Genomic DNA, 144179 nt, shown 5'->3' with positions numbered 1-144179 from the left:
TATTATTACAGAGAAAAGGGAATCATTTAACCATTAAATAAACCCAATAGGGCTGTTCTGCCCCCAATAAAGGGTAATTATATCTTAGTTGAGATCGAGTACAGGTACTGTTTTATTATTACAGAGAAAAGGGAATCATTTAACCATTAAATAAACCCAATAGGACTGTTCTGCTCCCAATAAGGGGTAATTATATCTTAGTTGGGATCAAGTACAGGTACTGTTTTATTATTACAGAGAAAAGGGAATCATTAAACCATGAATTAAACCCAATAGGGCTGTTCTGCCCCCAATAAGGGGTAATTATATCTTAGTTGGGATCAAGTACGGGTACTGTTTTATTATTACAGAGAAAAGGGAATCATTTAACCATTAAATAAACCCAATAGGGCTGTTCTGCCCCCAATAAGGGGTAATTATATCTTAGTTGGGATCAAGTACAGGTACTGTTTTATTATTACAGAGAAAAGGGAATCATTTAACCATTAAATAAACCCAATAGGGCTGTTCTGCCCCCAATAAGGGGTAATTATATCTTAGTTGGGATCAAGTACAAGGTACTGTTTTATTATTACAGAGAAAAGGGAATCATTTAACCATTAAATAAACCCAATAGGGCTGTTCTGCCCCAATAAGGGGTAATTATATCTTAGTTGGGATCAAGTACAATGTACTGTTTTATTATTACAGAGAAAAAGGAAATAATATTTAAAAAACTGAATTATTTTAAAATGGAGGCCATGCAAGATGTTTTCTGTAATCTGGAGCTTTCTGGATAATAAAATAATTGTTAGTAGACTTAAGGTTCCTTACCAGGAAACTTCAGGTCCTGACCATTCTAAATAACGGGTCTGAATAAGTCCCAAGCAAATATCAGTCAGGGAGTGGTTATCTGAGGATTCATATAGGCTGCTGAATTGGGTGAGTAGCAATGCACCCCCTAAGCTGGGAGCTTGGCATATGCACAACAAATTGCGCAATAAGATTTTGTGCGGACTGAGCACACAATTTCAACCCTTGCTCCTTCAGATTATTCCCAAATGTTTCTCTGACACTTATCACTTTAGGATTTCTGCCCTCTTGTATCACTACTGTATCACTAATTTACAGCTGTGAACAATACTTTCTATCATACCTCCCAACTGTCCTGATTTTTGTGGGACAGTCCCGACTTAGGCAGCTCAGCCTGAAGTCCCGGATTCTTTCTGAAAAGTCCCTCATTTCCCTTTGATCTCCTGCACTAAACTGCACTGAACTGCACTGAATGCTTGAAAAAATACAATGTTTCTCAAACTTGATTAAAAAAAGTAGCTTTTGGCAGAGAGCCCCAAAAACTTAACAAGCGACACCAGCACTTAGAAACAATTGTAAATAATAAGCTAAATGAGGCAACATTGCCAAATAAGTGGATCTTTCCCCCTTTATACACGCCATTGGTGGACAATATTGTGCTAATGTGATCATTTGGCCTTAGGGCCACAAAGTCACATTACAATGAAGGGGATAGGAACAGTCGGAGCAAGGACCACATCAATGGGCCGATGCAGTCCTCGATCCAATGGAAAAATCAAGCCTGTCTGACCAACATGTGGCCAATTTTCAGCCAGATATCAGTCGGGGAGGTCCGTTGGGGGTCCCCATAATTGAGCAGATAAGCTGCCTCTGTTTTCATCTTGAAATCAGGAAGGAATTTTTTTAGGGAGGCTATTTGGAGAGGTTTGAGATCGGGGTTGAACTTAATGGACACCTTTTTTTTCAACCCCCATCTACTATGTTACTGAGTCTGGATTTACTATCACCTTTTTGTGAATACACCAGTATATACCCTCCTTATCAGTGCCGGTCTTGAATGCTGCTGAGAGATTTACGCCTTTTCTGGAGCATAAGTGGTTGTTAGGGACTTGCCAAACAGCCTGATCTAATAACAGATCCTCTGCTTTCCTCATCCTCCCACCCCAACCTTCTCCAAATCCCTTTTTTATGAGTGGATAATCCAATACTAAAGAGTGGACTTAGACAAAATGTGGCCTATGACACCGCACTGCAATCTGAACCATGGAAACGTTAAACCTGTCAGTCTGCAAGCAGTTAAACCCAGGAACGGGAATGGAGGCACTGGGGCAGAGATTTATTCACTAGACAGAGATGTATGGGATGATTTTAATGCATATCGCAAAATTTTAGTTTAATTTTTATTTATAAACTTCTGTATAATGCTGGTCAGTTTTCTGGTGCTAAACATGAAAATCCATACATGGCTTTGTAATTGTATTTTACTAAGTAATCTTATCTTGGATAACAATGTTAAGCCTATGCTAATGCATTTCAAACAGGATATCTGGCCACTGTGGTCTGAATGCTTCAGGATAGAGATAGCAAGAGTCTCTTCAATTAAGCAGAAATGTTGCAAAATTGTAAATGTTGTAAAATATACTAGGGGTTGTAATGTTGTAAAATATACTAGGGGTCATTTACTACATGGAAGGCAGGGAGCAAAATCCAAACGATAGGTGCAGTCCCTCATGTTTTGCACTTTGAGCCCTGCATAAGGGCAATGACAAGCAAGGAGATTAGTTGCCTGGGATAAATCTCCACTACCATTGGCGACTAATCTCCTGCAAAGGTGGCCATAACACCAGCCTATGAAAGCTACCAACAGTCTGATATAGATTGGCCAGGTTTAGAAATTACATTGGGGAGAGGAGCACATTGACCCAACGGCCTGCATCCCGTCAATGTGATCCAATTCCTCGAGCTGAGGGCAGAACGATCGGATCAATCTGAGAACACCCTCCTCACAGTGGGCATATGGGAGAAGGAAAAGTGATATCACTGGAGAGTGCCAACATGTTAGGCAACCCCCTAGTGATTAGGATGGAATACCTGATACCCCAGGCTGGTGCTCCTATTAGTAGAAGGCGCGGGCCTTCATGTACCCCCGGGCCAGTGTGGTTTTTTGCCAGCAGGAGCACCAGCCCAGGGTATCAGGAAAGGGAATACAATCCCTCCCTCCCTTGGCACCCCCCCCCCCCCCCCCCCCAGTGATTCCACCTTTCCTTCTCCTTTAATAGCTGGTGGGAAATAGGGTTGCCACGTGGCCAGTATTTCACCAGGCTAGCCAAGGCCGGGGCCGGCATTACAAATGTATCTGCTGGTAAATTTGCAATCCCTAGTTGCTTGTCCCTGGCCCTCCTTCACACCAGCCTAATAGCCTCAATTCCCTTCCCCTGATTGCCCCCAAACCCTGCCTGCTTACTGTAATTAGATTGTTGTCGATCCCCTTACCCCATGACATCACAAATCTGCCCTGTGACATCACAAACTTTCTCAGACCCATACCCTGCCCTTATTGTCATTGGCCAGTAAGAACCAGAAGAAAAACTTGGCAAACCTAGTGGGAAAACATGCATATCACTTCAGCTTTGGGAACATACCTGGCTCGGCTACTTTCCAAAGTAGCCCAAAGTTTCCTTAAGAGGCAGCTTTGGGCTACTTTGGAAAGTAGCCGAGCCAGGTATGCTTTCCCACCAGTTATTTGCATTTTATCCAGTGGTAAGGAATCGAGGGACACTTTGTCCCCCCACAGTACACAAGATTTATTAAAGGTGATAAAATGTCACATGTGTCTTTGCACTAAAGGCAAAATTGGTGCAACGTTGTGGTCCAAACAGAGCCTATAGAACTGCATTTACCCCATAATACAGCACTGCCTGTGTATTTTTACTAAGGGGCTTTGTGAACATAATATCCAAGTACATAGAAACACAAACAAGGAAAAGATTAAATGTCCCTGTTATGTCTGATATTAATCTCCACTATAAAATCTCAAAGGTTATAGAAAGCTTCACATTACACAGCTGCACAAGAAGTTCTATGCACTAATACATAAGATTATGTAAAAATACTTTATAGTGTATGTAGTTTATTATATAAAGTAGGCAATTCAGGGCCCATAAACAGTGCCTGGCCAGGGCTTAGGGGCTCTCGGGCTTGTATGGAAAGATTACCAGGTATTGGGTAAGCAATACGCAATAAATCCCTAACTGCAAATCCTGTAGGAAGAAAAGATGACAAGCTTTATGATATGTGCTTTTAGTTCTAAGAAATGCTTTATTTCAGGTAACAAATGTGTATCCTCTTAGGTATGTGGGTTTAAAATAACTGAACTTACGACACAGAGAGCAGGTTCTGGCTAACACAGCAAGAAAAATAGCTATTTCTGCAACTTAGCTGTCATGTAGCTCAAATGTGTGTTCTAAGATAAGCAATGTCCGGTTTTGTACTGCCTCAATGGGAGTATAAGAATGCAAGGAGGATTCCGCAACTGTCAGTTTGCAGCAAACAGATTGCATGCTGGAACTATGTCCTTCTGCTAGCCACTTTCACAGTCTCTAAGGGAACATAACCCAGCTAGGAGAATAACTAGTGTCTGGGGCTGTAGGCATTTCAGCTATTTTGGAAAAGACATTATAAAGCGGGTTATATGGAGCAATAGGAGGAGTTATAGGGAGGGGTATATGGAGCAATAGGAGGAGTTATAGGGAGGGTTATATGGAGGAATAGGAGGAGTTATAGGGAGGGTTATATGGAGCAATAGGAGGAGTTATAGGGAGGGTTATATGGAGCAATAGGAGGAGGTATAGGGAGGGGTATATGGAGCAATAGGAGGAGTTATAGGGAGGGGTATATGGAGCAATAGGAGGAGTTATAGGGAGGGGTATATGGACCAACAGGAGGAGTTATAGGGAGGGGTATATGGAGCAATAGGAGGAGTTATAGGGAGGGGTATATGGACCAACAGGAGGAGTTATAGGGAGGGGTATATGGAGCAATAGGAGGAGTTATAGGGAGGGGTATATGGAGAAATAGGAGGAGTTATAGGGAGGGGTATATGGAGCAATAGGAGGAGTTATAGGGAGGGGTATATGGAGCAATAGGAGGAGTTATAGGGAGGGGTATATGGAGCAATAGGAAGAGTTATAGGGAGGGGTATATGGAGCAATAGGAGGAGTTATAGGGAGGGGTATATGGAGCAATAGGAGGAGTTATAGGGAGGGGTATATGGAGCAATAGGAAGAGTTATAGGGAGGGGTATATGGAGCAATAGGAGGAGTTATAGGGAGGGGTATATGGAGCAACAGGAGGAGTTATAGGGAGGGGTATATGGAGCTTTGATTGACCCAAAAAGGCAACATTCAGAACTGTCCATAAGTGTGAAGAGCCCTAGCTACCATACTTTGTACAGGGCCTTTTCTAACGGTTTCTACTGTTAGCCATGCTCAGAGGATCACCAGGCTGGATCTGGTTAAACACCCATCTTTGAAGCTACTGTAGAAACCTTTAGACAAGAGATAAAAAGCCATGGTGCTGGCTACCTTCAGTGTGTGCCATCTTGTAACATGAAGGCAAACTCCATATCTGGCTGCACAAACCTGTAACACCCACACCACCCAGGGGTGCAGTCTCCCCTGCTTACGTCACTTCTTGTTTGCTACTTGATAAGATATATGATACATTATGCATATTTCTGCAGAAACAAGTCTCCCTTAGCAAAATAATTTTAGGGTCCAAAATGTAATGCTCACGCCCGACAGGCCCTTACAAATATACTGGAAGTGATTATCAGTCAGACTTCCAATGGAGCCTCCATTCCAGTCGACATAGGTTCTGCTGCCACTGCCTTGGGTAATAACCCCCTCATTTTGGTGGATGCAGCTAAAAAACATAGTAAAGGCTGAATGTGAGATTTTACTTTTCAGGATATGGGAAAACATATCTTTATCTAGGTTTTTCATCAAGGCTTTTTCATATAAAGTAACTTCCACTGATACTGCTCCATTTTCTTGGAGCCCTTATCACCTGTCTCTGATCACATTTGCTCTTTTCTGGCATTTTTTTGTTGTAAATATTGGAATCTGTTTGGCATTAAGTCTCCCTGGGGTTTGCGTGGGTTATTTAATAACCATGTGTGAAATGCTATTTCTTTCAAGAGGTGATATATCTGGCAAGAATAATCCTGCCTTGTGAGAATCAACCTTGTTATGTTGGGGAAAGGCGATCCTATATTCTGCAGGAGCCAATCATTGTCTGGCAGTGAATCCAAGGAACATCAGCTCTGAGAATTCATTTCTTATTCTAAATAGTTTATCTTAAAATCAGTAGTTCTGGAGATGTAGATAGCACAGAAGCATTTAGTTGGATTAGGGCTGTGGCATACACTGCACCCGCGACAAATCTCCCTTGTCCCGGGCAACTAATCTCCCCGATATGACATCCCACCGGCGAGAATGTAAATGGCCGGTGGGATGGCATAATTGGTGCCGCGGCAACTTTGGCGGCTGTGTATGCTATCCCACCAGCCATTTACATTCTCGCTGGTGGGATGTCATATCGGGGAGATTAGTCGCCCGCGACAAGGGAGATTTGTCGCAGGTGACTAATCTCAGTGTGTGCCACATATCTTAAAGTACAAGGCAAACAACCTAGATTACATACAACATTAGGGCTTCCATCGGGACTGTGCTCTATTGCTCCATATAACCCTCCCTATAACTCCTCCTATTGCTCCATATAACCCTCCCTATAACTCCTCCTATTGCTCCATATAACCCTCCCTATAACTCCCCCTATTGCTCCATATAACCCTCCCTATAACTCCCCCTATTGCTCCATATACCCCTCCCTATAACTCTTCCTATTGCTCCATATACCCCTCCCTATAACTCTTCCTATTGCTCCATATAACCCTCCCTATAACTCCTCCTATTGCTCCATATAACCCTCCCTATAACTCCTCCTATTGCTCCATATACCCCTCCCTATAACTCCTCCTATTGTTCCATATAACCCTCCCTATAATTCCTCCTATTGCTCCATATACCCCTCCCTATAATTCCTCCTAACGCTCCATATACCCCTCCCTATAACTCCTCCTATTGCTCCTTATACCCCTCCCTATAACTCCTCCTATTGCTCCATATAACCCTCCCCATAACTCCTCCTATTGCTCCATATACCCCTCCCTACAACTCCTTCTATTGCTCCATATACTCCTCCCTATAACTCCTCCTATTGCTCCATATAACCTTCCCTATAACTCCTCCTATTGCTCCATATACCCCTCCCTATAACTCCTCCTATTGCTCCATATACCCCTCCCTATATCTCCTCCTATTGCTCCATATACCCCTCCCTATATCTCCTCCTATTGCTCCATATACCCCTCCCTATATCTCCTCCTCTTCTTCTATAAGGATTGATGTGTTAGTAGTAAGTCTCTAGCTAATGAGAGGCTTGTCCCTTTGATACTCTGCTGGAGTAAACTCTTAATTACCCTGATGAAGAGAAGTAAGCTGCTCTGAGACACAATGGGGCTGATTTACTACACTGTATTTACCCACTTTTAGCCTCATTGTATAGTTACTAATAACAATACTTTACATGATTTTATTAACAGTAATTCAATGGTCTTTCATAGTCACATGAGTACTGTAAATTTTATCTAGAAAGTTTTCCAGGTCCCCTTTCAGCCAGAAAGCAAGAACATAAAAGTTCTATATAATGAGCAATATCTGCCCAAGCCTTGAGACTAAGAAACAGGGCCGACGAATGCTGCCTGAAACTAATATACAAGAATCACTTTTGGACTCATTTCCAGTCGAGCCTACAAAGGCTAGTTTATCAGATTAATGGCACTGATATAGCTACGCCAAACCTTTGAACTGCTATGAAAGCATTTTTAAAGAAAGGACTTAACGAAAACATTTCATACTTTTTATAAACTGGGTGAGGATATGAAGTGGAAATAAATGGAGCAAACCTTATCTAGATGTTTGATTGAGATGGTTCACCATGTCCCAACATGTCTGTCTAAACAAATCATTATCACACGTTTTCTCCATTGAAATGAATTTCATGTGCACCATATGAGCCATACAAACAGTGCAGTACATCTGTGTAATAGTATCTAAGTTACTCAGAGATTTTTCATGCAGAGGCAGGTTGAGAGAACTGGGCGCCCAAGGCCACGCTCAGCAGACATCCCCCCCAATGCCAAGTCCTGTCGCTGTTTCTGCTGCTTGAAATAAATGCACCCCCACTGGCTCCTTTGCTATCTGGGTCAAACTGGTCCACCGGGATACCAGGAAAAATCCCAGTGGGCCCTGACCCTGTTGGGCCCTGCAAGCCTGCTTCCACCAGTCACTGCTGCTCCCCACCATTCTACATTACACTGTAACGCATGGCCATCTTTAAAGATTTAACAACAAAGTAAAAAGCCCAGGGGAGTAGGAACAGGGGTGGCGGGGGGTCGGCCCTAAGATGGCTAGGTGGTGGGCCCTTGAATCGGGTTCCCCATGGGCTCCAGGTACCCCACTGCTGCCATCCCTTGACTAGCCATCCCCATTCCCACTGCTCCTTGTAGAATCAAGGAGCTGAAGGAACAGTGCAATGTTTTTCCTTTAAATACGGGCCCCCTCGAGTTTCACCATAGGCAGCTGGCTATCCCGGTTTCCCGACCAGCTAACATGAAGAATATAAACAGCAAATCTTTGACTCCGTACAAATATAATAAGAGTCAATTATTAGGGACATTAGTTGATCTTAATACCTTCTGGAGGTAAAGCAAACATATTATTCTCCATCTTGAAAATACATACTTATACAGGGTCGGACTGGGCCGGCCGGATACCAGGAGAAAACCCTCAGAACCCATGGGCCCTACTGACCCTATTAAAGTTTAGAAGAAGTACGAAGGGAAAAGGTAAAATCGTGGGGAGGAGGGAACTTCAGAAGGAGGTTGGGGCACTGGAGGTTGTGAGGGGGGCCCCTAAGTCCCAGCCCCGGTTGGCCATTGATGCTCCAGTCTGACGTTGTTCTTTTTGGTGCTAGACACCAAAAATCGGTTCCAGAGTACATCTCCTAACTTCCTGTAGGAGATATTTTAATGCTGTATTAGGAAGACAGGAGAAAACTAGGAGAAAACCCTCAGCTCCCATGGGCCCTGTTGACCCTATTAAAGTTTAGAAGAAGTAAGAAGGCAAAAGGTACACTCGCGGGAAAGAGGGGACCTCAGGAGGAGGTTGGGGCACTGGAGGTTGTGAGGGGGGCCCCTAAGTCCCAGCCCTGGTTGGCCACTGATACTCCAGTCTGACGCTGTTCTTTTTGGTGCCAGACACTAAAAAAAGGTTCCAGAGTACATCTCCTAACTTCTTACATAGTTACATAGTTACATAGGGTTGAAAAAAGACCATTGTCCATCAAGTTCAACCCATCCGAGTAAACCCAGCACACAACCTATACTTACCAATCTATACACTCACATACATAAACTATATATACAACCAGTAATACTAACTGTAGATATTAGTATCACAATAGCCTTGGATATTCTGCTTGTTCAAAAACTCATCCAGGCCCCTCTTAAAGGCATTAACAGAGTCTGCCATTACCCCATCACTAGGAAGGGCATTCCCCAACCTCACTGCCCTCCCCGTGAGGTACCCCCGACGCTGCTTCAAATGGAAGCTCCATTCCTAAATGGAGGGGGCCTCTGGTGCGCTGATTGTTTTTATGGGAAAAAAGAACATCCCCCATCTGCCTATAATCCCCTCTAATGTACTTGTACAGAGTAATCATGTCCCCTCGCAAGCGCCTCTTTTCCAGAGAAAACAACCCCAACCTCGACAGGCTAACCTCATAGCTTAAATCTTCCATCCCCTTTACCAGTTTAGTTGCAGTCTCTGCACTCTCTCCAGCTCATTAATATCCTTCTTAAGGACTGGAGCCCAAAACTGCCCCCCATACTCAAGGTGAGGCCTTACCAGGGACCTATAAAGAGGCAAAAATATGTTTTCATCCCTTGAGTTAATGCCCTTTTTTATACAAGACAGCACTTTATTTGATGTAGTAGCCACAGAATGACACTGCCTGGAATTAGACAACTTGTGATCTACAAAAACCCCTAGATCCTTCTCCATTAAGGATCCCCCCAACTCACTACCATTCAGTAGATAGCTCGTGTTTATATTATTCCTACCAAAATGCATAACTTTGCACTTGTCAACATTGAACCTCATTTTCCATTTTGCTGCCCAGTTTTCCAATTTTGTCAAATCGCTCTGCAAAGCGGCAGCATCCTGCATGGAACTTATAGTTTTGCACAATTTTGTGTCATCAGCAAAAATACAAACATTACTCTTTATGCCCCCCTCCAGGTCATTAATAAACAAGTTAAAAAGCAAAGGACCAAGGACTGACCCCTGCGGTACCCACTAACCACACTGGTCCAATTAGAAAATGTTCCATTTACCCCCACTCTGTGTAATCTATCCTTCAGCCAGTTCTCTATCCAATTACAAATATTATGTTCTAGGCCAATATTCCTCAATTTGATCATTAACCTTCTGTGAGGTACTGTATCAAACGCTTTAGCAAAATCTAAGTAGATCCCATCCTCTGCCATTCCAGCATCAAGGTTCCTGCTCACCTCCTCATAAAAGGCGACTAAATTAGTCTGGCAAGATCTGTTACGCATAAAACCATGTGGCACAAACTACATTAGCATTTTAATGCTAATAAAATGTATTAGAAAGACATTTGGTAGGGTATGTTTCCCCTCTCTGTTTATTCTTAGAAGGACAAGGAGGGAATGCATTGATTTCAGCTTTCCCCATCTGTATCCAGTTGTGGGCCAGACAGACTGTCATGTTTCTTAGTCCCAGGTATCCAGTGAATAAGCAGCTACTAAGCATGACGTTTAGTCTGACTGTGAATGATAAGCTGAAAGCTAGCCTTATCCAGAGTGGGTGATTATATCCAATGTTACCATGCACTAGGCTGCACATATGGGGAAAGAAGAGAACGTGACAAGTAGCATTCTTCCTACGGCTGGGAGCACCCCACTCCCTAAACATGCAAGTGTTATGTAACTGAAGGATGCTTTGCAGACCACAGTCACGTCTGGCCTCTTTCAAGAATTTCGGTTTAGGAGGCTGCATGGTCTATGGCTGCTTGGTAAGTGATTGAAATTATCTGGATATGGATTGCTGTAATCAATTGCACTGAGGCGCTAAATTTGCTTAACCTAACAGTTAATTCACTTTGATTTGTGTGCAATGTACAGGAATATTTACTATCAGTGTTCCTTTCTTGAATTTTCATGGAATTTAGATGCAGATTTATCAAAGTGCTCACTGCAGAAAAGCGTATTTAGCCCATTGATAAATATGCTTCTAAAAACCCCAACTGGAATGAATAGAAAGTGGGCGAGTTCTTCTGTAGTGAGCTCTAATTCCATACTTGATAAATGAAGAGATGGTTAAACATGGTTTGTATCTAAACACTCGAAAAAAAGTTTTGATACAATAGAGAACCATTTGGAGATGGTATTTAATGTGCTTAAATCATTTTTGTTATCCAGAAGTTACCTTGAAAGGTGTCCAGCATTGTCACCAACAGTTGACAACTGGAAGGGCAGGGGCATGGAAGCGTAGGGGGCACCTTTCATGTTGCAGTAGAGCAAGGGGCACAAACTACTTAATAAAAGGAATGTCTCTTATTGTATTCCCACATACTGTCCTGTAGTGCTCTGCTTTTTGCCAGTTCATGGTGCTGGTCCAAAAGTCCATAAAAGGAAATGCTGGATGATACAGGATGATCAATTAGAAAGGGGTGCTGGGGAAAATGCTTTTCGCTGGAGTTGCTGGGTGCAAAAAGGGCCATTCCCTGTGTCACAGGGGCTGGCAAAGAGAGGCTGTGCTCATTGATTAAAGGAGATGGTGTGCAAGCAGTCGGAAATCCATCATGGCAGCTTCTCCATAAATCTGTTCATGCAAGCAAGTCCTCCATCTCCCACGGTGGGCTTCTTTCATGTATGCACCTTGGGACCCCATCACGTTTGCCACAACACTTCTGGTACGCCATAGTCTTCTCGTGCTGATAAATGCCCCTTTTGATGCTCTTCATCCAAGCTGGTATCCTTTTTGTGTTTGATTCCACTTTAGCCTTGCTACTGCCTTCTCTGTTTCATTCTAACCTGAATACAGATCATTCATATTGTCCTGCATCCTTTTCATTTCCTTCCAGGCTTGGTATTATAGACTCCTTTCACACCTCCATGACTAAAACTTCTAATGCAGAATGCCTTCTTGCCTTCAATTTCTCCTACTGCTCTCATTTTGGTTGGCAATCGCCAAGAGCTTGAGGTTCAAAGCATTGGGAACGCTTGCATGTCTAGAGGCAAGATCTAGTACCATCTCAATTGAAGAGGTTTTGGTCCTAAGGGAAAAGCTTGGTTTGATGCCAAAGATGCTTCCTACTTTGTTTTTTAACTCTCAGCCTTGACAGCCCCCCAAAGGATTCTGCATTGTAATTCTTCCTGTGAATTCCAGTACCTCTACCAGCTCTCTATACATCATCCACAGCAGGCTCCAGGCCCAGATCTGTGGGTTCTAGCAAATGCCAGAGGGGCTGCTGTAAGATGCCATAGTCACTCACTATTTATTGGGCTGGGGGGGGGGGGCTGTTTGGGACTCTGGGTACTTGGAATGCCAGGACCCAGGCCCAGACTGGCAATCTGTGGGTTCAGGCAAATGCCAGAGGGGCTGCTGTAAGGTGCCATAGACAGTCACTATTTATTAGGCTGGGGGGGCTGTTTGGGCCTCTGGGTACTTGGAATGCCAGGACCCAGGCCCAGACTGGCAATAAGTGGGTTCAGGCAAATGCCAGAGGGGCTGCTGTAAGGTGCCATAGACAGTCCCTATTTATTGGGCCTGTTGGGGCTCTTTGGGCATCTGTTTTGAATCCCGATCTAGGCCTGGCAGGCTCATGGGTGTTTTGGGGGTGCTCAGGAACAAACTCACTCTAGTTTATTGGCTGTTTAATTTCACAAATTCTTATTTTAGTTTTGAGCAGTTCATATTTCATTACTTGGGTAACAGTATCAGTTTTCCTTTGTGCAAACACAATACCCATATCTACCTCTAAAGGTGGCCATACACGCACCGATATTATCGTACGAAACCTCGTTTCGTACGATAATCGGTGCGTGTATGGTATGTCGGCGAGTCGACCGATATCGCAGTTGGAAAATTTTGATCGGGCGCCATAGAAGGCGCCTGACCAAAATTCTCCCTTCAGATCTGAATCGGCAGAAGGAGGTGGAAATCCTATTGTTTCTACCTCCTTACCTGCCGATTCAGCCCTGAATGGTGTGTGGCGGATCTTACGATGTTTCGTGTGACCGATGGTCGTACGAAACATCGTCAGATCACCACTTGTATGGCCAGCTTAACACGTAGTGTGTGATTATTGCAGTAGGCAAAATGCAAGAAAAGGTGTGAGTCAGCTGAGTCAGTATAAGTGCTTCAGTAACAGAGGTTAAGGGTTAAAGTACTAAAACTCGGCAAGTTAACAGCATTTGCTGATTTTTCTAACTTTTAGTAAAACTTCATCTTCAAAAAAAGTTTAATTTCAAAACAACTTAACCTAATTTATAAACTGAAATGACTTTTCCAGTGCAATCATGGGAGAAATTCCATTCCTATAGGAAATCAATCTGGGCAAAATATAAAAGCAACTTAATATTTACTACTAAAATAGTAGGATGCCAGTAATTTACTAAAAAAAAGTTAGCCCTATTTTTAAAGACTAATACTAAAATATTTTGATGGCTTGTAAATAGGCATCTCCAGTATCAATGGAACCTGTAATTGAATGTAACAATATCCTTACAATATAACCTGGGTCTTATACACCTACTGTATATCTGTGCTCCATCTCTTACACTACTTAATTCTGATTTTGTCCATTCCCACACATTGTGTGTCAGCCCTTTCTCCTTATAGATTGTAAGCTCTTTTGGACAGGGCCCTCTTCACCTCTTGTATCAGTTATTGGTCGCTTTCTATGTAACTCTGTATGTCCAGTGTATGAAACCCACAGCGCAGTGGAATATGTTGGCACTGTATAAATACACATTAATAATAATAACTTTTAATATCTTTACAGTAGGGGGTACATTATCCCTTATAATACATGAGTGATACTCAGAGTTCCCTGTATAACTCAGCCTGCAGCCTTGTGCCTTTATATGGGCACAGAACCCCTCAGTGACTGCTAATATCCTTATCATTTACAGTAGGGGGTACATTATCCCTTATAATACATGAGTGATACTCAGAGTTCCCTGTATAACTCAGCCTGCAGCCTTGTGCCTTTATATGGGCACAGAACCCCTCAGTGACTTCTAATATCCTTATCATTTACAGTAGGGGGTACATTATCCCTTATAATACATGAGTGATACTCAGAGTTCCCTGTATAACTCAGCCTGCAGCCTTGTGCCTTTATATGGGCACAGAACCCCTCAGTGACTGCTAATATCCTTATCATTTACAGTAGGGGGTACATTATCCCTTATAATACATGAGTGATACTCAGAGTTCCCTGTATAACTCAGCCTGCAGCCTTGTGCCTTTATATGGCCACAGATCCCCTGAGTGACTTTTGATATCCTTTTATATTACAATTGGTGGTGCATTAGTACCTGTGTATATAAGCATGGAACCCATCTCATACATAATATTTAAGTGTTGCAGCTTACTTTTTCATTAACTGCCACATAAAGAAAATATGATATGAACTGGAGTATGACCTAAGGCTTCCCAAACAGCTATTGGTTCCGCAGATGGCAGTTACCATTCATGCCTGCTACATTGGCAGGAACATATGGCTCTGTTAAAAACACTATTAGACTCTCGTAGCCAGGACTATATATTTAGTGTGGGCACTCCATATTAAGGTCTTTTCAACCAATCGGAGCATTATGAGCCATCTGGCATCTGCCAACAAATGCGTTATTTATTGGGTGGGTTAGAATTATAGGAACATGAGGGTTAATTAAGGGATTTCATGAGTTTAGAAATTAAATGCTGAAATGCATTCTCTATTGAAATATATATTGCCACTAAAATCTTTGTACAAATTCTCTTAAGGTGCCCATACACGTTAAGATCCACTCGTTTGGTGAGGTCGCCAAGCGAGTGTATCTTCTCCCGATATCCCCACCTACGGGTGGGCGGCGGCAATGGCACCTACGGGTGGGCGATATCGGGGAAAATGTATAATTCGATCGTTTGGCCATGGGTGGCGGCAATGGCACAGTCGGTTCAACAAGCCGATGTGGTCCCCGATCCGACTGAATCTTTTAACCTGCCCGATCGATATCTGGCCAATTTCAGGCAGATATCGTTCGGGTATGGCCGTCGTTTCTGCCCCTACACGGGCTGGTAAGCTGCCGAATCGGTCTAAGGGACTGATATCGGCAGCTACAATCGCCCCGTGTATGGCCACATTTAGTGCCATTGATGGTAGAATCTGGTGCTGAAACTGAATTACCAGTGTACCAATTCCATGGTGTCTACATTTCTGCCTTCCAGTTAACCCTATGTTAGCGAGAAGCATTTTGCATACAGTATAAATGCGTAGGATGCTGGAAATTCCTCAGAAAGTCGCTCATATAGTTTTTGATATATAACTGAATTGGACGCTGTCCCCCAAACTATATTTTCTGCAGCTAACAACTCAGACATGCTATTTTAATGGTTGGGCTTTCCAAATTGCTGGCTCGTGGGACCAACCTATCAGCCTGAGAGAAATATGTCAGTGGCTCATTGCAGGAATCTGTTTGCAGCTAAGGATGTGCGACTGAGGAACTCACAAATCATAACCTACCTGAATGTAAGAAGAAGAATGAGGGATACGCTGAACCCATATTTTTTTAACTTGTCCAAATCTTCCACAAAAGATCTGGCGGAATCCCAAACTGAAACCAAACCCTACTTGGGTTCAGACAAATAAAAAAACATTGTCTGGACAATATGTCTCAGTTGTCCAGAGCTTTAAAATCATATAAATGTAATCAGGGTTGGACTGGGGGGGTGAAGGGCCCACCGGGGCTGCCGCCTCTGGGGCCCCGCACCCCCCAAGGTGCAGCTGCCGGCTGCGTATCCCGCAGGGGGCCATGCCCCCTAACCCCCCCCCCAACAGGGGCTACCTCCCATCGTCAGGGGAGGGACACTTGCGGGTGAGGGAGCACCGGCAGGGGTCGGGTCTGGGCTGCCGGGGCCCACTGGGTTTTTTCCCGGTGTCCCGGCAGCCGAATCTGTATTATCTGCATTCATTCTCAAGACTCTAAGGGGCAGATTTACTAAAACGGTGACGCTCATTTTTTAATTTTTAACAAATTCGACTAAATTCATTTGCACCAATGTCTGACATTTGCTTAAAAATCCAAACTGAAAAAAGCAGCACAGGAAAAGGTCGCAGAAACCACAACTTTTTCTAATTGTCACCCTGAAGGCTTGAAGTTTTTGAATTGTCGCAGAAAAACCAGCTACAAAAATCCGAAACCTTTAATGTTTTTTTTCATTTAAATAAACGCATATTTTTGGGCATTTATTCTAGGATTCGGCCGAAGCCTGAATCCTTTGTGATAGATTACCGAATCCCGAAACCAAATCCTAATAAAGATTTTCAACTTCCGTGATTCGGATTTGGTTCAGCCAGGACCATGGATTCGCCCGAATCCTGCTGAAAAAGGCAGAATCTTGGCTGAATCCCAAAACGAATCCTGGATTCAGTGCATCCCTAATCAAAACCACGAAAACCTATAAAAAAAAATTAAAATACGCCATCTAAGTACTGTCGAGGTCATGTAGAAGTCAGGTTTAAAAAAACCAGGTATGCTCAATATTTATTAAATAACAATAAAGCCAATTACTCAAAAGTAATAATTTGGCATCTGAAAGCTTGCGAGGTCATGTAGAAATCAATGGGCGCTGCCCTAGTCAGAATTTAAGCCACTGAGTTTTTTAATTTTTTTTCAAGCTTTGCGACCCATTAAACATGATGCTAAATTACAACTCAGATTAATCTGATTTGGTTCAGTCTTAGTTTTACATGTATCTCCTTTTAAAATAAGTTTACACGATGTACATGATCTATAATATAATACAGGTACCGGACCCCTTATCCGGAAACCCATTATCCAGAAAGTTCCAAGTAACGGAAAGGCCATCTCCCATAGACTCCATTTTAATCAAATAATTCACATTTTTAAAAATTAGCCAAAACAATCCTATTGGGTTAAATTACTGTTTAAATATTTTTTTTAGCAGCCTTAAGTTAGGAGATCAGAATTATAGAAGACCCCCTTATCCGGAAAACTCCAGGTCTGGAGCATTCTGGATAACGGGTCCCATACCTGTACAGGAAAATTAAACATTAGGGGGCAAATCTATCAAAATATCAATTGAGAGCTTAATACAGTGATCCCCAACCAGTGGCTCAGGGCAACATGTTGCTCCCCAACCCCTTGGGTGTTGCTCTCAGTGCCCCAAACCAGGGAGTTATTTTTGAATTCCTGACTTGGGGGCAAGTTTTGGTTGAATAAAAACAAGTTTCCTACCAAATAAAGCCCCTGTTAGCTGATAGGGTGCATAGAGGCCCCTAATAGCCAATCACAGCCCTTATTTGGCTCCTCCATGAACTTTTATGGTGCTTGTGTTGCTCCCCAAGTCTTTTTACATTTGGCTGTGGCTCACGAGTAAGAAAGGTTGGGGACCCCTGGCTTAATACATAAAAACTCACCCATGTCCTTCTTATTCCTGTGGGGTTTTTAGAACCATATTTATCAATGGAGGAAAGTTAAAACTCATAATTTGATAAATACACTTGAAAAAATCCCATAGGAATGAACAGAATGTGGGTGAGTTTTAATGCATTAAGCTCTAAACTCTCATTTTGATAAATCTGCCCCTAAATGTACGTAGTATTTAGTAACGCATCCGTCTTTATAATAACTGACAATATAAATATGCCTCAAACAGTTGGGGTGTAGTGCGGCTTAGTTTCACTAAGACATTAAATTCCTTAATCTCTGCCTGGGCTGTTACTCCTTATTAAGGAATCCCACATGTGGCTGGATGCCCGAAACTTCTCTATATAAAGGCAGACACCCCGTCCTGTGACGGGCACACAGGAGGTCATTCTTGGAGCAGCCCCCGGCACCTCGGCATTCAGGTAATACATGGTTTCTGTAGGGATCCGTGCTGATTGTGAGGCTTTATGCAGTTATTCTTTATACTGCTGGCATGCAAGCTTGTATATGTATAATATATGTATAAATCATACTAAGCCATAGATAGTGGACCTGCAATTAATAACTAGTGTCTTCTCCAGTAATTAAATTCATTTATTTTATATATTAACAATTATTTAGATGAAATTGTGATATATTAGATATAAAGTATGTATAAATATCTGTGGGTAAAATGTATGCATATAAATGTTTAATGGCTTATATCCTATATATATATATATATATATATATATATATACATATACATATAGGACTTATAAAAACAAAAAAATTATTTATTTAGATGAAATTGTGATACATTAGATATAAAAGGTATAAATATATAGGGCTAAAAATGAATGCATATGAATGTTTACTGGCTTATATCCTTTACCGCTTCTCCTGAGCAGTACCCAATACATCTATTTTAGATATTTATATTTTAACAATATACATTTATTTCGATTAAATTGTATTAAATGAAACTATTAAGCGGTTTCATTTCGAAGGATTATATGAAACATATTTGTCATTTTTGTGGGTTGTATCATTCATATTTTGTAAAACCTTTTTTTATGAAGTCATTAAGTGGGTAGGAAATTAAAAACAATGCCAAAAATGCCTTCAACTCTTTCTTATTGTATGCGGAAGGGATAGAGGCACCGGATTCGGAAATAAATCTGCCCAAAGGAATATTTTTGTTGAAATTGGAAAGCTTGCTAAGACTGGCAGTTGCTTTAATAAATACATATTATTACATATTATATGGGGAGGTGAGAGATAAGCAGAATAAGATGCTATTTGGGCAGATTATGCTTTTCATTGTTTTTTACAAGCCAAATAGCAGAAATATGGGAAGGTTTTAGGAAATCAGCTTTTAAAATTGTAAATGGACACCTATGAGTTAAAAGCACAATTTTCAGTTTAGAAGCAAAATACATGTATGGGATCTATTATCCGGAAACCTGGTATTCATAAAGTTTCACATTAAGGGAAGGTCATCTTCCATAGATTTTATTTTAATCAAATAATTCAAATTTTTGAATAAGATTCTCTGTAATAATAAAACAGTACCTGTACTTGATCCCAACTAAGATATAATTACCCCTTATTGGGGGCAGAACAGCCCTATTGGGTTTATTTAATGGTTAAACGATTCCCTTTTCTCTGTAATAATAAAACAGTACCTGCACTTGATCCCAACTAAGATATAATTACCCCTTATTGGGGGCAGAACAGCCCTATTGGGTTTATTTAATGGTTAAATGATTCCCTTTTCTCTGTAATAATAAAACAGTACCTGTACTTGATCCCAACTAAGATATAATTACCCCTTATTGGGGGCAGAACAACCCTATTGGGTTTATTTAATGGTTAAATTATTCCCTTTTTCTCTGTAATAATAAAACAGTACCTGTACTTGATCCCAACTAAGATATAATTACCCCTTATTGGGGCAGAACAGCCCTATTGGGTTTATTTAATGGTTAAATTATTCCCTTTTCTCTGTAATAATAAAACAGTACCTGTACTTGATCCCAACTAAGATATAATTACCCCTTATTGGGGGTAGAATAATCCTATTGGGTTTATTTAATGTTCAAATGATTTTTAGTAGGGTAATGGTATGGAGATCCAAATTACGGAAAGATCTTTTGTTGCGGAATAATGCTATTTTTGTTGCCATTTATTATGTGACAAAACGAAGACAAATCCGAAATAAAAGAAACGCCATCTAAATGCTGTCGAGCCCATGTAGAAGTCAATGGAAGGTGTCCTTTTTACAGCTAGAACTTCTGTCTTTGCTTCATGGAAAAGTTGAGGTTTTCGTCCTTTTTTTTCAGTCTTTTTTCACGTGTGCTTTTAAAAAATGGATCTTTAACTAAATGACCAGACATTTGTGCAAATGAGTTAAGTCGTGGTATCAAGAAACTCTAAAACCACAAAAATCTGAAAGTTTTCTAAAAAGATTCTTTAACATTTGTCAGCAAAATCTTCATTGCTTTTCTTCTCATTTATATTTTGAAACGCTGCTCAGTATACCCTTGAATTCCGGAGCAGTTACTGCCAAGCATGAGGCGGGTATATTTTTTCTAATATACTTTTGTAAAGTAATAGGTTGCGGTCATTAAAAAAATAAACCTAAAGAAAAATCTCCCTCTGGTTATAGGTCAAACCTTTTTTCTATTAATACACAATAAAAACCGTTGCCTATGAATTCCCAGCAACATAGCGAATCCACGGTTAGGTCTGTCCCTTGAATCCTAGAACCTCCGTTCCTAGAATGTGATTTATAGATGAGGGAGTGAATAGAACTGACAGATGAAGATAAGTAGAGAGACAGTAGACCAGAGCGAATATTACTGACAGTAGGGCCGGGGCATTCTATGAAGCTATAGTCTGTCAAAATACTGGAGTATAAATGTTAGCGTAAAAAAACGATTCTCTTATTAAAAAAAGGGAGTTTAAAGCGTTTCCCACGCAACATTTTTCAATTTAGTTTTTTCTGACTCAATTAAGTGATTTAATGCCCAAAACACAGTTTTCACTAAATTGGAGAAGGCTCCAGTTTGCTTCTTTACGTTATTTCTGGGAGTACTTGCCACATTTTTCCTATGTGGGGTGTTTTTTTTTTTGCCTGTTACCACATTTAAGCTGTTTCTATTGGTGCAATGTAAACTAAGGCCACAAAATTGCCTTGTGGTTAAGGGTTGTCAGTTACAGTATCATTATGTCCATTGTCCATTAGTGAGCGTAATTGGGAAAGAAAAATAGAAATAACTTTATTGGCACAGTCCTTAATTTAAAGTTTATTGAATGTATTTAAACCTGGGGATTTCCAGATATTGGGTCTTTCTGTAATTTGGATCTCTGTACTATAAGTCTTCTAAAAAAACATTTAAATATTAAATAAACCCAATAGGGCTGTTCTGCCCCCAATAAGGGGTAATTATATCTTAGTTGGGATCAAGTACAGGTACTGTTTTATTATTACAGAGAAAAGGGAATCATTTAACCATTAAATAAACCCAATAGGGCTGTTCTGCCCCCAATAAGGGGTAATTATATCTTAGTTGGGATCAAGTACAGGTACTGTTTTATTATTACAGAGAAAAGGGAATCATTTAACCATTAAATAAACCCAATAGGGCTGTTCTGCCCCAATAAGGGTAATTATATCTTAGTTGGGATCAAGTACAGATACTGTTTTATTATTACAGAGAAAAGGGAATCATTTAACCATTAAATAAACCCAATAGGGCTGTTCTGCCCCAATAAGGGGTAATTATATCTTAGTTGGGATCAAGTACAGGTACTGTTTTATTATTACAGAGAAAAGGGAATCATTTAACCATTAAATAAACCCAATAGGGCTGTTCTGCCCCAATAAGGGTAATTATATCTTAGTTGGGATCAAGTACAGATACTGTTTTATTATTACAGAGAAAAGGGAATCATTTAACCATTAAATAAACCCAATAGGGCTGTTCTGCCCCAATAAGGGGTAATTATATCTTAGTTGGGATCAAGTACAGGTACTGTTTTATTATTACAGAGAAAAGGGAATCATTTAACCATTAAATAAACCCAATAGGGCTGTTCTGCCCCCAATAAGGGGTAATTATATCTTAGTTGGGATCAAGTACAGGTACTGTTTTATTATTACAGAGAAAAGGGAATCATTTAACCATTAAATAAACCCAATAGGGCTGTTCTGCCCCCAATATGGGGTAATTATATCTTAGTTGGGATCAAGTACAGGTACTGTTTTTACAGAGAAAAGGGAATCAATTTAAAAAATTTCAATTATTTGCTTGCAATGGAGTCTATGGGAGATGGGCTTCCCATCATTTGGAACTTTCCAGTAACACTAGATTTTTGAGGTTTTATTTTTTTAAACTACAACTAAACTCATTTCCACAAATGTCAGTCATTTATCAAAAAATATGAATGGAAAAAGTTGTGGGGAAAAAAATGCTTGAAAAACCGCAACTTTTTTGCATTGTCGTACAAATGGCAGCATCAAAAAACCCTGAAAACCTCTATAACCACAAAGCAAAGAAATATCTTCCAGTTGTAAAAGGGACTTCTACCTTTGGCTTCTACATGATCTCAATAGGTTTAAGCTGGCGTATTCTTTCATTCGGATGTATTGCAGTTTTGTCACATAATAAATTACGATAAAAATCACTTTTTTTTTCCACAACAAAATCACGTTTTTGGCATTAAAAAAATCCGGACCAAAAAAACAAGCAATAGCAAATGCCCCCCTTATAGTTGTAATCACTTTGCGTATTCAGTTTATTGACGATTCATATGGTCAGTTGACCTGAATTGCCACAAAAAATGCATTTGCAAGAAATTACATTAACACAAGTTTGTGCTTTACAGTAAATGTTGGAAAATAAATTTGGCTAATTGCGTTGCTCTGTGAGGCTGTCATTTTATTAATATGGTTACTATTTGGGACTTACTTTTTGATTAAGGTCCTCTCCCTATTCATACACCTGATTTACTGCCACTACCTGGTTGCTAAGGCTAATTTGAACCCTAGAAACAAAATAACTGCTGCAATTGCAGACTGAAAGATTTTCTAAACAAAAAGTGAATTAACAATAAAAAAAGAAGACCACTTGCAAATTGTATTAGAATATTACATTCTGCACTTAGAGTAGGAAAGGCTTTATATAAAGAAGTGTTTTGATTGTGGGTTTTAGGTGTTTTTATAAAACTTGCAGTTAGCAGCCTTCCTTCAGTACAAGCATGGACAAGCGACAGTAAAACCTGCCGGGGTATTACTGACAGGCTGTATTTATAAGGTACTGACAAGGCTGAGCCTTTTGCTCCACTGATAGCAGGATATTGTCTATTAGAGCTCACTCACAATGTGCCTTTTTAAATGTACTTTTTAAATGTTCAGCTGCCTCTGGGGGTCATAAATAAAAAGAAATATACACAGATGAGATAAGATTAATTCATTGCATTAGATAAATAAATGTACATATACAGGGTCGAACTGGGGGGTGCAGTGCCCACCGGTGCTTCTGCCTCAGGGGCCCCTGCACCTCCCAATGGCCCCAACTGCCTTCACCCCCTCCCCCGCAGAAGCCCCCTCTGAGCCCCTTCCCCAAGCATGCCTAAATGAAACTCACCTGTGGCATGTCAGGGGTTGGGGAGACCGGTGGATCGTGGGAGTGCCCTGGGGGGTTCGAGTCTGGGCCGATGGGGCCCACCAGATTTTTTCCCAGTCAAACGCTGTATATATATATATATCATTCTGATCGAGTCCAGTCTGTGTGAAATTCTTTAAAGAAGAGGGAAAGTTATAATTGTAGATTGTAAGCTCTTTTGGGCAGGGCTCTCTTCCCCTCTTGTATCGGTTATTGATTGCTTTATATGTTACTCTGTATGTCCAATGTATGTAACCCACTTATTGTACAGCGCTGCGGGATATGTTGGCGCTTTATAAATAAATGTTAATAATAATAATCACTGGGGGGTACCAAAATATTAGACACCCCCCAGTGAATGTAATCGCTTACCTGATACCCCGGGATAGCAGTTTACAAAGAAAGGAAAAAATAAGGCATTATTACCACAAAATATGGATTATATAACACATACAAAATCCCCCTCTGCCTGTGGTTTCTAAAACGCGTTGGAGATAAAACATTTTTCCATAAAGCGGTTTGGAAATTAGCTTAAGAGGTACATGAGCAATTTATACATTTTACCCGTATCTAACTGCAGCACTGTAAAACATTTTCCCATATAGTGGTCTGATAATTCCATTTTCATGGGCCAGATTGTAATAAAATACTGTAATGCAAAAAACATTGATGGTACCCGTAGGAGCACAAAAATCTAATAGAACCACCTCCAGCCCTTGGGCCTCTAGATGTTATTGTAGCCAAGAGCCCCTATTAAAATCATGTACATTGGACATTATTTAGCGTTTGTGAGGGGCCCTGGTATAGTGGCAGTAACATTTTAGCTTTGAGAGCTAGTGATTGCAATACCCAGCTTCCATCTGTAAATGATAATATGACTTAAACCATTTCTAGATCAGTTTTCCCATGGCAGAACAGGGATAAATTACCCTGTCAAATAAACCCAGTCTATTGTTAGACTGACATTTTCCTATGATTAATTGCCAGCCTCATTTAGAGCCTTTGACAACTGGAAATAAATATTGCTCACTTTTCTTTGGCAGTATCTATGTGATCATATGTAAGTCATGCCTTAATTGCACACATCCAGGGTTACATATCAGCGCTGACACAACCGTCTCTCCCATATAGAAAGACAAACAGAATTTGTAATGGTTTAAGGAAAGCATTCTACACACATTCTACACATGGAACCCAGAATCTAATCTGGTTATGTAATGACACATACAACTTTCACCGACTTGTGCAGAAAGATGGATAACCCAAGCAAAGGATTAAAATTCCAACCTTATTATGAAATGGAGATGAAGACCCCAATCAACCTACACTGCTAATCCTTAATTGATAACCATTGATTGCTAATCATTAAACAATGAGGCAAGCATTTATAATTCCAGGGTCATTTGGGGTAGGAAACAAATATTTTGTTTGGAGAAATGGTTGTTAAAGTTGAAGAGATGGAAGGCAAGCCATTGTCTATTTTGCTGTCTTACAAAGGGCCATAAACCTTTTATTTCTGCCTGCTCCCTTGTCGTCCCCTTTTACCCACAGTACCTTCCTGTAGTTCTCTACTACCCCTCTTCTCTTTACTACTGAACTATTGGGCCTCTTCCTCCCCTTCTGTACCTCTGATGGCCTCTACTTTTCTTTAGTTTCCCCATTGCCTTATGCATCCTTTCTTCTTCACAAGCTTTCATCACCTGGCCTCCTTCCTTTCTTCCTCTCGTCTGCATAGGTCCCTTAGGAGGAGATCAGATATGAGTTAAGGTCCTCAGGGCAAAAAAGATCCCCTGCATCCCACCCTAGTTAATTCTCAACCTCAGTAACACTATTGCTGTAAAGATTAATCTTTTATAAAATTCAGGGGTGGTCAGAACAACCTCACAAATCTATTCCAAAGCAGTATTACTGTCAGAAATGTATTTTTAATTCATTTGTTTTTCCTTTCTAGGCCTCTGGTCACCTTATCATTTACAGTAGGGGTACATTATCCCTTATAATACATCTACTGTACAGCGCTGCGTACATAAGTAGCGCTTTATAAATAAAAATATACATACATACATACATGAGTGATACTCAGAGTTCCCTGTATAACTCAGCCTGCAGCCTTGTGCCTTTATATGGTCACAGAACCCCTCAGTGACTGCTAATATCCTTATCATTTACAGTAGGGGGTACATTATCTCTTATAATACATGAGTGATACTCAGAGTTCCCTGTATAACTCAGCCTGCAGCCTTGTGCCTTTATATGGTCACAGAACCCCTCAGTGACTGCTAATATCCTTATCATTTACAGTAGGGGGTACATTATCTCTTATAATACATGAGTGATACTCAGAGTTCCCTGTATAACTCAGCCTGCAGCCTTGTGCCTTTATATGGTCACAGAACCCCTCAGTGACTGCTAATATCCTTATCATTTACAGTAGGGGGTACATTATCTCTTATAATACATGAGTGATACTCAGAGTTCCCTGTATAACTCAGCCTGCAGCCTTGTGCCTTTATATGGGCACAGAACCCCTCAGTGACTGCTAATATCCTTATCATTTACAGTAGGGGGTACATTATCTCTTATAATACATGAGTGATACTCAGAGTTCCCTGTATAACTCAGCCTGCAGCCTTGTGCCTTTATATGGTCACAGAACCCCTCAGTGACTTTTAATATCCTTATCATTTACAGTAGGGGGTACATTATCCCTTATAATACATGAGTGATACTCAGAGTTCCCTGTATAACTCAGCCTGCAGCCTTGTGCCTTTATATGGGCACAGAGCCCCTCAGTGACTGCTAATATCCTTATCATTTACAGTAGGGGGTACATTATCCCTTATAATACATGAGTGATACTCAGAGTTCCCTGTATAACTCAGCCTGCAGCCTTGTGCCTTTATATGGGGGGCACAGAACCCCTCAGTGACTGCTAATATCCTTATCATTTACAGTAGGGGGTACATTATGCCTTATAATACATGAGTGATACTCAGAGTTCCCTGTATAACTCAGCCTGCAGCCTTGTGCCTTTATATGGGCACAGAGCCCCTCAGTGACTGCTAATATCCTTATCATTTACAGTAGGGGGTATATTATCCCTTATAATACATGAATGATACTCAGTTCCCTGTATAATTGATATTATACTTTTGTGACTATTAGGGCAGATTAATTAAAATATGAGTTTAGAGCTTAATACATAAAAACTCATGTTCTATTCAATCCTATGGGTATATAACTTTCACTCATTGATAAATATGCTTTTAAAAATTCCATAGGAATGAATAGAAAGTGGGTGAGTTTTTATGAATTTCACTCTAAACTCACATTTTGATAAATCTGTCCTTTAATATTCTTAATATGTAATAGGGGGTTACATTATTTATTTGAAATGTGATACTCGGTAATCCAAGCTGTATAACTCAAACTGCAACTATATACCTTCTTATGGTCACCATCAAAAGTAGGGCATTGTTATAAATACTGTGCATACCCACAGCAACCATTCAATAATTCATTTTTTTTTCAGCCAGCTTCAGGTAGAACATTGAAAGCCAGCTTTAGATTGGTTGCCATAGGTTACAGACAATGTGCACATTTCCCCATAAATTAAACCATTTCATAAATTAAACCATGTTTTAATATTCTCTTGAATGATTGAAGATTTATGTTTCAAATATGAATTTATATTGATACACACACATATATATATATATATGTTTGTCTTAATTGTCTTATTTGACACCAGACAAATCAATAGATTTCTTGTGCCTCTTTTGATGTAACTTTATTATATATCTGTATTTCTCATCAAAAAGGTCTCATAGCAGTGGACTATCATTTAAAAAATGATAGCACTTGCCCTGTACAATTACAATCTTTTTTTACTGGAAGCTACTGATTTTCTGTTAAGACAGAATTATTTTCTATATGACAATAAATACAAAAATGAGGCACAGCTATGGGGGTGAAATTTGCCCCGTCATATGCCAAGCTCATGATTGGTTGGTGGGAGGATCATTTTATATATAAAACTGACAATCCCTTCAAGCAATTGTTTGTATTTTATGGTCGCTCACTTGGGTGAGTGTAATGGAGGTGACACTAACAGATTGCAAGTAACAGGTATAGATAAATTTAAGAAAAGTGCGAGAGGTGGGGATCCTATCCCCCAGACTTCTCCAACTCGAGACTAAAGGTGCCCATACATCTTCAGATCCGATTGCTTGGCGATGTCGCCAAGCGAGCGGATCTTCTCCCGATATCCCCCACCTACGGGTGGGCGATATCGGGAGAATCCACACTAATTCGATTGTTTAGCCCTGGAGCCAGACGATTGAATTATAACGACGGGTATAGTCGGTCCGAGGACTGCATCGGTTTCCCGATCCAACTAGATTTTTCAACCTGCCCGATCGAGATCTGCCCGATTTCAGGCTAGATATTGGCGGGGCAGGCCCGTTGGTAGTGCACATACACGAGCCGATTAGAATCGGCCCGTGTATGGGGACCTTTAGTGGATTTTTCCATCTACATACTAGAATTCCTGATGGTCTAAATCAGGGGTAGGGAACCTAAGGCTCGGGAGCCATATGTGGCTCTTTTGATGGCTGCATCTGGCTCGCTGCCAAATCTTTAATAAATAAAATAACGTGGAGCACAGGCCACGCCGTCCTCCGCATCGCATCTGGCATCCTTGGGACCCACCCTAACTTGCCCCTGCGCTTGGCGGATAGAAGACATGTTCTAAGCCTTAGAACCCATCTTCTATTCCTGAGCGAGGCCACTCCCTCCTCTGCATCGCATCCGGCATCCTTGGGACCCACCCTACTGCAGCATCCGGGGCCAAACATATTGTATGGCTCTCACAGAATTACATTTTAAAATATGTGGTGTTTATGGCTCTCTCAGCCAAAAAGGTTCCCGACCCCTGGTCTAAATAGTGACTATGATGTACCTTGTTTTTTTTTATTACTTTGAACCCATACTCCATTATCTCTCTATCTAACATATCTTATCCAGTGTTGGACTGGGGTGCCAAGGGCCCACCAGAAAACCTTAGGCCCACCCCCCCCAGACCACCTTTCTTTCCCTGTTCACTCCCTTTCTTTAATCTCTTAATTACTTCTTTTTATATACTATTATCTATCCTTTCCTCCATTTCTTCTCATATGGAATTGAGTAATGACCATGGTGTAGGCATACAAGGCAAATGGTCAGGAGCAGGAGGGGCCCACTGACACCTGGGCCCACCGGGAGTATTCCTGGTACCCTGGTGGGCCAGTCCGGCACTGATCACTTTCTTTGAAAAACCAAAATTGTTTCCCAAATGATGTTGTATATTGATCTATTAATATGTATCCTTATCCTCTACTAGGGGTAGAAACAATTGTTGTTATTACTATACTATAGTCTTTTACAATTATCTCTTTTAATATGTTTTTTATTTCACCATACTTTTTGTAAGCACGTTTTGGATTGGTCTTTGTATGATTTATTTTAATTGGAAAATACCCGTATAAACAGTCCATATGGGAGGTTGAACATTAGCCAGGATTTGTGGCGAGGCCACAAAGGCCCAGACCTAGGGAGGCACAAACATAGGGCCACCCAAGCCGCAATGAAAGTTTGCTCACATACGGAGCAATGGAGACTGGACGTGCGGAAAACTTCAATAATAAAGTACCTAACTGTAAATATTTGTTCTGATTAAGGGCCAAATTTATCAAAATGTGGGAGGGGGAAAGGATAGAGCTGCTATCTTAATTAATATCTTAATTACTTGGATACTATTTCATTATTTGGTGTTACTGTTGCCTTAACATAGATATAAAACAGAATATTCCTTTGTTACCAATTTTTATACCTCTTTATTTATGCATTTCATGCACCTGGGGAGTGTTACGGACTCCAAATTCTCATCTCAGAAACATCTGCTCATCAAGCGCAGATAATCATGCACATTAAAAACCTGTCTCCCATTTGGACAGTCCCACTGCAGATACACAGGGGGAGGTTAGCGTTTTCAGCCCATCTAGTTATAAAATATTTCTGTGGTGCTGGGCATTGATATCAGGATGAGATGTTACGTTATTAAATAGTGTCCCTTTTGCAGCTAAAGAGCAGTGGGAAATGCCTCGGTTATTCTTGGGAGGAAATGGTCACCTCCATGTTCACTTGTAGATGGTACAGGTAATAGCGTAACCATAAGGCATAAACTAGAACCAGTGCTGGTCAATGGGTGTTTGTGACCAAAGTGGGCTTAAGGTAAAGTAAGTTACAGGTATGAATCTTTTAGTTCCCCCCTTAGTGTAATGTCTAACCCTTTCCATACCACAGATCTTTGACCTTACTGTACTGTGTAGCCAATTAAACAGTGTAATCTATAGCAAGGGTCCCCTGAGCCACATTCAAATGTAAAAAACATTGGGTAACAACACAAGCATGAAAAAGTTTCACTGGGGTCCAAATAAGGGCTGTGATTGGCTATTTGGTAGCATTATGTGGACTAGCAGTAGGGTTGTCCAGTCTTGACCCAGACAGCCTATTTTTCATAAGGGCTATCCAGGTCAAAACTGGCAGCCCAGTTTTTCAAATTAGGAAAATTGGGCAGGACTCTCCTAGACTGACATGGTGATCAGCCAATCCCAGATTGCCACATCATAGCCGTGTCCTGTGATGTTATCGCTCTACTCAGTTACTCACCATCCGCCAATCTGTCCAGCAGTGTTCCATTCAGAGCACAGTCAGCAAGTCCAAAACGGAGTGCAGAGACCTGCAGCTGTATGAACAATGCCACAAAGTGCAAAAAATGGCCTATTGCAGCCTTTTTTTTAACATTTTGCACACTGCATATGCAAACTACGTTCCTCCAAAACATTTTTTTCCCCAAAAGCCCAGTGTTGGAAGCTCTCTGGCTTTCCAGGTCCCCTTGTTCAAATGGGGGCAATCCTGGGCCCACTTGGGGCAGAGATGTTTCATGGAATCAAAACTGAATAACGTAGAACCAACTAAAACTAGAACCAAATATAAATATACTGAAACCATTAAATGATTGTTGCTCACTATATCTTAACCTCTCCACTATGTTATTTTTCCTTCATAGGGGAAGTTGAAGCAATTAGTCTCTGAGTATCTTCTTGCCCTTAGTCTTTGAGTATCGGTTCTTCTTGCCCTTAGTCTTTGAGTATCGGTTCTTCTTGCCTTAGTCTTTGAGTATCGGTTCTTCTTGCCCTTAGTCTTTGAGTATCGGTTCTTCTTGCCCTTAGTCTTTAAATATCGGTTTTTCTTGCCCTTAGTCTTTACGTTTCGGTTCTTTTTGTCCTTAGTCTTTGAGTATCGGTTCTTCCTGCCCTTAGTCTTTGAGTATCGGTTCTTCCTGCCCTTAGTCTTTGAGTATCGGTTCTTCTTGCCCTTAGTCTTTGAGTATCGGTTCTTCTTGCCCTTAGTCTTTGAGTATCGGTTCTTCTTGCCCTTAGTCTTTGAGTATCGGTTCTTCCTGCCCTTAGTCTTTGAGTATCGGTTCTTCCTGCCCTTAGTCTTTGAGTATCGGTTCTTCCTGCCCTTAGTCTTTGAGTATCGGTTCTTCTTGCCTTAAAGTATCGGTTCTTCTTGCCCTTAGTCTTTGAGTATCGGTTCTTCTTGCCCTTAGTCTTTGAGTATCGGTTCTTCCTGCCCTTAGTCTTTGAGTATCGGTTCTTCCTGCCCTTAGTCTTTGAGTATCGGTTCTTCCTGCCCTTAGTCTTTGAGTATCGGTTCTTCTTGCCTTAAAGTATCGGTTCTTCTTGCCCTTAGTCTTTGAGTATCGGTTCTTCTTGCCCTTCGTCTTTGAGTATCGGTTCTTCTTGCCCTTAGTCTTTAAGTTTCGGTTCTTTTTGTCCTTAGTCTTTGAGTATCGGTTCTTCATGCCCTTAGTCTTTGAGTATCGGTTCTTCTTGCCCTTAGTCTTTGAGTATCGGTTCTTCTTGCCTTAGTCTTTGAGTATCGGTTCTTCTTGCCTTAGTCTTTGAGTATCGGTTCTTCTTGCCTTAGTCTTTGAGTATCGGTTCTTCTTGCCTTAGTCTTTGAGTATCGGTTCTTCGTGCCCTTAGTCTTTGAGTATCAGTTCTTCTTGCCTTAGTCTTTGAGTATCAGTTCTTCTTGCCCTTAGTCATTGAGTATCAGTTCTTCTTGCCCTTAGTCATTGAGTATCGGTTCTTCTTGCCCTAAGAACGTCATTCATCTCTTTACTGTTCGTAAATGTCTTCTAACACTCTCCTAGGATTAATTTAGTGTTGAGAAATATGTCCTCTTCTCAATGGCCTGCCTAGTTTTTCTGGGCCATACCAATGATTGGAGCCACTGTGCCTTATTCATCTATTATTCCAGACATAAGTATTGCTCCATACCTATCACTGTGATTATAGCCTCAAAAATCAATATAATAGTCTGTCTTGGAAGCTTGGACGTATATAAATCAAGCCAAGCCACATTCCACCCGGAGTCTACTTTTATCTGTATATAATGCTTATGGGTCAAAAAAGATACATTTCAAACATTGCTTGATATAATAAATATTCCTGTTATTGGAGTAGCAGCTTATTTTTCATAAAAACAATGAGCGTTTGCAAGACTCACCCTCCTTCTCTTTTCTCATGTGCGGATCTCTGTAGTATTTAACTGATAATCCAAGCCATATGGCAGCCTGTTCTAGGTTGGGAGATGTTGGGGCAGAAATTGCTTCACTTTAAGTTAATCAGTCCCCTAATTAATCAGATTAAAAACGGAGCCTTCCAGTGGTGCCACTTATGTGCCTTCAATGGGAACACAGAACCCAGAGCCTGCAGTCCCATATTTCATCCATAATGAACTTATACACAAGCTGATGAGTCAGGCTCCAGACTCAGTATGTGGCATACACTAAATGTGACAAAAGCTTTATGATGAGCAGCTGTTTAGCTTTAAACTGACATTTTAGATTGTCTCATAAGACTCCTTTATGACATCTACACACATCAATAAAATGAATTTTAGTACATCCATATGTTACAGTTATACATAGACATAAGCTTCATTTTCCCCAAAAATATGCAGATGCCATCCATATGGTGGCACATTCACACTGGCAGAGCAGGGCTAGAAAGAACAGGGGCCCAAGGCAAAGGTGTCTGCTCAACCTCCCCCCCCCCCCCACTCTCTCGGCAACAACATCCTTCCCCTGTAACTGACGCGCTCCACCATGATACTCCTGCTTCTGCAGCCATATTTGATGAAGTGTAGCTTCAATCCAGAGCTAGGTGTGTAATATTCACAGGGCCAGAAAAGGTGCCCTAGGCACCTACCTACCCTTAGCTCTGGCCCTGCACACTGGCATGGGTCTTGTTGCTGGGTACCACTAAGACAGTGGGCCAGTTATAAAATTAGGGGCACATTGCCCCAAGAGAGAGTAGTAACTCATAGAAACCACCCAGTGCTTAGTTTTTACCAGCGCCGGAACTAGGGGTAGGCAGAAGCGGCACCTACCTACAGTGAGAGGGCGCTAGGCAGGTACCTCTGCTGCCAACCCCTAGTCCAGGACCTCTTACCCACACTGCTGATTTCCAGCACGCCCCCTGCGTGGGGTCTGCATGCCTTACGCGCTGAGGAGGGGGAAGCTGTGGGGGTGAGGTGGCCAGTCGGGTTGCCTAGGGTACCAGGACAGCTTGGCCCGCCTTTGGCTTTTACATGGAGAATAACGAAATCCAAAAAAGGATTTGTTGCCATAGATATGGGCACTAGTGCAAACTTGAGCTCCATGACTGTTACAGGTTTAGGAACATAAAGGGGGTCAATGATGGCCCTGATTGATGCACATGTTTTATATATGTGTTACTATGGGTTACTGTACAACTTATAAGATGTTCGCTTTGAAACAGGTGACCAGTAAATGCTACCTGCAGGTTTGTTGCTATGGGTTACTGCACCTGGGCAAACTTAGTGCCTTTTGTTACATAACCCCCAATGTCTTTTATTACATGTCCCTTAAGTACTTAATATATTTTGTACATTGTTCCTTTCCCATGAATGCATGCAGCCTTCTCACAGGGGATGTATTTATCTGAGCATGCTAAATATCTATTCTGAAATTAATTAAAATATTTAAAAGGATATTATCAGCCCCCAATTTTTATATTTATATGGCCAGTGTTCTATGACAAAATATTAAAACCCTGCAGTGATGTATTGGAAGAAGTTTCAGATTAGATCTCTGACCACTGGGAAGTGAATGCACCATTATAACCATAACTAGAATCCCAGCTATTGAAGGTATTGTTCACCTTTAAATTAACTTTTAGTATGAAATAGATACAGATATTCCGAGACCAATTGCAATTGGCCTTTATTATTATTATTATTGTTATTTTTTTTTTCATGTTTTCAGTTATTAAGCTTTTTGTTTTGAGAGCTCTCTACTTTGGAATTTCAGCAGTTATATGTTTGCTAGGGTCGTATTTACCTTAGCCACTGTGGATTCAATGAGATACTGGAATATGAATAGGATTGGGACTATACAGAAAGATAGGGAATAAAAATTAATAACTATAATTGGTAGCTCACAGAGCGACTGTTTTTTTCCTTTTTTTTGGCTGCCAGGGTCGGTCAGAGACCCCCATTTGAAAGTTAGAAAGACGTAGAAGAGAAAAACAATAATTAAATAACTATAAATAATAAATAATGAAGACCAAATGCAAAGTTTCTAGGACAATCTATAGCATACTAAAATTTTAATTAAATGTGAACCACCCTTTTAAGTATAGTACACAATAGGATGGTGGGTTTAAATATGTAGATGTAGTTAGTGGGGTGTGCGTGGTGTCTCTTTAGGAATTATACATACAGCTCACTTAGTCTTAGGGCTCTGGCACACGGGGAGATTAGTCGCCCGCGGCAAAACTCCCTGTTCGCGGGCGACTAATCTCCCCCGTGTGCCAGAGCTCTTAATGCCAAGGTAAAAACCACAAAAAGGCAAGCCCATTTAATGAGGCTAATTAGATATGTTATTATGTGGCTTGTCTTTTCTACAGATTTCCAGATATGAAGGGAATACTGTTGCTCCTCTTAACCAGTCTCCTGGTGCTAGTCCATTCTCACATCATTCTGGAAGAAAAGAAAGAAGGGACCAACAGTGGAAGTGTAATCAGGTTTTCAGAGCTGCTCCCTCCTATCTCTATTGTGGGTAAGAACCTGAGTTCAGCCTTCCAAAAATGTCAGCTAAATGAGCAGCCACAGCCGGTAACCATGCATTCCGCTCTGCCTTCCCACAGAGTTAACCAAGACGTCGCGAAGAGTAAGCAGAGTGGATGCAGAGAAAAATAAATTGGCAAAGGTAACACATCTGATGGGTGCTGTGTGCATGCAATGCATTGTGCCACCGTTGTCTCTAGGAAAGCCATTAATGCTCCTCTTGTTATCTGAGCCTGACGCATTTTGGACTATAGCACACCACTAAATGTTCTATAGTATGAAATGCATAGCTGATATGCTTTTGTGAACTAAACCTTTTAACAGTACAAAACCTTTTTTAGCTATGAGCCACATTCAAATGTAAAAGGTGCTGGGGAGCCACATAAGCAAAGTAAGAGATCCTGGGGGTTGCCTTGGGCTGTGAATGGCTATTTGGTAGAAGGATCTGGCTAACAGTAAACAAGACAGACAAAAATTCTCAAGCACGACAGGGCTGCTGCTTTGTGAGCGAAAGGAAGGACATGACAATTTGATTGTCTCCATTTGAGAGAGATTATATTTAAAAATCAGTAAATTAGTTAATCAGTTTTGGCCAAACTTTGCACATTGTTTCTGGCTTAAATACAAAGTACTTGTAACGATATGTTGATGTTTTGTTCCACATTTCTTACAGAGGAAAGTACCCCCAAAAAAGAAGCCACGACCCCCTCCTCCACCGAATTGCGTTCCTGTTCTATCAAGCTGCAAAGCGCCGGCCGCGCCATGCTGCGAACACTGTGCCATATGCCATTGCCTCCTCTTCCAGACAGTGTGCTATTATAAGATGGGCTACCCCAACTGCTAGAAGGCCTTGGGGGTATTAAGGGTAGCCCCACTTTAGCAGTTAAATCACAGTTTATTCTGGAACTAAAGACTAGACACGGAAGAATAAAATATATGTCATATACATGAAGCTCCAGCCACCATCTTTAATTGATCTATTTCCTATCGGTGCCTTAAAAACTGTATATAAAAGTTTTTCCAGTAAATGCTAAGGTAGCCATATTGCTGCGGTATTGTAACCAGACATGGACCCTTAACATAACATGGAAGCATCTTATAAAGACACAGGTGTCATGGAAATACACCCAAATTATAAGGTAGACTTTTTCTTTAAAGCAAAAATGTACCCTGTTTGTAGAGTTTCTTTTGTGTATGAGGCCATAGCTTACTGTATGCACAGAGCACCCATTCTCTGAATCAGTTGGGAGCTGTCATATTGCTTGCTTCAGCTGAGGGATTCTCTCTAGCAAAGGTACCCTTGTTTAAATAAATAGGGTTTCTGCCTAGGAAGGCAAATAGAAAAATAAGTGCTGCTGTTAGCTGATGCAGATGGGGGGGCAGCCTGGGGTTCTTTGATCTGCCCATACACAGGCCAATTTATGCTCTGAGGAAAAGGCACTTGGTTGCTTTAATAAAGTTTATGAGACTGAGACCAGTCTCTTATCCAGAAACCCATTATCCAAAAAGCTCCAAAGTAAGGAAAGGCCATTTTCCATCTTTCTATTTCCAATGATTTCCCCTTCCTCTATATTTTGTGCTTGATCCTAGCCACCAAGAAGTAGGGGTAAGTAAGTGAGTGCCTTGGGCACAGATGGGTGGTGCCTGGTCTGGACTGCGATACAAAATAGGCCCTGGCATTCCAAGTACACAAAGGCCCAAACTGCCCCCCACCAGCCCAATAAATAGTGACAGCTCCTTTAGAATTTGCCAGAACATGTAGATTGCCAGACTGAGCCTGGGTGGCACAAGTGCAGGGGGAGTGAGCAGCAAGTGGGGTGATGGCAGCGGGGGTGGTTTGGTGTGTAGTGCAAATAGGGGGGTGGTGAGTGTGAATACACCTTGTTGGGGGAGGGTACCAGGCCAAGTAGTATTGCCTTGGCTGCCAATACTACTTGGCTCATCTCTGAACTAAACTAACACAAATCCATACTGGCGCAGAACAATCCTATTGGGTTTAAATGTTTCTTTTAGCAGAATTAAGGTGGCCATACACTCTTCTCCCGAAATCCCCACCTACAGGTGGGCGATATTGGACTAATTCAGAACAGGTATAGGCATCCGCCGGTTCGGGGACCGAATCAACTAGCTGATGTGGTCCCTGATCCGACTAAAAATCAAACCTGCCCGATTTCAGGCCAGATGTCAGTCGGGCAGGCCCATCGTTAGAGCCCATACACAGGCTGATAAGCTGCTGAATCTGTCTAAGGCTGATGCCACACGCGGCGTAGGGCTGATTTTTTCAGCAAGCGGAAAAACGCTTGCCGAAAATTAAGCCCTACGCCTGCTACTTGTGCCTGCACCCGAATGAATGAGATACGCTCGGGTGCAGGCACATGTAGCCGATATACGCATGAAAACGCGAGACTTTGCATTCTGGCATCAGCCTTAGGGACCAATATCGGCAGCTAGAATCGGCCCCTGTATGGCCACCTTTAGGGTGAAGACAGACAGGGCTGTGATTTTTGAAACCTGCAATCGTGTCAACTAAAAATCCAGTCATGGCGACTTATAACCATGACTATACCCGCATTAAAATACACAAAAGTCACGTGTGAAATGTACTGTGCGTTACAATTCGCCATGACTTTTTAGAGTTGGATTTAGTTGCCGTGACTGGATTTTGTACTTGTCTGAGTCTTTAAAGTATAGAGCTCTAAATAACACAGAGATCTTTAAAATATTCCTGATAATAGTTCCCCTGCCTGTCTATTGTCTGTGCAGCAGATGATAAGCTCTAGCCCAGGGGTGGGCAAACTTTTTGGCTCACGGGCCACATTTACTCACCCCCGGGCCGGACCGGGCCAGGGCGGGCCGGGCCAGGCCAGCGTTACGCCCCCTTCGTCTCTTTAATTCCGGCCCGCCAATGACACCAAGTCTCGCGTGATGAGACTTGGCGTCGTCGGCGGGCTGGATTAAAAAGGCCAAGGGGCCGGATGTGGCCCGCGGGCCGTAGTTTGCCCACCCCTGCTTTAAAGTATAGAGCTCTAAATAACACAGAGATCTTTAAAACATTCCTGATAATAGTTCCCCTACCTGTCTATTGTCTGTGCAGCAGATGATAAGCTCTAGCCATTAATTGTCCTTAGGGTTCCTCTATGCAAGTATACGTTAGTATTTCCTGTGCTCAGTATAAGCTATCTCTTTATATGTTAAAAGAATAAACATGTAAACAGGGTATATTTTGTTTGTAAACTTGTTTTTCCTCTGTGAGTGAATTGCATTTTCAGTATACAGTAAACCTGCTTTCTGTTTCTTTGTGCTTTGCATATCGACAGTTAGAGGATAATGTTGGACAGTCATTATTAAAGGAGGAGCAATAATCAATAGGGGGAGGGGCAAATCTTAGGCATCCCCCACCCTCAGTGATTATATTGGTTACCTGATACCCCGGCCCGGTGCTCCTGTTTGCTAAAAACTGCCCCAGCCCCGGGTACTTCTATAGGAGCACTCCCCTAGTGATTAGAATGTCCTTCTCCTGAATAACCCAATGCTCAGTAGTGTCATGGACTTATATACTACACGCCATTCTGTTGTTGGTGATACTTGCCTTCTGTTAGCGCAGAATCTTATATCATGTTTGTTTGCTAAATATCTGAATACTGTATGAATTGAAAAATGTCTGCTGCGCTTAATGAGAAACTGCTGCTAACACTTGCCCTTGAGAATGAAACATAGCTATTTCCCTTTATCCAATGAAATGTCAGGAGAATTACATTTTAAAGTGTTGTGTTAAATGAACATAATAAAATGTCAGAGCCAATAGGACATTAAAGCTAGGCTTTGCTCACATCAGTAGAACCCCCTTTACATTGGGTGCTAATGAATTACAGATGACATATAACACTACTGGGGGTCATTTATTGTAGCAAGGTGCAAATTGCACAAAACAGAGCAATCTTTGTGCACTGTCCCTGCCACAAGGGCATATGAGCACGCTCTTGCACCCCCTGGTCCTTCTGCCCTTCTGCAATCAGTTACCCCTTAAAAATGTGTTTGTGCTTCTCCAGACAAATCCCTAATACAGACAGGGTCAGACTGGGCCGGCCAGACATTGGGAAAAAAACCCAGTGGGTCCTGCCAACCCAGACCCAATCCACTCCGGCAATCAGATACAGTATGTGTGCTAGGGGGAAGGGGTGGGGGGCCCTAAAATAAAATGTTGCCTAATGAAAAAAAATGACTTCTCAGCAGCTTTTCAAGTTACAGTCATTCAGTGGCATTAAAGTTATTTCTAAATGTAACCGTAGCTGTAAAATAATCAGTCAGCCCCTTTCTGGTCTATACCCGTGTAGTTTGGTTTTTTGAAAACAATGTAGCAGAAGCCGACGGATTAAGGGAACAATAACATCAAAAAGAGTAATTTTCCAAATTATGGAAAGAACGCCCTATCCAGAAAAGCCCAGTTTCTGAGCATTCTGGATAACAGGTCCCATACCTGTATTTTAATTACTTAAAAAAACTCCAGTTTGTTTTGGTGTTCTTATCTGTGCTCATTGCATATTTAAGAGCTGTGACAAATCGCCGCGTGACAAATCTCCCTTGTAGCGGGCGACTAATCCCCCCGAAATGCCAACCCCCAGTCCGACCCTGCCTATAGCAACATTGCTGCCCCCCAGCCAATCATTGCAATTCCAGGGCAAGACAAAAGAGGTGATCTTCTCTCAGCTGACTGCCTTCCCTCCTCCCATGCCCTCCGAACTCCCCATGCCCTCCGAACTCCCCATGCCCACTTCTCTGTTGCTGAAGGAAGAAATATGAATAAAATTATTTTGGAGGCTGTTTCCATGTGACATCACTTCCTTGACATAGAGGCGTATTTCGATCTGGGCCTAAATACAGCCCTGCCACCACCCTCCCCTCGCTCCCTTAGTCACCGCGTGACAAATCTCCCTTGTAGCGGGCAACTAATCTCCCCAAAATGCCATCCCACCGGCTAGAATGTAAATCGCCGGTGGGATGGCATATGCGGCGCCGAAATCATAGAACTTTCCTCTTAAGGCAACTTCGGCAAATAGCCGCATCGCGTATGCCATCCCACTGGCGATTTACATTCTAGCCGGTGGGATGGCATTTTGGGGAGATTAGTTGCCCGCTACAAGGGAGATTTGTCACGCGGTGACTAAGGGAGAGAGGGGAGGGTGGTGGCAGGGCTGTATTTAGGCCCAGATCGAAATACGCCTCTATGTCAAGGAAGTGATGTCACATGGAAACAGCCTCCAAAATAATTTTATTCATATTTCTTCCTTCAGCAACAGAGAAGTGGGCATGGGGAGTTCGGAGGGCATGGGAGGAGGGAAGGCAGTCAGCTGAGAGAAGATCACCTCTTTTGTCTTGCCCTGGAATTGCAATGATTGGCTGGGGGGCAGCAATGTTGCTATAGGCAGGGTCGGACTGGGGGTTGCAGGACCCACCGGGGCTCCCGCCCCAGGGGCCCTGCAGGTGCCCCCGCCAGCCGCATCCCCTAATCCCCCCCCCGCGCAGGGGCCCCCCTAACCTCCAGCAGGGGGAGCGCCGGCAAGGGTCGGGTCTGGGCCGTCGGGGCCCACTGGGATTTTTCCTGGTTTCCCGGCAGCCCAGTCCGACCCTGGGCAGGGGCACTTGCTGGGATCAGTTTTCCATGGGGACAAGGAATCTGAAACGGGGACTGATGGTAACCTTAATATATAAAACATATTAATATATATATGTGTACTTTTCTGCAGGAACAAAGAGAATTTTAGCACCAGTTTCCATTTAGCATATACATTAAAGGGACCTCATTATGTTCTGTTCTCATTGACTTATAATTATTTTTATATCAGATACAATCTATAATAAATATTTTCATACATACAGTAAAGCCTGTGCTTGTGTGTCTGCTTTATTTAACCCAGTGCACTGGAATAACATTACACAGAAAGGCCTACTGCACAATCATAGAGCTTGAACACAATTCAGTGTGGGGGGGGGGGGTTAAGCGTTAAGGCATATCTGAGACTCTAGTTTGAGATTAATAATTGAGGAAATCAAATGCAATGGCAGGGGACTAGAGAAAATGGTGTAAAATCTGGGAAAATGTAAAATCAGGGAAATTCACTATGCGTTATATATTGGTGGGACCACAAAAAAACTGTGTAAAATGCAGGAAAACATAAAATGAGGGGATGTAAAATTAAGGTACCACCACAGTATGAATTCCAGATAAATCAGCTACATTTCTATGTTTATAATGGGACCTTTCATTATACCTGATACCCCCGGGAACCCTTAGCACATCATGTCCTAACACTGCCGGCCTTTGTCTTCTGGCTTCTGAAGTTATATTTATAATTTACATTTTTCATCCCTTTTACCTGTTGCAGTCACTATTTTGAATCCCAGTCTGGACCTGTTATACTCTTCTTAAGGACTGGAGCCCCAAACTGCACTGCATACTCAGGGTGAGGCCTTACCAGGGACCTATAAAGAGGAAAGATTATGTTTTTATCCCTCAGGTTATGCAGAACAGACCTGTATTAATCTTATTTATGGTAAATAAAAATTTGCAGAAAAAAAACTCCCCCGCCATAATATTAGAAATATTTGAGCTTATTTTCCATTATCACTAATATTCTAGTAACTACAAAAGACAGTATTGCTATAGATTGGATATGCAGCTGTGCTCTGCAAGCAGTGCAGAATTATCCTTCCCAGCATCCCTTTGTGCTTAGCTGGCATGGGTTTCCTGGATTTTATAATTCGGGTAGAGCCTGGGCACAGGGGTGTTGGGCTGCCTCTGGTACATATCTACGGGTGAAGACACACAGAGCTACTTAAGTAACAGCTACTTGTCGCAGCTACTAAATGCCATTAAATACCCTGCCATAGACAATACTGAGAATTGCCTCTGGTAAAACACACGTAGAGACAATTATCAGTAAATGATCAGCATTGTCTGTTTTTGTAGCTGTGACAAGTAGCTGCTACTAGTAGCTTTGTGTGTCTTCACCCTAAGGGCTCTGGCACACGGGGAGATTAGTCGCCCGCGACAAATCTCCCTTTTCATGGGCGACTAATCTCCCTGAACTACCATCCCACCGGCGAACATGTAAGTCGCCGGTGTGATGGCACACGCTGCGCAGGCGATTTTGGCAAATCGCCGAAGTTGCCTCGCGAGACATTTTCTGCGATTTGCCGAAATCGCTTGCGCAGCGTGTGCTATCCCACCGGCGACTTACATGTTCGCCGGTGGGATGGCAATCGGGAGATTAGTCGCCCGCAAACAGGGAGATTTGTCGCAGGCGAATCATCTCCCCGCGTGCCAGAGCCCTAAATGTGCATAGTTATAGGAGCCCAAATAGAGAGGGTTAAAGCGAGTGCACACTGCACATGAGGACAGAATGTGTGTGAATTTTGCAATCTCTGCCTTCCCCCAGAGGCTGACAGGCTGACATTGAGCAGATCTGATGTTACAGAGAGACCAAGACAATAAGCTGACATAAAGCAGAGCCGGGGTGCTCAGCAAAGGCTCAGAACTGCTCTGCATGGACTGAATTACCAGCCTCGACCTCCCTTCCCTGCAACATGTGTCCTTAGCATGAAAAATGCAACACTTGATTTACGCGGCGATTATTGCCTTTTTTATCTGCATTTATTTGAAGCAAATATTTATACTGCGCCAACTCATTCTGTGTCAGTACAATTGGGAAGTTATAAATCTAGATAACACTGAGCCAAGCCGTGGCGTCACCAGACTCAAAGGCTTGCAGTCTATAGGGATGCAACCAGAGCTGGGTAAATGAGAAACAAGTTTGGGGTTGGGGTTCGGGGGGGTAGCAATGTCAGCTTTATACCATGAAATCTGGGATAATTTAACCTTTTCAAAAGGAAAATGCAAGCAAATTCCTTTTTATTCTTAAAGGTGCAGTATATACCTTTCTATATATATTTTTACCATGAGCAAAATAAAGAGAACTTTTGCTAAAAATGCATTCTGCCTATTCTTTTAATGAATATTCTGTGAGGCTACAATTTTATAGTTACTTTTCATTATCTATATTTCTAATCAGACCCTCTTCTATTCACCTTCCAAATTACTGCCCGGTTACTAGCAGTGTCGGACTGGCCCACCAGGATACCAGGAAAACTCCCGGTGGGCCCAGGGGTCAGTGGGCCCTCCTGCTCATGACTATTTGGCCTGTTTCATGGCCATTCCCTATTTCTGAATGGAAAGAAGAAAGAGGAGAAATAGATGGAAGAATAGATGCTAGCATGTAAATTAAAGAGACTTGGAGAATAAAAGGGTTGGGTGAGGAAAGGAGGAAACAAGGCTTACCCCAAACATAAGCAGAAAATCAGTACTTGCACCTTTACTTATTCACAGAACAAAGGCATCAAGCAAATTCTCAGCAGGGACAGTAAGGGCATTAATGAGAATTTATCCCATTTATGATTGCACTCCTAGCTCTGTCCAATGCTGTCTGTATCTGAGGTACATTCAGGTGGCTTTTATACCTTTTCCTTTAAGATTCATTTAGATACAAATTATGAGATGCAGGTAGGCTGGATTGATAACTGTGGGTTCAGGCAAATGCCAGAGGGGCTGCTGTAAGATGCCATAGACACTCACTATTTATTGGGCTGGGGGGCTGTTTGGGCCTCTGGGTACTTGGAATGCCAGGACCCAGGCCCAGACTGGCAATCTGTGGGTTCAGGCAAATGCCAGAGGGGCTGCTGTAAGATGCCATAGACAGTCACTATTTATTGGGCTGGGGGGCTGTTTGGGCCTCTGGGTACTTGGAATGCCAGGACCCAGGCCCAGACTGGCAATCTGTGGGTTCAGGCAAATGCCAGAGGGGCTGCTGTAAGATGCCATAGACACTATTTATTGGGCTGGGGGGGCTGTTTGGGCCTCTGGGTACTTGGAATGCCAGGACCCAGGCCCAGACTGGCAATCTGTGGGTTCAGGCAAATGCCAGAGGGGCTGCTGTAAGATGCCATAGTCACTATTTATTGGGCTGGGGGGGCTGTTTGGGCCTCTGGGTACTTGGAATGCCAGGGCCCAGGCCCAGACTGGCAATCTGTGGGTTCAGGCAAATGCCAGAGGGGCTGCTGTAAGATGCCATAGACAGTCACTATTTATTGGGCTGGGGGGCTGTTTGGGCCTCTGGGTACTTGGAATGCCAGGGCCCAGGCCCAGACTGGCAATCTGTGGGTTCAGGCAAATGCCAGAGGGGCTGCTGTAAGATGCCATAGACACTCACTATTTATTGGGCTGGGGGGGCTGTTTGGGCCTCTGGGTACTTGGAATGCCAGGACCCAGGCCCAGACTGGCAATCTGTAGGTTCAGGCAAATGCCAGAGGGGCTGCTGTAAGATGCCATAGACACTCACTATTTATTGGGCTGGGGAGGCTGTGTGATTGAAATGCCAGGGCCTGTTTTGAATCCCCAGTCCAGGTTCTGGGAGTCGGTCAGGAAAGAGAAGTGGGACAAAATTGTGTGACGGACAAAAATATCGTGTCAGTGACTCCTTTGTACCTTTCTTTACTGCTTTGTTTTCACTTGCAGCCCCTTCTCACTAGCAGTTTAGCTTTCATATTATTCATAACGTCTGCCTGCCTGTAATACTGCTTTAATGCCTGTTTCTCAGGTGGCATTAGAACATCTCCACAGCCACTTCCTTATTCCAGTCAGGAAGTAGCCTCACTTCCTGGATACCTCATTGTGCTGCTGCCTAGCAACCAGTAGTTTGAATAGGAGAAGGCCTGATAGAAATTCATTAAAAGCAACAACACAACTAAAAAGTATTATCAGTACCTTTATTTTTCTGACCATGTCCACTAGAAGAGATTGGTGCAGGTTATATGCACTGGGGCAGCCATTCTAATCACTACCAATGCAACCAGCCATACTTCTTCCATGTTCCCTAGAGAACGAGTAGTCAAATTATCATACAGAAGGTGCCATACAATTCTCCTGTATTTGAGAGTAAAACAACACAGGTTATAACCTGATATAATTACCCCTTATTGGGGCAGAACAGTCCTATTGGGTTTATTTAATGGTTAAATGATTCCCTTTTCTCTGTAATAATAAAACAGTACCTGTACTTGATCCCAACTAAGATATAATTACCCCTTATTGGGGGCAGAACAGCCCTATTGGGTTTATTTAATGGTTAAATGATTCCCTTTTCTCTGTAATAATAAAACAGTACCTGTACTTGATCCCAACTAAGATATAATTACCCCTTATTGGGGGCAGAACAGCCCTATTGGGTTTATTTAATGGTTAAAGGATTCCCTTTTCTCTGTAATAATAAAACAGTACCTGTACTTGATCCCAACCAAGATATAATTAATCCTTATTGGAGGCAACACAATCCTATTGGATTTATTTAACATTGATATTATTTTTAGTAGACTTAAGGTGTGGAGATCTAAATTACCTTATCCCGAAAACCCCAGGTCCCGGGCATTCTGGATAACAGGTCCCATACCTGTACCTGAGAATTACCCTAAGCAGCAGTTCTGTCCTGCTTTATGGCTGGGATCGTAGCCGTCTTTATGGCAATATTTAAAATCTGACAAAAGCAGTATTATGGCAGTTTGATATGAGTGGTGGCCTTTTCTTACTAATACCAGTGGTAAGAGCTGCAAACAGCCTTGAGATTGCAAGTTTTTAGGCTGTAACCATGGTCACCTAAAGATATTTAATTAAAACAATAGACAAAAAGTATGTTGAGCCCAAGACATATTCACTGAGCACCATTGACAATATAATTTTTTTTAGTTTTTTTTTTTTTCAAGCTTTCATATTAGCAATTTATTTTTGGGAGGAAAAGATCTCTGCTGTTCAAGAATAATTGGACTGGTGGATACGCTAACATTCCCCAGCTGCTTACTGGTCCACCAGTGCAAAAATGTGGATGCTCATAAAACACTGTAAGAACAAGCTTCAGTTGTGTTTGTGTCTGGATAATTGGGGAAAGCAATTGGTAAATAACCAGGGTTATGTAAGGTCTTGCGGAAAAAGAAAAAAGCAGAGCATATGATATATATTGTTCCCAAACGAACAATGAGACCTTGTGTTGTCTCTAGTGAAGCTGAACCTGGACACGCAGTTCATATTTTACTCTGAAAGCCAACTGCATGACAGGAATAAAAGACTCGAAAGAAATAACAAAAACCGCAGGGAACGATGTGCGCAATAATATTCCCAACATGCGTGTGCAATTATACACGCCAAGGCACAAGATTGTGCACAATAAAATAATGTTGGTTTCTTGTAATAAAGTCCTTCTTTGCAAGGCAACAATGTTGAAGGATTTATACTGGCACCTAATTTAATTCTATGCCAACTAGACCGCCATATTATTGCCCTTCTGGTTAAACACTGATGCCCACCATTCTTGAGGTTGATTGATCATCCACTGTTAAAGCCTCAGATTGGCTGCCAGCTGCAACAGCAGCATTTTTTTTTTTATTTTCTCAAGGAATTCTTGGGAAAAAAAAACTCACAACGAAGTCATTCTAGAGAAGGGTTGTTTTAGGTCAGATATGCAATGCTTTATGATCGCAGATATACATTGCAGTAACAGCATTTATAAAATGGATAATAGTTTCTTTGGTACTCCATAACAGCTCCCAGCACAACAATGGTGAGTGGATTGGCCCAAACCTGTGGTTAAAGGTACAAGCCAGGAATGAATACGTAACCAACAGACAGTTTATATCATATTAAGTGGCCTATTAAAGAATCTCACCAAACTGGAATATATATATATATCAGTAAATATTGCCCTTTTACATCCTTTCCCATCAACTGCAGGTCACCCCGAAAACAAGAAGGCATTACCTACCAGGACAAAAGTATCTACAAGTAACATAGCCGTAACGAATGTGTAGCTTGGGGTTCCAAATGCATCAATAATACACTACAAACTGAAGAGTCATTTTTTGTTTTGTTTTTTATTGTTGTTACCAAAGACTGCTGTATACCTCCGTCTCAAAACTGGGTACAAACTTTTAACTTCAAACATTGAAAAGGATGAATCTAAATACAAGGTAGAGGTTGCTGAAGGGCAAATTTCCACTGGAAAAAAATGGCTCTTGCTGGAAAAAATGGAAGCGTCACAGGAAAGGCCAATGGGAAATACAATAGCAGGCCGAGGTAGGCAAGAGGCAATACTGGGAGTTGCTTGATACAATAAGGAGAAAATTTGGTAAAATAAAGCCTTTTGACCGAAAAAAACAATAGATAAAGTCAACAAAAAAAGTAGAGAAAAAGCTGGAAAGCCAACAATAACAGATTGGCTGGGGGTATGCAAAGAACCTCTAGATACCCGCATGTTGCAGATCAATCTTCCATTGAGATCTTGTTGAGTGGCACCTGAGGATGACGGGTATCGTAGTTTGGCGCTCCCGAAACCGTTTTTCTAAAACTGAACTACAACTCCCATCAGCGCCCTGACCTCTACTTGCACCGATCACTCACTGGCTTTGCAGAGAGGGTGTAGTAGTGAGGAACAGTCTAGTTACACGAGGAGGCACATTTTTTTCATTAAGGTGTGGAAAAAAAACCCATATACAGATCCAAATCTACCAGATTTAGCAGCTCAGCTTGACTTTTGGGTGCCAGTAAATTCCAGGCTTTAGGAGGAGAGGCCGTCGGCTCCGGGTAATAGTTGCTTTGGATGCAGAATACTCATATGTTCCGGGGTTGTGGGTCTGTGGATCCTTAGTATCGGTAGTGATCGGGTTTGAAAGGCCCTTCTTTCTCCAACCCAAGATACTTGGCTTGTTTGTCTGTCAGCTTGGTGAGCTTGACTCCCAGTTTGTCGAGGTGGGCAGCTGCTACGGCCTCATCCAACTGCACAGATACAAGGGAGAAGGTTTAGAGAGATCTCAACTATGTAGGATCTATGGTGACTGTAAATTCTATGAGCTGTGGCAGGTGAGAGCTTATCAACTTTCAAGCAAATTGACAATATACATTAAAAATATGCAGCCTTTTCATGATGTTTAATGTAATATGGTTGGGAACAGTTCCCTAAGCCCCACCCCCTGTTCCCCTGCTGATCTGGCTGACTATTTTTGAGAAATAAAATATAACAGTAGTCGATTGTCCTCAGCCTGCCTCCTCCCAATCCCACAATCCCCTGCACACATGTCAGTGAGGAAAGAAACACCACAGTGCAATGCATTGTGGGTTATGTAGTTTCTGCATGCTGTCTGTAAGCTGTGGAAAAAGTGTTACAATTTGTAACATGAATGTTTTAGTCCCTCCTCCCCTGCCAGGATTTCAAATGATGCAGAAAGAGAACAGTTTTGCAGCTGGATTTCAGCATATAAAAATGGTATTTATTCCTACTTTTTGAAGGAACAGATTACAGTGATAGGTATAGTAGGGGTTTCTATGTTTAGCAAATTTGGGTTCAGAAGCCAGAGTTTCCCTTTAAGATGGTTAAACAATATATTAGTCCTGCCCCACTCTAACACAACATGGCTGAAACAAAGTACAAGCTGGAAAGCTTGCCAAGAACACGTCAGATTTCCCCTTTGCATGAGGTTAGTCTCTCTAGTAACCAATCAGTCAACGGTCGATCACCCTTACAGTCTCATTCTCCGACGCAGGGGTTTCTTTTTAAAGCACAAACCATTAACACAGCCTCCTAATAAATCAGATCATATAGGAACCCGCACACCTGAGCATATGGGGGGGGGGCCCCGTCGGCTTCAAAGAGAAAACTACACAAATACATCTTTAGCCCGCGCCGGGGACGTGCAGGCGATTCATGATCAAAAGAGGCAACACAATAGCGCTAGAAAATCCCGTTTCCTTAAGGAGGACTGATGTGTAATGGTTTGGAGAAGGATTTAAGGCATTGGGTTTAGTGGCCGTTCTTTCTCTAGAATTATCTGCCATTATCTGTGCAAGTCACTGAAGGGGTTAAAATTAACCTTTAGTATGACATAGACGTTGATATTCTGAGAATCTGGAAGAGGCAACATTTTGCTTTTTGTTTAGCAGTTTGCCCTTTTGAAATTTAAGCAGCTATCTGGTTGCTAGGGTCTTGTTACCTTAGCAACCAAGCAGACATTTGAAGGAGAGACTGAAATATGAATAGGAAAGAGACTAAATAGAAAGATAAGGATTGAAAAGTAACAATAACAATACAATTGTAAGCTCACAGATCAATAGATTTCAGTCTGCTGGGGTCGGTGACCCCCATTGGAAACTTAGAAAATGCAGAAAAGGGAAGGCAATTAAAAAAAAAACACAAACTATAAGATACATAATGAAGACCAAATGCAAAGTTGCAATCAGTGGTTCATTCTATAACACTATAAAGTTAACACAAAGGGACCCACCCCTTTAAAGCCATGCAGAAGAAATAAATACAGGTTTTTGTGATCAGCCACCTTTAAACCTAAGGCATATTTGTATGGCGCCTCGAAAATCATGTTATATTAGATGCATGCAGAAAGCCCCCCAAACTAATAAGACACAGAGAATAACTATTCTGCCAGGACAAAAACATAAAAAATAATAAATGAATAGACCCGCTAAATAGGCCCGGACTACAGCTGGCGAGACTATCCCTTTATTGTTTTCATAATCCCATTTCTTTAAGCTTTCTCCTTCCCCTTTAAAGTTTTCTGATTAATGACTGGAGCTTTTCCTACACAAGATCCAGATGCTGGCCTATTCGTTACCCTCCTTAGCGGCGTATCAAAGTCATTCCCGGCAGAGGTAGGGGGCCCCCCAATTAAGCAGCTACCTGTTATGAACCCTGACTTTCACCTGCTCTTTGTAATGAATTCTGGGAGAAATACACAGCGCAAAAGGGCCAATAAAATGATGGAAATCACTTCTCCCCATTAATCGCAGCTCCGCAGGCTGGCATCCCATTAAATCCCTTTCGCTTATGAGACACCTCCCGTTCTTCACTGGATGCCTCTAACAACAAAGGAAGCAAAATAGCCCCCACAGAGCCATATAATCCCCCCTCTCACCTTCTTTGGCAGGAAATATACGCCGACAGGATACTTGTCGTTATTGGTCCACAGCTCAATCTGAGCCATCACCTGATTTGTAAATGAATTGCTCATGACAAAGCTGGGGTGCCCCATGGCGCACCCCAAATTCACCAGGCGGCCCTCAGCGAGCAGAATGATGTGGCGGCCATTCTTCAGCAGATAGCGATCCACCTGTAAGGAAATTAGATATAAACATTAACCCTATACTTCAGATCTGTAACATATATATGGGGGTTAGTAATAAAAGGCACTAGGCCAGGGGCAGTAACCCATAGCAACCAATAAGGTGTTTGCTTTTTAAGAGGTGAGCAGTAAATGCTGCTTGAAGGGGAATTGCCCCTTAGACGACAGAACATACAAGGTATATATGCCAACAGAATGGGCTTATCCTTGGGGAGGATACGGATATCCCAATACTGTTCATGGAAGGATTAGAGGAGGATTCTGGGAGTTTGCTTTTGTACAAACCAATTGCTACCTGGGGTTTGATATTGACTTTCTTCACAGCGTTGTCGTTCAGCCACTTCACGTCCAGTTCACAATCAAAATGGCCAATGTTGCAGACGATGGAATCATCTTTCATGTTTTCAAAATGGCTGGAAGGATTTAGAGATAAATTCAGATTAGCACACGTGCCACTAACAGGCTGAATGCAAGTACAGTTTCCCCATTACCCTGAGCCAAGTCTTCTCCTCTTGCTCTGCTCAGATCTTGTGCCATGTTATCTGACAGGGAAGTGTGGCACACAGAGGAAAATAACATTATTACACGTATAGATACAGTATAAACAGTATTTACCTGCCCTCTACGATATCTGTACATCCAGTAGTGGTCACAAAGATATTTCCTTCTTTGCTGGCTTCTTCCATTGTAGTCACTTCATATCCTGGGGGCAAAAAGATCAGAAGAGAGAGTTTGGCAAACACTAAGAATTACAATATCTAGCAGCACCCCAATCCCGTAGAGCAGAAAAGCCAACGCTTGGCTGAAAGTGTATGCTGATCTTATAATACAGAATGGCTGCCATAAAGCAAGGCAGGACTGCTATATTTACCAGAGTAACGGGTCATGCCTCTGGTGTCAAGGGTAGTAAATATCAACAGGCCTTAAGGTTAAGTTAACCTTTAGTATATTATAGAATATTCTATTCCTGGCAACTTTGCAACTGGTCTTATTTAATTAATAGTTTATAATTAATGATTTGCCTCTCTCTTCTACATCTTTCCAGCTTTCAAATAGGGTGGGTCACTAAGGTAAACAAGACCCTAGCAACCAGCTGCTGAAATGCCAAACTGGAGTGCTAGAAAAATAACAATATATAAATGAAAAAAAAAAATGGCCCTCATTGCCTTTTGTAGGAGGAGGTGGAAATAAACCACAGTAAGATGGAGGGGGGGGCAAGCAGATGCATTAGGGGTTTAAACTTCAGTTATAACACTTGGTCTGAAACAGATACAGTATGTCTGCACGCTTGGTCAAACAGTGAGCTAAAACGGGTTATCCATTAACGTCTGGCTGAGGCTACCGGTCATTTACTTTGACACCAAGTTACAGAGTACAAACAGTCACGGGTATGTGTGCAACTACGGAGCAATGCAGGAACACATGCTAAACTCTTCAGCCAATATTACAAGGCACAGTTTATCTTGCGCTCCAGTACAGCACCATCATACTGAAGCCTGAAATGCTGCTCTTTAGCACCACCTAGTGCCCACAATATGACATTCATGTCAAAGATGGGGGAAGATATATTTTGTTCAAGGTTTTTCATACTTATTGTATAAAAGTAGAGCTGAGGAGTCGCAAGCAATTTTGGGAAGCTGAAATTGGCAAAACTCAGACACATAATAAATTTTAAATTGTGATAAAAAAAAAGGTACAGGTTAGGTAGCAGATGTAGAATACAATGGGAATCTATGCAACTGTATCTGCTATGTAACCTAGGCCTTTTCTCCCCCGCCCCCCCAATTTGAAAAGCTACCTCCATGGCTACACAGCAGCTTTGTTTATATAAACTATAGTACAGTATGGGTTTGAAACAAACACAACTTTTACCATTACAGGGCAACAGAACATAATACATAAATTACTTTTATACTCATTTTTTGGTGCTTCTGTTCCTTTAAAAAGAGGAGTCAGAGGTACCATACATCTTCCTACTCCTCCCTTTATGTACCAACTCCACAGCCCTGTATAAAAGTATCCAGTAAAAGCCAGAGATCTAAGGAAAGCTTTCCTATTATCTACCCCCTTGTCTTTTGGAATGGACTTTGGCCCCATAGTAAGCTAATCAATAGTGCTTTATCTATTTCAACAGGACACACGATAATCAGATGGTAGGAAGTTATTGATTTTTCGGTCCTATTGATATGTGTAAGTATACCACTGTATTTATGGCATACAATGCAAATAGGCCCACTCTCCCGCTGCCATATAGCTAATGATTATCCTAACCTTCCATTCCATGACTTCTGATTTTGTATTGGTGTTTGGCAAAACCTGGTTCTGACTTTTACTAACCTTCTATTTAAGAGAAGGGGGTGGTAGCAGGGTTTATGCTAGTAAACAGATCACTGGTTGGTGTGGGTTATTGGTCTAAAGGCAAACTGAGCAAAACAAATAGGGTAAATTATAGGGAGATCACAAAGTATATATTATGTGCTGTAAATTACCAACATTATATATACCTACATTTCAGTAGCACTAGCTCACCTTCCATAGCAGCCTGAAGTGCATTGATTGGATCAATTTCAGTGATGATGACACGGGCTCCGAAGGCTCTCAGTGCTTGTGCGCATCCCTTACCGACATCACCATATCCGGCTACAACGGCTACCTTGCCAGCGATCATAACGTCAGTGGCCCGCTTAATGCCATCAATTAGCGACTCTCTGCATCCGTACAGGTTATCAAACTTACTCTGGTTGAGAGAGAGGAGTCTCAGGTTGGGAAAATGGCCTTTACTAATGCATAGTGAACACTTACATTCAGCCTATTTTGCTCCGGGGAATTACCTTGGTAACAGAGTCGTTCACATTAATGGCTGGAACCTGCAGCGTCCCGCTAGCCTTCATTTTGTAGAGGTTGTGCACGCCAGTGGTGGTCTCTTCAGAGATTCCTTTAATGCCTGTATGGGAGACAATGATAACAGCCATTAGATATTGTACATCAGTTGTTCCACTGCTGCTCCCTAGTGGAAGGTTTTTAAAATTCAAGGGCAAATTACACTTCCTTCACCAGGAAATTGCCACTGATATAGGCTTTTAGAGCATCTGTAGAAACAGCCTGGATTCTGGGTGCTGACCTTTCAGTAGCTGGGGATACTTGGTGTGAACCAGATTGGTCAGGTCTCCACCATCATCCAGGATCATGTTGAGGGGTTTGCCATCTTTGAAGTACAGGGTCTGATCGATGCACCAAATGTACTCCTCGTCCGTCTCACCCTTCCAGGCGTATACTGTGGGAGCAAACATGGAGTCTTAAATACATATACATATAAATCTTCTGGAACAAGCATCATCTTAAACCGAACTTACAAAAACACAGAATGGTTCATCTTTCTACTCAAAGCTACATCCCCCTTATACTCATCAAACCTGACAATTCAGCACACTGGTTACCTGACTCCTGCCAAGACCCATCCCTTTCTCTCAACTAAATACTTATTCATGCCCTTATCCTATCCCACCTAGACTACTGCAACCTACTACAACACAACTGCACTCTGGGACTTGTCAACCCTTGACATCACTGCACCTCTTCACTTCTGTCTTCATTTATTACTGGTCACCTCACTTGTATGAGAGCCACTGTCTTTCCATACCATTCACACCCAATATACAGACACACACAAACATACTACTCCTACTATCCAGGTCTGGACTGGGATTCAAAATAGACCCTGGCATTTCAAGTACACAGAGGCCCAAACAGCCCCCCAGCCCAATAAATAGTGACTGTTTATGGCATCTTACAGCAGCCCCTCTGGCATTTGCCTGAACCCACAGATTGCCAGTCTGGGCCTGGGTCCTGGCATTCCAAGTACCCAGAGGCCCAAACAGCCCCCCCAGCCCAATAAATAGTGACTGTCTATGGCATCTTACAGCAGCCCCTCTGGCATTTGCCTGAACCCACAGATTGCCAGTCTGGGCCTGGAGCCCCCACTCTTCCTACCTACAACTGCAGTATATTACCAGCAGTATAGAACACTATACACAATTACAATTCTACGTCCCGGTTCAGCACAATTTTCAGTCTAAGCTGAGTCACAGAGAGGCAAGAAGATTAGTACAAGGGGCAACATTATCCCAATAAAACATAGAAGTTCTGCTCCCCTTGCTCTACTGAGTTGACATGGCAGGTAACAGAAATACCCTATGGGGTACACTCACCGGGGACTCCAGTCTTGGCAATGGCTGCAGCAGCATGATCCTGTGTAGAGAAGATGTTGCAGCTGGACCATTGGACCTAGAAATGATGAAAAGGGTTACAGATATGGTTTCTCCCTAGCCAGTTTTTTAAGCCACTTTCTAGTTCGGAGCTTCAGCAGTTATCTGGTTGCAAGGGTCTTATTTAACCTAGCAACCAGGCAGTGGTTTGAAAGAGAGGGTGGAATAGGGAAGATGAATAGGACAGGGCCTACATTGAAAGAGAAGTAACAAAAAGTTAACAAAAGCAATACAATTGTAGCTTTACAGAGCAACAATTTTTGGCTGCTGGGGTCAGTGACCCCCATTTAAAAGCTGGAGAGAGAAGATGAAGGCAAATATTTCAAAAGCTATAAAAATCTAATGAAAACCAATTGCAAAGTTGCTAGGAATAGGAAATTCTATAACATACTATGAAGGGGAATCACCAGTTAAAGTGATCACTGGAACAGATGGGCAGCCATTGGCCGCTAGAAGGTCACTATAGACGGACACGGAGACAGTACCTCAGCTCCTAGTGCAGTCAGGGTCTCGATAAGGACAGCAGTCTGGAGGGTCATATGCAGGCACCCCGCAATCCTGGCTCCTTTCAAGGGCTTGGATTCCGAGTACATCTCCCTCATCTTCATCAGTCCGGGCATTTCATTCTCAGCAATTTCGATGGCCTTTCTGCCCCATTCGGCCAGGCTGATGTCAGCTGATGGGAGACACAATACACTGTTAAAGGTCCACATGTCATCCAACAAATTTTGCAATTATACTATACTAAAGGTGCCCATACATGGGGGATTTCAGCTGCCAATATTGGCCCTTTAGACAACAACTTACTGCAGTGTATGGGCACCATTGACGAGTCTCTTCGACTGACTTGTGGACTGAAATTGGGCAGGTTTGATTTTTCCATTGGACCAGGGACCGCATCAACAAGCCAATGCGGTCCCTGATCCAATGGAAAAATCAAACCTGCCCAATCGATATCTGTCCAGAACCGACAGCGCCTTTGCCTGCGGTTTTAATCCGATTCATTGGCTCTGGGACCAAACAATCAAATTAACCAGATATCGGCCACACGTAGGTGGGCATATCAGGAGAAGATTCGCTTGCTTGGTGACCTCGCCTTAAGAGTTTGTGGGAAACAATATGGCAGCAGGTATAACTTCTAAAGGGTAAGAACCCACTGAGCGGTTCAGTCACCCGTGATAGATCTCTGCTAATCGAAGGCGACTAACTGCTACGAAATGGCTTTCCATCGGGCAACAACAGGAGTCACCATTGGGAAGCCCTTTGCAGCTGGGTTATCTCTTGCAAACTGTGGTGCCCCCAGGAATACTATCTTGCACAAAAAGAGCAGCCCTTTTGAGAGCAATATGCCTGATGAACTGAGCTCACTGAGCTCCCCAAACATGGCCGCCGGCTCGCTGTGCCAGGTCAGTTTCCATCAGTCCGCAGTTGACATAACGTAAGTAGACAGCACAAAGACTCCTCCAAGCAGCAAGATTGTAACCAGCAATGTCCAAAAGGCTGGACCGAACAATATATTATATATTACTCACAGACATACATTAAAACGTTTAAAACAAGTCATTACAAAAGGGGCCAATATATAAAATACACTTGGCAGTACGGTGAAGCAGCCAAGTCCAAAGCATGTGTTCATTTTAAAAGGAGTCAGTAAAGGGAACCTGAGCTGTGCTATCTTTTGCTTCTAGTGAATAAATCAGGAGCTTGTAAAGCAGCCAGACATATGCGTTACTTTTGGGAATTAGTGAAAAGCCATGCTTGGCTGTATAAATACTATGTTGGATTAAAAGGGAGACTCACAAAAAAAGGAATTTTATTGCCTCTTAAATTACCATGGCAGCAGCCATATTAAGGAGCCTGTGGGCTGGGCTACAGCTTGACTCCTCCTCCCTTGGGTTGCACTTTCTCTGGCAAAAGCTCAGGCACCCTGGATTTACCCTTACCATTTGACTGCTACAAGAGGTTAAATGCAGCTACCCAAATGCGTATTGGGGTGGCTTTTAAACTGATCAAAACTAAAACAGGGGCAATACAAAGCTGTGTTATTTATATAGGGCAGAGGTCCCCAACCTTTTATACAAGTGAGCCACATGGAAAGAGTTGAGGAGAAACACAAGCATGAAAAAGGTTCCTGGGGTGCCAAATAAGAGCTGTGATTGGCTATTTGGTAGCCCCTATGAGGCCTGGCAGCCTATATAAGGCTCTGTTTGGCATTATACAACTAAAACTTGCCCCAAGCAGAGATTCAAAAATGAGCACCTACTTTGAGGCCCCTGGGAGCAACATGTTCCTACCGAGCCACTGGTTGGGGATCACTGATATGGGGCGTAATGCTTCCCCTATTGTACGATTAGGATACAAAGTTCCATGTCCATAGTTTTATACACATAATGGAGCTCCGAATAGAATTATATCCTCATATTTTAAAGAAGGGGGTACTTTTTCCAGGTCAGGGCATTTTAATTACACAGAAGCCCAAACACCATCCCCCCCCCCCCAGCCCAATAAATAGTGACTGTCTATGGCATCTTACAGCAGCCCCTCTGGCATTTGCCTGAACCCACAGATTGCCAGTCTGGGCCTGGGTCCTGGCATTCCAAGTACCCAGAGGCCCAAACAGCCCCCCCAGCCCAATAAATAGTGACTGTCTATGGCATCTTACAGCAGCCCCTCTGGCATTTGCCTGAACCCACAGATTGCCAGTCTGGGCCCTGATTTGTTCCTACTGCAGGCATCCCAACGATGCTGTGTGTCAGAAGTGCACTGCAAATTGCCGACTCATGCTGAAATCAGCCAATTAGAGTACGGAAAGTCTGCCAGTGACTCAGCATATTTGCTGCAACCGAAAAAAAAAAAAAAATAGGCCACAAATTAATCCAAAAATATCTAAACTTGTTGCTATTTCTTTTCAGTTTCACAGTTCCCCTTTCAAACAAACTACAGACATGGGATCCAATATCCATAAACCTGTTATCCAGAAAGCTCTGATTTACAGGAAGGCCATCTCCAATAGACTTCATTTTAATGAATTAATTCCCTTTTCTCTGTAATAATAAAACAGTACCTGTACTTGATCCCAACTAAGATATAATTACCCCTTATTGGGGGCAGAACAGTCCTATTGGGTTTATTTAATGGTTAAATGATTCCCTTTTCTCTGTAATAATAAAACAGTACCTGTACTTGATCCCAACTAAGATATAATTACCCCTTATTGGGGGCAGAACAGCCCTATTGGGTTTATTTAATGGTTAAATGATTCCCTTTTCTCTGTAATAATAAAACAGTACCTGTACTTGATCCCAACTAAGATATAATTACCCCTTATTGGGGGCAGAACAGCCCTATTGGGTTTATTTAATGGTTAAATGATTCCCTTTTCTCTGTAATAATAAAACAGTACCTGTACTTGATCCCAACTAAGATATAATTACCCCTTACTGGGGGCAGAACAGCCCTATTGGGTTTATTTAATGGTTAAATGATTCCCTTTTCTCTGTAATAATAAAACAGTACCTGTACTTGATCCCAACTAAGATATAATTACCCCTTATTGGGGGCAGAACAGCCCTATTGGGTTTATTTCATGTTTTCATTAATTTTTAGTAAACTTAAAAGGTATGGATATCCAAATTAGACAGATCCCTTATCCGGAAAACCCCAGGTCCTGAGCATTCTGGATATCAGGCCCCATACCTGTACATTTACTTTTAATTAATGGTTGCTTTTCCTACCTGTTCAAAACGGTCATCGAACCCTCTTTATAGAGCACAAGCTAAAGGGTAAGTTCACCTTTTTAATATGTTATAGTTGGCTAAGCAGCATTTCAGGAGGTCTTCATAATTTGTTCTGTTGATTTCTTATCCTTATTCTGCCTTATCCAAGCCTGCAGTCAGGGTCACAGACTTAGACTAGCCCTTACCTACTTTGATTTTAAATAATTTTCTGGTTTCTAGGGGAATTTATCCCCAGAAACTAGTTTACAGGTTCATTTCCAAAACTAAGCGCTGCAGAACAAACATATAAAGAACTCCAAAATCAACAAAACTTTAAAATGAAGACTTCCAAACTGTCTTAGAATTCTGCTATCTACAGCATAATAAAAAGCCAAAATATACTGCGGCCCCTTAACAAAGTGCAAGAAGAGTCACTAGGGCTTATTTATCAACAGTGGGCAAATTTGCCTATGGGCAGTAACCCATAGCAACCAGTGATTGGCTTATTTTTTTAAGCTAGCAGCACGTAAAACAATGAATGCAACAACTTGATTGGTTGCCATGGGTTACTGCCCATGGGCTAATGTGCCCAGTGTTAATAAATGACCCTCACTGCGTACGTGCTTATACAGAAGCATTGCTTGTGGTGCTACTTATGGGTCACAGTCTAAAGACAAGGTGCACACTGTGTGCTGATAAGAATAACTAACGGTAGATATTGTCAAGAAGGGGTTAGATGTCTTTTTGCAAGCAAAATGCAAAGGTTACTGATATAACTACTCAGGACTCCAAAGAGATAAAGGTTGAACTTTATGATTATGTGCCTTTTCCGACCTCAGCTACTATGTAGGCAGAACTCACTGCCAAAGTTAATTTTCCATGGCCTAAAATGAAGCCAAACATCCCGGCCTTTTGTTGTTTATCTGCGCGATACCTAACTCAAACACCTGTATACCAGGACCTGGAATAGAAGAACCCACTACAGCCCTAACCCGCCCCATGAATAAACAGCCAGGGCACAAAATGCACACGTGCACAGGTGGGAGATACCATACCGCTTTGCTAAGCAGAAACCCTCTCAATAAAGAAGAAATAACTTATGAAGATTACAAATGAAATCCTTGGATTGTACAGGTATGGGATCCATTATCCGAAAACTCGTTATCCAAAAAGTTACAAATTATGGCCATCTCCCATAGACTCCATTATAAGAAAATAATTATTATTTTTAAAAATGATTCCCTTTTCTCTGTAATAATAAAACAGTACATGTACTTGATCCCAACTAAGATATAATTACCCCTTATTGGGGGCAGAACAGCCCTATTGGGTTTATTTAATGGTTAAATGATTCCCTTTTCTCTGTAATAATAAAACAGTACCTGTACTTGATCCCAACTAAGATATAATTACCCCTTATTGGGGGCAGAACAGCCCTATTGGGTTTATTTAATGGTTAAATGATTCCCTTTTCTCTGTAATAATAAAACAGTACCTGTACTTGATCCCAACTAAGATATAATTACCCCTTATTGGGGGCAGAACAGCCCTATTGGGTTTATTTAATGGTTAAATGATTCCCTTTTCTCTGTAATAATAAAACAGTATCTGTACTTGATCCCAACTAAGATATAATTACCCCTTATTGGGGGCAGAACAGTCCTATTGGGGTTATTTAATGGTTAAATGATTCCCTTTTCTCTGTAATAATAAAACAGTACCTGTACTTGATCCCAACTAAGATATAATTATCCCTTATTGGGGGCAGAACAGCCCTATTGGGTTTATTTCATGGTTAAATTATTTTTAACAAACTTAAGTTATGGAGAACCAAATTACGGAAAAATCCCTTATCCGGAAAACCCCAGGTCCCGAGCATTCTGGATAACAGATCCCATACCTGTACTATCTAGTCTCTAAGTTGGTAAAGTAGACATGTCAAAAACCAAAACCATTGTGATCAACTCCCAGTTCAATGGGTGGCAGATTGTTAACATGTCTGTGTAGGGCTTATGTCAGGGAGGGAGGGAGGGAGGTAGGTTTGTGGCTGATTTAATAGGAAGAGGGGGGACAATATACTACCCGCATCATAGGAAACAATGGAACCCCTTTCTGGCCAGTTACAAGTAGCAGCATCAGCATTAAAGCCATAACCATGGGTCCCCAGATGTTGCAGAACTACTTGCATGACTGTACTGTACAATGTAAAAAAGTAAACATAGGGATACCTTGACCCTGAATGCTATGCTTATGGATTATGGGAGTTGTAGTTATGCTTTTGTTGTCCTTATCACTATCGCCTTGAACAGTTATGCTAAAATACATGTGATATGCAAGAGCAGCTTGTAGAATTCCCATGTCTCTATCAGGATTTCCCAGCCCTGACTTAACATCAGGTAAAAACTGCTGGAGGGCAGCCATTTTTCTTTTTAGCTCCTCCTTCCATCAGAATACAGATCCTATTTAAGGAGAACTTACGCAATACAATTTGAAGATTTCTAGTGCATGATGGGGGGGGGGGTCTGTAAGTTTGGGGGTGATGGCCCCAAAGCTTTCATCAGAAAACAGACTTCTAATCCTTCATTAAAGTGTATTAGAGATTTCATTCTAACTCAGCACTTCCAAATAAGTGTATAAGAGTGTTTATTATAGAAGCAGCATTACGTACACACCACAAATGTACATTCACAGATTTTATATCAATTAAGGTTTATGCTGCACCTCCAAAACCTGACCAACAGTCACTGCCCCCCTATACAGAAGAGATGTTACATGCTGCAATATCTTCCGCCTGCTCTATGGAACTCTGCAAATCTCCTGTTACAACATGTGGCAGCTTACGGAAGCAGCCATGGAGCACTGACAGCTGGAATTTGTAGTTCCGCCAACCGCTCCACAGCAGCACGGCACTCCCCTCCCTGAACTACAACTCCCAGCAGCCTGGAGTTTGCTGATTTGGGCAAAAGAACTGCCTGCAATTAGAATGAGGCTGAGCAAAGCCATGCTGAGATTATGAGATCCGTGGCCCCGGGGCACTCGCAGTGCTGCAGATCGACACATGTACAGGGGACAGTTATATAAAGCAATTAGTGTGTGTGCAGGAACATTAGGATTTACTGGGTATAAATGACATTTATTAAGGTTTTACTGTCATTAGAACACACAGTGAAGAAGCAATGCCATTTCTAATTTAATGAGCAAAAGCTGCCAAAATACACAGATGATAGATGCAGTACACATGTATTATAACACAATTACAAATGCCCCCCATAGTTGTCAGCTATATAGGAGGGTTGAATGGCATGAAATAATATTACCTATGTACTAACAATTAGCACCACAGTGCCAGCTATTTACACACCTTTTGGCCCAGGGTTATTAATAATAATAATAATAATAATAATAATAATAATAATAGGGTTAAACCAAGGCAACTGATCTGCCCTCTCTGTGCACCAATCAGACCCTGTGCCAGGCATAATGACATAACACCTACCCCCAATCATCACAGCTAGGGGCAACATCTGACAGCTGCCCCATTAACACCAACTAAGCTGTGTATGGCCAATAAATACCCCCTTTTATACCCCTCAGATATAGAAAATTATTATTATTATGGCTAGGCAAGATATAATGCCTCCCCCCCCCCCCATTGGTCCATGCTTTGGCCATGCAGGGGCAATTACAGCCAGGCTGGGCACTGATTCATCTAAAAACAACCCAGCAGCACCCAGCCCCCCTACATCAAGTTGCAGCAAGACGCCCCCCGCGAAGATTTTCCCTCCTTACCGACTTTGTAGGACAGTTTGTCAGACATGGTGAAGAGGAGGGAGATCTCACGGTAAGAGCCAGGAGAAGAAGAGTGGGCGGGCTGCTGCGTCCCCTTTAAGAATAACCCGCTCTGCACCTTATAGGGCAGTAAAGAGGCGGGGCGCAGTGCGCCTGACTCGTATCAGCGGCTTCCCCGCCGCTTGACAGCTAAGCAGAGTAGCCAATCACAAACAAAGGGGGCGTGTTTAGCGAATGAATGGCGTCTCTTTCCTTCATCATGCAATTGGCCTCAGTAAAGTGAACTTTGGCAGCGGATGACGCAATGTAGCGTGTGGGCAAAGGTGCCCGGAGATCTGCTGCTCTGCTGATAATTAATCATTATTAACGGAGCGTTATACCGAGCTGAGGGCATTCTGGGTACAGAGCGTTCAGGGATAAATGCAGTTCCAACTTTATGGCTTGTTAGTGGTGTTATCCTTAGTTATATAACCAGGGGGCGCCATTAATAAACTTGGTTTAGTCTGAAGCCTTACACTATGGGTGAAGACACATGGAGCTACTAGTAGCAGCTACTTGTCGTGGCTACTAAAATAGACAATGCTGATCATTTACTGAAAATGGTCTCTGTGTGTTTTAGCAGAGGTAATTCTCAGTATTGTCTATGGCAGGGGATTTTCTGGAGTTTAGTAGCCCTGAAAAAGTAGCTGCTGCTAGTATCTCTGTGTGTCTTCCCCCTAATGGGACAGGTGGTGTTTTGTCACCTGCTGACACCCCGGAATCTATCACTACTTGTAATGTGATTTAATGGAACTTTCCCTGGTTGATTCATATGCAGGGTCGGACTGGGCCGCGGGGAAAAATCCCGGTGGCCCAGTCCGACCCTTTCCGGCGCTCCCCCTGCCCAATTGTTCCTCCCTGACATGTTAATTTTATACGCGCTTGGGGAGGGCGTCTGGTAGGGGCCCTGCGGGGGGAGTTAGGGGACACGGCCGGCAGGGGCACCTGCAGGGCCCCTGGGGCGGGAGCCCCGGTTGGCCTTGCACCCCCTAGTCCGACCCTGTTCATATGGTACAGATGGACCTCCAAATTTGTCTGTCAGGATGTTACCCATTTAATAATGTGAATGGCACCGCCCCACCCCTAACATCAGCATTCCCTACTGGCTGGGATGTCTCAGAAAAGATGGCAACCCTAGCTCCAAGAGTGCTCCCCAGCCTCCTGTCTTTAAATGAGACAGAGGGTGATTTCACAGTCTCACCTAAGACCGAGAGATCTGTGTCAGGCCAACAGTAGAACAAGAACCTGGGACAATGGGCTGGGTGGCAAAAGTTAGGATTGTCCTGCAGAAAGCGGTCAGTTAGGAAGTATGATACACTAGGGGGCACATTCATTAAACTACGACAGGTCCGAATACAAAAAATTCGTATTTTTTCTAAAGTTTACAACTTTTGCTCTTTTACAACTTTTTCTTACTTTGCGACAATTTGTGCGACAAAATCGTATTTGTCGCAATGAGAATGAAAGTTTCAGATTCATTCAAGCTTTGGTATCGTGACTTTCCTTGGGCCAGGTTGGAGCTGCAGAGTGCCATTGAGCCCTATGGGAGACTTTCCTTGGGCCAGGTTGGAGCTGCAGAGTGCCATTGAGCCCTATGGGAGACTTGCCTTGGGCCGGGTTGGAGCTGCAGAGTGCCATTGAGCCCTATGGGAGACTTTCCTTGGGCCGGGTTGGAGCTGCAGAGTGCCATTGAGCCCTATGGGAGACTTTCCTTGGGCCGGGTTGGAGCTGCAGAGTGCCATTGAGCCCTATGGGAGGCTTTCCTTGGGCCGGGTTGGAGCTGCAGAGTGCCATTGAGCCCTATGGGAGACTTTCCTTGGGCCGGGTTGGAGCTGCAGAGTGCCATTGAGTCCTATGGGAGGCTTTCCTTGGGCTGGGTTGGAGCTGCAGAGTGCCATTGAGCCCTATGGGAGACTTTCCTTGGGCCGGGTTAGAGCTGCAGAGTGCCATTGAGCCCTATGGGAGGCTTTCCTTGGGCCGGGTTGGATCTGCAGAGTGCCATTGAGCCCTATGGGAGACTTTCCTTGGGCCGGGTTGGAGCTGCAGAGTGCCATTGAGCCCTATGGGAGACTTTCCTTGGGCCGGGTTGGAGCTGCAGAGTGCCATTGAGCCCTATGGGAGACTTTCCTTGGGCCGGGTTGGAGCTGCAGAGTGCCATTGAGCCCTATGGGAGACTTTCCTTGGGCCGGGTTGGAGCTGCAGAGTGCCATTGAGCCCTATGGGAGACTTTCCTTGGGCTGGGTTGGAGCTGCAGAGTGCCATTGAGCCCTATGGGAGACTTTCCTTGGGCCAGGTTAGAGCTGCAGAGTGCCATTGAGCCCTATGGGAGACTTTCCTTGGGCCAGGTTGGAGCTGCAGAGTGCCATTGAGCCCTATGGGAGACTTTCCTTGGGCCGGGTTGGAGCTGCAGAGTGCCATTGAGCCCTATGGGAGGCTTTCCTTGGGCCGGGTTGGAGCTGCAGAGTGCCATTGAGCCCTATGGGAGACTTTCCTTGGGCCGGGTTGGAGCTGCAGAGTGCCATTGAGTCCTATGGGAGGCTTTCCTTGGGCTGGGTTGGAGCTGCAGAGTGCCATTGAGCCCTATGGGAGACTTTCCTTGGGCCGGGTTAGAGCTGCAGAGTGCCATTGAGCCCTATGGGAGGCTTTCCTTGGGCCGGGTTGGATCTGCAGAGTGCCATTGAGCCCTATGGGAGACTTTCCTTGGGCCGGGTTGGAGCTGCAGAGTGCCATTGAGCCCTATGGGAGACTTTCCTTGGGCCGGGTTGGAGCTGCAGAGTGCCATTGAGCCCTATGGGAGACTTTCCTTGGGCCGGGTTGGAGCTGCAGAGTGCCATTGAGCCCTATGGGAGACTTTCCTTGGGCCGGGTTGGAGCTGCAGAGTGCCATTGAGCCCTATGGGAGACTTTCCTTGGGCTGGGTTGGAGCTGCAGAGTGCCATTGAGCCCTATGGGAGACTTTCCTTGGGCCAGGTTAGAGCTGCAGAGTGCCATTGAGCCCTATGGGAGACTTTCCTTGGGCCAGGTTGGAGCTGCAGAGTGCCATTGAGCCCTATGGGAGACTTTCCTTGGGCCAGGTTAGAGCTGCAGAGTGCCATTGAGCCCTATGGGAGACTTTCCTTGGGCCGGGTTGGAGCTGCAGAGTGCCATTGAGTCCTATGGGAGGCTTTCCTTGGGCTGGGTTGGAGCTGCAGAGTGCCATTGAGCCCTATGGGAGACTTTCCTTGGGCCGGGTTAGAGCTGCAGAGTGCCATTGAGCCCTATGGGAGGCTTTCCTTGGGCCGGGTTGGATCTGCAGAGTGCCATTGAGCCCTATGGGAGACTTTCCTTGGGCCGGGTTGGAGCTGCAGAGTGCCATTGAGCCCTATGGGAGACTTTCCTTGGGCCGGGTTGGAGCTGCAGAGTGCCATTGAGCCCTATGGGAGACTTTCCTTGGGCCGGGTTGGAGCTGCAGAGTGCCATTGAGCCCTATGGGAGACTTTCCTTGGGCCGGGTTGGAGCTGCAGAGTGCCATTGAGCCCTATGGGAGACTTTCCTTGGGCTGGGTTGGAGCTGCAGAGTGCCATTGAGCCCTATGGGAGACTTTCCTTGGGCCAGGTTAGAGCTGCAGAGTGCCATTGAGCCCTATGGGAGACTTTCCTTGGGCCAGGTTGGAGCTGCAGAGTGCCATTGAGCCCTATGGGAGACTTTCCTTGGGCCAGGTTAGAGCTGCAGAGTGCCATTGAGCCCTATGGGAGACTTTCCTTGGGCCAGGTTGGAGCTGCAGAGTGCCATTGAGCCCTATGGGAGACTTTCCTTGGGCCGGGTTGGAGCTGCAGAGTGACATTGAGCCCTATGGGAGACTTTCCTTGGGCCGGGTTGGAGCTGCAGAGTGCCATTGAGTCCTATGGGAGACTTCCAATCATGCACTGAAGTGTCACAATCAGAAAGGTTTTCGGATTCGAAAATATCGTACTTTAATGAATCTGGACCTACGGGTGGGCGATATCGGGTAACATGTAGGGCCAAACGAACGAATTCTAATGGCGGCAATGGGGCAGTCGGTTTGGGGACGGCATCAATGAGCCCATGCGGTCCCCGATCCGACTGAATTTTCTAACCTGGCCAATCAATATCTGGACGATTTCAGGCCAGATATCGGTCAGGGAAGGCCCCTCGTTCCTGCCCCTACACGGGCCGATAAGCTGCCAAATTGGTCCAAGGGACTTATATCGGCAGCTACAATCGGCCCATGTATGGTGACCTTTAGTCCTAAGGATATCTATTCCCACCCAAATTGTGTGTACAGATAAGGGTTCAAACCGGAAGAATCACACTGACACAAGTTCAGTAGTAAGAAACTTCTTCAGTTTATTGTTTTCACGCAGGGGATTTTATACTCAGGGTGGGGGGGGGGGGTTTAGCTTGCAGAGCTAAGCATTAAAGCAATATTTGCACAAGTCCTGGGGGGGGGTAGGCCTTTGGGTCTTGTGTGCCTTCTTCGAGTTCTATGCTGCAGGGCACTGGCACTCGTAGAGGAGCGTTCTTGTTACTAGGCAGTTGAGACAGCTGAGGCAGCATATTGTTTACATATCTGCAAGATTTGGGTCGCAGGTGCAGGATGTTGGTTATAGTCATCTGAGCAAGGAAAGCGTCGTTTGGGAAAGTAAAATAGACATTTTACAAAACATCAGTTAGCCTATGCACACAGTATTGGGTATATATCCTTCACAATTTCTAGCCTGAAATTGGGCAGATCTCGACTGGGCAGGTTTGATTTTTCAGTCGGATCGGGGAATGCATTGGTTAGTTGATGCAGTCCCTGAACCAATGGCACCTGTAGCCATCATTGTAATTCGAGCATTTGGCCCCAGGGCCAAACAACTGAATTAGCCCAATATTGCCCACCCGTAGGTGAGGATATTGGGAGAAGATCCGCTTGCTTGGTGATGCGGTCCCCTTCTGACGGTGCCCATACCTGCCCTCGTTATTCAATCTTTGGCCCCAGGGCCAAACAACCAAATTAGCCCAATATTGCCCACCCGTAGGTGAGGATATTGGGAGAAGATCCACTTGCTTGGCGATGCGCCGATGAGTTCCCCCTCTGACGGTGCCTATACCTGCTGTCGTTATTCAATCTTTGGCCCCAGGACCAAACAACCGAATTAGCCCAATATCGCCCACCCGTAGGTGTGGAAATCGGGAGAAGATCCACTTGCTTGGCGATGCGCCGATGAGTTCCCCCTCTGACGGTGCCTATACCTGCTGTCGTTATTCAATCTTTGGCCCCAGGACCAAACAACCGAATTAGCCCAATATCGCCCACCCGTAGGTGTGGAAATCGGGAGAAGATCCACTTGCTTGGCGATGCACCGATGAGTTCCCCTTCTGACGGTGCCTATACCTGCCGTCGTTATTCGATCTTTGGCCCCAGGGCCAAACAACCAAATTAGCCCAATATTGCCCACCCGTAGGTGAGGGAGAAGATCCGCTTGCTTGGCGATGCGCCGATGAGTTCCCCTTCTGACGGTGCCTATACCTGCTGTCGTTATTCGATCTTTGGCCCCAGGACCAAACAAACAAATTAGCCCAATTTCGCCCAACTGTAGTTGGGAATATCGGAAGAAGATCCACTCGCTTGGCGACCTTGCACATCAACTAACGGAACTATTTCTACAGCCTGCTTATTATAGAGAAGCAGCAGCTGTTTATCTTTGGATCTATTTACTACATTATACGAGCTAGCTCCTACATGAGCTTCCCAGTAGCGGACCGACTGGTTATTGGGCCCCACAGCCACATCATTGGGCCCTTAACCTTGGGGAACAAGACATTGTCTATAAACATTTATTGCAGTCAAAGTTCCACTGGGCAGCAGCAGGGCGTCCCCCTATAATTAGAGCCCTGCTTTCAGCTTGTATCATAGAAATCACATCCATCAAGTCCAACCTAGCAAGACCCACCTTCCTGCGTAGTCACACAAGGGGAGTAAAAATGTGGGTATTTTATGTTGGTTTGCGCTTATGCTCATTGAGGGGGGCAAACTTTATCGTTTATATACAGAGCTTGTTTCCTGTACTATAACCCAATAATGGTCCTTGATAAGTTCCCTACTACCAAGAAGCTACAGCTTACTGGCTGCCCGCACGCATGCGTACAAGCAGCTTGGAGATTATCCGATACGCATGCGCAGTCATTTTTTTCCCCCTTCCGCGAAGCTTTATTGTCCTGTGACTGGCTGCGCCGCCTTAGCCTGTTGCGCATGCGCGCTATTTACCCTACTTGCTGTTTCCTCCCTTCACCGGCAGTTGCCATTTTACGGGGGGCGGAGGAGTGAGAGTGGTTTTGGGGGGGTGACAGTTTGTTCCTGTCCCCGGCTGTGCTGTGTCAGGCTCATCCCTGGCTCGGTAAGTAGCGCTAATGGCTGTTTGCACTCAAGTTTCGCCTCCGCTGGAGATGGGTTCTAAGTGCGCCGAGTGACGTTGTAACTGCTTGTGATGTAATGTGTAGGCAGTGTGGCTTTAGCGGCTCAATCTGTGGGTTATATTATGCGCTAGGTAAGTGCTCTATTCTATGGCTCGATTTGGTACACTTTTGTGCCTTCTTATAGTTACTGGTTTGATTAAGGACACAGGAGTGGCCGAAACGTTGCCAGTCCTTGGTATTCTATTGCGCTGCTAACACTTTTTCCCTTTATGTAGTGTAAGTGTGCTGCTCTGGGGATACAGATTGATTCCAGGGAGTTTAGAACCTTTCTCAGTTTGTCACCTACTTTATTGTCCTGCCTTGTGTTATGTGCCATTGCTCAGTATATAGTGACCAACAACTTGTGTTATGTGCCATTGCTCAGTATATAGTGACCCACAACTTGTGTTATGTGCCATTGCTCAGTATATAGTGTCCCACAACTTGTGTTATGTGCCATTGATCAGTATATAGTGACCCACAACTTGTGTTATGTGCCATTGCCCAGTATATAGTGACCCACAACTTGTGTTATGTGCCATTGCTCAGTATATAGTGTCCCACCACTTGTGTTATGTGCCATTGCTCAGTATATAGTGTCCCACCACTTGTGTTATGTGCCATTGCTCAGTATATAGTGACCCACAACTTGTGTTATGTGCCATTGCTCAGTATATAGTGACCCACAACTTGTGTTATGTGCCATTGCTCATTATATAGTGTCCCACCACTTGTGTTATGTGCCATTGCTCAGTATATAGTGTCCCACCACTTGTGTTATGTGCCATTGCTCAGTATATAGTGTCCCACCACTTGTGTTATGTGCCATTGCTCAGTATATAGTGACCCACAACTTGTGTTATGTTCCATTGCTCAGTATATAGTGACCCACAACTTGTGTTATGTGCCATTGCTCAGTATATAGTGACCCACAACTTGTGTTATGTTCCATTGATCAGTATATAGTGACCCACAACTTGTGTTATGTGCCATTGCTCAGTATATAGTGACCCACAACTTGTGTTATGTTCCATTGATCAGTATATAGTGACCCACAACTTGTGTTATGTGCCATTGCTCAGTATATAGTGACCCACAACTTGTGTTATGTGCCATTGCTCAGTATATAGTGACCCACAACTTGTGTTATGTGCCATTGCTCAGTATATAGTGACCCACCACTTGTGTTACATCCTTGTATAGAGAAAGGGTATATCTGTGGTGTCCATTAATGTTTCTTATATCACTGGCTGCTGCAAGTCTATTAGTTGGTGTTAGTTGGCACATTCTTCCATCTACTGATACCCAGTTTGCCCATATGCCATATGCTAAAGGGGATCTCATACCAGCTGAACAATGTATCATGATTCATATGTGTCATATACACCGTTAGGGATTGGATCACTGAATTACATTTACCTTATTCGATTGCCATACTGTAAAGCTGGCCTGTGTATGGGTCCAGTGTCGGACTGGGCCACCAGGATACCAGGAAAACTCCCGGTGGGCCCAAGTGTCTGTGGCCTCCCCCTTGCTCACCCAGTCATTTGCCTACAAATGACAACATGGTCATTACTCAATTCTATATGAGAAGAAACTGATTAAATGGAGGAGATGATAGATAATAGTATGTAAAAAGAAGTAATTAAAGGAGACATATCCTATAAAAATTATGAATGTACCAGGGAATTATACTCCTCTAGATATAGAAGGATTGTGCTTAAAAAAAGTTGTGTTTCTGACTAATTTATTGAGAAATTCCACAAAAACCCCACTAGCCCCGCCCATCTGTTCCACTTCCTGCTGGCTGAATTCTCTGGATGAGCTGGGGAGCCGGCGGCCCTCCGTACCCTGCACTGTGGGATAGGAACCAATCAGCAGCTAGGCTGACCTGATAGGGAACTGAAGCCTGTCTGTGCTTGTGTGAGTGCAGGGCTGTGATTGGCTCTCCCCCTCCTACTGTGCTTCTGGCAGGGACCAGTTAGGACACGCCCACTCTTCATTTCAAACTCGGACAGAGAAGTGATAGGATCTATAGGGAGCTCCAATAAAGGGGCCATTGTTACAGATAGGATTAATTTTTAGCACAAAGTGAAACCAGCACCGGATATTATTCATAATTGTCTACAAAATTACCTTTTGTTCCCATTTATCCAATATGTCTCCTTTAAGAAATTACTGAGTGAACAGGGAAGAAAGGTGGTCTGGAGAGTGGGCCTAAGGCCTAAGGTTTTCTGTTGGGCCCTTGGCACCCCAGTCCGACACTGTATGGGCTTTGAAAAACCCTAATTTGTGGCTAGATATCTGTTTAGGAGGAAGTTTGGTAAAGCCCATACAGAATCCCCCCTGGGAGGCCCAACATTTGGCCCCATTACCAGGTTACAGCCATATGTAAATATTATTGTATCGGCCTCTGAGCCATAGTTCCAGGAACACCCATCCCAAATCTTACTCTAACTGACTTCCATGAGTATCTAAATTAGGTTTGGGGTCCCAGCCACGGCTATAGGCCCTCCCCACAGGTCAGGAACCAATGCTGTGAATGTTTGTGGTGCTTGACATTTGCAAACGGATCTCGTTAACCACTAACCAGTTTTATTTCACCCTTTGTATTACATAGCACCCTAGCTGTGTTTATATTGGGTTTTTATTGGGCGCAACAAATTATTTGATGGGGCAATATATGTCTTGCTTGTTTGTGTTCATAAAACGTTTCTTTTTATTGGGTTTAGGAAGATAGTATCATTCTTTGTGCATCACTTATTATAGAAACTTATGTAGCAACTTGGAGTAGTATATGTGTGTGTATATGTAATATATATATGTATATATATACACACACACACTGTTAATTTTTTTTTTTATTTTATAAGCCTTTATAAATATAGTTAACTGCTGCCATGTATTTCTGATATGGAAAAGTGTCCATTTTCTTGATCTTTGGGGGGAAAAAAACAATAATAGAATAATAAAAGTCACCGAGAAGCTCTGTGATTGGTTGCCCAAGCGCCCGGGTTTAGTATGAATTTCTCTCTGGCATAACTGGACCTCAGAGGCCGTACAGAAGAGAGAGGCATATTTATTTGTGAATCGAAGGGGAAATGAAACTGAGGCATAAGTACATTTATTTTTACTTTTGGGCACATGATCTCTTTGCCATTGTCATCAAAAATGTATAATTTTTTTTTTTGTAATATTTTATTGCATAGTTTTTCTATGCTCCATTTTCTGTAATGCCTGCCCTCTCGTGTTTGGTGCTTTTCCTAAACATTCATTTGATTGATGCCGTACCACCTGATGTGTCTGCTGCTTTCAACCTTGTGCCTTGTTTGTGTGTTAGTGTCAACAACGCACTGTGTGTTTGCAAGCGATACAACAAGGCTGCTGTATTTAATTCATTTTATACTTAAAGTCTGTTGGCTGCAGGCTGAGTTATACAGGGAACTCTGAGTATCACTCGTGTATTATAAGGGATAATGTACCCCCTACTGTAAATGATAAGGATATTAGCAGTCACTGAGGGGTTCTGTGCCCATATAAAGGCACAAGGCTGCAGGCTGAGTTATACAGGGAACTCTGAGTATCACTCATGTATTATAAGGGATAATGTACCCCCTACTGTAAATGATAAGGATATTAGCAGTCACTGAGGGGTTCTGTGCCCATATAAAGGCACAAGGCTGCAGGCTGAGTTATACAGGGAACTCTGAGTATCACTCATGTATTATAAGGGATAATGTACCCCCTACTGTAAATGATAAGGATATTAGCAGTCACTGAGGGGTTCTGTGCCCATATAAAGGCACAAGGCTGCAGGCTGAGTTATACAGGGAACTCTGAGTATCACTCATGTATTATAAGGGTTAATGTACCCCCTACTGTAAATTATAAGGATATTAGCAGTCACTGAGGGGTTCTGTGCCCATATAAAGGCACAAGGCTGCAGGCTGAGTTATACAGGGAACTCTGAGTATCACTCATGTATTATAAGGGTTAATGTACCCCCTACTGTAAATGATAAGGATATTAGAAGCTGCTGTAGGTCATGGAACCTTTTTATGGTTTATAATATACAAAATTCACTGGCTCTTACTGCTGCTGTGATAGTTTACCTCTCAGAAACTGAACAGTTTGTTGTTGTTTTGTTTATGTTGTTGTTTAAATGGTATTAACCACATTTGTTAGCATTTTTGTAGGGTTTAACATAACAGTACAACAGTGTTTGGAACAGTAGGACAGGGAAAGAAATAGCATTTAACATATTTTAACTGTAATGGTATGCTGGTCGCTTTACACAGGTATAGACTTGTTGCTGAAAGGAAAACGTCTTCTGGCTGGGGGCATGGTTCTGTATAGGGCTTATGGCAAATGAAGGCTGCATAGATACTTCTGAACCTATTTCCTAGTGCATTAATGCAAGGCATAACCAGGAAGTATATGTAACTTCTAGAGCAGTTCTGCCCTGAGCCGTGGGAGCCCTGAAACCTGAGTGTGCTGGGGAATGATACCTTTGTAAAATGTATCATTAGTTCCAGTATTCTCATATGTGGAAGAGCTAATTGCCTGAATAGAGCCCGTTTGGTTTCAATGTGCCTTTTGAACTTAAAGCGACAGAATACACCTAAAATTACTTTGCTAAAATTTAACAAAATAAATCAAACTTGTGCTGATCAGTAATATAGAGAACAGGAGAACAGGTCCAAAAGTAAATCAAGTGACATATTATGGGCTGGAAGGTGCCCTGCTAAGCAAGCAGATCCTACCATATAGATGCAGAGTGGGCACTCAATGAGTGAGTTCAGGCAAATGCCAGAGGGGCTGCTGTACGATGCCATAGACACTCACTATTTATTGGGCTGGGGGGGCTGTTTGGGTCTCTGGGTACTTGGAATGCCAGGACCCAGGCCCAGACTGGCAATCTGTGGGTTCAGGCAAATGCCAGAGGGGCTGCTGTAAGTTGCCATAGACAGTCACTATTTATTGGGCTGGGGGGGGCTGTTTTGGCCTCTGGGTACTTGGAATGCCAGGACCCAGTCCCAGACTGGCAATCTGTGGGTTCAGGCAAATGCCAGAGGGGCTGCTGTAAGATCCCATAGACAGTCACTATTTATTGGGCTGGGGGGGTGCTGTTTGGGCCTCTGGGTACTTGGAATGCCAGGGCCCAGGCCCAGACTGGCAATCTGTGGGTTCAGGCAAATGCCAGAGGGGCTGCTGTAAGATCCCATAGACAGTCACTATTTATTGGGCTGGGGGGGGGCTGTTTGGGCCTCTGTGTACTTGAAATGCCAGGGGCTACTTTAAATATCATTTTTTTGTCATTATAAAGCATTAATTTGAAAGTTGGGATATCTTTACTGACCTTACCCACCCCTTCCTTAATAAACAGGTCAATTTGTTTACAGCTTCCAATCTCCCTTTGAAGCTTCTCTAAGCAGCAGTTTTTGAACAGCTCATTATCAGGGGCTTCTCACAAGTCCGGGTATTAGTATTATCAGCTCTTTTAATGTACTTCAGGATCAGGAAGTTCTAAAGTGAAACTGAACTGGCTTCATATTCTTGTTTAGTGTCAAAAACAAAAACTATACATAAAAGTATGTTCAGTGCATTCCCTATTTGCTGAGTGCATGTTGAAAAGGGGTGTATACTGTACCTTTAAATAAGTACTGGAATGTGCCATCTGTCAGATATAGATAGTAAGCATGCCTGGGGTCACAGCTGTAGAGTGTTGGTGTGCCATTTCATAGAAAGGGAATTAGTGCAATCAGGTCTGGAACGGGAGTCAAAATAGACCCTGCCAGTTCAAGTACCCAGAGGCCCAAACAGACATCCCCCCCCAACTCAATAAATAGTGACTGACTATGGCATCTTACAGCAGCCCCTATGGCATTTGCCTGAACCCACAGATTGCCAGTCTGGGCCTGGGTCCTGGCATTCCAAGTACCCAGAGGCCCAAACAGCCTCCCCAGCCCAATAAATTGTGAGTGTCTATGGCACCTTACAGCAGCCCCTCTGGCATTTGCCTGAACCCACAGATTGCCAGTCTGGGCCTGGGTCCTGGCATTCCCAGTACCCAGAGGCCCAAACAGCCCCCCCAGCTCAATAAATACTGACTGTCTATGGCATCTTACAGCAGCCCCTCTGGCATTTGCCTGAACCCACAGATTGCCAGTCTGGGCCTGGGCCCCGGCATTCCAAGTACCCAGAGGCCCAAACAGCCCCCCCAGCTCAATAAATAGTGACTGTCTATGGCACCTTACAGCAGCCCCTCTGGCATTTGCCTGAACCCACAGATTGCCAGTCTGGGCCTGGGCCCTGGCATTCCAAGTACCCAGAGGCCCAAACAGCCCCCCCCCCGAGCCCAATAAATAGTGACTGTCTATGGCTTCTTACAGCAGCCCCTCTGGCATTTGCCTGAACCCACAGATAGATAGTCTGGGCAATGAGCGCAATTGTCATGTAATTCAGCAAGTGTTTATCACTATAATAAGTAATAATTCTGCTTTTCGAAAGGGCTTCCCTTTCAAAGAATGATCATCTTAAGATCCATTGTTTCTTTTTTGTATGGGGCACTTATTGCAGTTGGTGAAATCAGAAACCTAAACATACGAATCCAATCAGGCAGCAACAGTCCAAGTGGGGGGGATACGGCTTGGAAAGGAAGACTGTAAAAGACTAGCAGAAAGCCTTAAAGTGATACTGACACTAAAAAACTACTCTTCAAAATATTAATGTGCATTAAAAGTTCCCTATAGGCCATTTTAATTGTTACTTGCTGATATGTCTGTGTTTGTAAGTAACTGTTACTTGTTGTTCCTGTCCCTTCCCAGCCTGTCAGTTACAGCTTCTAATGCTAATGGCCTGCTGCACAAATATGGCTGCCCCCCTCATACAGATGGGGATCAGATAGGTAATATAAAAGCATTGGGCAAATCCATTTAATAAATTATAAATAGCATGCAAAGACAATGTTATGATATGTGAAAATATTTAATCTGGTGTCAGTATCTCTTTAAAATTATGTCTAAAGAATCTCTGTGCCAATCCCAACAAAACAAGATGTGGCTCTTTATATTGACTAATGGTTCTGTGGAAATAGATATAACATTGCTAATATACAAGCAGCAGCGAATCAATGACCAGGTATTGTCTGAACTTTATACAGGTTGTTGCTACATCTCCAAGGTTGTGCAATAAAGTGCTTTATTCTTTATCAGACTCTACTACTCCAGTAAATATGGCTGTTAGAACTGTTTCTTCCCTTTGGTAACTACAGCCTGTGTAGGAATCCTTTGAGTTAAGGGATGAACTTCTCTTTATTGTGTGTGTCTCCCAGTTCTCCTATCCACTTAAGCCTTGCGTCTTCAATAATTCATTAATGCCTGAAATGTTTCCATTCAAACCGCATCGGTTAACTCTCTCCTGTGCTCACCCTCCTTATTGCTAGGTTTGCAGTATATGTGGTGTTTTGCTATGTCTAAAGTGCCTTATGTGCCACTACCAGTTTCATTATGCTATGGAAGACTGACATGCCTATAGCAAGGGGCGTATTTGGCCCCTGGCCCCTCCTCCAATGCCGGCCCCTTGCGCTTACCTTTACAGCGCCAGAGGGGGTCCAGCAGGGGCCGCATTGCTAGTGTAGAGAGAGCGCAACTTTCAGATAGATTAGCCCAATTACACCCAATCCCCTCATTACCCACAATTCCTCCCACTTCCACCCAGTTTCACCCAATTCGGCTTAAACTACACACCATCCACCCTCCCTCAAGTCAGCAGCTGAAAAAGTCTTGCCTATCCCTTATTAAAAAGTGACTGATGCGCGTTTCACCCTCTACACATAGGGCTTATCATCATCATTATTATTATTGTCTAGAAGCACTTTTGACTTCTTGAACCATCCTTGCAGCCCATTTTTTTAAGTTTAGAGTCTGATTCTTTTATATTGGGGCACTGCCTAAAGTTGGCCATATACGGGCTGATTCTAGCAGCCGATATAGGTCCCTTAGACCAATTCGGCACAGATCTCGGTCAGGGAGGTTTGATTTTCAGTCGGATCGGGGACCGCATTGGCTCGTTGATGCAGTCCCCAAACCGATGGACACCTATATCCGTCGTTCTAATTTGATTGTTTGGCCCCAGGGCCAAACGACCGAATTAGCCCAATATGGCCCACACGTAGGTGGGGATATTGGGAGAGGATCCACTCGTTTGGCGACCTCGTCAAGTGAGTGGATTTTAGCGTGTATGGCCACCTTAAGGCTCTGGCAAATGAAGAGCCATACTTTGAGCTTCCTGGTTAACTAGCGGCCTCCCACACCAGCCGATGAGATGCTGACTGGTTTCCAAATACTTATGGACCAACAACATTCAGAGTAATGCTAGTCCAGTTTGTAGAAAGTGTGTGTTTTGGGTGTATATAGTATATGTAGCGCTACTTTATGCTTCCGGCTCTGAGTAGTGCGGTCAGTATAGTGTATATCATGCAGGCATCCAGTCTGGCAGGTTTTAATTCCTCCCCAGCTTGCGTATTTGCATTGGATTAACCCACAATCTGATTCCCATATGATCCACACTAAGTATGGCAGGGAATTGGAAATGACCGAGGAGCAGAAATCTTTTCAGACTTGTGCTTTATAGGCTACTGGAAGGAACAGCCGGTGAAACATTGTTTCAATTTGTGGCTATAAACGTTATGCCTGAAACGCTTCTATTCTGTTTCCTAAACATTGTGTTCGTTAACTTTGGATATGTGAATAATCATGAAGCATGGAATTCCTGCCTACTCCATAAACACGTTTGTTTGTGCAAGGTGTCTGCTAACATGTGCCTCTAACAGGGTGTCTAAACTGGGCTCCGGGCTGACTGACTGGGGGTCCTTACGTCCCTGTGGATTACAGCTCAGGTGTTAGACTCCAAGCCCACCATTGAGGCCCAGCATTTGACCAGGGGTACCTGCCACTTTGTTATGAGAATGCTTCTTTAGTAGCCATGGTCCTTACAATATATAGGACATCAAAAATCTTGCTCTGCTTGACCTTCAACATGGGCTTCCAGGAGTAGCTATCTCGGAAAATAGGCATTCTACAGATTTATGTCCCTTAAGGTGGCCATACAAGCAGCGATTTTCAGTTATTCATGCACAAAGGATTGTTCCCACCCTTCACAGACATTCAGGACTGAATCGTCCAATAGGGAGGTTGAAACAATAGGAATTCTACCGCCTTCTGCCAATTCAGCACTGAACATAGATTTTGCTCGGGCGCCATCAAAATCTTTTAACCTGGCCGATCGACGAGACGACTGATATCCACAGCTTTTTGCAATATCGGTCGCCTCGTTGAGCCGCCATACACGCACTGAATATCACACGAAATGAAGTTTCATAAGATATCAACAGTGCAGGTATAGCCGGCTTAAATGGCATTTAGGCCCTAATCTCTGTGTCTTTATACTGTTATGTAATATACATAAGCTTGTGTACAGGGCCTGAAAATAATGGACTTAGGGAGGCAAGAGTAAAAACTCACTTAGGGGGTGATTTACCGACTTGATTTGAATTCCGTTCTGTGATAAAACTCCCAATATTTGAATTGTGTGTAAAAACATGAATGCCCCATATTTATTACGTGCAAAAAAAACCCCTGAAAACTTGAATGTAAAACTTCAGAATCTAAAAGCTTACGAGTTCATGTGGAAGTCAATGGAAGTTGTCTCAAAATCAAGGCGTATTTCTACTGAGGTTTTTTTTTTTTTTTTTCAATATTGTGAACTCGAAACTTGGAGGTATGGGAACAAGTTTTTCATTTTGGATTTTTTAATAAATCAGCAAACATTCAAGGTTTTTTTTAAAAAATGCAACTTTATCTGAATTAGAAATGTGAAAATTGATAAACTATCCCAATAGGGTAAGTCTTTATGGTTTGGCAGAATCATAATGTGAGTTCCAGCGGGCTTTCCCTTATTAATTAAGTGATTGCAAGAATGTAGCATGTAAAACCAGCCACGTAAGTCCAATAGTACAATCTAAATTGATACATAATGTCTCCCCAAAGCTCCATTGATGTCTCTATATGACAACAACAATATGTTATAATCCGACGCTCATATGTGGATATATTGGATTACTGGTCCACCATATGGGCATATTTGTACAGTGCTTGTATAGATGATGGCAACGTGAGTTTTCTTCCAAAGAGAGACTTTTCATACAATTTTTATGCCAGAGAGGATGTCCTACTCTTCCTTTCACTCTCTCATTATATATTAAAAGCTTTTCTAATTACAATTTCTTTGAAGTGACCCACATATCTCCATTACAATAGGACAGTTGCAACGCGTTGGCTGCCTGAGCTCAGTGAGACTTTGTCCACGTTGGTACAAGCTACATTGTCCACGTTGGTACAAGCTACATTGTCCACGTTGGTACAAGCTACCTTGTCCACGTTGGTACAAGCTACCTTGTCCACGTTGGTACAAGCTACCTTGTCCACGTTGGTACAAGCTACCTTGTCCACGTTGGTACAAGCTACCTTGTCCACGTTGGTACAAGCTACCTTGTCCACGTTGGTACAAGCTACCTTGTCCACGTTGGTACAAGCTACCTTGTCCACGTTGGTACAAGCTACCTTGTCCACGTTGGTACAAGCTACCTTGTCCACGTTGGTACAAGCTACCTTGTCCACGTTGGTACAAGCTACCTTGTCCACGTTGGTACAAGCTACCTTGTCCACGTTGGTACAAGCTACCTTGTCCACGTTGGTACAAGCTACCTTGTCCACGTTGGTACAAGCTACCTTGTCCACGTTGGTACAAGCTACCTTGTCCACGTTGGTACAAGCTACCTTGTCCACGTTGGTACAAGCTACCTTGTCCACGTTGGTACAAGCTACCTTGTCCACGTTGGTACAAGCTACCTTGTCCACGTTGGTACAAGCTACCTTGTCCACGTTGGTACAAGCTACCTTGTCCACGTTGGTACAAGCTACCTTGTCCACGTTGGTACAAGCTACCTTGTCCACGTTGGTACAAGCTACATTGTAGCAACTTTATGCAGTGTGATCACTTGCCCTTTGAATTCTGCATTTACACTTACTCTTTTGATTTAGGTACAAGGCCTAAAGATTAGACAATCGGAGATATGGTCACGTTTATAGCTAACTGTGTCTGAAAGTGCTTTGAACAGCTTCATGTAGTGCACTTTGCCTTTAAATTCTAATGGCTGAGGAAGTGTACTTTGCTCTCACACAGAATGCTTTGTCAGCTGTACGTTTATAATAATCTGGTTTTCCTATGATGTGGGCATGTGCGGTGTTTGTTTATCCAGGGGCCAGATGCCCAATACAGTGACCACACTGGCCAATATATATGCACCTGCAGTACTAAATACACAGTCACCACGTATTCTGTATGGTGGAGACCACAAGGTGCCAAATGTAGCCCCACCCCAAACACTTGGGCTCCCGGGGCTTTGTATGTGGCCACACAGAGCAGGACCGCAATAGGTGACATTTGCCTCTGTTTCAGTCGGGTGGAATGTACTTATCTATTACCACTGACGACAAAAAAAATGTGACGCGCGTGAGGTTGGGTAGTCACGCTCCACCAGTCAGTCCTGGTTTTCTTGTTCTGTGATACAGGCAACATAAACAATCCCCATCTCATAACACTCTCTGTGTGCCGTCCCTAGACTTCTATGAATATCTGTGCCATTAGCTGTCATAAATAATATATTAGCAGCAAGCTAGGCTATAACTGACATCATTTTCCTTTTTTTTAATAGTTAAATGTGGGTTAGAGCTTTTCATGCAAGTTAAGCACTTTATATTTATATCTGTGTTATGGTTTGTTAGAAACAGATGGGATAGATCGTATTTGGGAGGTATAGGGTACCCATGCTGTTCTATAAAGGGCATTGAAGGCGGCACTTGCACATATGCCTGTTTCATTCCCTAGGGCTGTGCCACATTTGAATCTGTTGGGTGCTTTGTGGTCACCCCCCCCAGTGATGATGTGGCCAATTTAACATGTGCATCTAAGCAGATACAGGACTGACGGACGTAGGGGCCACTGAATTTTTTTTTTCCCCCATATACTTAGTGTGTTTTATCTACTAGTCCAAATGAAGAGCGGGACAAAGCCATCCCTTGGGCAAGCACTTGCAGAAAGCTGTGGCATAAATAAATAATTTGGTGTCCCTGGAGGGTATCGGGTATCCTATCTGTTGATGGCTGTGCCCTACCGCGTTCCAGCTTCAGGCGCAAGAGCAGAGCTCAACTTTTCATTCTGGCCCTTTGCATGGAAGTGTAGGACTGAAACGGGCCCTGAATGCTGCAAGGGGGTACTAGGTATCTCCAGTAACAAGTAGTCGGCTTCACATCCCAACCTGTGTGCATCTAAGTCTCCCTCCAGAGCAGCCCATTCATGGTGCACGTGATTCTAATTGTGTTTTGTCAACATTGCACTGGAATCCATTTCACGATAAGCAGCTTCCTGGTTCTTTTGCTCACTTGGGCTTTTTCATCAAACAGATTTTCTTTCTTGGTTGGAACCCTACCAGGAGCAGCATATGCTGCCAGGTAGGAGTCGCTTCTCTCTGCCTTCATTGCTCCTTGTTATAGCTTTGTGTTTGTGTGTCTTTTGTACTTTTCTTATTTGTGTCTAATTTGGGAAAGATTAACATATATTTGGTTTTGCAGCTCATCTTTGATGGTTGCAGGCAGGTACCTTGAGCTGTCACCGCCCTGGAATTTGCTAGCATGAGCCCCACTCACATTAGGGCCTGGAAGTTATTGGCAGAAAGGGTGTGATAAAACTCAATAACATACTCCAAAACTGTCAACTTGTTTGTGTAAACAGTGCATCTGGTAGTGAGACAATAGCCTGTGGGATAGCAGGTATAGTAGGGAGAGATGGTGCCTATAGTAGCAGTGGGGGGATAATAGCCTCTGGGAAGGGACTGGGGCTGTGGGATAGCAGGTATAGTAGGGAGAGATGGTGCCTATAGTAGCAGTGGGGGGATAATAGCCTCTGGGAAGGGACTGGGGCTGTGGGATAGCATGTATAGTAGGGAGAGATGGTGCCTATAGTAGCAGTGGGGGGATAGTAGCCTCTGGGAAGGGACTAGGGCTGTGGGATAGCAGGTATAGTAGGGAGAGATGGTGCCTATAGTAGCAGTGGGGGGATAATAGCCTCTGGGAAGGGACTGGGGCTGTGGGATAGCCGGTATAGTAGGGAGAGATGGTGCCTATAGTAGCAGTGGGGGGATAATAGCCTCTGGGAAGGGACTGGGGCTGTGGGATAGAAGGTATAGTAGGGAGAGATGGTGCCTATAGTAGCAGTGGGGGGATAATAGCTTCTGGGAAGGGACTGGGGCTGTGGGATAGCAGGTATAGTAGGGAGAGATGGTGCCTATAGTAGCAGTGGGGGGATAATAGCCTCTGGGAAGGGACTGAGGCTGTGGGATAGCAGGTATAGTGGGGAGAGATGGTGCCTATAGTAGCAGTGGGGGGATAATAGCCTCTTGGAAGGGACTGGGGCTGTGGGATAGCAGGTATAGTAGGGAGAGATGGTGCCTATAGTAGCAGTGGGGGGATAATAGCCTCTGGGAAGGGACTGGGGCTGTGGGATAGCAGGTATAGTAGGGAGAGATGGTGCCTATAGTAGCAGTGGGGGGATAATAGCCTCTGGGAAGGGACTGGGGCTGTGGGATAGCAGGTATAGTAGGGAGAGATGCTTAACCTTCTGGCGAGTGGGAGAAGAGGGGATAATATTTCTGGTTGGTACTCTTTAGGATGGTTGTACTTTTGGATCATGTATCTGTTACACTGAAGGTTAAGATGATCTGGGTAGTAGCCAGTGTTTATTGTCCCCAAAGTTTGTAACTACTGTGTTTGAGAGGGATCATTTAATAGTATTGTGTTTGATGGAGGTTGGCTGTGCGGTACTGCTATGGTTAGGTATTGATATTGTGTGCATCTGGGCTGGGAATCCTCCATCTTGTTAATCCTTACATGTTCTTTCTGTGGTTCTGCAGGCACAACGTTGAGGAAAGGAAATGGATGGCAGTGGTTCAAGACCAGGAGCAGTCAATGGCTTCACAATGAAATCACAGCTTCAGGTTATAGGTAAGTATCACTCCAATGCGGCACTGTAGCCCCCAAAGCTCTGACTGCAGAAGAGACCTTCTTTCATGGTTTGAGATCCCAAAATCTTACAGGGGTCAATTTAAACCAGTGGGCCATTGCTTGAGAATTCTAGAGTTGCTTTACTGTTAAAAGTCCAACCCCTGTGTATAATAGGCAGAAAGTTTGCCCCAGTGCAGTAGCAACCAATAAGGTGTTTGCTTTTGAACTAGTGACTAGTACAGGCTACATGCTGATTGGTTGCTGTAGGTGATAAGCCCTTTCCCCAGCTATGCACTTGTGTATAGGAGGAGAAATTGGGATTTCTGACAGTCCAGTTAATTGCTCAGTGCCACAGAATTGGGCTGATGTATTGGCTTCTGAGTACATTATGGGAGAAGGCCTTCCTTGCTTATCCAGTATTACTGTGTATATTTTTAAAAGGATAACGAAACTCCAGTCTCAGCAGAGAACTGGCAAATACTGGGATTATTAGGAATTTGCAATGTAAATAGTTGCCCTTGGAGAGGTGCCCAGCTCTGAAGCACCCAGACAGTAAGGGTGCCCGGGCTGCAGGCGCTGGAGCACAATAGCTACGTTGTGATCTTGTATTTCCTGCAGAAGAAGAAAGGGGCAGTAATTATGGTGCTTGGGGCTGTTATATGGAGGGGTGGTGGGGTTTTAAATACCATTACAGAGAAAAAATGGTGCTGTAGTGTTTTTATATGTACATTTTTACTGGTCAGGTCAGCAATAGTGCTAGGATTCCAAAGCCGGAGGAAGGAAGGGGGATACTCAGGCATTGGCTGGAAGAATGGGGAGAATGAATTGTGGTGCATTACGATGTAATGTAACAAGACAGACCTGTCAGTAAATATTATAGTGTATTTTACATCAACAACTTTCATGTTTAGAAACAGCCTAGAACCTCACTTGGCGTGCTCCCTAGTCACAAAATCATTTGACACCAAGATTAAACAGCCTGAACTTATTTGTATTCAGTCATTAAACACACAGAGAGGCAACAAATATATCCTGGAACCTTACACTAAGGTATTACTGCTCAGCACATAAACGCTGCCCCCAGGGATCGGCGTGGGCCCACCATTAACTCACTGACTTCTCTTTTGTTTTTGTTTTTCCTCTTTTCCCAGTTATATCCGCTAAGTTAAAGGACAACAGGAAAAACTGGTTTGGTCCAAGTCCGTATGTGGAGCTGTCGGTGGATGGACAATCAAAGAAAACTGAAACAAAAAATAAAACTCACAGCCCCAAATGGAAACAGCCGCTCACTGTGTAAGTGTATGTACCCAGGGTGCCACCAAACAGGGTGCCCATATCGTCTGTCTGAAGTATGCATTGTCCCCAAAATGCCAATATTCAGAGACAATTTGCAGTTGTTCTTCATTTTTTACCCTCTTAGTTAGTCAGTGACTTAAGGGGGCACATGGGGCATAACTGTCAGTTAGTTTGTGAGCAGGCAGGTCAGGTTTAGATGCAAACTAACTGAACTGTTGCGTCCCATATGGCCCCCCCCTCAAGTCACTGATTGGTTACTGACTGCTAACAGCTTAGAGAGCTGTAAAGGAGGAAGTAGTGTTCTAGCTATTATGTTAGACATCTGCCCACTCCAGCCCATATAGGTGACATTTTTGCCTAACTAACTATATTGAAAACATTGTCTGTTTTACCCAGTTTCATTATTACACTGAACCGTTCCTTCAAGCATTTACACTGTATTATCATGGATGGGCTTTCTCTTTGCTTTCATTGCAGCATTGTTACCCCATTTAGTGTGTTAAATTTCCGCGTTTGGAGCCACCAGACGTTGAAATCCGATGCTCTGATTGGAAGCGCGTCGCTCAACTTGCATGAAACGCTACTGTCGAACAATATGAAGTGTGAGTATAATGCCTCGTCCCCCCCCTCGGTGCCTTCTACATGTGATCCTGTGTGTTCGACACAGCGGCTCTGCCAACCCACGAGGCCCTGGAGTAGGATATTCAGAGTGGCCATTGCTTCTAAACTAGTTGCGGTGACTAATTACCAAGTCATGACGACTAATCAGCATGATGTTACCTCCGTTTTGAAACTTGCAAGTCGCTGTGTGCGAAGGTAGCACAATGGGTACAAGTTGCAGCTACTTTAGTGATTAGTCTGTGTAAAATGGTTCATATACAGTGTTAAGTCCTAAGGGAAAGCTTGCATAACGGGGTGTTGGCCTTTTATAGCTATCCCTATGTGTTAGAATCATATTGCAGTAGGTAGTAAGGGCATGGCCCCGCAGCCCAGAAGGAAGGGGGTCTGATGAACCTCTTCCAAAAACCAAAACTTGTTAAAGAGCCCCACACAACACAAAAACCCTTAATATCACTGTAATTTGTTCCTTCAGAAAGTAGGAATAAAAATCATTATTACAGTATATGCTGAAATCCAGCTCCAAAACAGTTCTTCTCGTTCTGCATCATTCTGCAAATGCTGGAAGGGGGGGAGGGACTAAAACATTGATGTTACAAACTGTAACACCATACAGACTGCATGCAGGAACTCAATAAGCCACTATGCATTTAGGGTCAGATGGGAGGGAGCAGGTCTGACTGGGGCTGCCACCCCAGGGGCCCCTACACGCCCCAAGGGGGCCCTCATCGTGGCTCCTGCACCCCCCGAGGGACTGCCTGCCCAACCCCCTCTCCAAGATCGCAATGTGCATGGCCACCTTTTACTCGTATCACATGTGCAGCAGGGAATTGTGGGATTGGGAAGGTGCAGGCTGAAGGCAGGCCGAGGACAGGCGCTTACTGTTACATTTTATTTGAGTCACAAAGTAGTCAGCCAGATCAGCAGGGAACAGGGGGCGGGGCTTGGGGAACTGTTCCAAACCATATTATTACATTAACAATCATAAAAAAGCTGCATATTTTTTAATTGATGTATATCGCAAAATTGCTTGAAATTATCTTTACAAAAAGCATAAGTTGTGTTTTGGTGGAGTTTCCCTTTATTTACTTTTAGCCTGTACAGAAAAGTTCTGCAAACAATGCCGGGTTATGTATTCTCCTGTACAAAGCACGATTTTACAGCAAAATTCTAGGTTTTACTTGCCCTTTAGCATAATTTAACTGTAGTAAAGTTGCCCTTTTTTCCCCTTCATTTTGCAGTGGAAGAAGTCATTGTGACCATGCAGCTCTTAAGTGACAGGGAGACGGTGGGCGACCTGTCTGTGTGCTTGGATGGGATGCAGGTGGACCCGGAGCTCTTAGCCAATGGAGATCCAGCTGTCTCATCAGGTGAGAGCACCCATAGGATAATAAAGTAGGGTGCTAAAGAATTCTATTTTTTATTTTTAATCTTTTTTTTTTAACCCTGTACTTGCCAAGCATGCGTGGTTTACATTTTTGGCTAATAGACTGAATGTAGACCCTACATTTCTGGCATTTGGCCATTCATGAGCCATATCCTGTTCATATTCCGGTCTCTTATTCAGACAGCTGGCTGCTAAGGTAATTTGGACCTTAGCAACTAGATACTGGTTGTGGTTTTCATTCTATGCAGAGAGCTGGATCCCTAGGTGGGACAGTGCTTTTGGGGCCCCCATTTTCTCACACCATCTTTTCACAGCTCAATAAAAGTCTTCTCTTTGCACCTGAGTTACTCCCCAACTGAGAGCCACTAAATGGGGCCCCGTCCTAGGTACTTTCACACCCTTGCATTTCTGGGCCCCTTGCGTTCAGTGGGTACCAAGTTTGCCCAAGGGGTAATCTGGCCCTTTATCTCTATGTCAGGGATTCACATTAAACTCTACATATTTGGTTTTGGTCAGCTTAGGGTATATTTTTCTAATAAAGTTGTGTTTTAATGGTTATTAAATAATAATTGAACCATATGTTCTTCCGGTCATTTGAAATAGGGAGATACGGGGATGCAGAAGAAGCAGAATCCACTATGCATCATCGCATATTGGATTCTGCTTCTTCCGCATCGCTGTATCGCTCTATTTCAAATGACCGCAAGCCAAGTTTTAGCAGGTATTTTCTAATAAAGCATTCAAAATAATAAATGTTAGTGTTACTTTTCCTTTAAAATAATTTCTTGTAGAGATCCAAATTACGGAAAGATCCCTTATCCAGAAAACACCAGGTCCCGAGCATTCTGTATAACTGATCCCATACTTGTAATACCCTAGCTTATTATAAAGCCACAAGGCAGCTAAAGGTGCTGCAGAATGTCACAAAGAAGCCACAGACCTAGAGCTTGGGGAGTGGCCGCCTCCACTTCACCTGTTCAGCTGTGCCAAGAGCTACGTCATATCAGTAAGGGAACCGTACAGATTCCTCCCGTTCCTATGATACCTACTGTTTGTGCTCCAAACACAAGTACCGAACGGAGTGACGATGTAAAGCAAGTTATGGAATCCAGTCTTTTTATTCTTTTGTAGGTTCAACAGATAATTCCTCGACTGAAGTTGAATCACAGGCTGCGAGGTGAGAGACTGTTCTTGAATCTGTCACTAGCACTCTCTCTGTCACCTCCAGGTGTCTCTCATACAGCGTGACCGGCACATGTTTGCTATCCGCCATATTCACATCAATACTATTTCAACGCCTGCCTCTGCTTATTGGATTTGTAGTTGGGTCGTAGCCAGTTAAGCTGCAATAAGCCTTTAGGGGTCACAGACCCTGCCTTTTCTCTATCAGTTCTTTGTACCCTTTAATGGACCCATTGCCTCCATTTAAATGCTCTACTACTATTATAATTAGTGCCTTGGATACAAGATTTCATTGCTATACAAGTCTCTGGAGTGAGTGCACTGATCTCCAGGGAGCCATTTATCAACCGGAGAAGGATTTAAGCAGTCGTTTAAAAGCTCACCCACTCCGACAGGACTGCAATGGTGGAGCATAAAACTGCTGTTGCGGCCATGCCTCGCTGCTTCCCTTCATCACATCAATATTTAGGTCTTTGGCTAATGTCACACGAGGCAGAGAAAATCTAAATCTGCTCCGATCCATGTTGGATTTCAGCCAGAAAAGTGGCAGAGAAAATGCCAGTAAAGATGAAATGCGTTGTGCTAATGTATTTATATAGTAGGCCGTTACAGGAATACCCCAATAATAAATAGTGATAGACAGGAGCAATTACTGTAGGCTTAATTAAGGGCAATGTAGAAAATTGCGGGGCATTGCTTGTAGTGGAGGTAAACAACAAGTTTGTGTTTATGTATTTCCCAGTGCTGAAAGCTCAAATGGAACTAATTCCACTGACAGCAGAACAACCAATGGCATGAGCTCTCCTTCCTTAGCCAATGGAGGGTTTAAAGCCAGCAGACCACCTAGACCATCACGGCCTCCTCCCCCCACACCTCGCAGGGCGTCTGGTGTAGGTAAGATCCCTACAAGTATAGATGCTGCTCTTTGCCCCCCTTACTTTCTGTTTGCTATATAGTATTGCTGTGTAATTGCTTCTTTTGGATACTATGTGCCGAGTCATTACAAAGGGTAACTTATCTGCCCTGTTCTTTTTTCCTCCCTCCTAGTTACTGCCATCAGTGAAGCTCCCCCACCACCAGAGGCTGAATTGTTGCCCACCCCTGCTACTGCTTCCTTACCTGAAGCCCAAGCTCCATCCAGTACGCCTCCTGTTTCTAGGCAAATAGCTCCCATTAATGTTGATGGACAGAGAATGGGACTAGTTAACCAAGGACCTCTGCCACCTGGGTATGTATAATGAGAATGGAAACTGTGTGTGTTATTCAAACAGAAGTCTTTTGAGAGGGATCTTATGAATAGATTTTCTCTACACCAGTGATCCCCAACCAGTGGCTCGGGGCAACATGTTGCTCCCCAACCCCTTGGGTGTTGCTCTCAGTGCCCCCAAACCAGAGAGTTATTTTTGAATTCCTGACTTGGGGGCAAGTTTTGGTTGAATAAAAACAAGATTTCCTACCAAATAAAGCCCCTGTGAGCTGATAGTGTGCATAGAGGCTGCCTAATAGCCAATCACAGCCCTTATTTGGCTCCTCCATGAACTTTTATGGTGCTTGTGTTGCTCCCCAAGTCTTTTTACATTTGACTGTGGCTCACGAATAAGAAAGGTTGGGGATCCCTGCTCTACACTAAGGGGCTTATTCATTAACATTGGAGACCAACATCACTGCTGATGTTACCCACCACAACCAATCAGCAGTTTGATTTGAATTGGTCACTTGCAAGTTACAAAACAAAAGCAAGCATCTGATTGGTTGATATGGGCAACACCATCGGTGATGTTTGTCTCTAGCGTTAATAAATACACACCTAGATGATAAGAACCATGTTGAAGGTAGATATATAATACAACAGTAGGTTATAGGTGTGCATTTAGTTATATGCAGGACTTAGAGGGAGGGTTATATGGAGCAATATGTGGAGTTATGGGTGGGTATATGGAGCAATAGGAGGCGTTATAGGGAGGGGTATATGGAGCAATAGGAGGAGTTACAGGGAGGGCTATATGGAGCAATAGGAGGAGTTATAGGGAGGGCTATATGGAGCAATAGGAGGAGTTATAGGGAGGGCTATATGGAGCAATAGGAGGAGTTATAGGGAGGGTTATATGGAGCAATATGTGGAGTTATGGGTGGGTATATGGAGCAATAGGAGGCGTTATAGGGAGGGGTATATGGAGCAATAGGAGGAGTTATAGGGAGGGCTATATGGAGCAATAGGAGGAGTTATAGGGAGGGGTATATGGAGCAATAGGAGGAGTTATAGGGAGGGGTATATGGAGCAATAGGAGGAGTTATAGGGAGGGGTATATGGAGCAATAGGAGGAGTTATAGGGAGGGGTATATGGAACAATAGGAGGAGTTATAGGGAGGGGTATATGGAGCAATAGGAGGAGTTATAGGGAGGGGTAAATGGAGCAATAGGAGGAGTTATAGGGAGGGGTATATGGAGCAATAGGAGGAGTTATAGGGAGGGTTATATGGAGCAATAGAAGGAGTTATAGGGATGGTTATATGGAGCAATAGGAAGATATAGGGTAGATTATATGATGTAGTGGGGATTACTGACTTTTATAGTATTTTTTTTTCTTCTTACAATATCAATATTACAATCGATGTTAGTGAAATATGGGTTGAGAAAAATGTGTATTTTATAAAGATATAGGAATTTATTAATAGTACCAAAAAGCTGACGCGGTGTCACTCCTTAGATGGGAACAGCGGGTGGATCAGCAAGGACGCGTTTATTATGTGGATCACGTGGCAAAAAGAACTACATGGGACAGGCCAGAACCCCTGCCACCTGGGTGAGTGCAATGAGAGTGGGTAGAAAGTCCAGTACCTTCTCTATACCTTGTCTTACTTACTCATATGCTATCCTGAGTAAACCTATCTGCTACTTACGAGCAGTTTACAAGCCTTCGAGCTGGCCTTAGATGTAATCCATTGCTGAATATATCTTGGAGATGATCTTGTGTTGTTGCTCTTTTTTGAATTGTTTCAACTGTATGTAATATATGAGCAAATATGCTGGAGTGTTCCTACTGTCTGGGTAGATGGTATATGTGAATATTTACCTTCATAAATAAAAATAAAAAAAAAAGTTTATTATGTTGGTATATATGTAGTCACTGGCTCTTTTGTCTGTGATATTCCCACAGGTGGGAACGTCGAGTGGATAACATGGGTCGGATCTATTATGTGGACCATATAACCCGGACCACTACATGGCAGCGCCCCACTCTTGAGTCTGTGCGGAATTATGAGCAGTGGCAGCTCCAGCGGAACCAGCTACAAGGCGCCATGCAGCAGTTCAACCAAAGGTTTATTTATGGGGTAAGTAGACTTTTTGGGGTAGTGTAATAGGAATTGCAAAGTTTGCTCTACATGTGATAACTAATAGCAGCCGGCAGATATCTGATTGCATGAATCATATTCCTGAATGACTTCCATAGATATCCGAGCTCTGTGGGAGCAATATTAGGAATTAATATATAGGAAATAATATATGAACTAATTTCTAGACGATCACAGAAAGTCTAGTATTTTATTTCCATAGATTGATAATTTAGGTGTTGTATCGCTTATAATTTATAAATTCATGTCTTTCCTTTTAGACCCAGGAAACTGGAACAACCCAGAACAAGGAGTATGACCCATTAGGACCATTACCAGTTGGATGGGGTAGGTTTCTTATCTATGCATCTGTAAAATACAGTTGTCTATGGTGGCCATGCAGGGTCAGATCCCCTAGTTTGGCGACGTTGCCAAATGAGCGAATCTGAGCCTGATATGCCAGGCTAAATTGGACTACTTTGGTCTGTCTGGTCTCCTTAGGCCCGACAGTTCTTACAGTCCTGCTGGTAACGCTCTTCCTATTACAATAATGTTTGGCAGGGTCATTGTGGCTCCTATGCATTATAATCTTATAACTTAGGAGAGATCTTTGGTTTGCATAAATTCATTCTCTTTTGCCCATGATTTATGGGTTCTCTGACTTGCTTATTAAATTGAAGCTGTGTTTTTATTTAAGGTGTTGCTATACAAACATGCAGAGAATAAGCTCCTTGAAATAATGTTTCTTGGTTAAAAATTCTTGTAGAAAAGCGTATGGATGGAAATGGGCGAGTGTATTTTGTTAATCACACCACACGGACCACCCAGTGGGAGGACCCAAGAAATCAGGGGTAAGTGGATTCTCGCTAACCCTCAAGCTCCTGACATAAGGGCAATGTTAACGAACCCCAAATACTGTCCCTAGTTTTGCCTTCCCACCTTCAACCTGTATCTGTTTCCTCCAGACAGTTGAACGAGAAGCCATTGCCAGAGGGTTGGGAGATGAGGTTTACGGTAGATGGCATCCCATATTTTGTGGATCACAACAGGAAAACCACCACTTACATCGACCCTCGGACTGGCAAATCAGCTCTGTGAGTACAAATCAGATGATACCCGGAGGGGGGTCGTTTCTAGTGATGCACTGAATTTAGGACTCGGCTGTATCTGCCTTTTTTATTTCTTTATGCAGGCTGCTTGCACAAGGCAGTGTTTATTTATTTTCTTTTTATCCTCTGCTCACAGGGACAATGGACCTCATATCGCTTATGTGCGGGATTTTAAGGCTAAGGTCCAATACTTCAGATTCTGGTGCCAGGTAAATAAAGCCTTCGTACTACTGATGATGTGCTCAAATGATATGCCTCCTTAATTCTGTTTATTCCTTCTGTGATGGCAGTGCCACAATTACAATCTTTCCTGCTATCTCTATCCAACCTTCACCCATGTTTGGGCGTCATCAAAATTTGCCTGATCGATGAGATGACCGATATTGAAGGCTTTTGCCAATATTTTTTACCTCCTTTAATATAATGCATACAGTGTGCTTTTGTATTTTTTTTCTTCTTTCATGGGGGTGGGGTAAAGAGATGGGCGAGTTTATATGCTGAAAGCATTACTACGTACCAGGGTACCATCTTACTGGTGCTAGTACCAGTGCACACATTTACAGTGGTGCCTTATGAATTCTGCCTTATTATAAAGATCACATGCAGTAGGAGCCTTCTGTTTCCATTGCAATCTGTTTGAATGCATATTTTTTCCATTGCGTACTAATGCACTTTTTTTATTCTTACAGCAACTTTACATGCCTCAGCATGTCAAGATCACTGTGAACAGGAAAACACTTTTTGAAGACTCATTTCAGCAGGTGGGTTATTATTTTTATATGTTTGTGTGTGTGTGTGTGTGTGTGTACCTTTTATATGAAAGGAAATATAAAATATGTGCTGCTGGGTTCTGTAAAAGACAAAATAAAATTGTGTGTGTGTATACAGGTATATGGGATCTGTTATCCAGAATGCTTGGGACCTGGGGTCTTTCCATAATTTGGATCCCCATACCTTGAGTCTACTAAAAAATCATTTAATCATTCTGTAAACACATTAGGATTTATTTTCCATCCAATAAGGATTCATTTTAGTCCTGTTAAATTTAGGTCCTGTTTTATTATTACCGAGAAAAGGGAATCATTTAACCATTAAATAAACCCAATAGGGCTGTTCTGCCCCCAATAAGGGGTAATTATATCTTAGTTGGGATCAAGTACAGGTACTGTTTTATTATTACAGAGAAAAGGGAATCATTTAACCATTAAATAAACCCAATAGGGCTGTTCTGCCCCCAATAAGGGGTAATTATATCTTAGTTGGGATCAAGTACAGGTACTGTTTTATTATTACAGAGAAAAGGGAATCATTTAACCATTAAATAAACCCAATAGGGCTGTTCTGCCCCCAATAAGGGGTAATTATATCTTAGTTGGGATCAAGTACAGGTACTGTTTTATTATTACAGGGAAAAGGGAATCATTTAACCATTAAATAAACCCAATAGGATTGTTCTGCCCCCAATAAGGGGTAATTATATCTTAGTTGGGATCAAGTACAGGTACTGTTTTATTATTACATAGAAAAGGAAATCATTTAACCATTAAATAAACCCAATAGGGCTGTTCTGCCCCAATAAGGGGTAATTATATCTTAGTTGGGATCAAGTACAGGTGCTGTTTTATTATTACATAGAAAAGGGAATCATTTAACCATTAAATAAACCCTATAGGGCTGTTCTGCCCCCAATAAGGGGTAATTATATCTTAGTTGGGATCAAGTACAGGTACTGTTTTATTATTACAGAGAAAAGGAAATCATTTAACCATTAAATAAACCCAATAGGGCTGTTCTGCCCCAATAAGGGGTAATTATATCTTAGTTGGGATCAAGTACAGGTACTGTTTTATTATTACAGAGAAAAGGGAATCATTTAACCATTAAATAAACCCAATAGGTCTGTTCTGCCCCCAATAAGGGGTAATTATATCTTAGTTGGGATCAAGTGCAGGTACTGTTTTGTTATTACAGGAAAAAAAGAAAAATAAATAATTTGTTTGCTTAAAATGAAGTCTATGGGAGAATGATTTCCTGTCATTTGGAATTTTCCGGATAACAGATCCTATACCTGTGTGTGTGTGTGATGGAGTTGATGCTTATTTCTTTTTCACAATTAGATTTGGTCATGCTATTTGTCAGTAGGGCACTCTTCACTCATGCTGAAATCTGTCAGTGGCTTACACTATAGAAGAGAACCTAACAATACACACTTTACAGTTACTATAACAGAACCAATTTACTGACTCTGTATAGAAGTATTTTGAAAAACGTTGTAGCTCCCAATACTAATGATATAGATATATATATATATTTGCTTTCATTAGATTATGAGTTTCAACGCACAAGATCTCAGGAGAAGACTGTGGATTATCATCCCTGGGGAAGAGGGCTTGGATTACGGAGGAGTGGCAAGGTACTGTGTGTGTATAATTTGTCTGTTTGTGTGTGTGTGCTTTCTGCTTGTGAGCCCTAATTTGCTGTGTATATTCCACAGAGAGTGGTTCTTCCTCCTCTCTCACGAAGTAATGAATCCCATGTACTGCCTATTTGAATACGCCGGGAAGGATAACTACTGTCTGCAAATCAACCCTGCTTCCTACATCAACCCAGACCACCTGCGCTACTTCCGTTTCATCGGCAGGTTCATAGCCATGGTGAGTTCGGTGACTCCTCTAGGTCACATTTGTATTAAAGGTATGGGATCCCTTATCTGGAAACCCGTTATCCAGAAAGCTCCGAATTGTGGAAAGGCCATCTCCCATAGACTCTTTTGTAATTAAATAATTACAATTTTTAAAAATGATTTCCCTTTTCTCTGTGTTAACAAAACAGGACCTGTACTTGATCCCAACTAAGATATAATTACCCCTTATTGGGGCAGAACAGCCCTATTGGGTTTATTTAATGGTTAAATGATTCCCTTTTCTCTGTAATAATAAAACAGTGCCTGTACTTGATCCCAACTAAGATATAATTACCCCTTATTGGGGGCAGAACAGCCCTATTGGGTTTATTTAATGGTTAAATGATTCCCTTTTCTCTGTAATAATAAAACAGTACTTGTACTTGATCCCAACTAAGATATAATTACCCCTTATTGGGGGCAGAACAGCCCTATTGGGTTTATTTAATGGTTAAATGATTCCCTTTTCTCTGTAATAATAAAACAGTACTTGTACTTGATCCCAACTAAGATATAATTACCCCTTATTGGGGGCAGAACAGCCCTATTGGGTTTATTTAATGGTTAAATGATTCCCTTTTCTCTGTAATAATAAAACAGTACCTGTACTTGATCCCAACTAAGATATAATTACCCCTTATTGGGGGCAGAACAGCCCTATTGGGTTTATTTAATGGTTAAATGATTCCCTTTTCTATGTAATAATAAAACAGTACCTGTACTTGATCCCAACTAAGATATAATTACCCCTTATTGGGGGCAGAACAGCCCTATTGGGTTTATTTAATGGTTAAATGATTCCCTTTTCTATGTAATAATAAAACAGTACCTGTACTTGATCCCAACTAAGATATAATTACCCCTTATTGGGGGCAGAACAGCCCTATTGGGTTTATTTAATGGTTAAATGATTCCCTTTTCTCTGTAATAATAAAACAGTACCTGTACTTGATCCCAACTAAGGTATAATGAATCCTTATTGGAGGCAAAACAATCCTACTGGGTCTAATGAATGTGTAATTGATTTTTTATTAGACTTAAGGTATGGAGATCCAAATTACAGAAATATGTTATCCGGAAACCCCCAGTTCCAGAGCATTGTGAATAACAGGTCCCATACCTTTATAATAGTGTCTGACAGTCCCTCAGAGATTCCTCCAGATCCATAACACTCCCTTTTCTTTTCTCTCAGGCCCTGTTTCATGGCAAATTTATAGACACGGGTTTTTCTTTGCCTTTTTACAAACGAATCTTAAATAAACCGGTGGGTCTTAAAGATCTGGAATCCGTGGATCCTGAATTCTACAATTCACTCATTTGGATAAAGTAAGTGGCATGATAGAACATTTCTAAGTAGGAAACTGTTCAGGGGCAACATTTGTTTTTTTTATTTAGTTAGTTAGTACAGCGGTTTTTGGAAGTTTGTGAATCCTTTAATATTGTCTATATTTTTATATGAATGTGACCTAAAACATCATCTGATTTTCAAAAGTCCAACATTTATATTTGATAATGTATTTATTGGCTTAAAGGAGATGGAAAGGTAAGAACTAAGTAAGCTTTATCATAAAGGTCTATGTAAATACAGCCATAAGCACTCACAGAAACGCTACACTGAGTCCTCTGTCAAAAGAAACGCAGTATTTCCTTCTTCTTTTGTGTCAACATATTCTTCGGTATCGGTCTTTTCTCTTAGAAAAATCCTTCATTCCCAGAGCCAGAGCCTGCGCAGCTCTCTCCTCTCTCCCTTCTCCTGCTCCCCCCCTACCATAAGAAGTCATAAAACTCACTCCCCCTCCCATCAGAATGTGTGATCTGAGCTACCAATGGCTAGGAAGACCAAGCTAAAATGTCAGCTGCTATCTTAAACAAACGGAGGGAGCTTCTAGGGCTCTTTACTCAGGTATGGTAAAGCTTTCTGTAGAATAAATATGGTGGCACTAAAGTGGTGAATCTATTGGCAGTAAAATGCCAAAATTACTTTCCTATTCCTTTAAATGAGGAGCGTTGCATTTGGAGAAAGAAAAACACTGCATTCCACTGCAACTTTTAAAGGGTTCACAAATATTCTATATAGATATATATAGATATGTACTTTAGACCCTAGCAACCAGATTGGAATTTCTAAACTGGAGAGCTGAACAAGGAGCTAAATAATTTGAAAACCACAAATAAAAAGTCAAGACCAATTGCGAATTGTCTCAGAATATCACTCTGTACACCATGGGTACAGGGCTACTCCCACTCATATTGATACACAAGCATAGGAATAATTCATATCGTCACATAATCATTGTGTTTTGGCACAGGGACAACAACATTGAGGAGTGTGGCCTAGAGATGTTTTTCTCCGTGGACAAAGAAATTTTGGGGGAGGTCAAAAGCCACGATCTGAAACCAGACGGCAGTAACATCCAAGTGACGGAAGAGAACAAGGAAGAGTATATCCGGTACTTAACATTTATACCATGTTATGGTTGTATGACATCTTCTTACTTGTATAGTGAGGTGGAAATTTGTAATCTCCTCTGCCAGAAAGTAAAACCCTAGAAACCCACCGAGCGCATTAGGAGTCATTGCTTGCTCTTTATTATTCCTGATTTGTAACCCGTTGGCCCATTGTCACTTTGCCGCAGGCTGGTTGCAGAGTGGAGACTCTCCCGGGGAGTAGAGGAACAGACACAGGCTTTCTTTGAGGGTTTCAATGAGATTCTCCCACAACAATACTTGCAATACTTTGATGCCAAGGAGTTAGAGGTAAGCACACAGAAGCTGATGTATTCAAGGAATTATATTGCACATTGGCTGTGCTTTATTTTATAGCAGCAGTGTCAGACTGGGGTGTCAGGGGCAAACCAGGGCCTGCTCCTGTGGGCCCCCCACCCCAGTTGCGAGGTCCTACTCCAATGCTAACCCCCCTTCCCTTCACACCGCATAACAATTAGGGCTGCGATGGGGAAGGAGCAACGGGGCCCACATTTTCCAGCAGGGGGTACTGGGTCAGTGGGGGCTGCAGGGCCTCTGAGGGCCGGGGCCAGGGTTCTAGGTCTTATGTTGCTCAGATCATATACTCTATACTCTGTAGTGATCTTGCATTGTAAAGCTAACAGTCATTTCTGTCTTTAGGTGCTCCTGTGTGGGATGCAGGAAATTGATCTGAATGATTGGCAACGTAACACCATCTACCGGCACTATACCAGGACCAGCAAGCAAATCATTTGGTTCTGGCAGGTACGAGAGCTTGTGCGCCTGAATGTAGAGCACACAAACTCAGTGGGGCTGATTTATAAACACTGGGCAAATTTGCACCTAAGCAGTAACCCATAGCAACCAATCTGTGATTAGATTTCTCCAGCCAGCTGCCGGTAGAACAATGAAAGCAAACTTCTGAATGGTTGCCAGGGGTTACTGCCCGGTTGCAACTTTGCCCTGTGTTTATAAATGACCCCCAGTGTATGCATCTTCATACTTCTCCCTGCAGTACTGTACACGACCTTCATCCAATCTGGCTCTTTCACTGGGCCACCTTTCCCATGTTGCCCTCCTTTTTTTTTAATAATGCTAATTTCATTATTATTATTACTAGTTAACTATTGTTTCCTTTTTCCAGTTTGTTAAAGAAATTGATAATGAGAAGCGAATGAGACTTCTACAGTTTGTGACTGGCACCTGCAGGTTACCTGTAGGGGGATTCGCTGATCTCATGGGTATGTAGCCCTACGCATGTGAAGGCAATGTCTCTTTATATCTATATAGATCTTTATGTGTTTGTACACTCTCTCTGATGTCTTAACTCCTATATCACAGGAAGCAACGGGCCTCAGAAATTCTGTATTGAGAAGGTTGGTAAAGAAAACTGGCTTCCCAGGAGTCATACATGGTGAGTAAGAATTTGCCACTTTCAAATTGAAATCATACGGACATGTGCTAAATGGCACTTTCCATCTTAGAAATAAAAAAAATACTGCTTTATTCTTGTTTTAATTCCATGTTTTCTTGCTACCTATCCATATCTTAAGGTGCCCATACACGGGACTGATATCAGCAGCTTATCGGCCCGTGTAGGGGCATTAACGACGGGCCTGTTCAACCGACATCTTGCCTGAAAACGGCCAGATCATGATTGGGCAGGTTTATAAATTTAGTTGGATCGGGGACCGCATCGGCTCGTTGATGCAGTCCCGAACCGAGGATGCCTATACCCGTCGTACTAATTTGATCGTTTGGCCACAGGGCCAAATGGCCGAATTAGCCCAATATCACCCACCCATAGGTGTGGAGAAGATCTTAGCGTATGGCCACCTTTATTTTGCTGCTTTTATCCCAGGCTGATTAGTTTCCTTTCTGCCTCCTTTTTTCCTTTTTTTTTCTTTTGGAGTGTGTGCCCATAATTCTCTTGTATAACAAGATACAACAAGCTGTGTTGCTCAATAAAGCAAATATTTCTCTTTATTTCCAGCTTTAACCGTCTGGATCTTCCACCCTACAAAAGCTACGAGCAGCTGAAGGAGAAACTACTGTTCGCTATAGAGGAGACAGAAGGTTTTGGGCAGGAGTAAATGGCCCGCGGCCCTTCTCTATGGCAGGAGAAAAGTGCATCCGCAGCACCATGCAAGCACGGGCACTTCCCACCACCCTGAGCATGGAGAACCCCCCTATTAACTTCCTTTGGCCCCACATCCTGCAAGGACTCGCAAATGACTCTGTCGGTGAACTCTACCAGTGATATTTGTTGGTTAGCCAGAAGTCTGCAGGGGTTAACCCTGCTCCTCCCTAGATATCTGCCAAGCAGACACAGTGTGTTAAAAAAGTTAAATGGCTGCCTGAACCTTAATTCTCTCTTCTTCCAGTGAAAGCATCTGTTAGTGTCCCAGCATTGTCCTGGTTCTTGTCGTATTAGGCATTGAGGGGACTGGAGTGGGAAAAGCTGCATTCACTAAGCAGTGTTATTTAAGAGGACACAATCCATTGAGCTGTATATAGCCATATTTATTACGTACTGCAGGATAGTGTCCTCTGAAATAATACGTGTCAGTGAGTAGAGTTCATTGCCCAAACTCCTGAAGGAAAAGATTCATCAGGAAGAACCCCAGTTTGGAAGCCCCAGTACCTTTAGCTCTGTTTGTGCTTGCAGTGTTTTTTGGTTTTTTTTTTCAATCTGATAATACCATTCATGTAGAACTGTAGTTTAGCAGCAGCTTGCAGGCCACTGTTTGGATTTCAGGCAACCTCCCATTTTTCACTTTAGGTGGTGTCCCTAGGGTGTGAACTTCATATTTTAGTGGGAGGTTTTTGTTTGTTTCTCTGCAACATTATAGTGTACAGGACTAAAACCAGTCTGTAACCAATGAGAAACGACTTACATTGTGCATGTCAACTGTCCATCCAGTAGGAGCAACTCTTTTTTGCCCTCTTGTTGAGTCCTAGCTAAATGACTATGACTTCCTTCCTTCCTTCATTTTTTAAAAAAAATTACAAATAAGCTTTATAAGCACAGCATTGCTGAATTAAGTCCTGTTGGTTCCCTACTTGTGACAGGTGGCGGGCCCTGTAGAGCATGAAAATAGGGCTTGGCTGCAGCTCAGAATGGGGTTCCTATGACTTTAGGAGCATTTTATTCTTCCAGCTTAAGGTCCCCCCCCCAATGGATTTTATATGTAGGCTCTGCCTATGTGGGACCACCTCACAATGGCAAATGAATGCTCTTCAGACGCCAGAGCTCCATATTGAAAGGCACAACTCCCATTTTTTACCCTTGTCAGTGTCATGTGGGTTGTTAAAAAATAAAAATGCTGCATTTTCTACCCACTACACATTTAGAACTGCGAAACCTCATCAGAGCGGGTCATGTCAAATGGCCTCATTGCATTGCGGTGCTGTGACTGTAGGCAAAGGTAAAGCACATTTCAGCCAGTCGTATCCCCTCCATAAACCCTGCCATATTTGACATACGAAGCTGCCTGTTGTGCAACTCCCTGTATCCCCCTCCTTGTTGTACCAAGCTGATCGCAGAGATTGCATCTAACAGATTTTTACAGAGCTATAGAAAAACTAAATTATTAGAAGCAACAGACTATTGTGTAGATTTTTGTGTCATTCTAGAATCGTGTGATACTTCCGTTCTTTTCCCCCCTTCTACTTAGTTTATCCCCCGTAGGACCGGGTGACACTTTACACCGAGGTGGATGGGGGTTAAATATGGAAGGGAAAAAAAACAAAAAAAAAAACACCTGTAAATGATTTAAAAAGGCTCTCTGCCCTCTTATTTTTTAACAATAAGTAAAAGCTATAATTAATGTGGATATCTCCCTAGTTCTATAGGGCAGACTCCTACAATATTTTTATGATTGACTTAGGAAGACGTTCTAATTGCTTGTGTATATAGTATAAATATATATATAAATATATATTTTTTGTTTTTTCCAAAGGGGGCAGGGTTTTGTTTCTTTCTCTCCTGGATTTTTTTGTTTAACCGTGTTGTTGCCAGAGCATCTCTCGCAGCCAAGCGGTTACCTGCACACTGTCAACAAAAAAATCAAAATCTTTCTTCTCTCTCCGTCCCTTTCCCATTTTGTTTCACATCTTACATTAATTCTGCATTTAACTGTTGAAAAAAGAGAACCTTGACAAAATAAATGTATAAAAATAAACTGAATTTGCTGACTTCCCTATTTGAGATTCATGGCTCTTTACTGTGTGATACTGTGATAAATATATATATTTTAGTGATGTGGGGGTTGAGCGGGTTTGGCCCGACCTCGGCACATCAATTGCGGGTTGTGGGCGGGCCTGGAATGCCCCACCCCTTTTGTGACATTATTGCAGGGTGGGCGTGGGCCTAGCTGGTTAGGGTAAGAGTTGAGAGCAAGCGGGTGCGGGTCGAGAGTTTCTCAACCTGCACATATAGTAAATAAAGTACCCCCAATGTAAAATATAGGGATATTATAAGTCACCAAGGAGTTCAATGACCATATAAAAGCACAAGGCCGAAGGGAGGATGACATCACTAAGTACCATTTATAATGATATAATTTACAGTTTGGTCCTATAGGGAAAGGACCTAACTGTATAATATATATATATAAATATATATATATATATATATATATATATATTACACATAAATATAAATATATAATATATATATATATATACATTATATATATACAATAAATATATTTATTATATTATAAAGTTATTGAGAAATTTAAAGCAGGCTTAGGCTACAAAAAGGTTTCCAAAGCCTTGAACATCCCACGGAGCCCTGTTCCACCGATCATTCAGAAATGGAAGGAGTATGGCACAACTGTAAACCTACCAAGACAAGGCCGTCCTCCTAAACTCACAGGCCGAACAAGGAGAGCGCTGATCAGAAATGCAGCCAAGAGGCCCATGGTGACTCTGGGGGAGCTGCAGAGATCTACAGCTCAGATGGGGGAATCTGTCCATAGGACAACTATTAGTTTGTCTTTATGGAAGAGTGGCAAGAAGAAAGCCATTGTTAACAGAAAACCATAAGAAGTCCCGTTTGCAGTTTGCCACAAGCCATGGGGGGGGGGTGGGGGGACACAGCAAACGTGGGAGAAGGTGCTCTGGTCAGATGAGACCAAAATGGAACTTTTTGGCCAAAATGCAAAACACTATGTGTGGCGGAAAACTAACACTGCACGTCACTCTGAACACACCATCCCCACTGTCACATATGGGGGGGCAGCATCATGCTCTGGGGGGGCTTCTCTTCAGCAGGGACAGGGAAGCTGGTCAGAGTTGATGGGAAGATGGATGGAGCCAAATACAGGGCAATCTTGGAAGAAAACCTCTTGGAGTCTGCAAAAGACTTGAGACTGGGGCGGAGGTTCACCTTCCAGCAGGACAACGACCCTAAACATAAAGCCAGGGCAACAATGGAATGGTTTAAACCAAAACATATCCATGTGTTAGAATGGCCCAGTCACAGTCCAGATCTAAATCCAATGGAGAATCTGTGGCAAGATCTGAAAACTGCTGTTCCCAAAGGCTGTCCATCTAATCTGACTGAGCTGGAGCTGTTTTGCAAAGAAGAATGGGCAAGGATTTCAGTCTGTAGATGGGCAAAGCTGGTAGAGACATACCCTAAAAGCCTGGCAGCTGGAATTGCAGCAAAAGGGGGTTCTACAAAGTATTGACTCAGGGGGCTGAATAATTACGCACACCCCACTTTGCAGTTATTTGTAAAAAATGTTTGGAATCATGTATGATTTTCGTTCCACTTCTCACGTGTACCCCACTTTGTATTGGTCTTTCACGTGGAATTCCAATAAAATTGATTTATGTTTGTGGCTGTAATGTGACAAAATGTGGAAAAGTTCAAGGGGGCCGAATACTTTTGCAAGCCGCTGTATAGAAAATAATCATCTGTGGCCAGCACACCCTTCAATGTTTTATCAAAAATTCTTTTATTGTAGATATATTGTTAAAACCAACGTTTCGGTCCTCATTAGGACCTTTCTCAAGGATAAAAAACAATAGTGCCTGCACTATTGGGTGTGCTGGCCACAGATGATTATTTTGTATACATACATAATTTTGGCTAGCACCCCGCAGAATATTGAGCCTTGGAGTGCGGTAGAAACATTTTTTAGTGATGTCACTTTTAGGACACAGAGCTAGCAGGTTGGAGAATTGACTGGAGTTGGATAGCCAATGGAAGATGACTGTGCAGGTCAGTGTCAGGGTGGGTCTAGGTCAGGTGTGGGCCTTCTGAATTAGACCAGCTCAGGGCTCTAACTTACTATATATAAGGTCCAGGCTTTGTAGTAGGGCCAGAAAAGGAAGCATCTGTGCTATCATATGCTATGGGCATAACGCCCCTAAAGCTAGGGGTCGCAATCTTCTGTAATGATCTAGGGAAGCACAAGAAATAAATACACCCTTGGTTCAGAAAAAACAGAATGCATGGGGTAGAATTTATACGACAGAATAATTATGTGACTAGATCTATCAGACGACTGTCTTACTGTGAAGGCAACACAAGCAAGTGGCAGTGGGGAAGAGAGGCGCAGCACCATCTATTGGAGAGTATAAACCTGCACCCACTAACTGCACCTGTATTATAGCTTGCACTTACATCTTCTACACAACCTGAGACTTGCTTATAACCAGCAACCTAAAAACTGCTGTTACTCAGAGAAGAATGACTTCACTTTAATATGCAATTATTGCAATTATTAGGCGGCTTCCCAGGGGGGCTGAAACCCTTCACCCAGTGGCCAATCACTCATAGTTACATAGGGTTGAAAAAAGACCAGCGTCCATCAAGTTCAACCCATCCAAGTAAACCCAGCACACACAACCTATACTTACCTATCTATACACTCACATACATAAACTATAAATACAACCACTAATACTAACTGTAGATATTAGTATCACAATAGCCTTAAGCACTTTCTCCCTTTTCCCCCCATTCCACCTTGGTATTCTGTACCTAGTAAACCCCACATGGATCAACAGGCAATGAGGGTACAAAAAAAATAGTGAGGGGTAGTTCCTAAACCAATGAGCATCTGAGACTGTCACATGATCACTTCAAGATCCTATTCAGTCAATATGGTTACAATAAAGGAAGCCAATGCCTGGGGGGGGGGCGTGGGTTCAGAGGGATTCTTGGTGTTGGTTGATGCCTCATTTAGGTTTAAAGGTGAAATAAAGCTTAATAAAAAAACAATTCTCTATATACCATGTCTGTACTTGCCCTGAATAACCACACACTTCTGTGTATAATATATATATCAATAAGTAAATCCGTGTATACCCTCCCTGTGCTGCACTACCAGCCTGGTTATTTACGGAAAGTTCATAAGTGATTATGTATACAGTATATATATGGCACAAGAAAGCTTGTAGACAGGTACAAAGCGCAAGAGATTGGATCAAACAGGACACCGTCATTGTCTGTGTATCTACGTTTTCCTATTCGTCCGCCTCTCTCCTGCGTTTTGATTGGACGATAACTGCGGGCAGGGAACGCTAGCGGAGTTCCGCGCATGCTCAGTGGAGCCTGACAGTTGGAATAAGGCGGAGGTTAGAGGCGCAGCTATGGTGAGTAAGGTTTTGTGTTATGGGGAGAGGGACAGCGGCACCGAGTTGTGTCCGACGTGACGGCAAAGAAAGCCGCGGCCCTGGGCTTTGGTGGTGAGGAAGCGCAGAGCTGAGAGACTAACCGACAGGCCCAGATGTAGTGTTGCTAGGTGGGATTAGCTCACTTGGTAACGCCTGGGAAGGGCAGCTGTGCGCCCAATGACTTCATGAGTGCCGCCTTGTGATTGGCTGTTTGGGGCAGCTGTTCTGCGGAGAAAGGGCGTTTAATCAGTAACAGCATCACTTATTGGGTTAAATAGCCTGTTTGTGTGGGGATAGTGGGGGTACTATGGGTTACAGATACCATCCCGCACCCCCATCAGGGCCCCATAGGGGAATCAGCCTGCAATAAAGCTGGGAATATATTCTTAGTTCTGCCAGTACTCTGCCCCTTATATCTGGGTACAGACTCTGCCCCTTATATCTGGGTACAGACTCTGCCCCTTATATCTGGGTACAGACTCTGCCCCTTATATCTGGGTACAGACTCTGCCCCTTATATCTGGGTACAGACTCTGCCCCTTATATCTGGGTACAGACTCTGCCCCTTATATCTGGGTACAGACTCTGCCCCTTATATCTGGGTACAGACTCTGCCCCTTATATCTGGGTACAGACTCTGCCCCTTATATCTGGGTACAGACTCTGCCCCTTATATCTGGGTACAGACTCTGCCCCTTATATCTGGGTACAGACTCTGCCCCTTATATCTGGGTACAGACTCTGCCCCTTATATCTGGGTACAGACTCTGCCCCTTATATCTGGGTACAGACTCTGCCCCTTATATCTGGGTACAGACTCTGCCCCTTATATCTGGGTACAGACTCTGCCCCTTATATCTGGGTACAGACTCTGCCCCTTATATCTGGGTACAGCATGCTGAGATATTATTGTTAGTGACGGCAAATTAGCTTGCCAAAAAGTCATGCCTGACCCACCCGTTCCTAACCTAAATCCCAGCACCCCGTCCTTATGTACCCACGCCCGCCTTTCTGGGCAAGACATGGGCACCAGAAGTGTGGGGGGGGGGTAACTGGAGAGAGCTGATATTATGGGCAAACAAACTTTGGTTCTTGACCCCACCAGAAGAGCCCTGTGCTGGTCCAAACCTGCCCAACCATCAGGCCCACTCAGCACTATTGCTTATCATGCTCAATGGTAGCCTTTCATATTCCCACCCCTGCTGTGCAAGCTCCCGATTTATTGCCCCTCCTAGGAACTCTGTATCCATAGTAACAGCCACTACTTGGCAGTCTCTCTTTTCCTTTACTATCCGCCATCATTGCAGTGAACTCATTTCTTGCCCTGTTTAATGGAGTCAATATTGTTCCTACACAGGCTGATGTGGAAGAAACTCTGAAACGGATCCAGGGCCAGAAGGGAGTGCAGGGGATCATTATTGTGAACTCTGAAGGTGAGTGGATGCGGTAAATGCAATTACTGTGCGCTGTGGTTCTGTACAGACCCAAAGAGCAGTGCAGTCTGGTGGCCAAATTGTCACTAATTGTCACACTCATGCCATGGGATGTATTTGTGTGTCCCTATTGTATCCTTATTACTTCCAGGTTATATTTCTGTCTCCGCTCCCACAGGCATTCCAATTAAGAGCACGATGGATAATCAGACCACAGTGCAGTATGCGAGCCTCATGCACCAGCTTGTGATGAAAGCGCGGGGCTCAGTCCGGGATATAGACTGTCAGAATGATTTAACCTTCCTCCGAATCAGATCTAAGAAAAATGAAATTATGATTGCACCAGGTAACGCAGGCGTTTGGGTTAAGTGCTATATCTGTAACAATTTTATGGGGCCCAGCCTGAAGGCCAGTTAGGGGGGGATTTGGGGTGAGTGCTTATTTGTGCCCTGGGTACCCCTGGAACTATAGCAGGGTGACTGTTACCCCAATGTTTCTATATATCTGTAACCTTGTTATGAGCTAAGGGGGCCCAGCCTGAAGGCCAGTTAGGGGGAGATTTGGGGTGAGTGCTTATTTGTGCCCTGGGTACCCCTGGAACTATAGCGGGGTGACTGTTACCCCAATGTTTCTATATATCTGTAACCTTGTTATGGGCTAAGGGGGCCCAGCCTGAAGGCCAGTTAGGGGGAGATTTGGGGTGAATGCTTCTTTGTGCCCTGGGTACCCCTGGAACTATAGCAGGGTGACTGTTACCCCAATGTTTCTATATATCTGTAACCTTGTTATGGGCTAAGGGGGGCCCAGCCTGAAGGCCAGTTGGGGGGGGGATTTGGGGTGAGTGCTTATTTGTGCCCTGGGTACCCCTGGAACTATAGCAGGGTGACTGTTACCCCAATGTTTCTATATATCTGTAACCTTGTTATGGGCTAAGGGGGCCCAGCCTGAAGGCCAGTTAGGGGGGGATTTGGGGTGAGTGCTTATTTGTGCCCTGGGTACCCCTGGAACTATAGCAGGGTGACTGTTACCCCAATGTTTCTATATTTCTGTAACCTTGTTATGGGCTAAGGGGGCCCAGCCTGAAGGCCAGTTAGGGGGGGATTTGGGGTGAGTGCTTATTTGTGCCCTGGGTACCCCTGGAACTATAGCAGGGTGACTGTTACCCCAATGTTTCTATATTTCTGTAACCTTGTTATGAGCTAAGGGGGCCCAGCCTGAAAGCCAGTTAGGGGGGATTTGGGGTGAGTGCTTATTTGTGCCCTGGGTACCCCTGGAACTATAGCAGGGTGACTGTTACCCCAATGTTTCTATATATCTGTAACCTTGTTATGGGCTAAGGGGGCCCAGCCTGAAGGCCAGTTAGGGGGGGATTTGGGGTGAGTGCTCATTTGTGCCCTGGGTACCCCTGGAACTATAGCAGGGTGACTGTTACCCCAATGTTTCTATATATCTGTAACCTTGTTATGAGCTAAGGGGTGAAAGTTTTTTTGATTTGAATTTTGGCTGAGTGCTTATTGCCGATGAATTATTAATTGGTCACAGCACAAGAATGAATATGTACCTTAGTGACTTAAGCAGTGGGCGTTGCCAATAATTTTCATGTGAGAATGGAATATAAACAAGCGTAACTATAGAGAGATTTAATACAAATATTGGTGTGATATCTAGTGTCGGCTTTCTGGATGCCCTGGGTCAGTGAGCCTAGTTACCAGCACTATTAACTCCAGGTCGGAGTAAGGCTGAATAGAAACAGAAGAAGGTTCAGATTATTGAAATATTAAATGTTCCTTTTTAGTTTGGTTTGAATTTCATGTTCTTCACTGACTTTTCTCAATCTCTTTTCTTTGTCAGATAAAGACTATTTCCTTATTGTGATTCAGCAGCCGACTGAATAAACCCAATTCCAGCACGTTTTCCCTATTTAACGCAAGTCCATTGGCGGCGAGGTTTCCTGGGCCGCCCCATCATCCAAGATGAAAAGTATTCCTTGGTTATATGTGCTAATCCAGCCTTGTACAATTGTTTTATTACTTTCCCATGTACACTATGAACTGAACCCCTTATTCATTTGTTATTAAACTCCCTTCAAATAACTGCGATGATATTCTCTTCTGTCTTTGTTGGAGCCCCCCATGCTGAGAGTGGGCAGAGGGTTACTGGCCCGCGTGCTACCCAAGAGCTTGTATTTTGCTAAAACTATGAGTTGTATTTAGAAAAGAAGAGTTGTTTAGGGGAAAAAAGGTTAAGTTACATTTTGGAAAAAGTATCCAATCAGAGGAAAGTATAATCACATGGTTAAGGCTACTTTCTTTCTTACAAAGCTGACAGAGACTGTAGCTATCTATAATGGAGCATTCCCCCAGCAGTTTTACATTTTACTGTACCTGCAGCCCTATACCAGTAATGATCCAGGCCTTTGAAGTTGGCCGTCTCTTGAGTGTCAGTGGCACTGCACATGCTCAGTTGGCTCTGGGCTGCTTAGGGGTCACCAAAAATCGTCAAGCAGAATATGATGTTCATATTATATAAAGCTGATGCTACTGGGCTGCTTATTACATTTATGATACAGAATGCACTGATTACTGAGCTGCCGTGTAATGTGGTTTATCTCAATAAATTAACTAGTTATCTGTGTGTCATGACTTTTAGTTAATTTATATAGATACTAAATCAGCAGAAGATATGGGGAGCTACAGGGGGCATATTTGGAGCCTCAGATTTCCCTACTAAAGGGCTGGTAATAAAGCTCATAATATACTGTAATGTTAAGCATTTGAAGACTAATCCTTTGTTAAACTGCAGTTCTACTTTATTAAGGAACAGTGGCGTCACTACTCTGTGCCACCCTCCCACCTATAAAAGAATCTTCACAGGGGCCCGGCACAGAGTAGCGAATCCTACTTGGTCCCCTTCCCCCCAACCATAGGTGTCCCCCTGTTCTCTCATGTATACACCCCCAGAACACATGGCATGATAAATGCAGTACCACATTCATGTATAATCCGCCCCAAGCATGTAGTAGGATCAATTCAGTGCATTTACATTCACTTATAATACCCCCGAACATATAGAAGGATCAATTCAGTGCTACATTCACTTATAATACCCCCCCGAACATATAGAAGGATCAATTCAGTGCTACATTCACTTATAATACCCCCGAACATATAGTAGGATCGATTCAGTGCTACATTCACGCATAATACCCCCCGAACATATAGTAGGATCAATTCAGTGCTACATTCATGTATAATACCCCCGAACATATAGTAGGATCTATTCAGTGCCATACTCTGCCTGCCCTATGCTGCCTGTGTGTGCCATACTCTGCCTGCCCTATGCTGCCTGTGTGTGCCATACTCTGCCTGCCCTATGCTGCCTGTGTGTGCCATACTCTGCCTGCCCTTTGCTGCCTGTGTGTGCCATACTCTGCCTGCCCTATGCTGCCTGTGTGTGCCATACTCTGCCTGCCCTATGCTGCCTGTGTGTGCCATACTCTGCCTGCCCTATGCTGCCTGTGTGTGCCATACTCTGCCTGCCCTATGCTGCCTATGTGTGTCATACACACAGGCAGCATAGGGCAGGCAGTACATACAGTGACACAATGCTGACACTGCTTCTACAGTCTGAGGTGTGAACAGGTGAACAATGTGGGTGCTTACAGTCTGAGCCTGAGGTGTGAACAATGCAGGGGGCCAGTTAATCTCAGTACTGATACCATTTAAAGCTAACACAAAGGTAAGCCATCAAAGCAGCCAGACAGGTGGGGGGCCACACAGAGGGGGATCAGCACTGATGTATAATAACCCCGAATATATAGTAGGATCAATTTAGTGCCAAAGAAATCATAGTCTACATGAGGAATTCGGAGACAGGTGGGGGCAAGGACACTGGCAAAAAACTGGGGGTGGGCCTGGACCTTCCTCCCCCAATAATGCCTAGGTATGCTCACTCGGGGGAGTGGAGAGTAATGGCCAATCAGTTTGCCCCCACACCAAGCAACACAGCCCCTGTGGGGGGGCCCCCTGAGCTAATCCACCCCAGTCCAACCCAGGGAAGAGGGGGTCAGCACAAAGGCCCTCCCTGCCTTTTCCTTTAAGATATCTCACACACTGTTCAGTATAAAATCATTACTTGGATTCGGGTCTTTTTGGCAGAAAGCTTCGCAGCGTGTGGGAAATAGAACTTTCATGCACCGTTGCTTTGTGCTTCCCACAATGAATATTTGATGCCTGCTCAGAGAGCATCCACCTAAGGGTAATGGCCAATCAGTGTGCCCCAAACCAAGCAGCACAACCAACGTCACTTTATTTTCATGCATTTATGTATTTTGCCATTCTCTGATGCCACCAAGACTTGAATTCTAATCCCAGTCGCTTGGCATTAGCTGAAATATCTTATATTCTCCCTCTGCCCTTAGGTAACCACAAAAATAACTATATGCCAGGTTTGGGGGGCATATTCCTACAAGCACATTAGTAAGAAGCTAAGAAGGATAGTTTCCTGAGCTGCTTCATACACAGGCCCTGCAGTGCAATCATGGCACATTGACAAGGTGGGGAAGCAGCGGAATCATTATACTTTGCCAGCCCCCCCCTTACATTGTATTGGTACACCTGCCCATGCCCATTCAGGCTGAATCAGTAGGAGGGAGTGTGCAATTGAAATTCTGGTCTTAACTAGGCTCCAGATTCCCTTTGCCAACAACCAATAAGAGGGCAGCATTTCCACCTTGCAACACTGGGGTCCTGAGTTCAATTTCACCTTGGAATCCACAACCCACTCAAGAAGTACAGTTACTGAACTAAACCCACCCAACCTGCAGGTTTCAGGCCTGTGCACCCCTTGTGTGCTTTGCAGACATTTTTATTAGACCTGCACTGCTTTTGGCCCAGGAATGTTCCTGTAGAAGAAGCAAACCTTGCAACTGCCCACGGCCCAAGAGGAATAGGGGCCTAGTGGGGCACTGACTGATTTGCAGACGATATATGTTTATGAAAAATGTCTTATACCCAAAGTCAGACCCTACCGAAGAAGTAGTGGCACCCAAGGCAATATTACTTAACCCAGTGCCGCGATTGCCCCATTCAACTTCAATCCCCCACATTTGTCATTGGTCCACAGCCTACCCTGGGCTGCCCACTACCCCCCTGCTTGCTCCCCCTGCCCTTCGGTCTCTCCCTACCCCATAGATCACTATCCCTAGTTTCAGCTCTGCATTAAGTATACGGGGGCCATAATCAACACACCAGAGGCCCCCCCTTTAGATTAGAGGAACAGAGCTTCCATTTGAAGCAGTGTAGGGGGTTTTTCACGGGGAGGGCAGTGAGGTTGGGGAATGCCCTTCCTAGTGATGGGGTAATGGCAGACTCTGTTAATGCCTATAAGAGGGGCCTGGATGAGTTCTTGATCAATCAGAATATCCATGGCTATTGTGATACTAATATCTACAGTTAGTATTACTGGTTGTATATATAGTTTATGTATGTGAGTGTATAGATTGGTAAGTATAGGTTGTGGGTGCTGGGTTTACTTGGAAGGGTTGAACTTGATGGACTCTGGTCTTTTTTCAACCCTATGTAACTATGTATAATATAATGCTTTTTTTGATGGCTAGTAACTTTTAGCTATGCCACTGTTTCTGCCCATACAATTCCAAGGCAATGGGAGTATATTATATTGGATTTACATCCCTGTATAACTGCTGCAGGGGCACATTAATAAACATCCTACTGAATACACTGAAAGCCTCTTGTTTGGCATAAAATTTATTTTACCGTTTTAGAAACGTACCCAGTGCTATTTCAACTGGATTGGAAGGAAAACACTGTGCCCCGTGTGAGGATCGAACTCACGACCTTCAGATTATGAGACTGACGCGCTACCTACTGCGCTAACGAGGCGACGGGCGCTAAAAGTATAATGACCCAATAAGAGAGTGGGCAATGCGATGTACTATCCTGTATTGCGCTATGTAGTTATATTCTTGCTATTAATGAGACGCTATATAGTACTGAGTGTAATGTATAGTACTGAGTGTAAGTGTGGCTGCCCCTAGTATGGAACAGAGCGGAGAATGCAGGGAGGGAGCCGTAACATAGGCGTTTAAGCGCCAGGGTGCTGTTACGCAGAATGGCCAGCAGGGGGCACCCTTTGCTCATATATGAGCCTGAGCGCCTCCGTGACGTCATGTTGTTACATTGTATCCGCACAGAGCCAGCCGAGAGTGGGGAGAGACGCACAAAGGGGCGAACAGAAGCCAAAGGCAGAGAGAGACTGGGCGAGTCGGGCTGAGTGCTAGCTTCTGGGACTCACACCCCTCAGGATGCCGTCAGAGCGGCCCTTTAAGCACAGGAGAACCTTCGGTGAGTGTTTGCCCACTGTGGGGGGGTGAGGGTGGCACCGCGGGGCTTGGGGGCCATACTGGCACTGAGGAGGCGCCCCTAAGGAACAGGGGGGGTTAAACCGGTCCTGATCAGCTGCGATCCTAATGTGGCTATGGCTGCCAGTCGCCACCAGACCGGGGGAGCCAGTGTAGTGTTTGCCCAAAGTGCCCCATAATAACGGGACAGGTTTAGGGGCTGCGGGGATTGTACCCTCCTCCCCCCAATAGGGCTTTGTCCCACCTGCCGCTCACTGACTGGCTTTGCCTGCACATTATCGGGACATGTTTCCATCTGGCACATCCCAGTCTCCTTCCTCAACAACAACTGGCAGCTTTCCTTCTGCCCGGGCCTGTCCTGTTCATCAGCATTTGCTGTGGGTATGGCACATTGCTTAGCAGCAGTCTCAGTATCGGGACAGGCCAGACAGGACAGGGGTTCTGTAGGAAAGGGGGGCACCCTCTCTGTGCCACAGGCCATGCCCTGTATATTGTAATGTGAGTGGTGGGACTGCAGTTTATTGGGACAGGCCAGACAGGGCAGGGGTTCTGTAGGAAAGGGGGGCACCCTCTCTGTGCCACAGGCAATGCCCCGTATATTGTAATGTGAGTGGTGGGACTGCAGTTTATTGGGACAGGCTCAAACAGGGCAGGGGTTCTGTAGGAAAGGGGGTGCACATATTATTGTTATTATTATTATTATTATTAGTTGGACATAATCTCATTATTGCTGATGATTATCAGGACAGGCTCAGGCAGCCCCTTGTTCCTGTTTAATGTACAGTGACCAGACTCCTGATATCAGGACAGGCTCAGGCAGCCCAGTGTTTGTGTTTAATGTACAGTGACCAGACTCCTGATATCAGGACAGGCTCAGGCAGCCCAGTGTTTATGTTTAATGTACAGTGACCAGACTCCTGATATCAGGACAGGCTCAGGCAGCCCAGTGTTTATGTTTAATGTACAGTGACCAGACTGCTGATATCAGGACAGGCTCAGGCAGCCCAGTGTTTGTGTTTAATGTACAGTGACCAGACATCTAATATCAGGACAGGCTCAGGCAGCCCAGTGTTTGTGTTTAATGTACAGTGACCAGACTGCTGATATCAGGACAGGCTCAGGCAGCCCAGTGTTTGTGTTTAATGTACAGTGACCAGACTCCTGATATCAGGACAGGCACAAGCAGCCCAGTGTTTGTGTTTAATGTACAGTGACCAGACTCCTGATATCAGGACAGGCACAAGCAGCCCAGTGTTTGTGTTTAATGTACAGTGACCAGACTCCTGATATCAGGACAGGCTCAGGCAGCCCAGTGTTTGTGTTTAATGTACAGTGACCAGACTCCTGATATCAGGACAGGCTCAGGCAGCCCAGTGTTTGTGTTTAATGTACAGTGACCAGACTCCTGATATCAGGACAGGCTCAGGCAGCCCAGTGTTTATGTTTAATGTACAGTGACCAGACTCCTGATATCAGGACAGGCACAAGCAGCCCAGTGTTTGTGTTTAATGTACAGTGACCAGACTCCTGATATCAGGACAGGCTCAGGCAGCCCAGTGTTTGTGTTTAATGTACAGTGACCAGACTGCTGATATCAGGACAGGCTCAGGCAGCCCAGTGTTTATGTTTAATGTACAGTGACCAGACTGCTGATATCAGGACAGGCTCAGGCAGCCCAGTGTTTGTGTTTAATGTACAGTGACCAGACTCCTGATATCAGGACAGGCTCAGGCAGCCCAGTGTTTATGTTTAATGTACAGTGACCAGACTCCTGATATCAGGACAGGCTCAGGCAGCCCAGTGTTTATGTTTAATGTACAGTGACCAGACTCCTGATATCAGGACAGGCTCAGGCAGCCCAGTGTTTATGTTTAATGTACAGTGACCAGACTCCTGATATCAGGACAGGCTCAGGCAGCCCAGTGTTTATGTTTAATGTACAGTGACCAGACTCCTGATATCAGGACAGGCTCAGGCAGCCCAGTGTTTATGTTTAATGTACAGTGACCAGACTCCTGATATCAGGACAGGCTCAGGCAGCCCAGTGTTTATGTTTAATGTACAGTGACCAGACTGCTGATATCAGGACAGGCTCAGGCAGCCCAGTGTTTGTGTTTAATGTACAGTGACCAGACTCCTGATATCAGGACAGGCTCAGGCAGCCCAGTGTTTATGTTTAATGTACAGTGACCAGACTGCTGATATCAGGACAGGCTCAGGCAGCCCAGTGTTTGTGTTTAATGTACAGTGACCAGACATCTGATATCAGGACAGGCTCAGGCAGCCCAGTGTTTGTGTTTAATGTACAGTGACCAGACATCTGATATCAGGACAGGCTCAGGCAGCCCAGTGTTTATGTTTAATGTACAGTGACCAGACATCTGATATCAGGACAGGCTCAGGCAGCCCAGTGTTTGTGTTTAATGTACAGTGACCAGACTGCTGATATCAGGACAGGCTCAGGCAGCCCCGTCCGTGTTTCTGTATAATGTACAGTGACCAAACTGCTGATATCAGGACAGGCTAAGTCTAGGCTGGCTGTGGATTTATCAAAAATGGCTAGAACAGACCTGAGTTACCATTTAATGTGCCAATGGCCTGACTGCAAATAAACAGGACAGGTATAACAATTCTGTTTGTATTACTTAATGTACAAGGACTGCTGATAAAGCAAGTAATCAGGACAGGCTCAGACAGGGCTACATTTATAGCCAGTACAGCAGGTAACAGGACAGGCTTGGCTTGCTATTTAATGTTCAGTGTTCTAAATGTAGATATCAGGACAGGCTGAGTCAGTCCCTGTGTGTAAATATATATATAATGTGTATAAATACAGCCTGTGCAGATGGCTATGTGGCCAGTGTTTATCAGTGCAGAGTGAATAAACACTGGGAGCCTCGTTCTCAGCGCGGTGATGATGTCACTAACAGGTGGCCCCCTCTCACCTTATCTAAGCCCCGCCCAGTTTCCCCTCTCTGGGTCCCTCTATGGCTAATGGTGCACTTTATACCCTCTGGGCAATAAAGGCTCCTGGAATAAGGAGTGGTTTGGATTTTTATGTAATTAGGCTGGAACAAGTAACATGTCACATGTGCCGGGTCAGTACCTACCTGGGGACAAGTAAGTGGATAGCTGTTTACAAACAAAGGAAATGTGTATTTATACCCTGCCAGTGACTTGGCTCTGGGTATCAGTTCCCTGGAATTTGTGCCTGTTATGCAACTGCCTGCCGGAATCTCATCCAGCTGTCATTTATCCTGGAACGGTTTCCATCAGTGGCCGAATATACACTGCCTCATACTCACTGCTGGTAGGGCCCACAGCATAGCAAATACATGGGGGCTTGCCTTTTACTGAAACTAACGTGGCCTTTCAGTGCTGATGAACTACACCCAGTGGCCCCTCATCTGGTTGGGCAAACCTGATATGAAGTTCTGTTGCCATCTCTCCCTACTATACCTGCTATCCCACAGCCCCAGTCCCTTCCCAGAGGCTATTATCCCCCCCACTGCTACTATAGGCACCATCTCTCCCTACTATACCTGCTATCCCACAGCCCCAGTCCCTTCCCAGAGGCTATTATCCCACTGCTACTATAGGCACCATCTCTCCCTACTATACCTGCTATCCCACAGCCCCAGTCCCTTCCCAAAGGCTATTATCCCCCCACTGCTACTATAGGCACCATCTCTCCCTACTATACCTGCTATCCCACAGCCCCAGTCCCTTCCCAGAGGCTATTATCCCACTGCTACTATAGGCACCATCTCTCCCTACTATACCTGCTATCCCACAGCCCCAGTCCCTTCCCAGAGGCTATTATCCCCCCACTGCTACTATAGGCACCATCTCTCCCTAATATACCTGCTATCCCACAGCCCCAGTCCCTTCCCAGAGGCTATTATCCCCCCCACTGCTACTATAGGCACCATCTCTCCCTACTATACCTGCTATCCCACAGCCCCAGTCCCTTCCCAGAGGCTATTATCCCCCCACTGCTACTATAGGCACCATCTTTCCCTACTATACCTGCTATCCCACAGCCCCAGTCCCTTCCCAGAGGCTATTATCCCCCCACTGCTTCTATAGGCACCATCTCTCCCTACTATACATGCTATCCTACAGCCCCAGTCCCTTCCCAGAGGCTATTATCCCCCCACTGCTACTATAGGCACCATCTCTCCCTACTATACCTGCTATCCCACAGCCCCAGTTCCTTCCCAGAGGCTATTATCTACTATGATGTTTAGTATAGAAGGCTGCTAAGAAAGCAAACCTCCTTTGTGCACTTTGTTTCCTGTCCGGCAGAACAGGTGGTTGAGCCTGGACCTCTGTTGCAAGGCTATTTCTTTGTTTTGCTTTTTAATTAAATGAGAAAGCTGATCTCCTAGATAGGAGAAGGTTAGGCAGCCATATGCACTCCAGGTGTAAAAATACAAGGATGCTTTTGGGATTTTAAAGGTGTGGGACCATGACATATCGCTGACAGCACCTGATAAATTGCCAGTGGGGGAGCTGTGGTAAGCTGAGGTGAAACAGCACTTCCATCCGGCTGGCAGCACAGTGCTAAAATCCAAAAAGGGCACAGAGAGCAAAATACAAAGCGAAGTCTCATTGGAGACGCCACCTGCATATTCAGGAAACCCTCAAGCCACAGAGCAGCTTATCTGAAAGGGTAATATTAGAAGTATAAAACTGCTTGAAATGGCTGGTGTAGCCATATGTGCTAAAACTCACATTCCCTGGCCCCAGGTTCTACTAGTCTGTACATGATAGAAGGGTGATCTCTCCCCTATAAAAAGCCACAGGGAGGGTGGATCGTCCTGTAAGGCCATTGCCTTGGGCAGGAAACACTTTTCCAAAAATAATACAACCATTCAGGAAGGTACCGGCCTATCAGAAATAGACAAACAACATGGAGTTATGAAACCCTCCTGTTATTGAAAATGTACACATCAGCATATTTTGTGCAGTTCAGCTGACTACGGAGGCTGAGAGTCAGCTCTCTCCTATCAGGGGGGGGGGCTCAGGTTATATATGCCATAAGTAGGAAGTCAAAAAGGATTTTTTTCCCCCTCTGTGGCAAATTAGAGAGGCTTCGGAAGGGGTTATTTGCCTTCCTCTTGATCAGCTAGCAGTTAGGCAGGTTATATATGGGCATTAAGGTTGAACTTGTCTTTTTTCAACCTAACTTACTATGTTACATCCAGTACACACACAGGGGACCCTATAATTATCCAGAAGCCCTGCACATAGTGTGTTGTGTGCACTAAACCTGTACCACGTATGTTAGGCAGTGAGCCCCCCTGACCCGTGCCGTAAAATTCTGCGTACAGTGGAAGGTGAAGGAGTGTATAAGAAGGTTTTTTGAGTGTGTAATGCAGTAAGCTAGCACTCTAATGTACCTGGGGGAAGGGCTTTCTATTGCCCTGGTTCATGTTACAATGACCTTGTTAGTTTAGCTGCACGCAGGGCGGGGGCGCACACGCTGATATGTGAGTTCTGCTGTGCACTGAATGGCTGGGTTACGGGCAGGTTACTGTGCCCCTCTGTCCCACGAGTTAATAGACAGGACAGATCCTTCCTGGGCTGAAACGTACAGTTCTCCTCCCATCCTCCCTGTACACAAACACACACTCAGCTATTTTAGTCTGGTGCTTCTCTCACTCGCCTTGCAGGGTGCCACATGACTTAACCCCTTCCCGATGCCAGGCTGTGTCATTTGGAGCGACCTTCCCTCCATAGCAGGCAACTGGCACCCCTGCAGATGTTGCTGGGAGTTGCAGTTTAATAGTTCATCACTTGCTGTGTACAAGGTGGGACTGGCTCAGTAATCTCTGAGTGTTATCTGGTGACTGCAATTTATTAGGACTGGTTCACACAGGAGTGTAACATGTGCATTACATTGATACCTGGTTATCGCTGAATGTGTACTGATAATCTGCCTTTAGGAGATCCCTTTAAATCTGAAATATACCCTAATGTGTGAGCCAGTCCTGATTATTTGCAGTCACTTATTAATCTCACCTGAAAAGATCTACTAACTGCAACAGGACAGGTTTAGGTAGGGTTGGGTATTAAATTACTATAAAAGATCTGACTGCAGATTGTCAGGACAGGCACAGGCAGGGCTGGGTATTAATTTCATGTAAGGGGATCTACTACATACAGATTATCAGGACAGGCTGAGGCAAGGCTTGGTATTAATCATACCTAGAACGATCTAACTGCAGGTTAACAGGCCAGGCTCGGCTGGATATTAATTTAATGTAAGTGTATTTCCTATACGCAGATTATCAGGACAGGCTCGGGCAGGGTTGGTTATTAATCTTACCTAAAACAATCTACTAACTGCAGGTTACCAGGACAAGCTCAGGCAGGGCTGGATTTCAGTTTCTAGTTTTTGTCAGTTTGTGATATTTTGATTATTAGAACTGCTGTAGACTGTGCTAGATTTTGGTTTATCTGCATCTCTTTTAATCTTTCGATTAAATGCAGAGATGAAGAATAACAGGACAGGTTTTGTTGACAGGTGGGGGGGGTCTAAATTTGAGCCCAAGTCAGCTACTGAATGCCTATAGAATAAAAAATAACCAATTTTTCATGGAGGTTAGCACTGCATGTTAGACAAGGATACAGTATGCAGTCATTATATGCCCGGTATAACACCCATTTATACTTGCATTGGAGGATGGGGCAGCGGTACATTGCCATCTGCTGGATGCTTTTAGCCTAATGTATGGTGTTTCCTGGAATACCAGTTATTAGGCCACATAAAGAAATAATTGCATTTTGCTCTACCTCTCTTTCAGCCGAGCGTTGTGCAGAAGTACGGCAGATCCGTGAGCAGCATCCCAATAAAATTCCGGTGAGTCCTATAATAGAAGCAGAAATCTTTCTTTTATGAATCAGCATGATAAATAGTGGGGAATCAAAAAAAAGAACAACACGAATCAGAGGCAACACATGGAAGTCACTGAACCGAGTAATCTCCTGTAGTTTATTGTGTCAAGCAGAATACACAATGTTTCAGAGGCATTAGGAACATTGTGTATTCTGCTGGACACAATAAACTACAGGGGATTCTTGGGTTATAGTGGATTAAAGGGGTGTCACCCTATGATCTTACCCCACTGGGATTTGCATTCACGCCTCCCAAGAACTGCTTTGTGCCACACATATCTTTATGCAAGTTTGAGCTGCTGTCTGATTGGTTAGGCAGACATCTCCAATAGGGTAGTAGCTCTCTCCTGCAGGGTCGACTGGCCCACCTGGCACCGGGAAAAAAGACAGTGGTGGCCCAGTCTGCTTCCTCCACCAACTGGTGGCACTGGCACTTCTCCCCTCCCATCATTGTGCAGTGCAGTAAGTGGTGGGGGGGAAGATGACGTTGCTACTAGGGTGTGGGGGGCCCGGGCACCCCAGTCCAACCTCTGCAGAAGAGGCAGAATTTGAAAGGGCAAATGGGGTAGGTGATAAAATCAAAGTGTGAAGTGTAGGGGTATGTGTGTTTTGAGATATGGTAAGAGCCCCAAACATCAGTCTGACATGCCTGATTTATGACAGTAAGGGGTTATTATGTATGAAGATCTCCATTCTAATTTACAAACACAACACATTTGCAGATACAAATTGCCATGTTTTTTTTTTTATACCAAGACTGTACTAGTGCACTATGAGTAAAGCATCAATTCATGCTCAGTTGTGTGTCCTAACTGGCACTTTGTACCTGCACTTGAGTCTGTAACAATGCTGTGGGCTTCTATCAAGTCTGCTTGCATGTTGTCAGCTTTACACGGCAGCAAAATCATTATCCATTTACCTGTTTTGCAATCAAGTCCTGGCCGCTTATAAGCTGTTAATATTTTCCTAGGAAGGGTAATGTCAATAATAATCAGATAATCTGTATTTGCTCTTCTCTCTTGAGCTGTCTTGTAAAATATTAATCAGTCCCGTTCAGAACACAGTGGCATCTTACCAGAAAATGTGTCCTGTGATTCTAGAAACCAATGGACTACTAGTACTTATTTCAGCTGTGATAATATAATGTTCCTAGAACTTGGGTCAGCCTCACCGGTCTAATGTTACATGAGTCATTAGGACATGATAAATCAGTTTCATAACCAGGGAACTTGCATTGAGCATTAGAGCTTAAATGGTTGGTTTACCTTTCAGTTAACTTTTCGCATGTTATAGGATGACGAGTTCTTTGCAGCTGGTTTTCAAGAAGTTTTTGAATTTTCCTTTCCTCTTCTGACACTTTTCAGCTTTCAAATGGAGGTCACTGACCCTGGAAACTAAAAAAAATGACATGTTTTTCTATTTAGGCCATCTCCTATTCATATTCCAGTTTCTCATTCAAACTACTGCCTAGTTAGTAGGGTCATTTGGACCCTAGCTACCAGATAGCTGCTAAAATTCCAAACTGGAGGGCTGATGAACTAAAAATATGCACGATTGCCAGGAATTTTTTGACACAATTCTTATTGCTATGGAGTGGGTGGTTGGGAGTTAGGGTTGCATATGTTTAAAATAAGGTACAGTCATTTATATGCAGCAGTGCTGTAACTGGTCGTCTTGTGAGACCCTTGCTCTGGTCCTGGGTATATTTTAAAATCTCTGCCATAAAGCAGGATAGAAGTGTAGTTTTTCAGAAAAAAAAAAAAAGTCATGCAAGTATCAGGAAATAAGTACACTTTTTTAAAAGGTATAGAGTTATATATATACAGTGGAGGAAATAATTATTTGACCCCTCACTGATTTTGTAAGTTTGTCCAATGACAAAGAAATGAAAAGTCTCAGAACAGTATCATTTCAATGGTAGGTTTATTTTAACAGTGGCAGATAGCACATCAAAAGGAAAATCGAAAAAATAACTTTAAATAAAAGATAGCAACTGATTTGCATTTCATTGAGTGAAATAAGTTTTTGAACCCCTACCAACCATTAAGAGTTCTGGCTCCCACAGAGTGGTTAGACACTTCTACTCAATTAGTCAACCTCATTAAGGACACCTGTCTTAACTAGTCACCTGTATAAAAGACACCTGTCCACAGAATCAATCAATCAAGCAGACTCCAAACTCTCCAACATGGGAAAGACCAAAGAGCTGTCCAAGGATGTCAGAGACAAAATTGTAGACCTGCACAAGGCTGGAATGGGCTACAAAACCATTAGCAAGAAGCTGGGAGAGAAGGTGACAACTGTTGGTGCGATTGTTCGAAAATGGAAGGAGCACAAAATGACCATCAATCGACCTCGCTCTGGGGCTCCACGCAAGATCTCACCTCGTGGGGTGTCAATGATTCTGAGAAAGGTGAAAAAGCATCCTAGAACTACACGGGAGGAGTTAGTTAATGACCTCAAATTAGCAGGGACCACAGTCACCAAGAAAACCATTGGAAACACATTACACCGCAATGGATTAAAATCCTGCAGGGCTCGCAAGGTCCCCCTGCTCAAGAAGGCACATGTGCAGGCCTGAAGTTTGCCAATGAACACCTGAATGATTCTGTGAGTGACTGGGAGAAGGTGCTGTGGTCTGATGAGACCAAAATAGAGTTCTTTGGCATTAACTCAACTCGCTGTGTTTGGAGGAAGAAAAATGCTGCCTATGACCCCCAAAACACCGTCCCCACCGTCAAGCATGGGGGTGGAAACATTTTGCTTTGGGGGTGTTTTTCTGCTAAGGGCACAGGACAACTTATATGCATTAACAGGAAAATGGACGGAGCCATGTATCGTGAAATCCTGAACGACAACCTCCTTCCCTCTGCCAGGAAACTGAAAATGGGTCGTGGATGGGCGTTCCAGCACGACAATGACCCAAAACATACAGCAAAGGCAACAAAGGAGTGGCTCAAGAAGAAGCACATTAAGGTCATGGAGTGGCCTAGTCAGTCTCCGGACCTTAATCCAATAGAAAACCTATGGAGGGAGCTCAAGCTCAGAGTTGCACAGAGACAGCCTCGAAACCTTAGGGATTTAGAGATGATCTGCAAAGAGGAGTGGGACCAACATTCCTCCTAAAATGTGCGCAAACTTGCTCATCAATTACAAGAAACGTTTGACCTCTGTGCTTGCAAACAAGGGTTTTTCCACTAAGTATTAAGTCTTTTTTTGTTAGAGGGTTCAAAAACACTCAATGAAATGCAAATCAGTTGCTATCTTTTATTTAAAGTTATTTTTTCGATTTTCCTTTTGATGTGCTATCTGCCACTGTTAAAATAAACCTACCATTGAAATGATACTGTTCTGAGACTTTTCATTTCTTTGTCATTGGACAAACTTACAAAATCAGTGAGGGGTCAAATAATTATTTCCTCCACTGTATATATCAAATTAAGATGTTACCCAATTCCAGCAGAATTATACTTAGCATAAGGTAAAACTTACATTTCTAAAACAGGTATAGGATCTATTATCCAGAATGCTTGGGACTCTGGGTTTTCCAGATTACGGATCTTCTGTAATTTGGATCACTTATCTTTCTGTAATTTTGGATCACTTGATTTAAACGTTAAATAAACCCAATAGCATTGTTTTGCCACCAATATGGATTTACACAGTTTATTTACCATCAAGTACAGGTACTGTTTTATTATTACAGAGAAAGGGAATCATTTAACCATTAAATAAACCCAATAGGGCTGTTCTGCCCCCAATAAGGGGTAATTATATCTTAGTTGGGATCAAGTACAGGTACTGTTTTATTATTACAGAGAAAAGGGAATCATTTAACCATGAAATAAACCCAATAGGGCTGTTCTGCCCCCAATAAGGGGTAATTATATCTTAGTTGGGATCAAGTACAGGTACTGTTTTATTATTACAGAGAAAAGGGAATCATTTAACCATGAAATAAACCCAATAGGGCTGTTCTGCCCCCAATAAGGGGTAATTATATCTTAGTTGGGATCAAGTACAGGTACTGTTTTATTATTACAGAGAAAAGGGAATCATTTAACCATTAAATAAACCCAATAGGGCTGTTCTGCCCCAATAAGGGGTAATTATATCTTAGTTGGGATCAAGTACAGGTACTGTTTTATTATTACAGAGAAAAGGGAATCATTTAACCATTAAATAAACCCAATAGGGCTGTTCTGCCCCCAATAAGGGGTAATTATATCTTAGTTGGGATCAAGTACAGGTACTGTTTTATTATTACAGAGAAAAGGGAATCATTTAACCATTAAATAAACCCAATAGGGCTGTTCTGCCCCCAATAAGGGGTAATTATATCTTAGTTGGGATCAAGTACAGGTACTGTTTTATTATTAAATAGATAAAGGAAACCATTTTTAAAATGAGAATTATTTGAGTAATAGGTGATGAGTCAGAGCTTTCTGGATAACAGGCTTCCAGATAAGGGACCCCCGTTAGCGGCAACTATTTATTTTTGGTTTTAAAATTCAAAAACACCTGAAAATAATTTGCCTAGTATATTTGGACCAAACCTTTACGTTTTGCTCCTGTATATCTGAATTTATACTAAAAAGACTCAAGTTCAAATGGAGTATTTGAAACTCATGTCAATATACAGTATTCAGTTAAAATTAGAGGGGAAAAGCTATTTATTCACTTGTGTTTGCTCTATCACTTCCTGGTGCTCAAGAAAGGACCTGTTACAATTTATGACTAAGGAACTATTTATAAATAACATTTCAAATTCAATTACTTGTTGAGGCCTCTGGGCGCCCAACTGTTCTTTCTAGAAGGCCAACACGCGGGGGGAGGGGGTTTAATATCAGTTTTCATTCCTGGAAACAAACCATTCTCTGGTGCTCTGTTCCCTCACTGAACTCCTAACAGGAAAGCCATTCTAACTGTGGCAGGAGTACAAGACCCACCTCTGGCCGTTCATTGGCTGATGTACCTAGCATGTGTGCGTGTCATTGGTTTGTGTGTGAGTGCAGTGTCTAAAATGGCAGTGTTTTCTATATGGCACATACTGTTAGAAATATATATAATATAGATTTTTGATATGAAATGCTCCTATAACTAAAGACTGGCTTATGTGATATATTTGCGTAGCAGTGTTTAGGGCTTTAATGTACTTTTTTTGATTAGCTGTAAGCACTTTGGGCGTCCAGTTATATACCTGTCAAGTATGTGTTTATACAGAGCCTTTCAGCAACAATGTTCAGGGGAATTTGTGGCATACATAAGCTGGAATTTATATATATATATATATATATATATATATATATATATATATATATAATCATATATATCATATAAAAAAGACCAGCAACACTGGGATTTAAATGTACTTTTTTGATTTGCACAGAAATCCCAGTGTTGCTGGTCTTTTTAATATGATGTGTTATATTTTTACTGTGCACCTGGGTATTTAATTAAAGTGGTGAGCCACCCTTCTGGTAATATATACAGGAATGGGATCCCTTATGCAGAAACCCGATATCCAGAAAGCTCCGAATTACGGAAAGGCCGTCACCCATAGACTCCATTTTAATCAAATAATTCAGATTTTTAAAATTGATTTCCTTTTTCTCTGTAAAAATAAAACAGTGCTTTGTATTTTATCCCAACTAAGATATAAATAATCTCTACTGGATACAAAATAATCCTATTGGGTTTAATTAATGTTTTATTGATTTTTTTTAGTAGACTTAAGGTATGAAGATCCAAATTACTAAAAGACCCCTAATCCGGAATATCCTTGGTCCCGAGCATTCTGGATAATGGGTCCTATACCTGTATATATAATATAAAGTATGTATGGGCTGACATATATGCACCGAAGTGCATAACCCCTGAATGGTTGTACTGTATATGTAAATATCTTTTTCAGAAAATTTATTGAAGGTTGGTTGTCCCTAGTATATTGGAAAGAATTTGTTTCTGTTTCTCAGGGTGGAGATGAAGAGACCTTGGTTAAATCTAATCACAGAATCTAATTAAAAGGAAAGAGGATAAGAACACTGTGTCTTACATGTGAATGTGGTTTCTAAGGGTACAGAACAAGCAAAACAGTATGATGACATAGCTATTTGTTAAAAGAACCTTCTTTTTCATTATATATATATATATATATATATATATATATATATATATATATATATATAGCAAGAAAAAAGAGCTGCACTCACCAGGACTTGGCAAAAATATAGTAAGTTTATTTAAGCAAAGAGATCCAACGTTTCGAGCACTAACTGTGCTCTTCCTCAGGGAAAAAAATATATATATATGTTTACATGTTAGCTGCCATATTGCCAGTTGCGTGTAGCCTCACAGGTTTTGAATGGCAGAAAGATAAGGTTGTCTGGTCTGTGGTTGGGGGGGGTATTCTAAGTGGTCTCTTTTGTTGTTTCAGGTTATTATAGAGCGATACAAGGGGGAGAAGCAGCTGCCTGTGTTGGATAAAACAAAATTCCTTGTTCCAGATCATGTGAATATGAGTGAACTAGTGAAAATCATAAGGTAAACCATTCTTCCTATTATGTATATTTCTATATATATATATATATATATATATATAACTAACTCTTGTAATTGCTCCATTTAACTTTCCATATATCTCATTTTATTTCTTATAACTCCTCCTATTGCGCCATATACCCTTCCTTATAACTCCTCCTGTTGCTACATATAACCCTCCCTCTAACTCCTCCTATTGCTCCATATACCCCTCCCTATAACTCCTCCTATTGCTCCATATACCCCTCCCTATAACTCCTCCTATTGCTCCATATACCCCTCCCTATAACTCCTCCTATTGCTCAATATATCCCTCCTTATTACTCCTCCTATTGCTCCATATAACCCTCCCTATTACTCCTCCTATTGCTCCATGTAACCCTCCTTATAACTCCTCCTATTGCTCCATATATCCCTCCTTATTACTCCTCCTATTGCTCCATATAACCCTCCTTATTACTCCTCCTATTGCTCCATATAACCCTCCCTATTACTCCTCCTATTGCTCCATATAACCCTCCTTATAACTCCTCCTATTGCTCCATATACCCCACCCTATAACTCCTCCTATTGCTCCATATACCCCTCCCTTTAACTCCTCCTATTTCTCCATATACCCCTCCCTATAACTCCTCCTATTGCTCCATATACCCCTCCCTATAACTCCTCCTATTGCTCCATATACCCCTCCCTATAACTCCTCCTATTGCTCCATATACCCCTCCCTATAACTCCTCCTATTGCTCCATATAACCCTACCTATACCTTTGTTCTATATAACCCACCTTGTAACTCCCTGGATACTTCTACCTTGTAAGGAGCAGGTCTGCCTCATCCTGTATACATGCCCTCACCGTTGCACATCCTTGTAGTTATATAACAGAGCTATTGCCAGTTCTTCTCTCAGTCAGGGAGCAAATTGCCTGATAATTGCTTCCCTCCCTTTGCCAGACGCAGGCTGCAATTGAACCCCACCCAGGCCTTCTTCCTGCTTGTTAACCAGCACAGCATGGTGAGTGTCTCCACCCCAATACTGGATATCTACGAACAGGAGAAGGATGAGGACGGCTTCCTGTACATGGTGTATGCCTCGCAGGAAACATTCGGCCACTGATGTCCTGAGGATGCACAATCGCTCGCACGCCAACACACATCCAACACGGCTATGCACAGACACACTCTTGCATATTGACACTTACATGTGATTTTAACCACACTTCTTGCCTGTAGATACCAACAAATCATTCTTGCACAAGTACTGCCTCGCACAAATACTGTTACACGAGCATTCCACCATGCTTTGGACGCTTGTTAATGCAATGTGTGTATGCGCACACTTATTTCTGTGCACACATTCATACCCCCCATGCCTGTATGTAAGATTTCATGCTTGCACGCAATCAACCTTCCGCTGCTATGCAGAATCTCCTGGTTACACACACGCAGTAAAAATGGGGTGCCCCATGTGTAACACACTTTCCTGCAACAAAGGTTTGCCCTTTTGTGTAACTGTAGATAGAGTTTTTGTGGCTCATATTTGTGAGGTTGCAAACAGGGGCACAAATTATAGAAATGTGGACATTTAGGGGCCCGAGGACCACTGAAAGTACAAAGGGTATTAATATCGGCGTTCCATCACAAAATGGAGCCCATAATTTTATCATTTGGGTCTATATTGTCTGGTCTCATCAGTGGAGCTTAGGGAGTAAAGGGGACAATAAACCTTTGAGGTTAACCCTTTGTTCAAAAAACTGCAGCACTCACAGATATCCACTACAGTTTCCTGCTTTACGGTTTATCAGGATTTCCAGTGTGTAATCATGGAAGCACTTTAAGAGCTCCTTCTGTTGTCCAGAGGAATTCACTGCGGTCACAAGTAATAACAACATGGCAGCTTTTTAGTATAACATCAAACCAGTGCTGGCCAATGGGCTTACTCACGTGGTTTACTGTTTCTTTTTTAGGGGGGCAAAATATATACCTGCTGTTAGGCCCACTGTTATTATGCCTCCGCTTGCACTTCTTGTAGCCGCTGGTCGTTGGCCATAGCAACAACACCATTAACTTTCGCTATTTGTAGATTTTAGTAAACAGCAAGATACAAAAGAGAAAAAAAAAATCAGTTCTCTCGAAAATGGAGATACTTGTGTGTAACCGATTCTTTCTACCTGTACGATTTATTTTATTCTTTTAATCTGCCAAATTCTGGCATAAATCTGATTTTCTTGAGTGTTATAGTGATTGATAATCATGAATACGGAGTGACTAGGGGGGGTCGGGGGGGGGTTGTTAATAGCTGTACAGAGTTAGACTTCAGTTTTCTGTCTCGCTAAAGTCTCCTTTTTCTGTTTTTAGTTATTTTAATCTTTTTGTTGTTCTCCTGATGGAACGTAAAACGGTGAGAGGGTAAATGAGACTTCCCCTCTCTATACTGCAATGAGAAAATGTACAAAAAAAAACTATATAAATATAAAAAGCTGATGTGTGTATATACTGATACATTTCATGTGTATAAATAAGAATAAAAAAAATATTGAAAGAATTCCGTTTGCTGCTTGTGATATGAATCAGCCTTGGATAATGGATATGAGGGTTATGTAGGATGCAGATCAGTAAAGCTGGATATAGACTGCATATATCTGCTGAGCAGATCTGGGCCAACGATCGTATGGCGGGTCCTAAGGCTAATGTGCTCCTTATTGGATGGGAAAATCAAATTTGCCCAATAGAAATCTGATTTTCGGGCAGATAGCGGTTTGAAAGGCCCATTGGTGGCCAAGTTTTATCAGCCCATGTATGGCCAGCTAAACCCATAGCAACCAATCGGACATCTGTTTTATAATTCTAACCATTTTAGAGTAATAAAAGCAGACATGCGGTTGGTTTCAGTGGGTTAACATGCCTCTACATCGTGCCTGTGATGTCACACGCATCGCTGTTGCGGAAGTGGCCCACGACCGCCTACTGCCCAGATCCGTCACCGGTTTTCCTATGGGAATCAGCAGCAGAGGCTGGGGGCATTTTTTTTGTTTTAAATCCCCCCAAAAAAATATAGGCACCCAAGGACCGCCCACCCTAGGCACTGGCCCTTGGGTGCCTTATTATAAATATGATTTATTATAAATAAACACTGTATCCCATAGCTCAGTGCAGTTAAAATGATGATGTCATACAGTGAAGTCTATGAAGACTTTAAGCAGACTTTGGGCCTTAAATATCTTTTGGAGGGCCACATCCAGCCCATAGCCCTCCAGTTGGACTGCCCTGCCATATCTAATAGAGTTTTTGGCGAGGTCCAAATGATCGATTTACAATGACAGGAAAAGGCCCCTCAGAGCAAAGAACACATCAATAAGTCAATGAAGTCGCCGATCTGATGGGAAAATCAAACCTTCCTAATCGACATCTGCCCAATTTATGGTCAGATATAGGTCAGGGGTCCCCATACACAGGCAGAGAAGCTGCTGAATGGGTCTGAAGGACCTGAATCAGCAGCTTAACTCAGACCTCTATATCTGTACCCCCTACTACCTGCTCCAAGCATCCCAGATAATAGAAGTTCTTCTATTAGCAAAGGCAGTGTCAAATATGATAAGCAATTTTGTTGGCTCATGAAAAAACTGCCATGGTCACGTTACTATTTACCCTCCATAAATTGTAGGTTCTGTTAATAGTCTAACAGGACGTTCATTACAGCAGGCAATTAACGTGCATGTCATTTTTTAAGTATTATGTTGCTTAACTGGATAACCTGGTTCAGCCTAATACCTGAACTCTATAGCTTCCACCTTTATGTTTCAAGATGTCAGTATTATTTGCCTTCAGGCATTGGGGCACGCTGAGATTTGTAGTTCAGCAAGTTCAGGCTTTCTCATGTAGATGTTCAGCCCTGTGTTTATGCTCATCGTTGGGATTCCGTGAAGAGATGTAATGAGGCCTGTGCTTCTAAAGAAAAAAAAAAACCCATAAGGACGGTAAACATGTCCTTATGGGCTACAAGAAGCCGTTTCCAGCTTCTTTATTTGTCCCACCCTGAATGGAATCAATGGATATATTCCTTCTGCGAATCACGTAGCTGTCAGATCCTGTTCTGGAGCCCCAGCCAATCTTTTATCAATGTTTCTATTTATAGGCTTAATTGCCTCTCACATTCATTGCTTTTCATCTAAAGCGATTGCTAAGAGGGAATTCTTTACACACAGAATGTAACTTTGACTCATATGTACAGTCACAGAATTACTGGATGTGGGCTGAGTAGCTTCAGGGGGCACTGCTAAAATAAAGACTGTATGTATGAGTGAATGACAAGCCTTTTACTGGGGATTTTAGGCCGGAGGGAGTAAGGGGGTGGAATGTGGGTGTGCGTAGAGCTCTCTTACGTAGATATCCCTGAAATGCCATCTAGTAAGTCAGCCCATTGCTTCCTGACCTAAATGAGCCTGGCACTGAAAGTGTTTAAGCATAAGGATGTTAGAAGTCTCTTCAGCCCCACATGTCCTTAAGGTCCCCCATACAAGGGCCGATTCTAGCTGCCGATATCGGCCTCTTAGACCGATTTGGCAGCTAATCGGCCCGTGTATGGGCACTACCGACGGGCCTGCGCGACTGAAATCTGACATGAAATCGGGCAGATCTCGATCGGCCATGTTAGAAAATTTAGTCAGCTCGGGGACCGCATCGGCTCGTTGCTGCGGTCCCCAAAACGACTGCCCCATTGCCACCAATATAATTTGATCATTTGGCCCCAGGGCAAATGGGCATCTTTAGTCCCCTCGCCCTGTGTTTATATGGTTTCCATACTCCATGGGGGACTACTCGGGGAGGGGAGGGGGGGGGGGCTAACCACTAGGAAGTGGGATTTCCATGGTCTGCCACCCCACCAAGCTTCACGGACCTTTTTGTAAGATGTCACTACTATGATGAAGTGTGGGAATATGTGGTGCATCAGAGCACTGGCCTACTATATGGAACTAGAGCAGTTCTTAGGGTGTGGAGATAGTAAAGTGGGCAATACCACAAAAACAAAGCATCAGCAAGTTCTACTACATTAGTGTTTCCTAACACCCAATTTCTTAGCCTAGATCAGTGATCCACAACCAGTGGCCCGTAAGCATCATGTTGCTCACCACCCCCTTTGATGCCCCTCTGATTCAGGCTTGGAGGCAAGTTTTGGAAGCTCAGACACAGAGTTTTACTTCAAGCAGAGCCTCCTAAAGGCCAGCAATCCCCATGGGTCTACCAAATAGCCAATCACAGTGCTTATTTGGCATCCCCAAAGAATGTTTTTCGTGTGCGTGTGGCTCACAAAAAGTTGTGGATCCCTGCCCTAGATAATATCGGACTGCAATGACCAGCATGCTTTAATGCTTGAAAAATTGGGAGTTGTTGTGCAACATCCGGGAAGTCCAATCCAAGAAACAGTGTCCTAACAGCAAACAGCTTAAGAAGATAACACAGAACCACCAATATTGCCTCAGAGCATATTTATTTAGGCCCACTTCCTCCCAAAATAAATACATTTCTTCAAAAGAAAAATTGAGTGGAAAAAAAAAAAGATTTGGAGATATAAGTGTAATGTAAACCTTGGTATGTTTTTCCCCCTCCCCGAGGTTCCTGATGCAGGGTAATCATACGACCAACCAAAAATCTAATATGGAGTAAGTACTGTGTTGACACTGTCCAGCCCACTGTAGTACGTATTGTGGTAGGGATGTTTAGCCTGTGGTCTTCTTGCTACTAAAAGACAACTCTCAGAATCCACCAAAAGCTTCCGACAGTTTTAGTCCATAATTTGGAAATCCCTTCAGTAGCTTGTAGCAAGGATAAAGGCAGCAATAAGCATGGCTGAGCTGGACCCTGTATACAATATGGTGTTTCTTTCCCCCCGAGATTCCTGATACAGGGTAAACATACGACAAACCAAAAATCTAGTATGGAGTTAGTACCCTGTTGGCACTGTCCAGCCCACTGTAGTACATATTGTGGTAGGGATGTTTAACCTGTGGTGGTCTTGCTACTAAAAGACAACTCTCAGAATCCACCAAAGCTTCTGACAGTTGTAGTTCACAATTTGGAAATCCCTTCAGTAGCTTGTAGCAAAGATAAAGGCAGCAATAAGCATGGCAGCATGGCGGAGCTGGACCCTGTATACAATATGGAGTATTCCCGTACAGAGTAATGAAGGAGCAATAAGCTCACACAGACAATATATTCTGTGCTTATTACACAGACAATATATTCTGTGCTTATTACACAGACCAGGTGTGCGTTACCCATGCACATCACAGTCTATAAAATTCGTACAATAAAGATACAGTATTAAAAAAAAAAAAAAAAAAAAAAGCAGTTCAGATCTGTCCATGTTCTGTGCATATACATTATTGCAAAATTTCCATGAGCTTTATCCAAAAGACAGGTCAGAATTCAGTAAAACACTTCGTAGAGATGATAGGGAGAGATCAGTGCACAGATGTGTGTTCACCCCAACTTTGTAGCAGAAAACAAACACAAAAAAACCACGGTGGGGGTAGAGGGGAGACACCTGCTGGTCACTAGAATGCCTGTGTTCTCACAAACATCCCCTGTAGAAAAAGTGGCCACTAAGCAGACTTTAACACTGCAGGACTCCACTCCCATTTTTTAGGAAACGTTCTGCACTATTTAGTGGTATCAAGAAGATTGCCACAAAGCCCTGTGATGGTCCAACAGAACGGGAGGGACAAGTTGGGTTCCAAAACCACCTTGTCAAGTTCTTCTCAATGAGCCTTTAAAGTTTATGCTCCCTAAGATCATTAAAGCACAGTGTGTGCATTGCTCTAAGGAGAGCTGATCATCAGTTATTTGGTGCAACCAATTAAAAGATCCTGGAACCAGAAGGAGCCATAATAAAGAGTCCTTTTCAATCTCCATGCAGGACTCTCGGAGAGACTGGTCTATAGAAAAACCTACAGTCTCTCTGGCCTACCAAAGGCACCTGTCACGCACAGTCCCTTCTCTTGCAGAAATTTTTATGATTTGGGTCGCAAAGTTACTTCAGGACCAAGGTGGCTTCAGTTCCGTCCTTCTTGGTGAGGTAAAGGCCATGGTGGAGGTGGTATTCTCTCCGCAAGAAGGCATAAAAATAATCAGACACCAGCAAAATCTGCAACAGGTAAGGAAAAGATGACAAGTAAGATAAGTATATACTCCTATGACTTTCTTCTAACTACTCAGTAAAACATAAACATACAATTATTCTACACGTTTGTTTTTTATAATTATATATATATTATAAAACTGCCCAGTAGCTCAGAATTTAAGAGGGTTAAACAGCAGGATGTGGATGATTCGCTTTTAAACTAGTTTTGGACTGACACAAATAGCACTGCCTGGACGAGGTGCATCAGCTTATGCATTTTTGTACAAATGATGTGACAAAATGTGTCCTGGGATAGTCTTAAAGCAGGGAATTAAAGCCTGAAAATAAATATATGGCTATAAATGCTGTATAAAGCCCAGAGGTACCGTTTTCCTTTAAAGGAGAAATATTGAATAAATGGGAAAACCCCTAACCCTGTAGGCAATTATGAATAATATACGGTGCTGGTTTCCCTTTGTGCTAAACATTAACCCTATCTGTAACAATGGCCCCTTTATTGGAGCTCCCTATAGATCCTATCACTTCTCTGTCCGAGTTTGAAATGGAGAGTGGGCGTGTCCTAATGGTCCCTGCCAGAAGCACAGTAGGAGGGGGAGAGCCAATCACAGCCCTGCACTCACACAAGCACAGACAGGCTTCAGTTCCCTATCAGGTCAGCCTAGCTGCTGATTGGTTCCTATCCTACAGTGTAGGGTACGGAGGGCCGCCGGCTCCCCAGCTCATCCAGAGAATTCAGCCAGCAGGAAGTGGCACAGATGGGCGGGGCTAGTGGGGTTTTGGGCGAATTTCTCAATAAATCAGTCAGAAACACAACTTTTTTAAGCACAATCCTTCTATATCTAGAGGAGTATAATTCCCTGGTACATTCATAATTTTTATAGGATATGTCTCCTTTAAAAGTAATGATCCGGGCCTCTAAAGCCATCCACACACTCTCCATGTGGGATCTAAGCAGGCCATCCTTTTTAGTGTCAATTACACTGCACATGCTCAGTGTGCTCTGGGGTGAAAGTTGATACTACATAACTGATTACTGATCAGCCCAAATTAATTTTATTTGTATAGCGATATAATAATATATATATATATATATATATATATATATATATATATATATATATATATATATATTATATCGCTATACAAATAAAATTTGTATAGCGATATATATATATATATATATATATATACATACATCCTAATATTGCTGACAGCAGCATAGATCATCTGCTGTGGTGCCTTGGGGTGTTATATAAGTTCAAAAAAAGGAGCAGCCTAATTCTTTGTTGAGATTTGGTTTTCCTTGAAATAAACAAGACAGCTTGGCGTGCATATATTTATGACACAGATAAGAGAGAGAGAGAACCTACCTGGCCAACATTAAATGAGAGCGTGATGGCATAATAAAAGTTTGAGTTGGCACTTCCGGCATAAATCCACAGATGCCACAGCACTGGAAATAGCAGCGTGCACACTATCAGCATGCAGGACACGATAAAGACGTTGCGCAGAACTAAAGGTATACAGAAAGTTAATAGGTTACAGACAAAAAAAATCGAAAGACTAAATACTAAATTATGTCACATGAGTTTTGTTTTTTAGATGCAACATTCATATTTAGGGGAATGTCCACTCTTGTACAGTACAATCCCAGCAACTATAATCATATCGAAAATTATTCTCCTAATGCAATTTGATCCATCAGCCTATGCATGACATATCCAAAAGCTTTATTGGAAACTGGAAGTTGCTGACTTGAAAGTTCCAGCACTCATAGTTGTTATTCAAATTGACCAGAGCCCTTTTTGGCAACACAGCAGTAAGAATAAAATCAACTTTGCCAGGATTTGTTGGTCCAATTGGCAGCACTCTCAGTATTTCCCTCTATTAGTATGAATAAATGGAAAGGCACTTACACCTGGACAAGTGAGCCCACATTGGTAGTAGGGCCATATAGAGAGCCACGTCACCTACAGTGGGGTAGGACTTAAAGATAGAGATGACGGCAAGCTGCATGAACATTAGGAACATAGGATGATCCCTGCAAATAAGAGACAGAAAGTTTGAGCAAAATATAGATTACGGAGCAACATTCATTGTATCATAAGCACAGGTCTGTATCAGCAGCACTACACGTGGAATATTTACTTTAACTTGATGGTGAGAGGCACGATGTAGAAGAAAACATTGATCTGAAAGACGCAGACAAAGAACAGACTGAAGTGTTCGAACATTTCCGCGAAGAAATACCAAAACAGGCCGATATTTGGTGTCAGGTCTGGTACAGAGAGTCTGTAAACAGAAAATATCAAAAGGCATCATATAACACAAATCCCTTAATCACTTTTTATTACAACTACTGTCATACAAAACTATTATTTTGCTTAGTTACTTTAAAGCACTGCAGAATATGTCGGTGCTACATTAATAAAGGATACTAATAATATTTTTTTTTTTTTTCTTTTTTTAAAAAAAGAACTTACATGAAGCCATATATAGAAGGTATGAAATCCCAGGAGTTGAGCAAGAAGAAAGAGTGACAGACTAGTACACACAAACAACCAAGGTACATAGAGCAATACTGGCAGCTGAACAGCCAGAAGGATGGACTCTTCATCTTTATTGGGATAAATTCTTTCTAAAAAATGAAATCAAAAACATAATTACTACACAAAGCCATAGTATATTTTGGGTGCAGACACTAGAATATGTCACTGCCATTAGTACACTTTGGGTCTGGGGGGGACTGAGCCCATAAACATGGCACTGCCATTAGTACACTTTGGGCCTAGGGGGGACCGAGCCCATAAACATGACACTGCAATTAGTACACTTTGGGCCTAGGGGGGGCTGAGCCCATAAACATGGCACTGCCATTAGTACACTTTCGGCCTAGGGGGGACTGAGCCCATAAACATGGCACTGCCATTAGTACACTTTGGGCCTAGGGGGGACTGAGCCCATAAACATGGCACTGCCATTAGTACACTTTGGGCCTAGGGGGGACTGAGCCCATAAACATGGCACTGCCATTAGTACACTTTGGGCCTAGGGGGGACCGAGCCCATAAACATGGCACTGCCATTAGTACACTTTGGGCCTAGGGGGGGCCGAGCCCATAAACATGGCACTGCCATTAGTACACTTTGGGCCTAGGGGGGACTGAGCCCATAAACATGACACTGCAATTAGTACACTTTGGGCCTAAGGGGGACTGAGCCCATAAACATGGCACTGCCATTAGTACACTTTGGGCCTAGGGGGACTGAGCCCATAAACATGTCACTGCCATTAGTACACTTTGGGCCTAGGGGGACTGAGCCCATAAACATGGCACTGCCATTAGTACACTTTATAAGTAGCAGTTGCATACACATCCGTTTCACCAGGCACCTGAAGCAAGTAGAGCAGCGCCGGTGGCAATAAGGTGATTGGATACAGGGACTGATAGGTTGCCACTGACAGAAACACAGCACTCAGTAACCGGCTACCTGAAAAACAAAACAGGATAAAGATTAGTTTTTGACATATACAGCTGTGCTCAACATGAGCAAAATAAAAGCCCTTTCCCCCCCCCCCCCCCCACAATTGCATACTGCTTTAAATAATAAAACCTTTTTAACAAAGGCAAAAGACTGCATGTCTCAGACCATATAGAAACAGTAGGGAGATACACACCTTTCACAGTTGCCAGGATGAAGAGGGCAATAACTGCATTGTTAATGACACACGTAGATTTGGCCACACAGGACAGAACTGTGTATGGATTCAGCAAGTAGCTAGAGAGAATAATAGTGCCAGTGAGAAATTTCCATTGAAAAGGCCCGTGGTTCCAGTTAAAGCAAACCTTAATGACATACATGATAATTTCATGCTTTCAAGCAACAATTTGGGGGAAGACCCTTTTTCTGTTACAGCATAGTAATATCCCTATGCACAGCGTGTGGCCCATAGAAAATGGGTTTGTAAGAACTTGACAGGCCTGCACCGGGCCCTGACCTCAACCCAACTGAACATGTGGGGGATGGATATTAATAAGGCCTGACTCCCAACATTAGTGCCCAACCCCTCTAATGCTCTTGTGAGAGAACAAAAGCAAATCCCATCAACTTCATATACACACCCATGGTTTTGGAGATATTAGACAGGCACAGTCCAGATACTTTTGGCCATATACAGTATAAACAACAAGTAGGCAGTGTTGAATGTATATATTGCTTGTTTGGGTCTCTGTAATTGTAGCGCCAGGGCCTATTTTGAAACCCAGTCCAGACATGTATATTACCACTTACAATAAAGCCACCTTCAATGGTACATAGTACATCTCAGTCGGTACCCTTAGGAGATCATGTCCTTCCTGTGAATATCTCTTCAGCTCCAATAAAAGCTTTTGCTTCTTAAACTGCAGAGGAAAAATAGAACGCCTGCATTAATCCCATTACAAGCAGTTGACAGGAAGAGGCAATACGTTTTTAGCAATGAATCCCTGTGGTGTTGGGTTTATATAAAATCTATGAATAGCTTTGCCCGATAGAGGGGCACCGATCTTTAAGGTTTAAGGCTGAAGGCACAGGGTTGTAATTGCTCTGCCGATACACAGTTGAGACAATGCCTGATCAGCACATAGCTGTCTATATTACACATTGTACAAAGGCATAAACTAAAGATTATGTAGGTCTGTCGCAGAAAAATGATGCTAATAGCTTTTTGGCCACATCCTCTTCCGGGTAATCAATATAACTAAATCCAACTCACTTCCTGTCTGTTTAAGAGGAAACAGTCACTTTTTTGATTTACCTTAGAAAACCCATCATGCAAGTCTCCGTTTCAGACCAGCATCTGATGTTTTTAGCTTCTTACTCTGAAGCAGAGAATAGATTGCCTTCAAATTCTCAAGAGAGATATTACTATGTCCAGCAGGAAGCAGATATTGATTCCTGCTTACAGTAAGATCTGAGCCAAATAAGCCTTAAGCAAAGAACTTTACAGCATTACCTTCCATCTGTTATTTGGAGTATAACTCACTCCAAAATATTCCTGTAGAAATTAACATTTCTGATCCCGTTTCATGAATCTAAAACCAATCTTACCATTAATTTGTTGTAGTCCTTGACGGCAAGGTACAGAGTTATAGCAGTGAGGGCATCTGTTATCTGGGGGGAAAGAATGAGATTTATTGCAAAATACCCACGCCACCGACACACAGGTCAACAAAAACAATATAGCAAGTACAGACAACCTCCGGCTCTGCAAACATCAGGGTTACAGGTAGATGTAGCTCAGCAAATACTTATTGAAACAAAAAGGGCAAAGACACACTGAGCTACAGTCATGTGAAAAGGACACCCCCAAATATTCAGTTCTTTGTTAAGACATACCGATGTCTAATCTTGTTTTTATTTATCTGTGGATTTAATTGCAGGTAAACAAAAGATATCAACACAAATGTGTATTCTGAGGAAAAAGTTAGGACACCATACTCGCTAATAGCTAGTGTTACCCCCTTTGGCTGAAATAACTGCAGTGAGACACTTCTTGTAGCCATCTACCAGTCTCTGGTATTGGTCTGAGGAAAGTTTGCCCCACTCCTCAATGCAGAATTCTTTCAGCTGTGAGATGTTTGAGGGGTTTCTTGAATGTACAGCTCGTCAAGTCACCCCACAGCATCTCAATGGGAATAAGAGCTGGGCTTTGACTCGGCCACTCCAGGACTCTCCATTACTTAGTTTTCAGCCAGTCCTTGGTGGATTTACCGGTATGGTTTGGGTCATTGTTGTGTTGCAGGGTCCAGTTCTGCTTCAGCTTTAATTTTCTTACAGATGGTCTCACATGTTCCTCAAACACCCTCTGATACACAGTAGAATTCATAGTAGATTATATGATAGTGAGCTGGCCAGGTCCTGCTGCAGCAAAGCATCCCCAAACCATGACACTTTCACCTCCATGCTTCACAGTTGGTACGAGGTTCTTTTCCTGGAATGCTGTATTTGGTTTACGCCAAACATGTCCTCTGTTCTAGTGTCCAACTAATTCAGTTTTAGCCTCATCTGTCCAAAGAACATTATTCCAGAAGTCCTGGTGTTTGTCTACATTCTCTCTGGCAAACTTCAGTCTGGCCTTGATGTTTCTTTTAGAGAGCAAAGGTTTCCTCCTTGCACACCTCCCATGCAAGTTGAAGTTGTCCAGTCTCTTTCTGATTGTAGAGCCTGCTGTAGGTCCCGTGATGACATTTTAGGGTTTTTAGGGACTTCTTTTAGCATCTTGCGGTCTCACATTGAACTTGCTTGGACGGCCAGAACTGGGCATGTTGGCAGTTGTTTTGAAAGACTTCCACTTGTAGACTATTTTCCAGACAGTGGAATAGCTTTTAAATCCCTTACCAGACTTATTAGCTGCTACAATCTTCTTTCTGAAGGCCTCAAACAGCTATTTTGATCTTACCATGGTGTTCACTCTCACCTCAACAGCCAGGAGCACACCAAACAAAATGTCTGAGGTTTAGCTGATGCCACACGTGGCGTTTTTACGCTGTGTATTTTCTCAGCCTAAAAACGCCGCACAAGCCACACAGCCCCTGACTATGGTGTTTTTCAGCCTAGTACTGGTGACATAGCAAATCCCGTTTCCATGGTGCCAATAGTGCAAAATAGTAAAAAACGCTGCGTATTTCTGCTAGGTCTGGCAGCTGCCTTTGTGTATACATAGGAATAGCTTGCTGTGCAAATACTGGCGTATTATGGCAAACGCTTGAAAAATCCGTGGTAAGGTGTTTTCTAGCGTATTTACACATTGTGTGGTTTGCTTCGAGTCTTTTCTATGGAAGATGATATTGTGCGTTTTTCAGCCGGCGAGAAAATTAGAAAATACGCAGCGTAAAAACGCCGCACAAGCCACACAGCCCCTGACTATGGCGTTTTTCAGCCTAGTACTGGTGACATAGCAAATCCCGTTTCCATGGTGCTAATGGTGCAAAATAGTAAAAAAATGCTGTGTATTTCAGCTAGGTCTGGCATCTACCTTTGTGTATACATAGGAATAGCTTGCTGTGCAAATACTGGCGTATTTCAGCCAACGCTTGAAAAATCCGTGCCAAGGCTGATGCCACACGTGGCGTTTTTCCGCTGCGTTTTTTCTCAGCCTAAAAACGCCGCACAACCTATACAGCCCCTGACTATGGCGTTTTTCAGCCTAGTACTGGTGACGTAAGCAAATCCCGTTTCCATGGTGCTAATAGTGCGAAATAGGAAAAAACGCAGCGTATTTCCGCTAGGTCTGGCATCTGCCTTTGTGTATACATAGGAATAGGTTGCTTTGCAAATACTGGCATATTTCGGCCAACGCTTGAAAAATCCATGCTAAGGCGTTTTCTAGCGTATTTCCGCATTGTGTGGTTTGCTTCGCGTCTTTTCAAGTTATTTCTATGGATGATGATATCAGGCGTTTTTCAGCCACTGAGAGAATTAGAAAATACGCAGCGGAAAAACGCCACATGTGGCATCAGCCTTAATAGGACAAACCTCCTTCACAATGCTGAGTAATGATGTTCTTATCATGTGCACCTGATGTGATACACCTGTGGGTGATTTTAGCCATTTAAAGCGGGACTAAATGTGGGGGTGTCCTGATTTATTCCTCACCAGAAATTGCATTTTTGTAGAATTACATTTTACAGAAGATTTTGAAAAGTCTTTTCTTCAGTTTTAATTGGTTAGTTATATTACTTGAATCTCCCAGTATTGTTAAAATGTAGATGAAATATCCATATCTCCAAGAATACAAAAATCATAGGGTGTCCTAATTTTTTTACATGACTGTACTTAGTAGCAACTACTTGTCATGGCTACTAATCCCCAGAAAATAAATGGGAAAGAAAAACTGTCAAGGTTGGGGGTTGTTTCTCTGGAGAAAAGGTGCTTGTGAAAGAACACGTTTGGGACAGCAGAGCCACCTGGAGCTCTGTCAGCTGTTCTGTTCTTTCACCATCCTTGCCTCCCATAAAGCAGACTTTGCCTGTGCCCCCCTAAATTAAATAGAGACAAAGGTACGGTTATACACTTACCATGAATACTATCTCTGCATAGTCTACAAGGAAATGGAAGAGATATAAAATGAGCGGCGTCTGTTGAAAAAAAACAAATGTCAAAATTAAATTTTTGAATCTAACTCTGTATTATTCTAAATACGCATGTGACCTACACTTCCTATGAAACCGTAGCATTGTTTTGGACACTTACTACTCAATATATTTAATTGCAGGTACAAACATACACCCACACAAACCAAAATTAAGCAGTGGGCGGCGCTCAGCCCACAAACAAGAGTCAGAAACATACAAACTAAGCTAGATAACACTTATCTACTAGAGTTCTTTCATGTAATGCAACTGTGGATTGCATTTAACTAGAGCTTCAAAATATGAAAGCTTTAAAAAGTAAAGCTGGCCATACACGAGCAGATCCGCTCGCTTGGCAATGTCGCCAAGCGAGCGGATCTTCCCCCGATATCCCCACCTACGGGTGGGCGATATCGGGGAGCATTTAGGTAAAAAAAATAATCCGATCGTTTGGCCCTGGGGCCAAACGATCAGATTATGTGGGCGGCAATGGGGCAGTCGGATCGGGGACCGCATCAACGAGCCGATGCGGTCCCCGATCCGACCGGATTTTCTAACCTGGCCGATCGAGATCTGGCCAATCTCAGGCCAGATCTCGGTCGGCCAGGCCGCTCTGCTCTCCCCAGACACGTGCCGATTAGCTGCCGAATCGGTCCAAGGGACCGATATCGGCAGCTATAGTCGGCCCGTGTATGGGGACCTTAATATACCGTGCATAGTGTAAGCATGTATTTATGGGTATCTCATGATCAATGAGATTCTTACCTCATGAAACAAATCTCCTGAGTAAGGGGACACGCCAAGGTCCAACAAGGCCATCCCTTCCACCACTGCAAGAGATAATGAGAGTTACACTAGTTTGTTATATTGCTTATACAGGAGGAAATGTATATAACAAGGGTAATGTCTCTTATTAAATGGGAAAACAGGCCAGTCTGTGATTGCAGTCCAGGTTGAGGTTTAACTTTACTCAGGGCCACCTACCTAACATATTTTAGATGTTAATTACCAGTTTAGTGACAAAAAAAGGCTGAGGGCTACAGGTTGTGTCATACACGTAGGAAGTCTCGGGGTCCCAATCCTCCCAGTCTCAGGGTCCCAATCCTCCCAGTCTCAGGGTCCCAATCCTCCCAGTCTCGGGGTCCCAATCCTCCCAGTCTCGGGGTCCCAATCCTCCCAGTCTCGGGGTCCCACCCTCCCAGTCTCGGGGTCCCAATCCTCCCAGTCTCGGGGTCCCAATCCTCCCAGTCTCGGGGTCCCAATCCTCCCAGTCTCGGGGTCCCAATCCTCCCAGTCTCGGGGTCCCAATCCTCCCAGTCTCGGGGTCCCAATCCTCCCAGTCTCGGGGTCCCAATCCTCCCAGTCTCGGGGTCCCAATCCTCCCAGTCTCGGGGTCCCAATCCTCCCAGTCTCGGCGTCCCAATCCTCCCAGTCTCGGGGTCCCACCCTCCCAGTCTCGGGGTCCCACCAAGGAAATGAGACCCACCTGACACATGAGAAGATGCCCCACTGCTTGACATGCTGCAGTCACAGTGTTGGCCTACACTCACAGCAGGGACAGCAGAACGAGTGGGGCTCCAAGTCAGCACAATTCCCTATCTCATACCTTTACTCTACTAACCATTTGCTACCCCACTCCCCTCCAAAATGCAAAGGCTTCACGCCATCCCTCACCTTTTAACCAGAGCAACCAACATTGTTGTTTATATGGTAGGGTGGGGCATCCACATGCTTAGCCCCAGGTTTGTACATCCTGTCAAGCTGTCACAGAAAGCCCTTCCCCGTCTCACCCCAGCCTCCCCCTAGCCTCCATCCCAGCACCTGCCCAGCCAGCCTTGCCCTCCCTCACCTCTCTTCCATGAGTTCAACGGGGACACCACTTCCACCCGCTCCGAGATAAACTCAGCCAGACTGGAGCGAAAGAGAATAGCCCTCACAGTCACGGCCACCAGCACTACTAACACCAAAGGAGCCGCCATCTTCACAGAGCTGGATCGCCCAGCCAAAGCGGGGGCTCACGGGACTTGCAGTTCTCAGGCACTCCCACAGCACGAACAGCAGCAGCTTGCAAAACTACGAGTCCCAGAATGCAGCGCGAAAACGGAAGAGTCTATTCCGTGAGCTACAGCTGATACGCTCGGTGATAGGAGAATTGTTTTATAGCCCAGGCAACAAAGTTGGGGCTGCTGGGGAGATAGAGGTCACTCAAGGGGACACTGGAACTGGTTCTTATAACATAATGATACGGGTACTAACTTTTAAAAAGTACCTCTGGAAAGAGCAGCAGTATTTTGTCACTTAACCAGGTGATATGAAAACAGTATAAAGACTAACCAAGTGCCTAATGAATGGCAGCCAATGAGCTGTTTGCTTTCCAACAGGTGACCATATATGCTACCTGTGGATTGGTTGCTATGTCTTTAGACAAACACAAACTTTGCAACTTAAATGTGTATAGTCCTCCCTGTATATAGTGTTTTTATATTAAATATGATAGTACAAATATTAATACTGATCCAAATGATAATATATTTAGGGAGTGTAAGGAGTTGGTTGTGGATATGGCCCATTGGTCCAAAGGTACTTATAGTGCTCTGTTAGTTTAGGAGAAGGATGGACGATGTTTAAGAATATAGGACGGGATGCTTCCATAAAGAAGAAGCTTGTGCCTTATGCTATGGAGACATTAGTAGAAGAGGAATGGGGCTTAGTGAAAGAAAGCAGTTAGTTGTGACACAGGAAAGCTGTAGACATGGCGTTCCAGGAGTGTGAGGCAGACAGGGAAGCTAGGGTGAGCAGTTTAAGCACAATACTGATCTAGAACTAAGATAATGGCTGAAATTGTAGCCATAAAAATAACAAATCTGGGGATGTTCTAAACAAATAGCTGGAAGACACCAATCGTACAAAAGTGACTTCCTGGAAATGCATTGTGGGCCCCCCAAGGGTATCGGCAGTTATCCGACCAAAATTTTGGTCACAGTCCAAAAATCATACAAACCATATATCAATGCGTGTATGGCCAGCTTAATAGTTTACTTGAAGTTCCATATACCTGACTGTTTTGCTAACCTGACTGTCCTTTCAACCTTTCTTATGCACAAATATGGCAGCCCCCTCACAGAGAAATATGGGGGTCAGATACATAATGTAAAAGCATTGGGCAAATACTTTTAGAACAATATTATAAATATCATGCTAAGGCAATGTTATGATAGCTGTAAAAAAAAAAAGTTTGATTTCTGGTGTCAGTATCTAAGGGACAAAATGCACTGGTCCAGGAAAAAAAAAACTTACATAGCACCACCATATTACTTTACTTTCCATGGCGTTCCTCTACAGATTTGTTCATATACATTACAGTAAAGATCTATGTATTATTCTAAAGGTCCCCATACATGGGCCGATAGTAGCTGCCGATATCGGTCCCTTAGACTGATTGGGCAGCAAATCGGCCCGTGTAGGGGCACTACTGACTATCTGGCCTGAAATCGGGCAGGTTAAAATATCTAGTCGGATCGGGGACCGCATCAGCTCATTGATACGATCCCTGGACCGACTTTTTCTATACCCGTCCTATACCCGTCGTTAGTCTGGATTCTCCCGATATCGCCCACCCCGTAGTCGGCCCTTAAGTCTGTGTTAGGGATACCAGGAAAAGGCTCTACGTTTTCCCCACAGCTGGTACATTTTTTCCTAAAAGGAGCAGTGGCCCCGGCAAAACCTTAATACAGTTTATATCGTATGCAAGGACAGCACATTCTTACTTCTGTAATATATATAGGTAAGTTATATTGGTTTAATGTTTAATTACTGAAGGATGTATAAATATAATGCTGTTATTGGGGGTAT

At 43.2% G+C, this 144179-nt stretch overlaps 6 protein-coding genes and 1 non-coding gene across 9 annotated transcripts; 4 read left to right on the top strand and 3 right to left on the bottom strand.

Moving 5' to 3' along the window:
* Positions 1-18043: 18043 nt before the first annotated feature.
* asip (agouti signaling protein) lies at positions 18044-35467 on the top strand. Its single transcript, XM_031894837.1, has 4 exons — positions 18044-18081; positions 34356-34507; positions 34596-34657; positions 35189-35467. Exons 2-4 carry the CDS (start codon positions 34366-34368, stop codon positions 35357-35359), a joined length of 375 nt encoding a protein of 124 aa, XP_031750697.1. The 5' UTR covers positions 18044-18081; positions 34356-34365; the 3' UTR covers positions 35360-35467.
* An 11014-nt stretch (positions 35468-46481) lies between these two features.
* Positions 46482-61560, bottom strand: ahcy (adenosylhomocysteinase). The gene is given in 10 exon segments (NM_001044429.1): positions 46482-47386; positions 49534-49728; positions 50036-50153; positions 50356-50443; positions 52270-52477; positions 52572-52684; positions 52862-53014; positions 53949-54024; positions 54491-54681; positions 61511-61560. Coding segments are annotated over 10 exon segments (1302 nt in total). The 5' UTR covers positions 61539-61560; the 3' UTR covers positions 46482-47254.
* Positions 61561-67855: 6295 nt separating this feature from the next.
* Positions 67856-100388, top strand: itch (itchy E3 ubiquitin protein ligase). Its single transcript, NM_001079269.1, is given in 24 exon segments — positions 67856-67931; positions 82019-82109; positions 83261-83402; positions 83883-84007; positions 85265-85393; positions 86542-86587; positions 87335-87486; positions 87640-87820; positions 89301-89396; positions 89751-89925; positions 90207-90273; positions 90692-90776; positions 90891-91019; positions 91171-91243; positions 91724-91795; positions 93359-93447; positions 93529-93688; positions 94910-95043; positions 96027-96167; positions 96354-96474; positions 96844-96948; positions 97328-97424; positions 97525-97597; positions 98177-100388. Coding segments are annotated over 23 exon segments (2562 nt in total). The 5' UTR covers positions 67856-67931; positions 82019-82039; the 3' UTR covers positions 98277-100388.
* Positions 100389-103773: 3385 nt separating this feature from the next.
* dynlrb1 (dynein light chain roadblock-type 1) lies at positions 103774-107885 on the top strand. 2 transcript variants are annotated; one of them, NM_001100217.1, is given in 4 exon segments: positions 103774-103797; positions 105176-105251; positions 105430-105597; positions 107103-107885. In NM_001100217.1, coding segments are annotated over 4 exon segments (291 nt in total). In that variant the 5' UTR covers positions 103774-103794; the 3' UTR covers positions 107147-107885.
* Positions 107886-111081: 3196 nt separating this feature from the next.
* trnam-cau lies at positions 111082-111154 on the bottom strand. Its single transcript has one exon. It is a non-coding gene; the product is annotated as a tRNA-Met (tRNA).
* Positions 111155-111518: 364 nt separating this feature from the next.
* Positions 111519-127618, top strand: map1lc3a (microtubule associated protein 1 light chain 3 alpha). Its single transcript, NM_001007978.2, is given in 4 exon segments — positions 111519-111616; positions 118446-118501; positions 124973-125079; positions 126028-127618. Coding segments are annotated over 4 exon segments (366 nt in total). The 5' UTR covers positions 111519-111576; the 3' UTR covers positions 126191-127618.
* A 2924-nt stretch (positions 127619-130542) lies between these two features.
* On the bottom strand, positions 130543-142356 carry pigu (phosphatidylinositol glycan anchor biosynthesis class U). Of its 2 annotated transcripts, none has more exons than XM_012971762.3 (12): positions 141814-141962; positions 141093-141157; positions 140274-140333; positions 137305-137367; positions 136507-136616; positions 135893-135993; positions 135608-135705; positions 134698-134852; positions 134363-134506; positions 134131-134255; positions 133585-133727; positions 130543-132217 (listed from the first exon to the last, which is right to left on the bottom strand). In XM_012971762.3, exons 1-12 carry the CDS (start codon positions 141845-141847, stop codon positions 132104-132106), a joined length of 1212 nt encoding a protein of 403 aa, XP_012827216.2. In that variant the 5' UTR covers positions 141848-141962; the 3' UTR covers positions 130543-132103.
* Between the last annotated feature and the right edge of the window lie 1823 nt (positions 142357-144179).

Source organism: Xenopus tropicalis, chromosome 10 (genome assembly GCF_000004195.4).
Source record: "Xenopus tropicalis strain Nigerian chromosome 10, UCB_Xtro_10.0, whole genome shotgun sequence".
Taxonomy (NCBI): Eukaryota; Metazoa; Chordata; class Amphibia; order Anura; family Pipidae; genus Xenopus; species Xenopus tropicalis.
This window is presented reverse-complemented; position numbering and strand designations above follow the sequence as displayed.

What these genes read in the sequence shown, in the direction of transcription:
- asip (XM_031894837.1), top strand. Translation starts at nt 34,366, where the DNA reads ATGAAGGGAATACTGTTGCTCCTCTTAACCAGTCTCCTGGTGCTAGTC. An exon ending in CCCTCCTATCTCTATTGTGG is followed by an intron (nt 34,508 to 34,595) that starts GTAAGAACCTGA and finishes GCCTTCCCACAG; the next exon opens with AGTTAACCAAGACGTCGCGA. An exon ending in AGAAAAATAAATTGGCAAAG is followed by an intron (nt 34,658 to 35,188) that starts GTAACACATCTG and finishes CATTTCTTACAG; the next exon opens with AGGAAAGTACCCCCAAAAAA.
- dynlrb1 (XM_012971496.3), top strand. Translation starts at nt 105,450, where the DNA reads ATGGATAATCAGACCACAGTGCAGTATGCGAGCCTCATGCACCAGCTT. An exon ending in TGAAATTATGATTGCACCAG is followed by an intron (nt 105,598 to 107,102) that starts GTAACGCAGGCG and finishes TTTCTTTGTCAG; the next exon opens with ATAAAGACTATTTCCTTATT.
- pigu (XM_012971762.3), bottom strand. Translation starts at nt 141,847, where the DNA reads ATGTCAAGCAGTGGGGCATCTTCTCATGTGTCAG. An exon ending in CCATTGAAGGTGGCTTTATT is followed by an intron (nt 135,994 to 136,506) that starts GTAAGTGGTAAT and finishes TATTCTCTCTAG; the next exon opens with CTACTTGCTGAATCCATACA. An exon ending in CATCCTGGCAACTGTGAAAG is followed by an intron (nt 135,706 to 135,892) that starts GTGTGTATCTCC and finishes TTTGTTTTTCAG; the next exon opens with GTAGCCGGTTACTGAGTGCT.